The sequence below is a fragment of the Oryctolagus cuniculus genome, chromosome 3 (genome assembly GCF_964237555.1).
Source record: "Oryctolagus cuniculus chromosome 3, mOryCun1.1, whole genome shotgun sequence".
In the NCBI taxonomy this organism is placed as follows: domain Eukaryota; kingdom Metazoa; phylum Chordata; class Mammalia; order Lagomorpha; family Leporidae; genus Oryctolagus; species Oryctolagus cuniculus.
This window is the reverse complement of record NC_091434.1, coordinates 67,222,709-67,366,887: the sequence shown is the minus strand read 5'-3', so window position 1 is coordinate 67,366,887 and position 144,179 is coordinate 67,222,709. Positions and strand designations below refer to the sequence as shown.

Here is a 144,179-nt window from a genome sequence, read left to right as displayed (position 1 = left end):
TCATCAACTTTGTCAGATTCTTAAAGGGGCCAGGCGGCCAGGAATGAATGATGGCAACTCTGGGGTGAGCCCTTGATGTTCCAGACCAAAAGACTCCGGCCCACAAAGGGTAGCTGGTGTACCCAAGAAACACAGCCAGCTGCTAAGAGAGCCAGAGTTCTGCCCCAATTCTCCTGACTTCTCACAGCCACTTTTTCTCCAGCACTTGTGCCACCCCCTTCCTCCTTTTGGGTTAGATTTTCTTGGTGACACTATTTGCTCTAACGGGATCTGACCCGTGCTGCTGTGGGTGCTTTGCTCTGTTACATCTGAAGCATCTTCTATTTGCCTGCCTCCCTTCACCCTAATGACGCCCACAGAGATGTCATTTTCTCACTTCTCTCTTTCTATTATCACCTCACCTGGCCTTTGCCCATTCTCTTTTCTGCTACACATGACATGTCTCTGGCTGCCCTTTTGTCCTCCCATCTTGATGTTATGAGAAGTATTTATTTCCATGTTTTCTGTATTTGCCTGGATATATTCTCACCGAGCTGATGGTAAAACTCTTCTGTCTCAGCAGGAAGCGGCTGCTCTCAGCAATTACACCTGCTGTCTTCCTTTTCATTTCCCTCAGCCCCTGATGAAATTGTGGTGCCAGAAACCCTATGAATTCGTTCTCGGAGTCTTACATAACTCAGTGTATTCAGCCATTTCTTTTTCATCCGCATTTTTTTTTTTGTTTGGTTGGGCGTTTGACTCATTTTCTCTCCAAATTATTTGGTGGCTCTTCTATCTGCAGCTTCTCACACTTGTAGATGATCTCCTGCATCCCAATGGGTGGCTCAAGATCCCTTTAGACGGGCTTGGTACTTGTAGCATTGGTGCAGAATAAGTCTGTGAACCTGCCAGTTACATTGTATACCGTTTTACTGATTTTTTTTTTGTTTGGGGAGATGTTTTGTTTTTCATTTTTGGGAAGCAGGAGGTAAAGGAATCCATTATCTGTTACTCTAATAAAATATCTGAGGCTGAGTACTTTATGAAGGAAAGTAGTTTAGCTCACAGTGCTAGCAATTCTAGAAGAACTCACTCAGGGCCCTCAAGAACTGCCTTGATCCCTTCTGAGGGCAGCACCCTTGGTGACTTCACCCCTGCAGAGCCCCACCACCTCTCAGCATCCCACCCAAAGGAGTAGGCTCTCAACTCATGGGCCTTTGGGGAACACACACAACCCAGATCCAAACCACAGCAGAAGGGATGTTAACGGGGCGTCCCAGCTTAGAGCTAAAGTCTGGGATGTGCCCTTTTGCTCTAGGTTATATCCTTTCTACCTTTAAAGCATTTGTCCCTTAGGCAAAACTCGTGTGTGCGTGTGTGTGTGTGTGTGTGTGTGTGTATTCTGGGACTGATTCTAGCACATATGTCATTAGGGCCGAAACACAAGTTTCAACATCTTCTCTACTAATAAATCAACATAAGCATGAATTCTAAATTCTACTCCCTCCATTCCACCCAACCCCTGTCCTACCCTTGCAGTTAGGATTCCAGTCCCAGTGAGGAGCACTAGCAAAATCAACCAGCCCCTTATCTCCCACACTAGCATTCGGGGGAGGCCGACAGAGTCATGGAAAAGTGTTGGAGCTTCGAGAGCCCAGGCTGTGGACTCTGGGTCCCGTCCAGATGTGAGATGTTGGGTCTATTTCTCTTTTTGTCTTAGCTGCCTCACCTGTAATGGGTTCTAGTTCATAGAATTGCTGTGAGATACTTGCCGCTAACCCTTGCAGAGACTCAGAGAGATGTTCAGGTTGAGTCCATGCACTCATCTCCTAGAACATACCCAGGAGGACAGGAGTGTGAGAGGAGACAGTAATGGACAAGATAAGCCATCAAGTTCAGGGAGCTGGTAAGTGGGTGGAGAAATGGTGAGTGACTCCACAGAGCCTATTCAGAGGCTAAGACTTAGGGGCTGAGGAACGACAGCCCAAGAAGGTATGGGTGGGGAAGGTATGGGGAGTCGGGAAGTACAAGAGGAGACAGCAGATCAGGTGCCTGGTCCTTTCTCTGGGCCATGGGACTGCCTGACAGTGGATGTGCCTTTAAAATAAAAAAGGAAGACAAGTAGTCGTACTTGAGCCGCTGGATCTTGGAATGGGGAAGGAGAAATTCCCCCTAAGCCTCACTGGGTAGGTAAGGGAGTGGGGAGGGATAACTTAACCTGAGCATCTGCTCGGATTCTGGCTGGCTCAGGAGCAAGGGCAGACACATTCCACAAGCAGCTCCAGGTGACCCCCCTCAGAGGGAATCAATGAGGCAGGGCCTGACATCCACAGCACTGTCGCCATGGCAACCACTTGCATCACCCTCCTTCTCTGCATGCCTTGGTACCCTGGTGAACCTTGAACCCTGCTGGGGGTGCCATCAAAGTTGATCAATCCGTAAACTCTATTTTTTGCTGTCATTGAGAACACACACTGGCAACATTTGCCAGGTGAAATATTGCGCTGAATGGGTCACAGTGTGCAGCCTGAGACCTGGTGCAAATTCCTGCCAGCAGAAGGAAGCAGCCAGAGTGCAATGTCAAGGTGTCCTGGAAGACACAGTCCTCATTCCATGCGACACACTGGACCTTTGCCCTTACGCACACATGAGACAGCTCTATGCAAACTTACGTGAAAATGATTGTCCAAGCACTTTTTCAATTGTCTTTTCTTTTTTCCCCTTAAAAAGGCGTTTTGCCTTCAAGTGTGCTGCCGAAAAGTTCAAATATTCCAAAGAATTTTTTTTAGAGGCAGAAATTGTGCTCTTTCCTCACCCACCATAAGGCTGACACTTCTTTGACAAAAGAGAGGTTAAAAGAGACAAGCTTAACAAGTTTATTTAATCACGGTTTTCCGTGACACAGGAGCCTTCAGAAATGAAGACCCAAAGACCCCGTCTATGTCAATGCTCAGGTTGAATGACCAATGGACAGCCATGGAGTCACGTGACTGGGCCAAGGGGGGCAGGAGGAAACCCAGCCAGTCTTGTCCTGTAACCACAACAAATGCACCCTCCCTTCCGGCTTTCCCTGTTTTACCTAACAAAAGCTCCCAGTCTTGTGGCTTACCTGTTTGCCTAAGAATTTCAGGAACCCCAGTACTCCCCTTTCTCCTTTAGAAGTCTCCTGCTGGCTTGCAAATGGAGGGGAGCTTGTTTGGGACCAGAGGGTCCGCCTTCCTCCTAGTGGCCACTCTCATGAATCAGCTTTCATCTCCGTGTGTTGACTGGCCAGCACCAAGCAGTCCGGGCCTGATTTTGTTCCAGTAACACCTCCAGATCCTTCTTGGTCTCTCTCTGTAGCTTTCGGCCCTCCCAGGATGAGCCAGGTCCTTCTGTAAGGAGGATCCTCAAGGGAGAAGGGACAGAGTGGTCTTCCTAGGTTCTCTGCTTACTTTGTGGGAGAGGGGTTCTGATTTCTATGACCCACTGTGAGGAAGAGGAATTCCGGTCAGGAGAAGAGGAGGGAGGCAGACAGGAGAGCAGGAGGAGTGACCTTGCTTCTGAGGCGCTCTGATCTTCTGTTCAAAGCACTCAGCGCACACTTCAAAGGACCCCGGGCGCCTTGCTTTGGGGTATCATGTTCTGAGTCCCAACACTGAATCCAGAAAGAATCTGTGGGACAGATGATGCAATTTTAGAGAGCTAGAACTTTAAAAATTAAGCTAATATATATGTGTTCTCTTCGCCCTGGGAGGAATATCAGCCATCCTTGTAGAACTCTGCGAGGTGGTGCAATGAACCAAACACCAGCTTCAGAACTTGAAGGCTCTGCCCCACATCCCCCCTTTGGCTGACGTACGTGTGTCCGTGGGTAAGTCACTGAGCCGCTACCTGTCAGCTGCCTCTTTCGCATAAACGAAAAGTTAAACCTGACCAGTCAGAGCCACGGTTCTCAGTAAGGACCAATGCAGGAAAAATACGCTTGTCAGTAGGCCAGATGTGTTCCTTCGTTCGCTCAAAACCCAGATTGTGGTATTGATCCCCATGGCAGGGAGTAAAATTTCTTGGAGCAGTTACCATGTTATTTTTTAGTGAATTTACTGTAACAAATATGAACAGAAGAATATGAATGATAATGTAAGATGGCTTTTTCTAAAATGGTGCCATCTGGAAGCAATAAACACACAATATCATAATCTGTTGATCCCTGGCCTGTTCAGATTGCATACAAGCATCACAAAATGCAGTCACCATTCTTACTTAATTTGAAGAATCATTATCACCCCTATTTTACACAGGAAAAACCAAGGCTGTGAGGAACTTTCTAAGGACAAGGAATTGGGAGCAGAGTGGAAGCTAGAAGTAGATCTTCATGGACAAAGCACAGTGCATGATTTTTATGATATTGTATAACAAAATGTGTCAACATTTGAATGACATAGCTCAGTGAACCAGTATTTTCCATATGATCAATGAATGGCAGAATCATCCATGGGTGAGATGCATTCAAAGCACACAATAGATCAGTGAGTTTCAGATGAAAAGTTGATAACATGATTTCAGATTTCCTCCCATAAATGAGGCTTTAAGAAACTGCCCCCAAGGGCTGGCACTGTGGCATACTGGGTAAAGCCACCACCTGCAGTGCCAGCATTCCATACAGGTGCCAGTTTGAGTCCTGGCTGCTCCACCTCCTATCCAGCTCTCTGCTATGGCCTGGGAAAGCAGAAGAAGATGGCCCAAGTCCTTGGGCCCCTGCGCCCATGTGGGAGACCTGGAAGAAGCTCCTGGCTCCTGGCTTCAGATCAGCCAGCTCAGCTCTGGCCATTTCGGCCAAATGGGGAATGAACCAGTAAATGGAAGACCTCTCTCTCGTGCTCTCTCTCTCTCTCTCTCTGCCTCTCTTTCTCTCTGTGTGTAACTCTGACTTTCAAATAAATAAATAAATAAATCTTTTTAAAAGAGAGAGAGAGAGAGAGAGAGAAACTACCCCTTGCCAACTGTTGGTGTAGCATCAAAGATCAATACCCATGATGAGGGGCCAGTGCTGTCGTAAGTGGGTAAAGCTGCCACCTGCAGTGCCAGGATCCCATATGGGCACCAGTTTGAGTCTTGGCTGCTCACTTTTCCAATCCAGCTCTCTGCTATGGCCTGGGAAAGCAGTAGAAGATGGCCCAAGTCCTTGGGCCTTGCACCAGCATGGAAGAAGCTCCTGGCTCCTGGCTTGGATCAGCTCAGCCATTGGGCCATTTGGGGAATGAACCAGCATATGGAAAATACCTGTCTCTCTCTGTCTCTGTCTCTGTCTCTGTCTCTCTCTCTGCCTCTGCCTCTCTATAACTCACCCTTTCAAATAAATAAGTAAATCTTAAAAAAAAAAAACTATGATGATATAAAAAGCCTATTGCACGCCCTTCAAGCTAAGGATCTATGGAAAGCTGGATTATTTCATAAACTTCACCCAAAACATTTCCCAACAGATTAGATGCAGAAACAGATATGAGAAAGCAGTTATCATCCAATAAATCAAACATTAAACAGAAATTTAAAACAATACCACCCTTCTCACCAATTCTTTCATTTCAGAAAATGAAATGTTTAAGTTAATAGGTAATAGGTTTATTACTTTTTTTTTAATGAATAAGTATTTTAATCTTTTCTCACTTTTAATTTCTAACATGGTACATGTGAATGTATTCAAGGGTACTTCTAAAAGTTAGTGGAAAATGGAATAAATTTACTTCGTGCAAAAACATTTTGAAATCCATGTATAGTTTTTTCATGATACACATTTTTTATGAACTTTGTGAAGACTCCTCATATGTAACCCATATAAACAAAGTTTCTTTGGAGTTTTCAATAATTGTTAAAAGTATAAAGGGATTCAAGACCAGAAAGTATCAGAACTAAACAAACAGCTGGCTTTTATTATTGTTGACAAAATACTTTAAGATGAAAATCACCATGAGGTCTAGAGAAGTCCACTAAATCATGATAAATGATTCACTTGACCAGAAAAGTAAGACAATTCTAAGACTGCATGCACTTAAAAATGGCCTCAAAATATATCATGCAAAAAAAAAAATAAAGCACAGAAATTAGCAAATCCACCAACACAATAGTGGAAAACTGCATTTGTCTCTCTTTTTTTTTTTTTTTTTTTTTTTTGACAGGCAGAGTTAGACAGTGAGAGAGAGAGAGAGACAGAGAGAAAGGTCTTCCTTCCATTGGTTCACCCCCCAAATGGCCGCTACAGCTGGCGTGCTGCGCTGATCCGAAGCCAGGAGCCAGGTGCTTCCTCCTGGTCTCCCATGGGGTGCAGGGCCCAAGTACTTGGGCCATCCTCCACTGCACTCCCAGGCCATAGCAGAGAGCTGGACTAGAAGAAGAGAAACCAGGACAGAACCGGCGCCCCAACCGGGACTAGAACCCGGGGTGCCAGCGCCGCAGGCAGAGGATTAGCCTAGTGAGCCTTGGCGCCGGCCATTCATCTGTCTTTATTATTGTTAGATCAAGTAGGCAACAATGAGTCAGAGAGTCTATGAGTCAGATTCTAGCAGGAAAGAGATGCTGCACTCAGATGAGTGCATGGAGAGAATTTAGTGGAGAAACATGCACAGGAACAGGTGAGGTTCAGGAGGTATGGAGAAGCTCCTCCAGGGCCAGCAACAGGGCAATTACCTCCCTAGGCCTCCAGGGCCCAGGCAAGGGTGTGGCCACCAACACCAGCCAGCGATATAGCTGAAGGGGGATGCAAAGGACTTTGGTGACCTTGGACACAGGATTATAGTATTTGCCAAAATAGCACATCAGGACGAAACCAGATGAATTCCCACTCTGACCTTTCTCTCTACTGCTTTCCAACCTCCTACCTGTATCTCCCACTGACTGAGCCAATGGAAGCCAGGGGCTTCCTTGATACAGTTCATATGGGTCAGCTTCTCCAGGCACAAAGCTTGGTGAAAAAACCTGGAGTGTAGTTCCAGCAGGCAAACAGAGAAGATCTAGCACTGATATTGATGGCTTGGACAACACAATCGATGGGGTTAACTTACTGGACAAGAATGGAACCCTGGATCTGACCACGTCTTCCCAAGCACACATGGAACATTCATGGACTCTGTCCACAATTCAAGGCCAATGAGCAATTCTTAGTACATTTTTCAAGGTCCCTTTCAAGGGTGGGCATTTAGCCTAGTGGTTCAGACACTGCTTGGAAAATCCACATTGCATATCAGAGTTCCTGGGCTCAAGTCTCAGCTCTGCTCCTGATTCCAGTTTCCTGCTAATGCACACCCTGGGAGGTAGCAGGTGATGGCCCAAGTACTTGGGTCCCCATCAACCATGTGGAAGATTTGGATTGAATTCCCAGCTCCCAGCATTAGCCTGGCCCAGCACAGATCCTTACAGGCACTTAGGAAGTGAACCAGTGGATAGGAACCCCACCTCTTTCAATCTCCCTCTCAAAAATTAATGAATTGATTAAAAACTTTAAATAAATCAATAAAATTAAAAATTCATATCAAGCAGAACCTGTTCTCTGATCACAAAATAAATTCCATGGTGTGGGGCTAGATACCAATAATGAAAAGAAGAGGGGGGTAGCGCCGTGGTTCACTTGGTTAATCCTCGGCCTTCGGTGCCAGCATCCCATATGGGCGCCAGGTTCTAGTCCCGGCTACTCCTCTTCCAGTCCAGCTCTCTGCTGTGGCCCGGGCAGGCAGTGGAGGATGGCCCAAGTGCTTGGGCCCCTGCACCCGCATGGGAGACCAAGAGGAAGCACCTGGCTCCTGGCTTCGGATCGGCGCAGCGCCGGCCATGACAGCCATCTGTGGGGTGAACCAACAGAAGGAAGACCTTTCTTTCTGTTTCTCACTGTCTAACTTTATCTGTCAAGTAAATAAAAAAAAAAAAAAAAGAAAGAAAAGAAAAGATGGGGATGAGGAGAACCCCACATATTTGGAAATCTTAAGAATAAAATTAATTTAATAAACAATTCATTTCTTAGTTGCTTAAAGAAAAAATATGCAAATCTCATAGAAATTAACTAGACTACTACACATCAAGCTTTGTGTTTGTAGCATAAATAGTACCTACAGGGAAATGTCTATCAACTATCTATATTAGAAAATCATAAAACTAAGGTTAATGAGCTACACATCCAATTTAGGATATGGGGCGGGGGGGACAAAGAAAATGAGAAAATATCAAGACAGAAATGAGGGGCCAGCGCTGTGGTGCAGCGGGTTAAAGCCCTGGCCTGAAGCACCAGCATCCCATATGGGCACCGGTTCTAGTCCCAGCTGCTCCTCTTCTGATCCAGCTCTCTGCTATGACCTGGGAAAGCAGAAGAAGATGGCCCAAGTCCTTGGGCCCCTGCACCCACTTGGGAGACCCAGAAGAAGCTGCTGGCTCCTGGCTCCTGGCTTTGGATCGGCGCAGCTCCTGCCATTGTGGCCATCTGGGGAGTGAACCAGCGGATGGAAGACCTCTCTCTGTCTCTTACCTCTCTCTGTAACTCTGACTTTCAAGTACATAAAATAAATCTTTTAAAAAAGACAGAAATTAATGAAATAGAAAACAATGGTAAGACAGACAATCAACAAAGCCCAATGTTTTTTCCATAATCAGACTAAAATAAACTCTCTGTGAGATGGACTTGGGAAAAGGGGGAGAAGGTAATAACATACACACATTAAAAAGTTTCAACCTGACTTCCTTTTTCCTAGCCTCAGCCCCCACATTTCCAACCCACAGCCACCCTTTCTTTGGCTCTGTGTGAGCTGAAAGGGCGAGTTTGAAATGACAGCCTAGATGAGTGAAGGACACACCTCCCCAGGTGACCTCGAGGGGTCTGCTGAAATGCTACACATTCTATAGCAGCTCCTGACTGGCAGGAACCCCCGAGGCCCTGGGCGCCAGCCAGGTGAGGGTCCAGGCATTGCCATTTAAGCAAGGAGGAGAGCCGAGGGGATGCAGAGCATTGGAGGTGGAAGAGGAGCGAAAGCTGAGCTCCCAAGAAAAGCCACTGTCAACTCGGGAAGTCAAACAAGCGAAAGACAAATGGAAGACCTGCACCACCATTTTATTTCCAGCCAGCTCTGCACCTGCTATTCATGAGGTGTGTGAACACCAGCATTCAGGTGGGATTGGGGTACTGAAGGGCTCTCCACAGCTACAGAAAATCTTTTTGTTGTGCTGTTTGGGGAATTCTCTTTTGGTTTTTGTGTTTTTTCATTTTTCTTCTGCTGCTTTACAATGCCTTTTCTACAGGGACCACAAATCCGTTCACGGTGCTCAGTCATCTTTGTGAAAGGAAGGCTATCTCAAGATGTGTGGACCAGGAAGGAAACGCTCACCCAGATCATCCAAACCCCAGGGTGTTATTATATTCAGGGAAGACTGGGAAAGGTAAAAGGAACTGCATTTCCAGCTTCGTGGTTACTGAGGAGAACTGCGTTTCAAAGCCATGGCTGTGGAAATGAAGTTGCCATAGGACAGACATGCTGTAACGCAGGCTAAATACTCGCCAACCACGCCATCCACTGTAAATTAACACTATCCGCACCCCAACTCTGGAACCTATCGGTTGCATCTCAAGCCATTGCTGGACACAAATATTTGAAAGAGAATATAGCATTCGGTTTTCTCCTATCCAGAGCTGGTTGAAGTCCTTTTGGCTCCTGAAATGACCAATCATTAATCTGCTAAAATGTTCCATGTGGTTGGAGAGAAATCCTTGCATTCCGATTTATTGGAAACTTAATTCAGAATTCAATTGAAAACATCAATATTCTTCATTCAGAGAAGCATCTCCCAAATAACTCTGTCATTTCCAATTTTTAATTAAAAGAACAGTGTGAGAATTGCATGTTCTGTTGCTTTACACATTTATTAAAAACCAGAAACAGACAAAAATTGATTGATATTATCCTTGCAGCAATGACTTTAAAATTCTCAGCCTGAACCATTTTTACAATCTCTATAAATAAGTGAAATAAGCACCTCTACTTATTTAACTAATGATAGGGTCCTCATTGTTCCCCAATCAACATACTAAAACTCTAACTTGAAAAAGGATTTTCTTCTCTTCTAACATCTGAGTATGACAATATCTCTGTGGACCACTATTAGTTTTTTTATGTGTTATCTTAAATTTGGATTCTTCTTTTTATTTATTTATTTATTTTTTTGACAGGCAGAGTAGATAGAGAGAGAGACAGAGAGAAAGGTCTTCCTTTTGCCGTTGGTTCACCCTCCAATGGCCGCCACGGCCGATGCACTGCAGCCGGCGCACCACGCTGATCCGATGGCAGGAGCCAGGTGCTTCTCCTGGTCTCCCATGGGGTGCAGGGCCCAAGAACTTGGGCCATCCTCCACTGCCTTCCGGGGCCACAGCAGAGAGCTGTCCTGGAAGAGGGGCAACCGGGACAGAATCCGGCGCCCCAACAGGGACTAGAACCCAGTGTGCTGGCGCCGCTAGGTGGAGGATTAGCCTATTGAGCCGCAGTGCCAGCCTGGATTCTTCTTATAGATAGATAAAGTCACATTTCTACACTTTTTAATTCTATGACATAGAAATCAGAGAGAATATTGGTAGATATCTCTGATTGCCCAATACACGCAGGCCCAATGAGTTGACCGACTGCTCCAAGTTGGTTTCCTGTTGACATCTGTATTCCTACAATCTATCAGACCTAAGACAGATGAGATAATAAACCTCAAGTCTAAAAGTCATTACACAAGATTAATGCTTTTCGAATTATGGAATGAGCAAAATACAAATTGTTTTTATATTTCAACCTATTTTTCCTCCTTTGAAATCTGAACATTATTTTCATTAAAAATTGTAATTCCATGATAAGACATACTGCCCATAGTTTAGAAACACATGTGCTGGTCCCCTCCGTCCCCACCTTGCAGGCTACAAGGGGCTCGTTTTATTTAAATAAAAGCATAGCTCCTATGGAAGAGCAATACTGAATTTTCACCCAAAATTGCATGAGTCTAGCATGTAAATGATGTGCAAATGAAGTGCTCCCTGAGCAAGCATTAAATAGGCATTACGAGGGAAGACTGGGACAGTCCATCATTTCAATGGTCCCAGCCCAAAAGCGCTTGAGTCACTTTGACACAACAGAGTGTGACAGCTTCATAGATGTTGTTTCAGGCTGCTGGGCACAAGCCCAGTGGAAAAGAGCAAATGAAAATAGGCCTACAAGGCGCTGATGGCCATAGCCCAGGCTCTTTGCCCTGGTTGGCACAATAGATCCCTCCATATTGGGCTCACCAACTTGACCCACAGGAGGGAAAATTTTATGTGGTGTTGCTTTAAGTAAATGATGAGCAGCTGATGTGGAAATAAGCTAATCCTGTTAACTGTGCATTTGAATCCAAACCCTGCTTAGGAAGTGCTCTCCAAATGAGAAGGAGCTGTCCCTGGATCTGCACGGTGGGAAAAGGCCCTTGGGAGTTGTCATTCCAAGTTTTTGCCTTACACACTGAAGGGACGTAGTACCAATAATTCATGTTTCCCTATGGGGATGGGAATAAAAGCATTCTACGTTTTACCAGCCCAAAACTAATAAATGTATATATATGTATACCTTTCCCCCCAAAAGCAGCCCCTTTATACTAGATCAGTTTCAGTAATAATTTGTCCATTCATGGAGAAAAGTAGTTCCAATGCTGTTATGTCAGGGATGGGATTATCACACATCCAGAATGTAGTACCCAAACCTTGAACTTGGTGAGTATCAGAGTTACATTTCCAAATGCCCACAATAGCTAGAGCCTGGCCAGGCCAAAGCCAGGAGCCTCAAACTCCATCCAGGTCCCCGACATGAGTGGCAGGGCCCCAAATATTTGAGCCATTATCCGCTGCCCCCCAGAGTGCCCATCAGCAAGAAACCGGAATTGGGAGCGGAACTGGGACTTAAACCCAGTCGCTGTGATCTGGCACGTGGCCATCCTAAGGGCACCAAGCAGCAGCTTAACTGCTGCTCTGGATGCTTGCTCTTACTGAGTACATTGGAAACCTTATCCTGAAAACGGGCCTATGCGCCTCTCCACACTGCCAGAGGGTCCCACTGCCAAAAACAGGCGAGGAACTCCCGCAGTGGAGCTGAGTGGATGATTCAAGAGCTCTGTACAAGGTCAGTGGGGCGAGACCTGGAGACGGATGGGTGTGCCCAGATGCAGGGGGCGGGAGGGGGCTGGCAGGCTTCTAGGAGCCAGGCTTGTACAAGTGGGTGGGCCACAGTGCCTTTCCTCCAGAGAGAGAACACAGGAGACCACAGCACGTCGATGGCTGAAGGTCAACGGCTTTAGTTGGTGTGGCTGGTGACATCTACTTGGGTCACTTTTTTTTTTCCTAACTTTCTCATTCTCAGTCAAGCTGCAGATAATTGAGAAATATTGATAAGCTGGTTGTCACCAGGAATAGACACACACACATATATAAATAGAAATCATTATCAAGAAAATTACAGGTTTCTATTCACAACAGGATATCCAGTTACAACGTGTTTGTAATATTTACAAATGAAATGATCCCCTAAAAACTGCTGCCATTCCCTCCCTATCATAAGATTGCTTTCCACGGGACTGAATCTCTTTCCCTGGAGGACTCCAGGTTTCAGTTAAGCAATGGAAGTTATCACCCCAAGTCTTCCTTCCCTGAGTCCCAATTTCCATTGTCTTTATTTAAGACCAAAATATTCTACAGCAGCTCCTTCAAAAAGTCAGAAACAGCATCAGCCCAGATATCCTCGTTGTTCCTGTTTCTACACGAGAGCAGCGTACCGGCTTTGCCAAGACAATTAAACCTAAATCGGGGGTCACTCACCAGCCAGTTCACCTTCATGACTTCATCCTGACCTCTTCCAGATGTCCCATCATGCATCTGTTGAGCACAGCAGAAGGTGGAGTTTCAATTCAGTGGTAGGTCTCCTTCTGTCTGTCTTCAAATTTGCCTACACCTTCTTTCTAATCCTGACTGTGTTCACAGTAAAGTTCTGACTGTCAGAGTACAAGGAACAAACCACTGGCTTGCTCTGTGCTCTGTAATAGAGAAGTTTCTGTTTTCTGCTGTCTTCCTTTGGCCTCTGAAAAGAACACTTCAGACAGGAAGAAACCCAAAGGCTACGGGACAGAACTGGAGAAAAGTGGCTTCCCTTGCCCCATCGGTCTCAGGCGTGCATGCACATTGTGCTAGCATTACAACCCTTATGATGAATTTTTTCCCCTCATCATTTTTTTTTCAGTCCCTCACAAAACCATAACTCCCTCCTGCAGGGAAAAAAAAAAAAAAAAAAAAAAGCCATAGAGATTCCACTTTCAAAACTTCTCCCTGGTCAGGAAGTCTGATTTCCATTAGGCTGAGTGAAACCCTTTCAGTGGCCCTGCTTCAGATTTCCAGCATTTCATACACAATGTAAGCATTTTATTTGATTAATGTAGCTATTCAGTGTTCTACTGTCACTTTGGTCATGTGCTCAAGACAAAAAAGTTTTTTTCACAGGAACTACTGGTACAAATAGGCTGCTTCTCCGAAGAGCCAGTTCTACTCTGTACTGCACAGCATTTCTACAAGCACTTTTTTTTTTTTTAATATTTTTGACAGGCAGAGTGGACAGTGAGAGAGAGAGACAGAGGACAGAGAGAAAGGTCTTCCTTTTGCTGTTGGTTCACCCTCCAATGGCCGCCGCAGCTGGTGCATCGCTTCTCCTGGTTTCCCATGCGGGTGCAGGGCCCAGGACTTGGGTCATCCTCCTCTGCACTCCCGGGCCACAGCAGAGAGCTGGCCTGGAAGAGGGGCAACCGGGGCAGAATCCGGCGCCCCAACCGGGACTAGAACCCAGTGTGCCGGCGCCACAGGTGGAGGATTAGCCTAGTGAGCCACGGCGCCGGCCATTTCTACAAGCACTTTTGTATCAAATGGGATGGTTTTTAAAGAGATTTTCCAGATGAAAACCTGCCTGGAAGGTGGGACTGGCCGGCAGTTGGATGAGGTTAGCCAGGGTGCTGGACACATTTCTAGTTCATAAGTAATAGAGGAGACATGTTGAAGCAGGAGAAAAATTAGGAAATAATAAAACATGCTTACCAATGTTTTCCCCACACAGACAATGTGATCTACACCACAGAATACAGACGACATAGGCAGGAACTTGGAAAGGTTCCTGAAAAAATAAAATGAAAAGGTGAGTGTCTTTCAGGGTGAAGCATTTGAAATCGATGCATCGTTTTTCACCACACGCATGTCCATGAACTTTCTGAAGACCTCTCAAACTGGATCTTCAGCCGTACCACCCTGAGCACACCCCATCACCTTGGTGCTCAGAAGCCTAGCAAGGCCAGGCCCGGTACTTCTCACCTTAGAGGGGTTCCATCCTGAGAAACCTATCATATGTTGAAAATTTCGTATGTTGAAAATGTATCTATACTGCCCTAACCTCCCCACCATTGTCACTTAGCAACACAGCGCACTGGTGAGCATGGGCTGCCTCCCTTCCAGGTCACAGGATGACCAAGAGCCACTGCCACCTTGCACTGCAAGACAAGGTCCAACCATGTGTTGCTAGCCCAGGAAAGGGTCCACATTCAAAACCCCAGGTATGGTTTCTACTAAACACACATCACTTGCACCCCATCAGAAAGTCGAAAAACTGTTAAGTCAACCCAACATGGACTGTCTCCACTTGGATGGGAGAAGGCATGTGTGCTTAACTCGTGCAGCTAACCGAAGTAAGAGAAGATCTGCATGGGGTAGAACTTCCTCAATAGGTAGGTGCAGAACTTCAGAACCTAAGCCAGCGTGGAAGAAAACAATGTATCGTTGGTTAAAACCAGACTACAGGAAGAGAGGAGCCTGGTGAAGGCCTGGAAGAGCTGGAAGAGGCCCCCAGCACTGTCCGAGCTCTGTTGCCTTCTTGTCCCAGCTTCTCTGCCCCGCTGGGCTTCATTGCACAGTCCTCTCACCGTCCACAGCTACAGCAAGAGCCACTTCCTGCTCATGCACAAGTATTAGCATCTTCTCAGAACCAAATCAAGAAAGCAAAGAAGCTCCTCGTCCTCCTACCAGTTTCAGTTTGTGAAAAAATGCCACGGGAAGATTTTGCTTGTCTCATAGAGGACACATGGCCATTCCCAGACCAGCCGTCTGCCAGGGAGCGTGGGCCTATGACTGGGCCAGCTCACGCCAACTTCCCATCTGGTGATAAGCACCTTGCCAGGGAGTGCAGGCCAAATTTTAAAAGGGCAACTCCCTTTTTCATCATACATTAGACCAGCAGGTTCTAAAACCACAGTCTCAGAAGGAAGACGGCTTAGCAAACAAAGTAATAAACGCTCACCCCATTGATGTGACAATCATGAGTACGATGCTTACAAGCTAGGATTGTGCTTTGGTTGGAACATAAAATGCCAAAGAACAACTTAAATTACTTTTTAAAAGATATTTATTTATTCATTCATTTATCTATTTAATTATTTGAAAGGGAGAGAGAGAGAGAGAGAGAGAGAGAGAGAGAGAGAGAGGGAGATCTTCCATCTATTGGTTTACTCCCAAAATGGTTGCAACAGCCAGGTCTGAGCCAGGTCAAAACTAAGATCCAGAAACTCCATCTGGCTCCCCACATGGGCAGCTGGGGCCCAAGCACTTGGGCCACCTTCTGCTGCCTTCCCAGGTGCATTAGCAGGGAGCTGGATCTGAAGCAGAGCAGCCAGGACTCAAACAGCATTCTAATATGGGATGCCAGCATTGCAAGCCGCTGCTTAATCCACTGTGCCACAGTGCTGGCCCCACAACTTAAATGACTTTATATCAAAAGCCTTAGTTCCCCAAAATGAAATTCCAATTGTATGAGTCATTAACAGGGACTGGACATGAAAAGGATAATTGTATAGTGATATTAGGTGAACATTCATCTTACCATTTCTAGCATTCAAGTAGGCCTTTCTGGGAGTGAAACAAAGCATTGAGGTTATTTCCCCCTCATCACTGGTAATGGGCCACACTAATCATTTTAGATTCAGCGTCTTCCCACCACAAAACAAATGTTCTGGAATTGCTGTGCTTCGGTAGTAGGAGCAGTGCCCAGGAAGCTGTGTTGAAGAACAGGCGTGTTCTTAGTGGACACAGCCAGCTCCTTCTCCACACACATAACGGCAGCTCTGGGAGCCAGTAGAAGCGGTTGTCACTGTTCCACGTGGGAGCCACAGGACACTGCGGGGCTGGGAGCCAGCTCAGGGCCAACCCCAACAGTACCACTCCCTAAGACAGGTGACTTCACCATGCTGGGCCTTCATTCCCTTGCCCAAAAAAATGCCAGGAATGGAGCAGATGAACTTCAAGGTTTAGAAATCTGGGAAGTTACGACAGAAAATGAGAGCCTGACCGGGGCATAAAAGAGCCATTGTTTTATTACTTAAAGGCGGTTGTCTCTCATGTGTTAAACATTTGCACGGCCTCTGACCGCCTTCAGGATTACAGGGGGAGTATGCTGCAGCTTTGTCTTCAAGAAGCGCACAGACTCCAGGTGCAGAGGCGAGACAAGCACGTCACCAGAGCTTTACAAAGCAACACTGGGGCGGGCATCTGGCCTAGTGGTTGAGATATTGGCAGAGATGCTGGTGCCGCACATCGGATGCCACTGCAGGCTCTGAGTCCTAACTCCAGCTTCCTGCTAATGCACACCCAGGGAGGCAGCAGGTGATGGCTCAAGTACTAGTGTCCCTGCCACCTACGTGGGAGACCCAGAGAGAGGTCCTTGCTCCTGACTTGGGCTCTGCCCAGACTGGTCATTGTAGGTGTCTGAGGAGTGAATGAGTAGATGGGAGCTCTCTCGATGTGTGTGCATGTGTGTGTGTGTGTCAGATAAAATACATAAGTAAACAAATTAATTAAGTGTGATGCAATGCTGAACAGTTCTCAGGGAGTACCAAACAGGCAGCCCAGGACGGGAGGTGACCAAGTCTCCCTGGGGGATGACCTACCAGGGGAAGCGCTGCTCTAGACAAGCGTGGAAGAGTGAGCCCAGCAGGTCGTCGTGCAAGTGGCCAAGTGCAAGGCAAGCACACCTGGACTGGGGGGGGGGGGGGGCACGTGCCAAAGGAACCCAGAATGTTCTGAGGAGGGGCGTCTGGGAGAGTGGGGCAGGTTTGGGCGGCCCGGAGACACAGGGCTAGAGGAGTTTGTCCTGGTGCTGGGGGCAGCGCTGCGGGAGGGCTGCCCACAGAGGCCAGGCACACTCAGACCCGTGGAGGGGGGCAGTGAGGGAAGGCTGCCTGAGGGCGGGGGCTCTGCGCCACTGGAAGCAGAGGCGGGTTTTTAGGGCCCTGAACTGAATTGCACTCAACATGCTGGAGAGGAAAGCCTTTTCCTCTCTACCTTTGTGCTAAGTGCCTGGGGGCCTGCGCATTAAACGGACAAAAGAGGAATAGGAGAAAAGGCACACAATCTTGGCTAACCTTTATGTGCATGGGAATTCACAGAAAAGAAGTGAAACTCAGGGGTGATAGTATCGCCTGTGAACACAGGAAAGGGGACTGGGGCCTCAAGGACAATAAATCACAAGGAAGCGGATAGGAAATATATAGGGGAGCAAAGGTTGTTTTAATAAGATCTGTCTGGGGCCGGCGCTGTGGCGCAGTGGGTTAACACCCTGGCCTGAAGCCCCGGCATCCCATATGGGCACTGGTTTGAGACCCAGCTGCTCTTCTTCTGATCCAGCTCTCTGCTGTGGCCTGGGAAAGTAGTAGAAGATGGACAAAATCCTTGGGCCCCTGCACCCGCGTGGGAGACCTGGAAGAAGCTCCTGGCTCCTGGCTTCGATTGGCACAGCTCCAGCCATTGCAGCCTACTGGAGAGTGAACCAGTGGATGGAAGACCTCTCTCTCTCTCTCTCTCTCTCTCTCTCTCTGCCTCTCTTCTCTCTGTAACTCTGACTTTCAAATAAACAAATAAATCTTAAAAAATAAATAAGATCTGTCTAAGCAAAGTTATCCCAGGGTGGGCTCCCCATCCCCGGTGATATCTTCCCGCCCCAGTAAAGGCAGGCGGGGGCACGATGCAGCATTCACACAAGATTTCTGACCTGCTTCTAGGAATGTAAGAGGCGATCAGAGGGGCCGGCGTTGTGATGCAGCGGGTAAAGCCTCCACCTGCTGTGCCGGCATCCTGCATGGGTGCCCGTTCCTGTTGTGGCTGCTCCACTTCTGATCCAGCTCCCCGTTAATGCGCCAGAAGACGGCAGAAGCAGCAGAAGACGGCCCAAGTGCTTGGGTCCCTGATACCCATGTGGGAGACCTAGAAAAAGCTCCTGGTTCCTGGCTCCAGCCTGGCCCAGACTTGGCTGTTGTGGCCATCTGGTAAGTTTGAACCAGTAGATAGAAGATCTTTCTCTGTGTGCAACTCTTTCAAATCAATCAATCAAAAAAAAGAAAAAGAAAAAAAAAAAAGAGAGAGGAGAGCAGAGAACTCGAATCTGTTGATTCTCAATGACCTTCAGTTCAAAATAACCCATACGCCCAAGCGGCATGTTTGGGGCTGGTAGATTCTGATCGTCTTCAGTTTCACCTCCTCAAGCTTTACTTTCCTCACCACTAAAATGAGAAAAAGCTTCGCAGCTTTGCAGTGAAAGTGAAACACAACAATCCGCTTAACGCACGTAAAACGGCAGTGAGTGCTGGACAAGCGCAGAGCAGCATCCTCCTTGCCAGCACGTCCCACTGTCTCACTGTCCCTGAGGCCAGGGGGCACGCGGAGCTGACCACCCATCCCACACTGGCACAGGGTCCTGTGGGCAGGGGCTCAGGGGCTGAGGGCGCTCGGAGAGACCAGCAGAAGAAAGAGCCCCCAAACAAGAGACTCATTGTCCTCCGTGTGCCCGTGCTCAAAGCTAGAAAAGCCAAACTCTGACTGATGGGGCAGGGACCGGCACAGAAACAGGAGACAGAGCGGGAAGATCACAGGCACTGAGTAGGAGGCCGAGAGCAAGTCTTGAGAGAGGACAGAAGTGCAGACCAAGTGCGGCTGTGGACAAGGCTGAGGAACCCAGCATCTAAGCAGACATCGTTGACCACCACCCACCCATCAGTGACCTTGGGGACACCTCCCCACAAGACTGAAGAACCAGGCTGGTGCTGTGGCGCAGCAGGTTAAGCCACCGCCTGCAGTGCCAGCATCCTATATGGGTGCCGGGAAAGAGTGGAAGTGAGGTAAGTTAGGAGGAGGAGGGGGAAGCTGGTTTCTATGGAAGAGTTGGAAATACAGAGATTATAGGGAAGTGGAGGGACCAGTGCCCTGAGAGGCTCAGAGAAGGTTGGGGTTAGCTCCTGCCCTGAATTAAGATTAGGCCTTCCCAGACAGGTGCTGTTTATAAAGCAAGGAGCCCCCAGCGCCTTTAACCAGCCCCTGCCCCAGGTGATCCAGGGATCCGGTACAATATTCCTGGGTCCGCATTCTACCGCTTGCTTGTGGCGAAGGCATGCTCTAGAATGTTGCTATTTATCATGAAGCCCCAATTCAGCAGCAGCAGCAGCAGAAGGCAGAATCCTAACCCCACTCAGGTTTACTACAATCTGAATAGGGAAACGTATTCAGGCCTGGGTCAACAGCTCCAGCCATGTATAGACCAAATGCCGGAGCAAAGACAGAATGGGTCCTTCCCTTAATGTTCTCTGCAGGGACAGGAAGCCAAACTGAGAGTGTAGCCGTGTGCACGAGAATGTTTCTCTCTGACCTTCCTGTGGTCTTGGGGTGGCGTCACCCAGTCTTCACTGAGCACCTACTATGTGCCAGGTGGTCTTCTAGCTGCTGGAGACACCACAACAAACAAAACGGGCAAAACCCCTGCCTCCACGCAGCTTGTGTTCTAATGGAGAAAGACAATAAATAAACACACGCACTGTGCTAGAGGGGCAACAAGTGGGGAGGAACAGACAGTCCCTTCGTGTCAGGCGGACTTCACACATTCACGTGGTGGAGCCTAGGTATGCCTCCCCAAGAGGGTAATGTTAAGTCAAGCCCTAGAGGAAGTGGAGGAGCAAGCCGGGGCAAGAGTCAACGGCCAGTGCAAGGGTCCTGGGGCAGAGGATGCTCTGCCTGCCTGAGGAAGAGAGAGCCCTGATGGCTGGAGAGGAGCCCTGACAGCAGGTGCAAGGCCAGAGCCTGTTGGACCTCATGGACCATCCTAAGAACTTTTGCTTTGACCGTGGGTGAGACGGTGAACACCCAGGAGTGACACAGTCTGACTTTGGTTGGGATAGGCTCGCTCTGACTGCAATGTCAGGGCCAGGCAGAGCAGCAAGAGCAGTTAGGGTACTCTGGAAAGTGTCCAGCCAAGAGATAGATGGTGCAGGGTCTTGGAGCTGGGGTAAGGACGGCTGCGTTCTGCATAGTGCATAGGGAGAGCCAGGAGGATTTCCTGGCCCGTTGTGAATGAGATGGCCCCAGCGTCGTTAACCTGCATATCTGGAAGGCTGGAGCTGCTGTCGTGTGGCACAGGGAAGACCAAGGCCAAGTGGCCTAACAGCCTCCATCTGCAAAGCCCCCAGGGACAAGACGTGTTGGGATTTGTTTTACACGTTCTGGGAGCGAGTGGCTTTCTCATTTTGGTTAGGTGTTCCTTCCCCTACTTAAAAGGTTAAACTCAACTATCGGATGTCCAAGTGCATGCCAAGTGCAACAGTGAGCTGGCATCAAGTCCGCCTGAGCCAGTACATGGCCCCACGACGCAGACAAACAGCTGAGAACCCACTGAATGCCATGGGGACTGAGGGCGGGGTCTCACCATGCAGTTGGCTTAGCAGCCCCCAGTTTCTGCACTGTCTCTTTTCCAGTCACTTTCCATTAAGAGCCAGAAGTGGAAATCTGAACTTCCCTCCCAAGGCTGCTTCTATTCCATATCGTTGGCTTGCCTGCTGTTGTCGGGGTTCTTGCTCCATCCATCTAAGCCTGCCCCCACCCCTGGTGTTTTTTGAGGTTACTCCTTGGCGCCGGCATTGTGGCATAGTGTGTTAAGCCACCACATGTGTCACTAGCATCCCAAATGGGTGCTGGTTCATGTCCCAGCTGCTCTACTTCTGAATCAGCTCCCTGCTAATACACCTGGGAAAGCAGTTAAAGATAGTCCAAGTGCTTTGGACCCTGTACCCATGTGAGAACCTGGAAGAAGCTTCTGGCTCCTGGCTTTAGCCTGGCCCAGCCCTGGCCACTGCAGCCATCTGGGGAGTGAACCAGCAGATGGAAGACCTCTCTCTCTTGCTCACTCGCTCGATCTCTGACTTGAATAAATAAATAAATCTTTTTATTTATTTATTTATTTTGACAGGCAGAGGGGACAGTGAGAGAGAGAGACAGAGAGAAAGGTCTTCCTTTTTTTTTTTTTTTTGACAGGCAGAGTGGACAGTGAGAGAGAGAGACAGAGAGAGAAAGGTCTTCCTTTGCCATTGGTTCACCCTCCAATGGCCGCCGCTGCAGCCGGCGCACCGCGCTGATCCGATGGCAGGAGCCAGGATCCAGGTGCTTTTCCTGGTCTCCCATGGGGTGCAGGGCCCAAGCACCTGGGCCATCCTCCACTGCACTCCCTGGCCATAGCAGAGAGCTGGCCTGGAAGAGGGGCAACCGGGACAGAATCCGGCGCCCCGACCGGGACTAGAACTCGGTGTGCCGGCACCGCAAGGTGGAGGATTAGCCTATTGAGCCACGGCGCCGGCCTGAAAGGTCTTCCTTTTGCCGTTGGTTCACCCTCCAATGGCCGCCACAGCCGGCACGCTGCAGCCAGCGCACCACGCTGATCCAAAAGCGGGAGCCAGGTGCTTCTCCTGGTCTCCCATGGGGTACAGGGCCCAAGCACTTGGGCCATCCTCCACTGCACTCCCTGGCCACAGCAGAGAGCTGTCCTGGAAGAGGGGCAACCGGGACAGAATCCAGCGCCCCGACCAGGACTAGAACCCGGTGTGCCGGCGCCGCAGGGGGAGGATTAGCCTACTGAGCCGTGGCGCCGGCCAATAAATAAGTCTTAAAGTGAGAGATATTCTCCTTGTAAAAGGCCAGGGCTGGGGAATTTGGGTGGGGACAGAGGGAGATATTCGTCTTCTTTTCAGTTAAAAGCAGCTGATAATGACACGTCAGTCGTGGAAAATGATAGGAGCCGAACCATCTCTGGCTTCTGCTGGTGATTTCCTCCATTGTCTGCCATGGGGCAGAGCAGCAGCAGCATTAATCACATCTCCTTTGCCTTTCCTAGAAAGCACACAGCATCTAAGACATCTGCAAGATTCCACCAGAATGGGGCTGGCACTGTGGCGTAGGGAGGTAAAGCTGCTGCCTGCAGTGCCGGCATCCCATATGGGAGCTGGTTCCAGTCCTGGCTGTGCCACTTCCAATCCAGCTCCCTGCTAATGTGCCTGGGAAAGCAGTGGAGAATGGCCCAAGTGCTTGGGCCCCTACACCCATGTTGGGAGACCCAGAGGAAGCTCCTGGCTCCTGGCTTCAAATCAGCCTAGCTCCAGCCATTGCAGCTATTTGTGGAGTGAACCAGGGGGTGGAAGATCTCTCTGTAACCCTGCCTTTCAAATAAATAACTAAATAAATCTTTAAAAGAGGAAAAAAGATTCCATCAGAACAGTTCCTTTGCCATTCATTCTTACCAAATGATCGTGTAGATCCAGAAAGAAACCTCACTGACTGTCTTCCTACCAGCAGGGTAGTCAAGGTCTAGGCGGGTCAAGGGCGGCGCCCAAGATGGCCCTCCCTACCGAGATCTCTCTAGTCCCACCGGCCAAGGGCGGAGCCTGTCTGTTGGATCTGTGCTTCTCATATCCAAAACTTCCTTCCAGTGAAGGAGCGCTGCCTCGTCTGTTCAATTCCTCAAATCCTCGGAAATGAGGGGACTCAGACATGCAGTTAAATATTCACGGTAACCATTGGGCTCATTCTTCCATGCAATCCGGATGCAACCACTTTCTGTTCTCTCTCTCTCTCTCTCTCTCTCATTACCAAGCGCCCAAGGAATGACTTGCTTGGCCCGATGAGAGTCAAGTGCTTTCTCCTACTCCTGATATCCAGGGCCTCTCAGAAGACGGAAGTCACAGAGGGCCTCACAATCACCTTGGGTCACGTTTGCCACCACCTGGGGCCCTAGGCGAGTGCCTTAACTTCTCTGAGCCTCGTTTTCTTCACTGTAAAAGGAAGAAGTGAGTGGGAGGAGTAAAAATCTCTCCCTCTCTGAGTGCTGTTGATCATGTTACAGAGCTAACGCATGTCAAAGGCTGCTGCAATGTCTGGTAAAGATGAAGCCCCCATAAATGTTCATTTTTCTTCCAAGGTGAGTCTTAAAGTCACAGAAGAAGTCAGCCCGTTCAAATGGAGTGGGAAATGACTTGAAGCCCAGGGACCCGAGTGGGCAATGCTAGACAATTCCAAGTAAGAGGCACTACAGGAGTTGTTAAAGGGAGAGTAATTGTGTCCTAAGTCACCACCCCGCCCCCCGCCCCGGTAAATCACCCGCAGGATCTGTGTGTCAGAAACAGAGGGGGTCAGCATTCGCTTTGGGAACCTGCAATGTCAGGGAGACCAATGAATCCGGGGCTTGCGAGACGTTCCTCACTAGCGAGGGGAAGATCATTTCAGTCGCGTAACCTTTTAGGGCCAGCATAAAAAGAGTTGTAAAAGACTTGGATTTTGATGAACTCGGAGGAACAAAAGCTGCATTTGCTCCTATTCCCTTTACCATTTCTTGGCACCAGGCCAAGGAAGATACCCAGCTGCACAGTCAAATAACTTGAATTTACTACGAGTTCTACAAAAATATTCCCTATGTTGTCTTCCCTCATATATCTCATCCTTAAATTTTATAAGCAGAAAAATAGACTTTATAATAGACATTTCTGAGGTAAGATCACTATGCCAATGAACCCCTAAAATCAATAGATGGTAAAGTTTCCAGTTTTCCCCAATCTTTAAGGGTTTACTGGATCTCAGAGTTGGTGTTTTTGCATTTGATCAATGTGGCTCATACCAACATCTGTTCTTGATAACAACATATGAGGGGCTGGCGCTGTGGCTTAATGGGTAAAGCCACTGCCTGAGGTGCTGGCATTCCATATGGGTGCTGGTTCATGTCCCAGCTGCTCCACTTCCAATCCAGCTCTCTGCTATGGCCTGGGAAAGCAGTGGAAGATGGCCCAAGTCCTTGGGCCCCTGCACCCTGAAGCTCCTGGCTCCTGGCTCCTAATTAGTGCAGCTCCAGCCATTGTAGTCAATTGGGGAGTGAACTAGAGGACGGAAGACCTCCCTCTCTCTCTCTCTCTCTCTCTCTCTCTCCCCCCCCTCCCTCCCTCTCTCTCTCTGCCTTTCATTCTCTTTCTGTGTAACTCTTTCAAGTAAAAATAAATAAATCTTTAAAAAAAATCATACGAGCTGTAATACATCAGTGGTGTTCAGACTCAAACCCTACCCTGTCTTCTTGTCCCTCAGCCCTTTCTTTGGTCTCTAAATGGCTGTGATGTCTAATAACTCACTAGAATTCATCTGTCCCAGGTTTCCATTTCCCAGGGACCATTCACGGCAGTGGCTCCTCTGCCTCCCCTGCGCTGAGGGGACTTTTACAGAGCTGAACTCACCATTCATCAGGCTCATTCCACCTCCCAGAGTTTTGACTCCCAGACACCGGCTCCAAGACCCATCACCTCCATGAAGGCTTCTCTTACTATTCCAGCACACACTCGCATTCTCCTCTCACCCCTCTTAAGACACCAGCACTCTGCTGTTCAGCGAAGGCTGCCCATTATTGCCATTGAATTATCCCCTGCTGGGGGCTGGCATTGTAGCACAACAGGTTAAGCCACTGCTGGCAATGCTGGCTCCCATGCGAGCACCAATTTGAATACTGGCTGCTCCATTTCTGATCCAACTCCCTACTAATGCACCTGGGAAAGCAACAGAAAGTAGCCCAAGTGCTTGGGTTCCTGCCACCCGTGTGGAAGATGTGGATGGAGTTCCAGGTTCCTGGCTTCAGTCTGGTCCAGCCCCAGCCATTGTAGTCATTTGGGGAGCGAACCAGCAGATGGCAGGTCTCTCTCTCTAGTTCTGTCCCCCTCTCTCTGTAATCTGCCGTTAAATAAATAAATAAGTAAATCAGGGAGGATCCAAGATAGCTGAACAGAGAAAAGACTTGCTGATTCTGACCACAGGAAGGTAACAGAAGCAAAGGGGAGGAACTGCATTCCCAGGGGCCACTTGGGAAGAAGTTTGCAATGGAAAATCTACAAAAGAAGAGAGATGCTATGGAGCAGTGGGGACATTACAACCACACAGCACTGAGCAGGAAACCACTGGTGACTCCCACAGCCAGTGGCTGGAAGGGACCTCACCATCTTGGAGCAAGGCACCCGGCAACCAGCAGGGAGGACACATCATCCCAATAAGGCCAGTAGAGGCTACTGCGACCCACGTGTAACTGCAGGATTTTATCCAAGAGATAAACCTGCACCCCACTGACTTTCAGTCTGACCTGGAGGGTTGGGGGTAGGGGGCAGGGCACCCACTTAGTCCTGTCAAGTCTCCCTCCCTTCACTCTATCATGGAACCTGGACTTGATTTGCCAAAGTGTAGCACCCATCAACCCCTATCGGTTAGGCAGCTGACTCTGGGAACACTATGGCTCTTTCGATGGATGGGGGAGGTTTGTGGGGCTGAGAGTAGGTCCCCTGCTCCCTGTGACTGTGGGAGACCTGAGTCCTGTGATGGTGGGAATTCTGTGACTGTGCAATAGAATTGAGTGATTGGATGTGGCTGGGTCACTGGGCAGTCATTGTGCCTGGCTTCAGAGGTTCAGTGTTCTGCGCTCACACCAAGGAGCGCATGGATCCTTGGTATGGTTCAGGTGCCAGCATGGGTAAGGTGCCGAGGCACTGTGGGCTCCCCCTGGGTGGTTAGTTCACCTTGGCAGAGATGGGCTGATACTGTGATCATGCAGATAACATGATCATACCGTCCCCTCTGCTGACAATAGAGGAGATGTACCATGCCCAACCCGGATGCCACCCTGGACTCTTGATCCCTTTCGAGCACTGGTGGGAGCTCCCTGGCTCCTGGCTTCGGATAGGCCCAGCTCTGGCCATTGTGGCCATCTGGGGAGTGAACCAGTAGATGGAAGACCTCTCTCTCTGCTTCTGCCTCTCTGAAACTCTGATTTTCAAATAAACAAATAAATCTTAAAAAAAAATAGAATAAAATTAGAAAAGAAATAAATAATTCCAATCATTCTCTATTTTTTCTAAATATTTATTTATTTATTTGAAAGTCAGAGTTACACAGAGAGAGAAGAGGCAGAGAGAGAGGTCTTTCATCCGCTGGTTCACTCCCCAATTGGCCACAATGGCTGGAGCTGCGCCAATCCAAATCCAGGAGCCAGGAGCTTCCTCCAGGTCTCCCATACGGGGGCAGGGGCCCAAGGACTTAGGCTATCTTCTTCTGCTTTTCCAGGCCATAGCAGAGAGCTGGATAGGAGGTGGAGCAGCAGGACTCAAACCGGCACCCATATGGGATGTCAGCACTGCAGATGGCGACTACCCAGTACACCACAGTGCTGGCCCCTGGGGCAGTTTCTTAAAGTAGAGCAGCCAGGTCTCAAACTGTTGCCTTATGGGATGCCGGCACTTCAGGCCAGGGTGTTAACCCACTGCACCTTAGTGCCGGCCCCAGGGCGTGTTTCTCTTTCGCTGACCACCCAGCACCAGTGTCCTGTAACTAGCTGAGAGAGGGTGGGCACAGTTTTGGACATACATAACAGCTGTGCAAGCTTGTATCCTTGTACCCAGCAACTAGCTGAGTCTGACTGGGAGAACTGACAGAGAGCTGGGTGCTCATGACTGTGGGAGCCTGTGTGCTGGGACTGCGAAAACACTGTGGCTGTGTGGGAGGACGCAGGGTGTGGCTGGATCTTTGGCAGTCACTGTGGGCAGCTCCACATGTTCGGGGCTCCCTGATAAGGGGCATTGCCATGGGATCCGCGCTCACACCAAGGACTGCACAGGTCCTTTGTGTCTTTCTTGTGGCAGCACAAATGAATATTGTACCCACTGGAGCTAGCACCCAGGCACTGGTCTCCTTGAAGGACAGGAGGTGAGCGTGAGACTATGCCAACAGAGCTGAACAAACCTTCCCTCTGATTAACAAAGAAAAAGAGGAAATTTACTATGCCCTACTTAGGTATCATCTTGGACATTCCCCTCACCTTGGAGCACTGAACAGAGCTCCTTGGTCACACTGAGCACATGCCTCTTGGTATTCACTGAAAGAGCAGACACTCCACTAATCCACAGAGGAACAGCCCAAAGACAAAAGCCATCACAAGGAAAAAATAAAAAACCAACAAGTATCTTCACAAGTGCCTAATAAGAAATGCAGCAATTCAAGAAACAAAAATAAGAAAGACAACAAGATGCCCCCAAAAGAACATCACAAAACTTCAATACTAGAATGTGAAGATGAAGAGATTGAAGAAATGTCAGAAACAGTATTCAAAAAATTGATCATATGATTACTTAGAAGTAATCAGAAGCAAATCCATGAACTAAAGAAATCCGTATATGACATGAATGAAAATTTTTCCCTTGAAATTGAAATTTTAAAGAGATATAAAAATGAAATATTGGGAATGAATAGTTCAATAGAACAAATAAAAAATGCAGTGGAAAGCATTAACAACAGACTCAGGCAGAAGAAAGAATATCTGAGTTAGAAGATAAATCTCGTTGGCGCCTCGGCTCACTAGGCTAATCCTCCACCTTGCGGCGCCAGCACACCGGGTTCTAGTCCCGGTCGGGGTGCCGGATTCTTTCCCGGTTGCCCCTCTTCCAGGCCAGCTCTCTGCTGTGGCCCAGGAGTGCAGTGGAGAATGGCCCAAGTGCTTGGGCCCTGCACCCAGTGGGAGACCAGGAGAAGCACCTGGCTCCTGCCATTGGATCAGCGCGGTGCGCCGGCCACAGCGCGCTGGCCATGGTGGCCATTGGAGGGTGAACCAACGGCAAAGGAAGACCTTTCTCTCTGTCTCTCTCTCTCTCACTGTCCACTCTACCTGTAAAAAAAAAAAAAAAAAAAACAAAAAAAAACAAAAAAAAAAAACAAAACACAATGAGGTTTCACCTTGCCCCATTGGAATGGTTTTCATACAGAAATTAACAAACAACAAATGCTGGCAAGGATGTGGGGAAAGAGGTACTCTAATCCACTGTTGGTGGGAATGTAAACTGGTACAGCCACTGTGGAAGACAGTATGGAGATACCTGAGAAATCTGAATGTAGACCCAGCATCCCACTCCTGGGAATTTAAGAGTTATCTGTACCCCATGCTTATTGCAGCTCAATTCACAATAGCTAAGATACGGAATCAACCTAAATATCCATCAACTGAAGACTGGATAAAGAAATTATGAGATATGTACACCATGGAATACTACACAGCAGTAAAAAAATAAAATCCTGTCATTTGCAACAAAATGGATGAAACTAGAAAACATCATACTTAGTGAAATAAGCTAATCCCAAAAGAACAAATACCATATGTTCTTCCTGATCTGTGATAACAAATAGAGCACCTCAAAGGTAATCTATAAAGTGAAATTCACACTTTGAGATGCAATCACGTTGAATAGCCCTTGTCTCCATTGTTGAGGAACAGTTTTTTCCATACTATTTGTTGAACACTTTACTTACTACAGAGTTAACCTTATGTGTATAAAGTTAATTGAAAATAGATCTTAGTAAAAGATAAGAATGGGAATAGGAGAAGGAGGAAGAAGAGGGATGGGATTGTGGGGGTACTGTGGTTATGGTGGGAAGAATCGTATGTTCTTAAAGTTGTACTTATGAAATGCATGAAGTTTGTATTCCTTAAATAAAAGGTTTCTTGGGGGAAAAAAAAGAAATAGAAGCAGACACCAAAAAAATGGAAGAATCTTCCATGTTCAAGGATTGGAAGAGTTAATATCATCAAAACATCCATACTACCCAAAGCAATTTACAGATTCAGTGCCATCCTAATCAAAATACCAAGGACATGGTTAGCATCGTAGTATAGTAGCTTAAATCACTGCCTACGATGTCGGCATCCCATAAGGGTGCAAATCTGAGTCCCAGCTGCTCCACTTCCAATCCAGCTCCCTGCTAATGCGCCTGGAAAAGCAGTGGAAGATGGCCCAAGGGCTTGGGCCCTTTCACCCATGTGGGAGACCCAGATGAAGCTCCTGGCTCCTGGTTTCCACCTGGCCCAGTCCTTGCCATTGTGGCCATTGGGAAGTGAACCAGTAGATGGAAGATCTCTCTCTCTCTCTCTCTCTCTCTCTCTCTCTCTCTGCCTGTCTCTCCTCTCCCCTCCCTCCCTCCTGCCTGCCCTCCCTCTCGGTTAACTCTGCCTTTGAGATAAATAAAACAAATCTTAAAGAAAAATACCAAGGACACTCTTCTCAGATCTAGAAAAAATGATGCTAAAACTCATTTGGAAACTCAAGAGACCCCGAATGGCTAAAATAATCCCAAACAACAAAAACAAAGCCAGAGGCATCACAATACCAGATTTCACAACAGGGAGGTTGTAATCAAAAGAGCTTGACACTGGCACAAATGTAGACATGTAGTCCAATGGAACAGAACAGAAAATTAATTAATGAATAGAAATTAATCCATGGAGTCTCCACGTGGAGACTAACTTCCACATGGCCGTCATGGCCTTGCCTCCTTCTTGGTCCCGATGAGGTACAGATGCATCATGGGATAGTGGGTATAGTGGATTGACAGGTAAGGGGTTGAAGTTACAGGGCAGGGCTGGCAGAAATTGTGATTCCGGCTTGCCATTTCCTACCTAATCTTCCTGCCTAGTTCCCCAACATCACTTTTCGTTTTTAGCCACATTTAAGCAACAGAGACCATCACCTACTAGGAGATTCAGTACTAACATCCGGGACTGAATTTGGGACAAAAAGAGGAAGAAAGTCTCGTGATACAAGAAACACTTTCAGCCTCCTACTACAAATGGATTTACTTCAGCCCTTTTTGTTGTTGTTTTATAGCAAATGTCCTGGGGCGGGGTGGGGAGGAGGTGGGGAAATGTTGCTCCAAGGCAGGGGTTCTCCAAGTGAAGTCCCTGGAGCCAGAGCATCCACGTCACCTGGGAACTTAGCATGCAAATCCTCAGGCCCCCCCTCACACCCCCTGATCAGACACTCTGGGGCGGGGCCCGGCAGAAGCACCTGCAGATGGTTCTCACGCACATTAGAGTTCGATCGACAGTGAACAAACTTTCCTTCTGACAACTAACACTCGTCAATCCACAGAGCACCCACTCCAAACAAACCAGCAAGAATCTCTCTGACCTGCGGTGCCTCCCAGAGTGCGAGGCCACTGTGGCAGAAGCACCCAGACTCGGCTGCACGTTAAGAGTGGCTGGAGGGTGTGCTGCAGCTCCCAGAGCCCAGGTTGTGCCCTGTATGGGTCAGGTCAGAACCTCTGAGGGTGAGCGCCCAGCATCAGGGCTGTTAAACGCACTCAGGTGCAGACGTGTTTGGAGACCACGGTCACAGCACCTGCCACAGTCCCTGAGCTCAGACCTTCAGCAGAGGCCACAGTGACGAAGTCAAACAAGTCAAGGGCTAGGCGAGCACGGAGAAGTTCCAGGAGGAAGCTTGCTTTATTTATCTGGGAGTCTCCCCTTCCTGGGATAAAAAGATTAGACATGTTTCCCAGAAGTCACTCGAGAACTTGTAACACGCCCTTCTCCTCTTGACTACTCCCCAAGATTCAGGAAGTGGATAGGGGCAGCACTTGGCACAAGCATTAAGATGCCCGCTTCCCACATCAGCACTCCTGGGTCCATGTCCTGGCTGTACTCCTGACTCTAGCTCCTGCTAGTGCACCCTGGGAAGTAGAAGGCTCGAGTGTTCAAGAGGTTGGGTCCCTGCCACCCAAATGGGAGACCTGGATTGGGTCGCTAGTTCCTAGCTTCCATTTCTGCCCGTTATTGAGGGCATTGAGGAATGAACCAATGGAAGCAAGATTTCCCTCTCTCTCTCTCTCTCTCTCTCTCTCATCTCCTAGATAGATAGAGAGACAGTAATAGTTGATAAATAGATGGATAGTAATAGATGATATATGGAGAGACTGAGAGAGAGAGAGTGAGTTTGAAATTTTTTAAGTGGATAGGTTCAGGGCAGAAAGGACAAAAGTTGTGTCCTGCTTCTCTTGACCCTTTCTGGACACACTGGGCACCACGCGTTCTGTAGTTAACATCTGCCACCCTACCAGGGCTCGGGGAGCCGTGACTGCGCACAGGACCAGGTTCCTAGGCACAGAATGATGGTGAAGGGGCATCAGGGAACAGAAGGAAGAGGACGAGGAGCACTAACTTTCAGGAGAGGCTTCCATTTGCCAACCTCAGGGCCTCAGTCATTGTCTTGTCTTTTTTCTTTTCACTTTATTTGAAAGAGAAAGAGAGAATGAGAGAGAGAAAGAGATCTCCCATCTGCTTGTTCATTCCCAAATGCCCACAACAATCAGGGCTGAGCCAGAAACAAACCAAAGCCAGGAGCCCAGAACTCCATCCAGGCCTCTCGCAGATAGCAGAGACTCAAGTACTTGGGCCATCATCTGCTGCCTCCCAGGGTGCATATTAGCAGGAAGCTGGATTGGAAGTGGAGTGGGGACTCCAGCCCAGGTGCTCCAATATGGAATGCAGGCATCCCGGGTGGCAACTTAACCGCTGTGCCAAATGCCTGCCCCCTAGTCATTTTCTTATTTAACCTCATTTTGCAGTGGGTGGTCTGAGGCCAGGGAAGGTTTACAATGTGCCCCAGGTCACTCCTGTGAGTGGCAGGAGCACTCATCAGATAAGATGTGAAGGCTCCCGAGGGGTCAAGGGCACGGGAGCCAAGAAGGAGACGCTAAGAGGGAGGCTGGAAGATGCATGAGGCTGGCTGGACCTCACCATCTCCCTTAGTCCAGTGCTATGTTCTGAATGGTGAGGAAGGAATGGAGGGGTTCCTGTGGAGTCCAGAGCAGCTGGGGTGACAGAGAGTGTGTGGGGAAGGGCTTGCGGTCAGTGGCCATGAACTAATGAGCACAATGGATCTCCACATTCAGACCACCAGGGCAGCTGCATCAGATGTACCCACAAAAAGTGAGCCCTGGCTTAACCCCAAATACACACAATAGCCAGGGCTGGAGCAGGCTGAAGCCAGGAGTCAGGAACTCCATCTGGATCCTCCAGATGGGCAGCAGGGGACCAAGCACTCAAAACACCATCCACCACCTCCCAGGATGCATTAGCAGGAAGCTGGATCGGATGCAGAACAGCCAGGACTCGATCCCAGGCACTCTAACATGAGACACAGGCATCTCAAGAGGCAGCTCTGCTGAGCCATAATGCCCACCTCTTAAAACTGCTCATTAATCTCATCATTGCCACAGGAAAAATTTTTTAGACAATCCCTTAATAGCTGTGTATTTATTTATTCATTTATAAACTAAATAATTTCTTCTATTTTTTTTTAATTTGAGACATAGAAACAAAGAGAGTGCTCCCATTGCTGGCTCACCCTACAAATGCCCACATCAGTTGGGTCTAGGTGAGGTCAAAGCTGGGAGCCATGGAATTCAATCTAGGTCTCCCCCATGGGTAGCAGGAACACAACAACTTGAGCCATTGCCACTGCCTCCCAGGGCCTACATCAGCAGGAAGCTGGGACCAGGAACCAGACCCAGCAACAAAACCCAGGCACTCTGATGTGGGATTCAAGCATCTTAACTGGTGTCGTAACTGCTAGGTGAAATGCCCACCCCCTATTGCCTGATTTCTCAAAGCATAAAATATACAGAGGCCAAGGTTCACTGTTAATGAACAAACATATAAATTCTTAATCCAAAGGGTCATCAAATAATTTCAAAATTATTTTCTCTTCTTGCCTCAAACCCCACTGGATGTTCCCATCATTATATTTCCTTTTAATGGGGCTGACAAAGAGCTCATCTGAGTAGTGGGAGAAATACTAGCCTTGTCATTTTCTTACTTGCTTGAAGATAATACTAAGATGACAAATAGAACCAGCAGTTTTCTTGGCAGGAATATTTTTTAGCCTTATCCTTCCTTGCTATGGTTTGATCATGATCCTGAACTCATGCAGACATCAAAACACCAAAGTCCTGATTGATTGGTACCACAAGGTGGAAGCTTAATCCAATTAATTTCTTTTTTAAAAAGATTTACTTATTTATTTGAAAGGCAAAGTTACAGAGAGATAGAGGCAGAGAGAGAGAGGTCTTCCATCCACTGGTTAACTCCCCAGTTGGCCGCAATGGCCGGAGCTGAGCCGATCCGAAGCCAGGAGCCAGGAGCTTCTTCCAGGTCTCCCACATGGGTTCAGGGGCCCAAGGACTTGGGACGTCTTCTACTGCTTTCCCAGGCCATACCAGAGAGCTGGGTTGGAATTGGAGCAGCCGGAACAGGAACAGGTGCCCATATGAGATGCCAGCACTGCAGGCAGCAGCTTTACCTGCTATGCCACAGTGCCAGCCCCCAACTAATTTCTTTAGGAAGTGGGCCTCCTTAAGTCATGGGGGGACCTGCCCCTGGAAGGTCATTCTCATGACAGTGTTGGTTATAGCTAAGTTGGGCTTAGCCACATTCTCTCTGCCTCCTGGCTCGCCACACAATCCTTGCTCCACCCATGTTCCCTCTTGTCATGTGACCCTCTGTGCCACTTGAGGGAGGACTCTGCCAGCAAAAACACCACCACTGGATACTGAACCAATGGGGCAGCCTCATCCTTGAACCTCCAAAACCATGAGCGAAAAGAAACCTCTTTGCTTCTGAAGTAACTTGCTTCAGGTACTTCATTATAGCAATGAAAACTGACTACATTGTTTTTGTGACAGCATACCTAAATTTTGGGGAACATAAATCAGAAACCCACATAACCAGACACACATGCACTGCACGACGCCTTTGCCTGCTGAAAGCAACCACACCAGCCTAGGGGCTCCACCTGCCTCTCTGCTGTATGGAACAGCTGTGCCACATTCCTCAGCACACTGTGGCTTCTGTCAGTGTCGTGGCCAGCAGACCACAGCATGGTGACAAGTCACTTGTTAAATGTGATTAAGTCTTAATGCCTCTCATTTTAGGAGGAAAAATGGCTCTAACTAAACATAACATGGGGCCGGCTTGGTGGCTTAGTGGGTAAAGCCACCACCTGCAGGTCCAGCCTTCCATATGGGTGCCAGTTCGAGCCCTGGCTGCTCCACTTCGATCCAGCTCTCTGCTATGGCCTGAGAAAGCAGTAGAAGATGGCCCAGGTCCTTAGGCCCCTGCACCCGTGTGGGAGACCCAGAGGAAGTTCCTGGCTCCTAGCTTTGATCGGCGCAGCTCCAGCAGTTGCAGCCCTCTGGGGAATGAACCAGTGGATAGAAGACCTCTCTCTCTCTTTCTCTCTCTCTCTCTCTGCCTCTCCTCTCTCTGTGTAACATCGACTTTCAAGTAAATAAATAATAAAATAAATATAACAACATTCTAATAATAAGCATATATTTTCCTTCCAAACTAAAATGACTTCACGTGTGCACACGACTTTGGAACTGACCTATTTCTGGCCATTTTTACCTCTTCCTGGTCCCGATCCATGTGTTTTCCTTGTCCTCACTCGTTACTTTTGTTTATGTGAACCATTATTTTTTTTCCTGAATTCTCACGGAATCAGCCATGCAATGAGAGTGTGTATTCCTACATGCTGTGAACAGAATGGATACAAGAAACCGAGCATGACCTTCTTCCCTCAATGTCCATCTTGTTATTTTAGCTAATCATATATTTGGGAACCTGTTAAGTTTCAGATCTTTTTCAGGCACCTATGTCTCCAAACATTTCAAGGTCATGTTCAAAGACATAAACGTGAGCTAGCACTGGTTCTCAACTGAAACTGAAATATTTAGCCTTTAATAAGATGTTAAACATCTACCAAATTATTAGATGAGGATTGGGGACAGAAATTAGGATTAGATTTAGGTGACAGAACCCATCAGAAAACGACATTAAAACACTAGGCTTTATTCTTCCATGTAAAAATAAACTTAGGGGTGGGTATTTAGCCTAGAGGTTAAAATTCCAAAGAAGGGTACCTGGGTTTGGTTCTGGGCTCCAGTTCCTGCTCTTGCAGACCCTGGGAGGCAGCAGTGATGGCTCAAGTAATTGAGTTCCTGCCACCCATGTGAGAGGCATTTGAGAACTGAATCCGTGGATCTTTCTCTCTCTCTCTCTCTCAAATAAATAAAAATAAGCCTAGAGGAACTTTCCCCAAGGTTAACTTGAAAGCTCCAAGAAATTTTCTGGGACCCAGGCCCCTTCCAGTCCCTCCTAGGCTGTGACCTTCAGCCTTGAGATCTAAGAGAGCTGGAGCTCAGCCACCATGTGCCTTTGCCAGGATGACAGCAAGAGGAGGCGCTAGGGCTCGCACGCTGTCTGTCCCCACTGAAGTCTGTATGTTAGCTTGGTCCCCAGGAAGGTGGTGTTGGGAGACGGTGATGGACCTTTAAGAGGTGGGGCCTGGGAGGAGGCCCTCAGGTCAGTTGAGGGTACTGCCTCCAAAGGGATTAAGGTATTTCTCAGGGGGCCCTGGTTAGTTCTCACAGGAGCATGACCATAAGAGCCAGGGCCCAGCCCCACCCAGCCACCCTCTGCCTCCTGTTGCGTGATTCGCTCACTCCCTCCCACACCCACTCCCTCCATTGTGATCTGCCCTGATGTGATGCAGCTAAGACGACTCCCTCACCAGTGCGGAGCCGGAGCCAACACCAGGCCCTTGGACCTCCAAAACCGTGAGCTAAATCCTTCTTTTTCTTCCTAAGCAGCCTGCCTAAGGCATTTCATTATAGCAAGAAAAAGCTGACTGCTACAGGGAGGAAGGCAAGGACCAGTGCCCCTGCAAGACACGATGCAGAACTGTCCCACCCCTCTCCCGGCCAGAATTGGGAAAGGCAGGCACTGAAAATCAGGGGAAAGAGTGACAGGGAGAACTCCAAGCAGTTGCTGCTACATCTGCTTTAAAACTTGAGGTTTTTTGCTAGCAAAGCCCAGGATGCAATATTACAATCGTGTTCAGATTTGGATTCCAGACCACCAAGTTACAACTGATTCCAATTTTTTTGTTGTTGTCCATTCCAGACCCATTATGTGTTACCACTCAGTGTATTTAAAATCAGAATGATCTCAGGAATACCCTATACATTACAGATGCCAAAAATATAAAAAAAAAGTCTCTGTGAATGCGCAGCTAATATTAGACATGTGTGCGGGCATACTGAAAGAACTGTTTCTGTCTAATGGAAACCTGCATGTGCCTTACACGATAAGTATGCTCGTCAATAAGTCCCTTAGGTTTGGCAAACCTGATCCTCCTTCAAATGCATGAGGGAAGTCAGCTATTTAATGAGACCCGCAGTGAATCTGGAGGGAGGCTTCCGTCTCATGTTGTGGATAATCACACTGGCACATCCGCATCAGAATTTGAAGCACTCCCTGATCAGAGTTCCCCACCCCCCGACCAGTGCGATGTCACCAGCCATTTCAGCAGACTGCAGGAGAGCTTCTAAAACAAAGCCCCAAAGGCGACCCTCCTGAAGGGTCATCATTTCCCCGATGCCATCTCCTCTCAGCCAGGGCTGGCTGCTCGCTCCCCAGCAGCGATCCCACCGGGAGGGGTGGTCTGCGGGGGTTTGCGACTTTCCAGATGGAACTAACTGGACAGCGGGAGGCGTGGGCAGATGCTGAGGGAGGACCTTCCTTCCGCTGCTGAACATGAGTCAGGGAGGAATTCGCTGTGCAGACACGCACTTGTCACCTTGCGGATGCCAAAGGTTCAAGGTTTAACGATACCACAACGGGCGGCGCAGAAGGAGATAGAGCCTCGATGCAATCTGGAGCTCACACCGCCTCAACGACTTCCTGCCACGCCTCTCAAGAGCGCCCGCCCGGGGAAGGCAGAAACAGGCAGGTCCTCCTTCCCAAACCTGCGACGCTTGTCACTCGGGCTTCCCGGAAAAGGGCAGGATGCCAGAGAGTTCCATGGAGCTGGGGAGGAAAAGGTGCGGAACAGAGGTGAAGTTATCTGTGTACCTTATGAGTAACAGCACTGCCATGACCAAGGGCGTGGCTTCCAGAAAGCTGCCACCTTTGTCACACTCTCACCATTACCTGCAACCCAGAAGAGGGGACCTCTTCCTCAGTCTGCTACTTTTTCCTCCTGCCCTGAATTTTAAGGGAAAGAGGAAAAGTACAAATTCAGGAGGCTGCACATCCCTTGAGACAGTTAAGCCGGACCAAGCACTACCCATGTATCACAGGCAACAATTTCACCCTGGCAGGGAAATGGACTAAGTGACTTAATGGATATTTTCCATCTCTAATTTCCATGATTAAAAGAAAGAGGTTGAGAGGGGTACATGTGGAGCCTATTGTGAGTTTGCCAATGAATCCTAATTTAGATCAAAGAGAGTGTATGTGACACTGAACCATAAACACCCTAGTGTGCGTTACTTCAAGGAAGTTGTTAGTGTGTCCCCGATGGCTATTATGTGATATGGTTGCGCTCTATAGCCTGCACCCTTTAATTACTAATATAGAAGAAAATCCCATATAAGAGGGAGGAATGTAAATGAGACCTCTGCTCTTTTGAACCTTTTATGCATTTGCCAAATTAAAATTTGCTGTGGACTTTGGTTTTCCCTGATCGCTGTTGGTAGTGATCATTTGGCTCATGGGATTAAATCCGACTTTGCAAAAACTGTTTCTGATCGGTGCGTGGATCTCAGATCCTGATGTTCTCTGTGCACCGAGACATGGATCATCAGAACCAGATTGGGTACAACTTCTTTGAAGTTTTCAAAGGTATGGAAGAAATCCTCTTTCGTTCTCATCTTTCCTTCTGCCAATCACTGTTGGGGGGGCTACAACTGAGGGAGAGGTCCGTGAGGCCAGAGGCACAAGATGACACGGCACTCATGCCCTACCTGCAATGCGCGCTTGGCAGCTCTGTGCAGTCAGGAGCGTGTGTTAGGTGCTCGGGCCGGGAGAGGAAGCAGGACCGCACTCGCTGAAGCGGGGATTGCACAGGAGGGTTTGAAAGCAGAATTTCAAGGTGAGGACAACCGCAAAGGCCCACTTGAACAGCACGATTTGAAGGACGCTTACTTCCTCCTCGGATTCTTTTGCCCTCCGCCAACAGGCGGCTGGCGGGGAGGGCCTGGGGGGCAGGAATTGACAACAGCTTTGCACTTAAGAGCTGAGGGTAGGACCAGGCCCCGTACCCAACAGAAATGGATGGAAGGCAGAATGACTACTAAGGACATAACTATTCAGGGAGATTTGCCACACCCAGGACTGCATCTTTTCCAACAAAGCAAACTCCTTCTCTGCCATCTGTCTCCTGCTACAAAGAAATAATAATAATAAAACCATTGCTTAATGAGTAAACTAAGCAGAGGATAATTCCTTGGGAGATCATGTTGGTGCTGTTCTCCAAAGGATGCCATCCTCCCACTGAGGCACAGAATATAGGGGATACTGCGTGACCGTGCACCAACGGGGCTGCCATATGTCAGTATTTAAAGCCCCATCAAAGAAACGTCCAGCTTTTCAGCTGTAACCCAAATATAAATTTTCCTTACCCTGTCAATTAGCAGATTACAAAACTTCTCTAGCAGGAAGCCCATCCTGCCAGCAAAGCCATAGTGTTTGGAAAGGGTCCAGGTGAGACAGATGGTGTGGAAAAGGGGTGCAACGAGACGTTCCCTATCGGCAAAGTCGACTGTTCTTCCATGCAGGGGCCAAGTCACAAGGTGAAGTGCATCTCCCACACAGCTGGAGAAACATACAGATGTCCAGACAGCACCAAGGGCAGCATGACAAGCACAACAACGGGCTGGCTTAATGGAAGCAGTCAGAGGAGGAAAACGGGCAAACCATGAAATAGCTGGAAACCTTGCTCTTTGGCACCTAAAAAGGGCCCCCACCCTAAGCCCATGAGCATAAGAAGCAGAATCGTGTCCCCTCCAAGTATGACATCACTGTTTAAATTGGGACGATAGAGCATCCCTGCTCTCTTTGGAATGCTGACTGTATCACACACAGGCAGATGACGTAAGCGTGCGGGCAGACAAGGGCCATTTCCTGGGTGATTATTGAGCTTCACCTGTACTTACCCTGGTCCATCTGTTAAACACATTTGCTTACCAACCACTACCTGGCCGCACAGAAAAGCTGGATTCAGGAGTTGATGGTGGTTATTGTAAAAATAATAGCCTAGTGAATTTTGAAAATAGGTTTTCAAATGGATACATTAACTGATGGCCTCAAATTTTCTTACAATTGAAATTCTCTATCCTTACAGTCAAAAAAGCCAAACTCACTTCATGAACTTAAACATTTTAGGTCAACAGAAATGTCTTTCTATCTCTTGGAATTATTAATGACCTGCCACTTGTAAGCACCAACAATGCACCAGGCATTTTGCATATTGTAACTCATTCAATCCTTTAAGCAACCCCATGAGATGGAATTAATTACCTCACTTTAAAGGTGACAAATTAAAGACTTAAGACAGAGACATGGCTATACTCTGTCAGTACCTCACGGCACTGCTATTCCAATCCCAGGGGCCTGGCTTAAAAGCCTGTTTTCTCTCCAGGCCATCACAATGTCTCCAAGGAACAAGGAAGCTACTTGTTGCAAGTTCTTGCTTAAACTTTGTCTGCAAACAGGAAAGTGCCCCCCTAGTGATGTGCAGGTCTGTTAGCCTAATGCAAGAGAAAGGATTGTTTTTATGTCATAATTTTAAGTGCCAGGTGTTGGCTTAGTGAAACATGATTTTGCACCATGAAGAATTTGTGCTCAAGTATGAGTTGGAATCTGGATGAGTAATTCTTCCTGAAGATGTTCCTGCAAGACCAGGAACCTGGTTCCACCAGGACATGTCTCCTGCCCAGTGGGAAATGCAAACCCAAAAGGCATTCATGGCACTGTTGATTCTCATGAGGTCCTTCCCTATCAAATCCTGATTCTCTCCCTCTGCTTTGTCCTGATTACTCACAGGGGTTTGGGGAGTAGTGAGTGGGGTGGGTGGGGGTCTCTATTGGAATAGCACAGAGGAGACGCTGAAGCCATTTATCCTGACAACACTGGGTTAAATTTTTTTTCTGTTGCTTTAGCAAAAGTAGACTCTGCCTTCATACAGAGGCTGTTTTCGTCAACATGCTCTTGATCGAACAAAACAGGAGAAAACTCCATGTCACGCTCTGCCTACAATAACCTCTGATTACAAAGAATACAGACCTGGCCTTGCGTTTGCTGCGTGGAGACTTCAGAACCAAGGCAAGCTTGGCTGCCGAGCCTGCAGTGGACTTTGTAACCAGCACCAGTCTTTTCACTTGAGAACAACCTACAAGAAAGATGACCCAGTGGTTAAAACAACAATGCACTAGGTCATCAGTTTAAACTTTTCAACTTGGGCCTCTGCCCTATATCCACACCCTATGATGAGGGAGGAAAAAAAAAAAAGCATAAAAGCCTCATAGAAGTAACAATTGCCAATTTTAATGTTGGCAACTTAAAACTGACAATTATGCTGTTAATTGATAGTTATTTCAATGAGTTGTCATCCATGTAGATTGTTCAGATTAGCAATGTTGTTTTGCCTTGTGATTAAACCACTGGGTAGCTGCATAAAAACTGTTGTATTCTATTATAGATCCATGCTAACATCGCAGAAGAGAAAGAGCCCAGCCCCTTTAAAGATACAGATGAATTTTTTTAAGCCGGGAGTTACACACTCTTGTTAGAATACAATTTTTTAGCAGAATGCTTTATTAATGGATTTCAATGTTTAATTAAAGACATCAATTAGAGGAGAGGTAAAGTCTTAATTAGACAGAAGGCAGGCGCTCAAGGAGGGAGTTCCAGTCGGTGGCCAGGTCAGCAAGCACACCAAGGGAAACATCACTTCAGTCCCAAAGGAGGCTAACAGAGAGCCTGGGTTTACCCTTGGGACTCTTGGATGCCTCAACCACTCAGCTGGGTCCTTGTGGCACTGGCAACCACAGCACGTCAGACCCTGAAAGGAGTTTGGACCAAATGAATTCACAGCCCAAGACATAATCCAAAGCTTCTGCGACTTTGAAATATTACAAAAACAGATTGAATCTCCAAGTTTTTCTACTGGATAAAGGCTTTAAGCTACCGTCATCAGTAATGGAGAAAGGTGACCTTGGACATTTGCTGACATCAACTCAGGAAGGTCCAACTGGCCTCATCCCATGGGACAGCCCTGGCCACCAGGTGGCAGTTGCCCAATCCTTGGGCACAGTGACCTGCTTGAGCTACACAGAGTCAAGAGGGCATGTCATTGAGTTTCAGCATGAAGCATTGACGTTACCAAACATCTTTTTATTTCCTCTTAAATTAGGTTAAATGACAAGTCTGACAATAATTCTCATCAAATTGGAGCACTGTCCCTTTTCATATCAACTGTACCTAAATTTTTTAATTCACTTTTTTGGTAGCTGCATTTATGCAGTACAAGGGTGCTTCAAACATTGATGGAAAAAGTGAATTTAAAGATGAGTTTATTTTGTTACAAAGCTACTAGAAATCTATGCAGTTTTTCAATCATATTTTTCCATGAACTTTTTGAAAACACCCTTGTACCCTCACTTCTCCTCTCCTGCCTCTGACACCCCATAATATTGCTACATCTCAATCAGCAAGGCCACACCACTGTTCCATTCAATGGTGCAGGGGACATCTGTGGTTTTTTTTTTAAAGATTTAAAATTTTTAAAATTTAATATTTGAAAGGCAGAGTTACAGAGAGATAGGAGAGAGATCTTCTCTCCACGATTCACTCCCCAAATGGGCGCAATGGCCAGAGCTGAGCCAGACCAAAGCCAAGAGCCAGAAGCTTCTTCCAGGTCTCCCACTGAATGCAGGGGCCCAAGTACTTGAGCCATCCTCTGCTGCTTTCCCAGATGCATTAGTAAGGAGCTGGGTTGGAAGTAGAGCAGCCAGGATTCGAACTGTTATCCATATGGGATGCTGGTGTGGCAGACAGCGGCTTTACCAGCTCCTCCACAGCTGTTTCACCTGCACAGAATTGTTCACTTTTCAGCTGACAGGGCTCTAATTTTGCAACAGTCCCCAACTTGCAGGCTCAGGGGTGGGCATGTGTCTTGGGCCCAACCACTGATTAGTCCACGCCCCCAGCCACAGTCAATGCATGAGAGACGAGCACAGAGCCATGTCAGTCCAAGAGCCCACTTTAGGACTTCATCTGGGACTCATGGGAAATAGAAATCAAACTCTCTTCCTTCCAGGGTTTTAGATGGGCAGAATATAAGCTGGGAGGCGCCAGGTGCTCTGGCCTCTGTGGTTAATTCAGGAGTGAACCAGCGGATGGAAGAGCCCCCTCACCCCCCGCCTCTTCTCTGTCTGTGTAACTCTGACTCAAATAAATAAATAAATCTTTTTTAAAAAATAAAAACATCTACAGAGATTGAAAGGAGAAACGCTGTTAAGTATCGATGTGTGTGCACGCGTGGGGTAGTAGGCATGGCTGCTGAGAATCAATGGGTGCCGAGAAGGCTGGGCTGCGATGACATCCAGCTGCAAGAAGCACGTGCCCAATTTGGGGTTCTAAATGCCATTCTCCAATTGAAAAAAAAAAGGGGGGCTCCTCGGAGAAGGGAATGACTCCTGAGCCAGGGTGTTATCTCCCGGTGCCAGGAAGGATGGAAGGGCTGCCAGGGCTGGAGACGAATCTGTACATGAAGGGAACCCCCATAGCCGAAACTGAAACCACTTGGGCAACAAAATATGGGGTTATAATCCATAGAATACAATCAATGATGATATCAGTAACTTGTATTTATGTAATAGGTCATTGAATAGATAAATCGATGGAAAAATGGATAGCTCTTGTTACAGAAAACTTTAAACTAAAAAGCTATAGCTGAAACAAGAAAATATAAAATTATTATTAGAGCAGCAGGTTAAAGCCTGGGCCTGCAGCACCAGCATTCCATATGGGTGCTGAGTCCATATGGGTTCAAATACCGGAAGCTCCACTTCCAATCCAGCTCCCTGCTAATGCGCCTGGGAAAGCAGTGGAGGACAGCACAAGTCCTTGGGCCCCTGCATCTAAGTGGGAGGCCTGAAAGAAGCTCCTGGCTCCTGGCTTCAGATTGGCTCAGCCATGGCCGTTGTGGCCTTTTGGGGAGTGAACCACAGGATGGAAGATTTCTCTCCCACTCTCTACTCTCTCTGTAACTCTTTCAAATAAGTAAAATAAATCTTTTTTAAAAATCACACAGTAATGATTCTTGCCAGTAACAGCCACTTGTAAAACCAGTGGGCAAGCCGGCACCGCAGCTCACTAGGCTAATCTTCCGCCTTGCGGCGCTGGCACACTGGGTTCTAGTCCCGGTCGGGGCACCGGATTCTGTCCCAGTTGCCCCTCTTCCAGGCCAGCTCTCTGCTGTGGCCCGGGAGTGCAGTGGAGGATGGCCCAAGTCCTTGGGCCCTGCACCCCATGGGAGACCAGGAAAAGCACCTGGCTCCTGCCATCGGATCAGCGCGGTGCGCCGCCCACAGCGCGCCGGCCACGGCGGCCATTGGAGGGTGAACCAATGGCAACGTAAGACCTTTCTCTCTGTCTCTCTCTCTCACTGTCCACTCTGCCTGTCAAACAAAAACAAAAACAAAAACAAAAAACAAACAAACAAAAAAAAAACAGTGGGCAAAGTTTGAGGATAAATTAAGATATTTGCATGATCTCAAAGTATTTCCCCCAAGACAGCTACCAATTACAAAGGGGATCATTTCTGCCCCCTGGAGAAATCCTGCAGCTAGCACTCACGATTGCTGTGAGCAGCAGCGTGATCCACTGGCACTGTGCATCCCTGACTTGCTAGGGAAGAACATATAATTATGCAAACGCGTACCTCACTCTAACCTTGAGCAAACACTAGACAAGCTCAGATGGATGGATATTCTACAAAATAACTGTCCAGCTCTCTCTCAAAGTGTCAAAGGCATGAACTACAAAGATGGAGGCAATGTCACAGAATGGAGGAGACAGAGGAGACCCTCGGCGGACACTGGAACAGACTGTGCTGGGAAAACTGGTAGGGAAATTCACATCAAGTCATTGGCTTTGTCGCATCGTACCAGTCTTCATTCCTTACCTTTGGCCTCTGTGTGACTGGCATGCAAGATGCTAATATTAAGGAAAGCTGGGTAAAGGGTACACAGGAATTTTCTGAAATGTTTTCTAACTTCTCTATTAGTTTAAAATTACTTCAAAATGCTTTGCTTTTTTAATGTAGAATGTGAGAGTGCGTGGGTCACAGAAGACGACGGGGCAGTGGAAGAGCAGGAAAAGGAGACTAAGGCCTGATGACATCATATGATCTCCCGGAACAAGGTGATGATGGAAGCTAATTTACTCCAGGCATTTTTGTTTTTTTCCTGTACAAGTAAATTTACATACCTGACAATGTGCTAAATTTATTTTTGTAAAGATTTATTTATTTAATTATTTGAAAGGCAGAGTTACAGGGAGAGAGGGAGAGGGAGAAAGAGAGTGAGAGGGACAGAGAGACTGAAAGAGAGATCTTCTATCCACTGGTTCAGGCTCCAAATGCCTGCAACAGCTGGGGATGAGCCAGGCCAAAGCCAGGAGCCAGGAACTCCACCCAGGCCCCCTATGTGGCTGACAGCGGCCCAGGTACTTGGATCATCTGTTGCCTCCTCGGCATATTAGCAGGGAGCTGGGTCAGAAGCAAAGGTGGGACATGATCCTAGGCACTCTGATACAGGATGTGGGTGTCCCAAGCATCAGCTTAATTCAATGGGCCGTGACACCCACCCAATGTACTAAATTTAAATAAGTACAGTAATTCACAGGCCATTGCAAGGAAAGCATAGTTAAGGGTCAAATTCTTCAAAATGTTAGAATACTGTCAGTCTGTATTTAAAACAAAAAAAAACCCTTAAGATATTTGCAAATATGCCTCTCCAACTTGTCTAATATTTTTGAATGCCACTTTGCTTATCTACTGAATTTACCTTTTCCTTAAGGAGATTACCTACCTAAACAGTGTGCCTGAAAAGTACAAGAAAACTGAGCCCTAAAATATCTTTCCACTGGCCATGCCATTCAACATGAAATTTTGAGTCCATATTTTGAGTTCAGGCCTTGAAAGTGTCTATTAAAATGGAAATGCTGAGGTCAGCGCTGTGGCGCAGTAGGTTAATCCTCCGCCTGCGGCACCATCTCTTATAGGCACCAGTTCTAGTCCCAGCTGCTCCTCTTCTGATCCAGCTCTCTGCTATGGCCTGGGAAAGCAGCAGAAGATGGCCCAAATGCTTGGGCCCTGCACCTGCATGGGAGACCTGGAAGAAGCTCTTGGCTCCTGGCTTCAGATCGGCCCAGCTCCAGCCGTTGTAGCCAATTGGGTAGTGAACAAACAGATGGAAGACATTCTTCTCTGTCTCTCCCTCTCACTGTCTGTAACTCTACCTATCAAATAAATAAATAAAATCTTTTAAAATTAAAAAAATAAATAAAATAAAATGTAAATGCTATGGCCCAATTTGTAAATATTCATTCAGAGTCTATTGATATATTACCAATAATTATCAACTTAGCATCAATTTATTAACCAGATGAATTTCTGCCTTGTGGTAGGGTCGTGGAGGAATAGGACCTAGGATAAGACATGTTTAATGAAGGATTAGGAGCAAGGAAGGGTTTGAAGTCTAAGAGGAGAGACTGGACAGTGTGCTGATTTGGGGTGGGGGGGGTGTCTCATTCCAAAGTACCAGGCAGAGAGACAAGTGAAGCAGAGAGAACAGGAGTGGGGAAAGAAGAATGGCCCAGCGCCCAGGGCAGACCTGCCAAAGATTCCTGTGCACAGCTGCCATTTCCAGTGACAATTCAGCCTTGTTGAAGAAGCACATCAGACCTGGGCCACCAGGTAGTTATGCAGGTTTGCTGATGGACTCGGGTGCAGGAAGACCCTAGAGTCCAGCCCAAGCTCCCTTTGCCAAACCCCGAGTCCTGAACAGGGTCGCACTGGCCCAGGCAATGCCCTTCTCTAACAGATGCAAGAGCTCTGCAGGGGCAGCCCCACGCCTAAACAACTTTGAAGCCTTTTTCACCTATGGAGGCACAAGGTGTGCTGACACTTTTTGCTTGCACAACCCTCTTCCACTTGGAAGGAACGTGACCGGCACCTCATTGCTTTCCACCTCAAGTGCGTTCCGTCACCCTCCTGACACTGTGGTGTGCTTTGGAGGTGGCAGCAGGCAGAGGATGGGAGGCTGGAGCTCGGGAGCGAGCTTCATGGTGGTCATCGCATTCTCTCCACTGGCAGAGCTGCTGGAGCAAACAACGCTGCTGAAAACCAGGAGCGAGCCGATTGGAGGGAAGAACAATGGAGGAGAGAATCCTATTAGAAGCCCACTCCATGAAAAATCAAAACCAAAACATCCTTGTTCTCTCCCTTTTCTGCTAAGTTATTTACTGCAAAAACAAAGAGAGGGAGAAGGAGAGAGACTAGAGTCAGAGTTAGGAAAACCATCTGCAAGATGTCCTTACTGCTTTCAGGACAGCATTCATTTGAAAATTTCTAACATATTTTGAGCAAGACAAGGTAGTAAGTTAGTACATTTTTTTTTCTCTTCCGGCAGTGCAGACATATTAGTTCCTACCTACTATTTCACTAAAACAGATCCTCAGAGAAAATCCCATCACACCCAGGAGAAAATTAACCTCGAAGATAATGAGCAAATGCTCATTTTGGTTTCGCCCAAAGTCTCTTCTGCAGCTTCTTCTCTGGCTAGCAGCTAAAGCGGAGGCTCATTCTGGGCCAGGGGTCACCTGGTATCTCCCAGGATTGTCACCACCTCCACGGAACACCACACACCCCTAGTATTCCCAGATAAGGGGTCAAAGTCCACATACCAAGTAAGCTCTGGCAATGCATGCACCTCCTCTGCATATCTCCAACCAGCGACAGAATGCAGGTGCTAAACACACAGAAGTCAGACATTTAGGGGGCTTTTAAGTGAGGTACCACCTGCCCCTCAACTCTTTCTCCTAACATCTGCCGTTGCCCAGACCCGTTGCCCCGAGTTAAAGTGCCCTGTCTGCATGGCCCACTGATAGCACGTTACTTTGGGAGGACCGCGCGTTAGCACCCCTTTCCCCAGTCATGCCCTGGACAGGCACCGCCACCCAGACGGGCCCTCTGCCAGGCCCTGAGGAAGCAGGGCTGCACAAAACAGACACGAGGCATTTCCTGGCTAATTTGGCATTCTTCTCTGTGCAGCTCTTCTTCATCTCCATCTTCTGTCACTCCTCCAGGAAGCCGGCCACTGGCCCCAACTCTGGTTTAAAAGACCCCCTTTCAGTTCCCCTGTGGCATTCTGCACACACCCCTGACACCAAGCTCTAAAAGGGAACTGCTTGTTCCCAGGCTTCCGGAGAGGTGAAGTTCAGCTTACACATCCCCACACTTCCTATCGTTTTTGTTTCGGCTGTAAAGGACTACATAAAACAACTCTGCAAACATCATCGTTAAGCACTACTCAACGCAGGGGAGAATTGACATGCATTGCACCAAATCTGGAAAGAACTCGGCTATCTCACTGCTAATGGTAAATGCGGCTGTGGCTCCTGAATCTGGTCTGAATCCCTAAAATCCATAGAAACCGTTAGAACTTGCTCATGAAACACCGCCTACAAGCCTTTGCGTAAGGAGCTTCAGAAGGTTATGAAACAGCAGATAATGGAGAACGCTGATTAACTCTGGCAAGGCCTGGATGGGCCCTGCTCTTATTATCTCAATTAGGTGTATCCCGGTCACGCCCCTGTCAACTGTCCACCCTGCAGAGCAAGGACTTAGCGCTCTTCCTCTCATCAACCCACACGGCCCAGATTTGATCTTCAAGCCTCACAGTGTAGCTTTCCCACGTCATCCTGCGTGTGCCTGGGCCACTAGAGTGATTTCAGTCATCAGAGCCTATCAGTGAGAACTAAAGCTGTTAAAGGCCCAAGCTGCATGATCAAAATTTGAAATTGAAACCAGACCTAGAAATCACAGAGAAAGATATAAAACCAACGTGAAACGAGAGGAGAAAAATTATCAACAGGCTAAGAAAACCCTTTCAAGTCTAGTTTCTCTCATAAAATTTGGAATCTTGGGGAAAATGCCAGTATCTTAAATTCAGAAGCCCTTTTTTACTTTCTAGTCCTTGCTTTCTTTAAAAAAAAAAAAAAAAAAGACTCAGCCTGTGTTTTCAGGTTTCCCAGAAAAAGACCAGCAGCCATTCTGTGTTATCATGGTGTTTATGATTACCTGGAGCTTTGGACAAAAGTAGAGAGGCAGGGAGGGCATTTGGTGCAGCAGTTGGAATGCTGCTTGGGACACCTGCATCTCGTTTCAGAGCAACTGAGTTGCAGTCCCAGTTCCATTCCAATTCCAGTTTCCTGCTATTGCACACCCCAGGAGGCAGCAGGTGATGGCTGAAGTACATGGGTCCCTGCCACTCACATGAGAGATTGGGTTCCAGGCTCCTGTCTTTGGCCTGGCCCATCCCTGGTGGTTACAGGCAACTGGGGGAGTAAACCAGTGGATAGGAGATATATATAAAAAATTACATATATTTGAGAGATATATATTTGAGATTATATATATATCAAATAAAATGACAGTAAATAATGTTTTAAAAATACAGAAGCCATTTCCCAATATGCTGAAATATTTGCTAAGTAATGACAAATACCACATGCATGTCTCCAAGTGGAGCTAATTTTGACAAGATAAAATAAGATTACTGAGTATCTACGCTACATAATGACCCATCTAATTTCACACGATAATTCCAAGGAAGCGAGGGAAATCCACTCATCACTAACTTTCAGAAACATACTAAGAGGCATCGTGACGAGTACAAAGTTGGTAGGTTAAACTACTGTAACTGCCTTCTTTGGATTTTCCTTCCTAATCTTCTATTCACTATTTACTCTGTTGATGGTACCATTTAATGCCTAAGAACTGCTTTAATAATCTTGAAACAGGAAAAATAATTGGCATATATCTGCAACAAAAGGGGTATAGACATTGATGCTATAATTTCATATTCTAATAAAGAATATAATTCAATGTCCTAAAAGACAGCTTGCTTAAAAACATGTATAAGATGATTTCAGGACGTCTTCATGGACACAGCAATTTGGTAGTTGGAAAATAATTTAGGCAGCAAGCAATGTGGTCTGCTTCCCCAAACCACAGAGAAAACGTAATTAAAAGGGGCAATGGAAAATATTGTGGGTTTCACTGAAAAAAAAAATTGGGTAGGGACTTTTCCTGACTATAATCTTCTCTTGTTACAAATGTCAGCATCAAAAAGCATTGATGCAAAGAACCTGAAATGATGGCTGCACTGCTCAGACCATTCCTTTTAACCACCTGGTGTGCACATAAATAGTGCGAAGACAGAGACAAATCTCTAGATTTACAAGGCTGGTAAATTTAGATACTGGGTCTCCTTGGACGAAACCCTGTGCTAATCTCCTTTTAAGTCTTTTAGCTGAATTAACATGCAAGAAACAGAAGGAAAATGAAGACACTTGGGGTTAACATAAAGAGAGAAGGAACAGTATTTAAACAAAATACACTCCTCGCCTTTCTTTCCTGCTACCATTGGGTTGCTGTAAACACACCAGGAGAGAGAAAAGAAACAGTTCTGAGGGTATCACCATGCCCTCCATAACCATTTATTCTATGTGGGAGTTCTCCCTTCAAAAAGTTCAAATTGTACTTGAGACTGGCCAGTTAACACAAGAATATAATCCCAAGGTCTTGAGGTCAGCATAACTTGGGTATACTTAATTATGTGACCACCAGGGAGAGACTCCACACTAAAGATACCAGCTAGTTTCCTTTTCTTTTTTTCAGATCAGGCTCCACTAGGGGAGGTAGCTGAGGTGAAGAGGAAGCATACGTGGCCCGAGAGATCCTGCTTGCCCACACACTCGCCAGGAGCGGGAGTCGAGGGTGGGGAGGAGGGAGGGTTCCTGCAGCCTCCTACCTCACCTGAGACCTGGCCGGTGAGCTCATGCCACAGGTGTGCACAGCAGTGCTTTGCTTTGAGCACAGGTGGACTTTTGCCATCAACTCCTGTTTCTCCCTGGGATGGGAATTGAGAATAGACGCACTCTCCATCCTGTCAGTGGGCACCCTGCTCCACAAGGCCAGCAGCTTTTCCCAGTGGACATTTCACTGGCTGGGCTGCCTGCCTCCTGGCACAGCCAAGGGGCAATAGAAGCAGTACAGGCTTCCAGAAGGACCAGACTGCAGGGCCCACTTCACCACCAGCCCAGCAGAAGTAGCACCTAGGTTCACAGCATATCAGGGGCCTGGGAAATTAGTTGAATTTCCTTTAAAATCAGGAGGAAAATGAGTTCGGCAATTACACTCCTAGCTATGGACCCAAAGGAATTGGAAACAGGCATTCAAACAAATCCTCACACACACATGTTCACAGTAGCACTATGCACAAAAGCAAAAAGGCATAAACTCAACATGTCATCATCTTATGCACAAAATGTAGCATACCCATTGCTCAGCCATAAAAATGGAGATGGATTCTATCTACACACAGTATCATGGATCAATCTCCAAAACTTTATATTAACAAAAGCCAAGGGGAGGGTTGCGGGTGGGAGGGACGTTATGGGGGGGGGGGGAAGCCATTGTAATCTATAAGCTGTACTTTGGAAATTTATATTCATTAAATAAAAGTTAAAAAAAGGGAAAAAAATAAAAACATGAAAAAAAAAAAGCCAGACAAGGGCCCACGGTGCAGGTATCCAATATGACCGCTGGTTCAAGTCCTGGCTGCTCCTCTTGTGATCCAGTTCTCTGCTATGGCCTGGGAAAGCAGAAGATGGCCCAAGTGTTTGGGCTCCTGCACCTACATGGGAAACCCATAAGAAGCTCATGGCTCCTTGGCTTCAGATTGGCCCAGCTCTGGCCACTGAGGCCCATTTTGGGAGTGAACCAGTGGATGGAAGACCTCTCTCTGTCTTTCTCTCTCTCCATCTGTAACTCTGCTTTTCAAATAAACAAAGCTCTTAAAAAATTGTTTACTGATTTATTTGAAAAGAAGAGTGACAGAGAAACTTTCCATCTGCTGATTCACTCCCCAGAAGGCTACAACAGCCAGAGCTGAGCCAGGCTCAAGCCAGGAACCAGGAACTCTATCCAGGTCTCCCACGTGGGTGGCAGGGGCCCAAGCACTTGGGCCATCCTCTGCTGCTTTCCCAGGCACATTAGCAGGGAGCTGGATTGGAAGCAGAGCAACTGGGACACCAACCAGTATGGGATGCTGACAGTGCAAGCAGAGGCTTAGCCTGATGTGCCACAACACCAACTCCTAGATTTTCAAAGACAAAAAGAGAGGTGAATTTTCTACGAACCTTTTGAAGGTTCTCATATTACATGATTCTATCTACATGCAACGTATATAATAGGTGAATGTGGAGGACAGCAGATGAGTGTTCTCAGGGGCTGGGAGTGCCTGCTTAATGGGCATAGGGTTTTCCTTGGGGGTAATGCTTTGGAACAAGGTTCCAAACAAGGTTGTGGTCGTACAACCCTAGGAATTTGTTAACCGCCACTGGAGTGTTGTACCACTGACTGCTTTGAAACAGTCAAGGGTACAACATGGTAACTACAGTTAATAACAACGTATTCACACTTGAAAACTGCTGAGAAAATAATTTTAAATGTTCTCATCACAAAAAAATATGTAAGGAAATTCATGGTAACTGCCTTGATTTAGACATTCCACAAGACATATATATTTCTCAACGACATGTTGTACTTCATAAATGTATGCAATTCTTGTCAAAAATGTAACTTAATTTTTTATGTTGAGGGAACTTTATCTAAATTTTTAAAAATGAATCCAACCTAGATTATGATAGCACTTTCAAAGTTCATGGAAATTGCACATGATCTTTTTTTAATTTTTTAATTTTTTTATTTTTTGACAGGCAGAGTGGACAGTGAGAGAGAGAGACAGAGAGAAAGGTCTTCCTTTGCCATTGGTTCACTCTCCAATGGCCGCCGCGGCCGGCGCGCTGCGGCCGGCGCACCGCGCTGATCCGATGGCAGGAGCCAGGAGCCAGGTGCTTTTCCTGGTCTCCCATGGGGTGCAGGGCCCAAGCACCTGGGCCATCCTCCACTGCACTCCCGGGCCACAGCAGAGAGCTGGCCTGGAAGAGGGGCAACCGGGACAGAATCCGGCGCCCCGACCGGGACTAGAACCCCGTGTGCCGGCGCCGCTAGGCGGAGGATTAGCCTAGTGAGCCGCGGCGTCGGCCGCACATGATCTTTTAATTCTACTTTCTGTGAACTTTTTGTGAGAAGATACAATTTATGAAAGGATCCTTACAGCTAAGAGTGCCCAGAGCCCACCAGTCACAATGCAGCCCTGCTCAGTTGCACGGAGCACGGAGGGGAGCCATGGGGAAGAAGCTCCTAGGAGTACGGTGAAGTCAGGCCATGGCAAAAACCTGGGATGCTGTGTGAAGTGTGAGTTCTACGCAGACTGTTGATTTAAAAAAAAATTTTTTTTTAACTTCTTTTTATTTGTTTGAAAAGCAGAGACAAGGAAAGGGATCCATTCGCCAGTTTACTCCCCAAATGCCCACAACAGCTGGGGCTGGGCCAGGTCGAAGACAGAAGCCCAAAAATCAATGTAGGTCTCAGTGCCGACACTATGGCATAGCAGGTAAAGCAGCCACCTGCAGTCCATATGGGCACCGGTTAAGGTCCTGGCTGCTCCACTTCCGACCCAGCTCTATGCTATGATCTGGGATAGCAGTAGAGGATGGCCCAACTCCTTGGGCCCCTGCACCCTCGTGGGAAGACCCAGAGGAAGCTCCTGGCTTCTCGCTTTGGATCGGCACAGCTCTGGCCATTGCGGCCAACTGGGGGAGTGAACCAGCGGAAGGAAGACCTCTCTCTCTCTCTCTCTGCCTCTCCTATCTATGTAACTGTCTTTCAAATAAATAAACTAAATCTTTAAAAAACAATGTAGGTCTCCCATGTGGGTGACAAGGACCCAAATACACTGAGGTCTAATGACAAGCAGGGAGCTAGTCACCTTTTCAAGAGCATTTGCAGTGGAACCACGGGGCAAAAGCCAGACGGGCAAAAATCGACAGCAGTTGGAGAAGCGGAAGTGGAGTATGTGTGGGCACCTCCTTCAAGCAGCGGACCATGAAGGCAAGCAGTAGGTGACAGTGAAAAGCCAAACTCATGCTTCACTCACCCCAGTTGCCTGTCCATGGGGGCCACGGGGAAACTATGGCAGGAGAAACTTGGCCAAAAACAAAGAATTGGTGTTGCCAATTCTTAGAGATCAAGGAGATCGAGTCTGCAGCTTGCTCGCCCTCAGCTCTCAGTGTGGAACAAAGGAGTGATCGCCCTGGGTCGGAATCCAAAAGGCCAGCTTCCCACAATGCTGTCTACCCCAGCACCAAGAAAGAACCGCCTGTGAACCCGATTGTTACAGGGGCACACAGAGCACCAGCCGTACTGGCTAAGCCCCACGCCCAGTGCCACTCCAGCATATAACTACCGTGCCATCCTCCAAACCCCTGCTCCCTATGACACATCAGCTTAAATTCTGGGATGTGACAATTATCTCAACAACTGGCCGTTTATTCTTTGCCAGTTGAGAAGGGAAGTGGCCCAGCCAAGCCCAGGTAACACAGGGCCCTTAGGTTGGAGTGGTCTTTACCTCCACTGTTCCTTTGGCTGTTCATCAGCAGTCAAATGGCTTCCAGGCCAGAACACCATTTTTTTCCCCTCTTCAAGCATGGTTAGGAAGCAGGTTTTGTGCATATGTTGCTGTAGTTTCTAATTTCCATTGTAGGGTTGACTCACTGTCTCCAATACCGGAGAAGAACTGAGGAGTCTTTGGCCAAAAAGCCCAACCCCATAAACAACTTTCCTTCTTTGGTTTCCTCCTGCCCTGAACTTGGCCTGTCAAGTAAGCCTTATGCTTAACACTGGAGCCTGAGCAAGGAAGGCCCGATGTTCTTTCTTTGACTGTCATAAAAGGTTTATTAGGTGGTCCTCATGAACACAACCGCACCAAGCAGCCAGAGGGCCTGCACTCGGGCTCTCACGTGCTGGAGGGTGCAATGTTCCAGATGTCACATCTGTGGACATTTAGTGGGGTTATTCTGTAGCTCTTAGAGGATCATGTTTAAGGAGGAAAAAAGTTAGTCCTTCCCTAAGTTTCAAACAAAGGGAGGATGCTATTATAACACAAAAAGGGTAGGAAACTAGAGAAACCAGGTAGAATTTTCTCAAGTTTAGAAAGGTAATTGTCACAATGTCACCAGCCAAATCAGACCACAATAATCAAGCCAGAAATTATGACAACCGTTTCATCCCAACTTTCCACACACAGCACACCCCCCCAAAGTCTGTCAAACGAATATATGTCATCAATGTTAAGAATTCTGGGAAGCTAGCTGTGGCACCTGTGATAACCATACGGGATCTGCAGTCAGCAGCATTGGAGATACCACCCAGTTTACTGACTAAGCATCTTGCAGTGCCTCTTCACCTAAGCTGGAGCTGCGACCGGAGATCATGCCTGCTCCACTCACCTCATAACGGTTTAAAGATCAAATAAGGTTACACGTAGGGGAGAAAAATAAACAGCAGGACAGAGACCATACCACTTCTATTTAACATTAAGCTGCTGATCCAAAAATATCTTAAAAATAGAGGTAGAGGAGAAATGAGGAGACAAAACTTCTTACTCGAAGACACATATGACTGTCTCCATAAAAATCTTACAGAATCTACAGGTGAACTACTAGAACTTACAAATTAACTATGTAAGGTTGTTAGACAAAATCAATTTACAGGGGTTGGAGTTGTGGCATAGTGAGTAAAGCTGCCGCCTGCAACACCAGCATCCCATATGGGTGCCAGTTGGTGCCCCAGCAGCTCCACTTCCAATCTGGCTCCCTGCTAATGGCCTGGGAAAGGCAGTGAAGGTTGACCCAAGTGCTTGGGCCCTTGCCACCCACGTGGGAGACCCTGATGAAGGTGCTCCTGGCTGCAGTCTGGCTCTGCCCTGGCCATTGTGGCCACTTGGGGAGTAGACCAGCAGATGGAAGAACTCTCTACTGTAACTCTTCCTTTCAAATAAACAAATTTTTTAAAATTTTCAAAATAAGTTTATAAAAATCGGCAGCATTTATTTATACCATGATGAAATGAACAACATTTAACTTTAAAAAGCTTATTCTCTGTAACAATAACAAAAAAGTTAGTTACATTAAAGACCTGAATAAACAGAGAGGTACAGAATGTCCATAGTAGGAAAATGTTGTTCTTCCTCAAATTGATGTTTAAGTTCAATGTGATCCCAATAAAAATCTTAACATGATATGGTACTTGGTAATTTAATCCTAAATCACAGAAAGAGGCAGGGTCCAAATCCATTCTGAAGGGCAGGAAGGGGTGGGCAGATCCAGACTTTAAATCCATGCAGTGAGGGCATGGTCTCAGCACAGGGATAGACGGGGAGTCACAGAACAGATCCACACACAAATGGAAACTTGGAAATGACAGAGGGAACATCACAGTCAGGGAGGAAAGGATGGGCCATCCACCAAACGATGCTTGGACGACTCATTACCCATGTGGAAAACATTAGACTTCAATGCCATAAACAAAATTTTCAAAGTAGATTAAGAGGCTAAATTGAAAGGCAAAACCATAAAATTTTTTGAGGAAAATATTTTTATGACATCAGGTAGAGAATTTCTTCAGAAAGACCAGAAAACCACAACTCATAGACAATAAAACTGCAAAACAAGACACACAAAATAAGACCCCATAAACAAAGTTAAAAGGTAAGGCTCAGACTGGGAAAAGACTATTAGCTAACACATCTCTAAAACGTATATGCAGACTCTATAAAGAGTATTTAAAAAGCAGGGCAAAAATGCAAATCCCAAAAAGTCAAATGGGCAAGGGATATAAATAGCTAATTCGCTCAAAAGAAACATAGGGTCCAAATTTATGAAACTATGCTCAACTTCACCAAAATAGAGAAATCAGAATGAAAACCATGAGCTCTCACTTCATATCCACCAATCCATCATGTGCAAGAGCCTATAGTCCTCCACCCTAGGAAGCAATGAACAGCATGGGAAACAGCTTGCTGGGCTTAAGCCTTCTTTACAATATTCAACCCTGCTGTGTGAGGAGACCCCTACGGGGAGACACTCTGTAAGCGACATACCTGATCAGGGGTTGAGTGAGAATTAAAAGGTATAGAACCACTGAGAACAGTTTCTGCAGTTCGGGAATGTTTAGTTATGCCTACTAGCATCAATGTTTTTATACATACATTGAAATTTTTTATTCTTTTTTCTCAATTACACTTGTTTTTCCAGGATCATTTTGCCAAGTTTAAAAACAGAACTATTTTCATCAGAAAAAAAAAGGACTGGGGAGGATACAGGGAAACATGAACTCTTATGACCCGCTGGCAGGAGTGTAACTGGATATGTGCTCTCTGGAGATCAATTTGGCAGTATCTCACAAAACTGAAGGTAAGGATACCCCACTGGTCAGTGTCCAAGTCCTAGACACAAACCTCCACAAGGCACGAGGGAACATGTCAAGCATTTCACTACAGCACTGCTGATGACAGTCAAAATTTAAAGTGAAAATATCCATCGACAAGACAACGGGTAAACTGTGATATGTTCATTCAATGGATTACAGCTCTTAAAATGAACAGGGAAACATGTGGTTGTGTGGCTACATTTTAAAACCATGAGTGACAAAACAAGTCCCAGAAGGTCATGGACAGGATGACACCATTTATATAAAGCTTCAAAAACATCTACTGAAGCAAACAGAACCACTCATTGTAGCACGGCGACCAACATCCAGCTGAAAGCAACAGGTACCTCTAACAGGTACCAGGAGAGACAGGGAATGAGACAGGGTGACATGGGAGACCAACTGTACTTGTTTCTTTTCAAAAGATACAAGCAAATTTCAGTAAAACCAGTTAATAGTGTTATGGCTGGATGATGGTCACACTGCTTTCTATGTTTTTGTTAGAAATATTCTATAACGGGGCCAGCGCCGTGGCTCACTTGGCTAATCCTCTGCCTGTGGCACTGGCATCCCATATGGGCACCAGGTTCTAGTCCTGGTTGCTCCTCTTCTAGTCCAGCTCTCTGCTGTGGCCCAGGAAGGCAGTGGAGGATGGCCTAAGTGTTTGGGCCCTGCACCCGCGTGGGAGACCAGGAGGAAGCACCTGGCTCCTGGCTTTGGATTGGTGCAGCTCTGGCCATAGCGGCCATTTGGGGAGGTGAACCAACGGTAGGAAGACCTTTCTCTCTGCCTCTCTCTTATCTGTCAAATAAAATTTTATATATATATATATATATATATATATATATATTCCATAACAAGGAAAAAGGCACAATACAAACACCACCAGTTTTCCTAAACTCTCTGCTGCCAGACACTGGGTGGATCACAGCGAATGAACTCACTGACACCCAATGAGGACAACTACTTCCTCGTGTGGGAAGAATATTGATTTCTACAAGGCTTATATTTGCTAATACTTAGTATGTGCCAGGCACAGTAGGAAATGATTTACATGCATTTAATCTGCATAATCATCCCCATAAAGATAATGCTATGATCATTCCTGCTTTTATAGAGAACTGTAAGAACGTATAGTTTTACTGAGAACTTACAGAGGCTCAAAGTAGAAAGGCAAAGAGCCCAAGGCCACTTAGCCGGTAAGCAGCCAGGGCACCAGCCCAAGCGTGTTTAAGTCCAAAACCTATGCATTTAAACACTGTTACACTTGGAAGTTTCACCTTTACTAAATGAGTCACAGTGAAAATGTCACCGTATCAAGTTAAAATGGGAAAGATGCAATTAACTCTAAGTGTTTAAAACATCAGGCTGTGAGAAAGAGTAAGTAACTGGGTATACATAAAGCTATTCTGTAGTCAACACAGGCACAGTCCTCTGGTAGGAGGGTGTCCTGACAAAGGACTTCCAAGCCTTTGGCCTGAGGACTCTTAACAGTCCTTCTAGGCTCACGCTTTCTGATTCATCAAAGCTCCACAGGAACTGCACCCTCATAAATCTGACTCATCTGTCAAGCCTGAATGTTCACATTTTCTACAGGACAAGTCACTGTTCTAAACCATTGTGTCTGAGACAATGTCAGGTGTTTCTGTTGGTATTTAGTAGTAACAGCCTCCTGAAGTTAAAAAATGAAGTGCGGGAGCATCTAAGGTTTTAAGGATAGCTTATGGAAACCCCAGGAGCTAGAAATGCAGACAGGCATGAAACACTGGAACGAAAACCATAAAGTTCTCAGAAATCAAGGTAGCCAATTTTTTTCCCCTTCTGGGGTTGAATGGCTTCTTTGCTTCTCTGTCTCACATGCATGTTCCAAATGTGACATCTCAAGGTATTAGTTTTTCAAGTTCTCAGAAAAATATGACTCAACTTTGAGCAAATATCCACTCCTTTTCCAACAATCCAAACAGCCTCTCCCCAAAGGTGGCAGGAAACACTACTCAGAAAGCAACATAAATCATGCAGATATCCTGAAAAGTATCTACTCCAATCCTCCCTGTATTCTTCCTGTTGTCTAGATACTGAAGCCTTAGACATTAGTTTGAAGAAAAAAGCTGCATTTCTCTAACGGCCTTTTACACCCTTAAAATCACTAAAAGCTTAGTTTTATCTTTCAATCAAAATGAATCTAAAGGTTCTTCAGCTGGTTCTTAAGCAGTATTAAAGTAGAACTCTACAGGGTAATTTTTAAAAATTTATATGTAAGTCAGAATTAGAACGAGACACAGAGAGTATCTCCCATCTGCTGGCTAACTCCCCAAATAGCCCCAACCACTGGGGCTGTGCCAGGCCAAAGCCAGGAGCCAGAAGCTTCTTCCAGGTCTTCCACGTGAGTGCAGGGGTCCAAGCACTTGGGTCATCCTCTGCTGCTTTCCCAAGCACATTAGCAGGGAGCTGGATCAGAGTGGAGCAGCTGGACTCAAACCAGCACCCATGTGGGACGGCACAAGCTACTGTGCCACAGAGCCAGCCCCTTACAGCATAACTTGTTCAAGATGTATCTACATCTTTCATTCTTTTCTATCCATTCTGGTAAGGCAGTACCAGAACCACTAACAATTTAGACTCTAACATGTTCTTTTCACATTTTTGAATTAAAACCAAGATTTATTCTCATTTTCAAGAAAGAAAATCAATGTATGAATCACACACAACAAAAACTCCAAAACACTCATCCCTACACAACAGAAACATGAAATTCTGGAGTTAAGAAACACGGGGTAGGTTGTTTGGCCAACTGGTTAATACACCAACTAGGACACCCACCTCTATCAGACTGCCTAGGTACAAGTCCCAGCTCTACTCCTGATTCCAGCTTCCTGGTAATATACACTCTTGAGAAAAACAGCAGGTGATGGCTCAAGTACTTGGGTCCCTGCCACCCCCATGGAACCTGGATTGAGTTCTAGCTCCTGGCTTTCACCTGGCCCAGCTGGAGTTGCAGGCATTTGGAAAGTGAACTGCAAAATGAGAGTGCTCTCTCTGCCTCTCAAGTTTAAAAAACAAACAAACCAGAAACTAACAAGATAAGAAGGACGGAAGACAGTACTGAGACCTTGATACAAGCCAGGCACTATGCTAAATGCTTACATTTAATCCTCACAACAATTTTATGAGGAGAATCATTATTAGTTATTTTTTAATAGATGAAGAAAATTAGGTTTCAATACAATAAAATATTACCAACACATCTAGTAAAGCTTATTAGCAGGATTTAGGTACAAGGGAGAAAAGCTCGAGACAGGTCTCCTTTTTAGCACATTTCTAACACCAAAAAACTGTATTTTAAGGACATACAATTTAAAAAAGTAATAAATATGAGCTACCATGCACCTTTTAAAAAAACTGCTCTAAGAAATATATATTCCAATCATGAGGAAAATCTTTTAACATCAAATGAAAATGACATGAACTGATTCTCCATTGTTACACATTTTAAAAGTAAATAATTGGCCGGCGCCGCGGCTCACTAGGCTAATCCTCCGCCTAGCGGCGCCGGCACACCAGGTTCTAGTCCCGGTCGGGGTGCCGGATTCTGTCCCGGTTGCCCCTCTTCCAGGCCAGCTCTCTGCTGTGGCCCGGGAGTGCAGTGGAGGATGGCCCAAGTGCTTGGGCCCTGCACCCCATGGGAGACCAGGAAAAGCACCTGGCTCCTGGCTCCTGCCATCAGATCAGCGTGGTGTGCCAGCCGCAGCGTGCCGGCCGCGGCGGCCATTGGAGGGTGAACCAACGGCAAAGGAAGACCTTTCTCTCTGTCTCTCTCTCTCACTGTCCACTCTGCCTGTCAAAAAAAAAAAAAAAAAAAAAAAAAAAAAAAAAAAAAAAGTAAATAATTTAAATGGATTAAATTGCTTAAATGCAATTTTATACTATTACTTTGCTCACCATCAATGTCACCTACAAACAGAAATCTTTTCCCCAACCCTAACTCAGCCGCCCATATGCCCATCTTTCTCTTCACCAACATAACACCGTTCTAACCCTGCTGTCTCCATAGCTTTTCCCCATGCCCTCAATTAACCAGTCTTATCCACTCTTCAACTACTTACAAAGATCAGTAAGCAACTCATTGACAAAACCAAAAGCTTTTCCTCTCATTCGTTAATCCACTGCATTTGAACTTCAGCATCTTGACAGTTTCTACTGTTTCATGACAACCTCCTTGACTGCTCCTGCTCCTCCACCAGTTTCTTAACACTGTGGCTATTTCCCAAAGCTCAGTACTTGGGTCACATTTTCATAGCACCTGAAAATCCTGGACTTGAGTAAAGGTTAGGAATCACAGAATTTCAACCTCCTCATAAAACGTTTCTACTTCATCCCTCACAAATTCCCCTAATGTCACAGCATCATTGCTAATGCTGTTTCCTGTTCCCCAGACTCTCCCATCCAGAATTCTAGGTCTCCACTGCGCTTTGCATCTGCCACTATTATGTATTTATCACAGCATATTCTATTATATGTAAATCTATCTGAAGAAGGCAAGTTGCAAATCAAGGTATCATTGTGTCTCCAACACTAAATAAAAATTTCATTGAAATATCAAATTCTGTTCCCAAGATATAAGCTAATTAGTTTTGTGTGTCAGGTAAGACTTACTACTCATTCAATAGCAATACTATTGAAACAATTCTTTTACTTTAAAAACAATTTTTACTAACATCATATAATAAAACTACAAGTCATGTTGTCTACTAATGGGTAGATATGACTACCATCTCAACTTACATATGCTAAAATCAAACCTTCTTCCAGTACCCCAGATTACAAACATATTTAATAGGAGTTTTTAATTTACAAGTTTGAGAATCTAAGCAAGCAGTATTAGGATTTAAACTACAGTGAAGATCCTAAAAGGATGCTAACATAAAAGTGATGATCAGAGCCACCCAAGGAGATGTTTCAAGCAAGACCCAAGTTCAGTCTACTCCAGTAAGTTGATTTAGTAGGTCAAGCAGGCCGCCAGACATGTTTGCTATTAAACATGATCCCCAGCACTCTGACAAATATTGGTTAAGGGCCAGTGCTCTGGTGCAGCAGCTTAAAGCCCTGGCCTGAAGCACCAGCATCCCATATGGGCACCGGTTCTAGTCCCGGCTGCTCCTCTTCCCATCTAGCTCTCTGCTATGGCCTGGGATAGCAGTAGAAGATGGCCCCAGTCCTTGGGTCCCTGCACCCACATGGGAGACCCGGAAGAAGCACCTGGCTCCTGGCTTCAGGTCAGCGCAGCTCCGGCCATTGCAGCCATCTGGGGAGTGAACCAGCGGATGGAAGACCTCTCTCTCTGTCTCTACCTCTCTCTGTAATTCCTTCAAATAAAATAAAATAGGTCTTAAAAAATATATATTGGTTAAAAGCTATTTCCCACGAAACATTTGACATGCCTCTTGTGCATGTGTACACATGTTTTTAATCATGCTAAGCATTTTCACTGTATTGAAAGACCCAAGTTATTTACAGGGCACCTGACTCTTTCAGAGAGGTATAGCTTTGTTAAGAGTTTAAGTTTTTTGGTTGAGTCACTTTTCAAAGGCACTGAGTGTCAATCTAGAGAAAATGTGAGGTTCCTGAGTGGTATTTCCTTTACTTTGAGGTACAAAGAGTACAGACAACTGGTTCACTAGATGAACACTACAATAGGAATTATTTGCATGTAAACAGTGCATGATGCACTAACTCTAGACTTCTGAAAAAGAAATCAACTAACCAAAAAACCTAATAAGGAGTATACTTACACTGAGAAATATTACACTCACATATACTTCTAATATATTTTATAATCAGAAAAAAATTTACTTAAGTCTTCAAATATTTTTTCCAGAGTATATTCAACATTTTAAAATATAAAATTATTTACAACTTGCCTATATGAGGTTGAATACTTTGATTTTGTTGGTAAGAGATCTAAAGTTCACTAAAATATTCCTAGTGGGTACTCAAGAAATCTAAAATCTTATTTATTTAAGTAATTTTCAAGACTACTTAACTTCTTCATTGCATTCATTCTCTAAGAACTGATAAAATACGCTTTGAAACTCACAGATCAAGAGTGCTCGATAAACCTACTATAAAATCTCAACAATCACTCTAAAAAGGTTTATCTCCTGACTTAATGGGCAGTTTGCTCAAGTGAGCAACCTCGTCAGCTTAATCCTCTTCACACAATCTTAAGTAACACTAAAAATTATCTAAAGGAGTTTAAAGATTGAAACTCTAATCCTTGTAGCTTCAAAATAATTATGTGTTCCACTGATTCATTTCTCTAATTCCAAGCAATACTTCCAAGCTTAACGTCTCACATTCAGAAAAACTTGTCCATATTTACACAAAGATTCTTCAAAAAAGTGTAAAATGGAATTATAAGTTTATTTTGGTACAAAAAATTTTGAAAGCCATGCATACTTTTCTTCATATGTATTTTCAATGAACTCTAAAGCCCCCTCACATGTGTGTCTGGAGTCATCCTATGCATTCAAAGACATCACTGACAGTGTCAGGTTGGGCCTAGAGAACAGATGATGGAAATCTTTATCTCTACTGCACATATATGCAAAAAAAATCCGATTTTACTTTAAGTTACCTAAAATACAGTCATATTAATATTTTGCTATATTTTCCTTTCCCCCTCTCCCACCTGTATCATGATTAAACACATACAAATTCAAAACAAACTTCCCAAGTAATCCTGCCATTATGTTACTTTCAGAAGTCTTTATGTCAGTTCAGATTGCTGAAAAATCAAAATACTCTGAACACTGCTATAAAAGGGGAAACAAAAAACAGGTTACAAAATGGCAGGGATAAAATTGACACAAATCAATGCAGGTTAGGGGCTAACAGATTTTTTCAAAAGTTCTATTTACTAAGCTAATTCTTACATAAAAATTTAGTGAAACTGCCAGTGCCTCTCAATCTTTTTAAATAAATATTCTTGTTTGTAATCTCAGTACCTGAAACCAAGAACCTGAAAAAAAAAAAAAAAAAAAACTAAGAAAAATAAATCACACAAATCTTCTTACCCAATATCACTAAATATTTTAAATGCACAGGAATACAACAAATTCAAAAGAAAAAAAATAGTGTTTTATTAACTACCACACTGTTATAATACACTTTAAACGTACAATAAGGTAGCCTTTAAATTTGAGGTGGTCTTAAGAATAACAAATGAACAGAATTCCAAATTGTTGAAATAGGTGAACTGCTGCAGTTATAGGTATACATTTAAGAAAATCGTATAGCTCTTACAAGACCAGCAATGTAACTTTATTTTGTACATTTTTAATTGAAAATATAAACAATAATTAAAAAATAAAAAGAAAATACAGCATAATAAAAAACATACGTTTCTCAATTAAATGTACTGGATACATATAAATTTTAAGGGAAGAAGCAAAAAAGGAAAATGGTTGATATTTAAGTGCAGACTGACTACCTAGACAAAAAAAAAAAGACTTAAAAAAATATCATAAAACCTCTAGTTCTCTATGACTAATATCCATATGGTTGGAGTATTGTCACTATGAAAGTGATTTTGTTATGTTTGCATATGTTATACTTTACTGGTAATTTACATGATGGCTTTTAAGGCCCTGGCAGACATATGGTTTTTGGAAACAAGATTGGATAAAAATCACTGCTAAGACGCAATACACCTTATTATTTTTTTTTTTGGTCCTCCAATATTCAGAAAAAGGATAATTCACTATAACATTGTCTTACCACCCAAATGCCTCAACCTATACATTTTAAACTTTTTAAACATTGGTTATATTGCCCAACTTCGTTATTGAAAGAATATTATTAACAAGACATTATTTTGGCAAATTAAATCTTAAACATGGCTTTTCAACAGGATTTAAAAGGTGACTATCCCTAGAGTTCCATGTTAAAATGTAGTTTTCAAAACCTTACAAGAGTAATGCTTAAAATATTGTACATAGTTAACCTAATTAAAATAATTAGCTTCAAAATGACAAATTGATAAGCTAAGTAAAGCCTACACTATGTAACATTTGCTTGGAAACTTGATTTGTCAGTTATGCATAATAAAAATTCCAGTCATCAAGAAAATTACAAAAATTTTTTATCATAACATGATTTCTTTCACCCACCAACTTTTTTTTTATCTTACAATAGATAAATACCAACATGTTCTCATTTTTACACTAAACCACACAGGATTGATGCATTTGGTTAGACTACCATTCGCATTGTTAAATTCAATTTTCTCTTTATATAACTTGGTAAAATTTCATTTCTTCTAGATTCCAAAAGTACCTACAAAACCCATGCAATTTTACCATTTTTAATATACTATGGAATATCATACAAAGTAAGGCATTTCAGTGTCATGTATAACCAAGTTACTGTCAATCCAAAAATTTTTGCACATCAATAAAAAGATATCTAAGAACTTAGGAACAATATTCTTCTCACTACTGTATAAAAATAACCACAATGAATAAGTATTTGTGTAATATTTACTCCATTGTCTCATTTCCAGAAACTGTGACAAGCTGCAAAGGTATTTCAGTGTTGGTAAGGATATCTTGATTGCTGGTGGCGGAAGTATTAACAGTTCCTATCCCTGAAACAGAACCTTGTTGAATATTTGCAAGGATAAGTGTTGTTCCTCCTGCAGTAATCAAAGTATCATCTCTCGCAGCTTCCACAGATGCCAGCACTGTACTGCTAGAGTGAATAACCTTTTTATTTTGATGTGTTTTAATATGTTTGGCAAGGTGGTCACTTCTCATGAAGCGTTTTGAACATTCTGGACAAACAAATTTCTTCTCACCTGTTAAAAAAAATTAAATTACTTAAGTTTTTAAAATTCAACTTTAGCAGATTGATCATCACTCCTGAAATAGACAGTATATCAAGAAGGACAGTGGTGGCAAGCAGCAGGAGTCAATTAAAGTTTATTAGTTTCATGAGCTGCCCCCCTGCAAGATTTCTTATAGTTCTCCTCAAAATAAACATGCCATCTTTGCTTTCTGATGAAAAGCAAAGCACAAATGTATCAGACTGACAATTAACTAAGCTTTTAAGACTTCAACTACATTAGGAGTTTGCTTTGAAATACTGAAGTTTAAAAGATACCAGTTGAGGTGGGCACTGTGGCATCGTGAGGTAAATCAGGCACTTGAAATACTGGTATCCCACATGGGCGCAGGTTCATATCCTGGCTGCTCCGCTTCCGATCTAGCTCCCTGCTAAGGTGCCTGGGAAAGCAGCATAAGATGGCCAAGTGCTTGGGCCCCTGCTACTCTTGTGGGAGACCTGGAAAAGGTTCCTGGCTTCAGCATGGTCTAGCTCTGGCCGTTGGGACCATTTGGGAAGTTAACCAGCAGATGGAAGATCTCTGTCTGTCTCTCTCTGTAACTCTTTCAAATAAATAAATCTTTAAAAAAGCTAGTAAGTGGTCATTTGTAACATGCTTTTTTATTAAAGCGTAAATAAAAGTACAATTTTAAGCTATAGTTAAATATTAATTAACATGTCCATACAACTAAATCTACAACTTTTTTATGAGTTCAGGCAACAGAATACTTCCAGATAAAAGCAAAGACACGCCACAGCCAGCACTGTGGCGTAGCAGGTAAAGCCGCCACCCGCAGTGCCGGCATCCCATATGGGTGCAAGTTCTAGTTCCGGCTGCTCCTCTTCTGATCCAGCTCTCTACTATGGCCTGGGAAAGCAGTCGAAGATGGCCCAAGTCCTTGGGCCCCTGCACCCACGTGGGAGACCCAGAGGAAGCTCCTGGCTTCGGATCGGCGCAGCTCCGGCTGTTGTGGCCAACTGGGGAGTTAGCCAGCAGATGGAAGACCTCTCTCTCTGTAACTCTTTCAAATAAATAAATAAATCTTTAAAAAAAAAAAAGGGCAAAGACACAAGCTGGAGGTTCACTCTGATAGAATGATCCCAAGAATAATGGTGATAGGTAGCTGATGTAATATCAGCTGCACAATTCAAAAGCAAATCTAACGTATTAAGATGTTAAAGCTGTTCAGACCCTGATGGGGGTGGGGGTGTAGTGTGCCCACCAGAGCTGTGGCTTAGTGGGTAAAGCCACTGCCTGCAGTGCAGGCATCCCATATGGGTACTGGTTCCAGTACAGGCTGCTCTTCTTCTGATCCAGCTCTCTGCTATGGCCTGGGAAAGCAGTAGAAAATGGCCCAAGTACTCCGGCCCCTGCATCCAAGTGGGAGACCTAGAGGAAGCTCTTCGCTCCTGGCTCAGCGCCGCTGCAGCCAACTGGGGAGTGAACCTTTGGATGGAAGACCTCTCTATCTCTTCTCTGTTTAACTCTTTCAAATAGATAAATAAAAAAAAAAAGATCCTAAATTTGTTCCCCAGCAAATAAAATGTTTTAATACAAAAGATGGACTGAATTTCCATTATACTGAAGACCTCTTACGAAACAGGATTATTGGAAGATATGGCAAAAGGGCAATCTAAAAGGAATTCAGTTAGAAATCAAAGAATAAATATGGTAAATATTTTTCTTAATTTTTTTTTTTTCAAAATTGTCTTACTTATCTCCTTGGTCCCACACTTCTACTCTAAAAAGATCCTTCCTAGATCTCAGGCCTGAACTATACTGTAGTGACATCTCTGTCTTACTCTCTATTCCAACAAGTTACTCAGAAACATCACCCTTAAATCCAAATTTTATTACAAAGCTAAACTACATGCTATGGGAATGCAAAAGTAACCTTGCAGAGAACTGAACAGTTTAGATGCTTTACTGCCAAAGAGTCTACAAGGCACTCTATGATGAGTCTCAATCCTACTTAACAGAAATGGATGATGTAAAATCTCATCTTGGCCGGCGCCGCAGCTCAATAGGCTAATCCTCCGCCTGCAGCGCCGGCACACCGGGTTCTAGTCCTGGTCAGGGCGCCGGATTCTGTCCCAGTTGCCCCTCTTCCAGTCCAGCTCTCTGCTGTGGCCAGGGAGTGCAGTGGAGGATGGCCCAAGTGCTTGGGCCCTCAGCCCCATGGGAGACCAGAAGCATCTGGCTCCTGCCTTCGGATCAGTGAGGTGCGTCGGCCGCTGAGCGCTGGCCGCGGTGGCCATTGGAGGGTGAACCAACAGCAAAGGAAGACCTTTCTCTCTGTCTCTCTCTCTCACTGTCCACTCTGCCTGTCAAAAAAATTAAAAAAAAAAAAAATCTCATCTTCACTATTATAACTACCAACACAAAATGATCCTTTGGTTTTCGAGGCAAGTATTTCTCAAAGTTTCTCTTGGACACTGTTCCCAAGAGATGCTGCATAGCAAACGGCACAATGGTCAAACAAGATTGTGAAATGCTACTCACAGGGGCTGGAGCTGTGATGCAGCGGGTTAAAGCCCTGGCCTGAAGCACCGGCATCCCATATGGGCACCAGTTTGAGTCCCAGATGCTCCACTTCTGATCCAGCTCTCTATATGGCCTGGGAAAGCAGTGGAAGATGGCTCAAGTCCTTGGGCCCCGCACCCCTGTGGGAGACCCGAAGAAGCTCCTGGCTCCTGGCTTTGGATCAGCGCAGCTCCAACTGCTGCGGCCAGTTTGGGGAGTGAACCAATGGATGGAAGACCTCTCTTTCTGTCTCTACCTCTCTCTGTAACTCTGTCTTTCAAATAAATAAATCTTTAAAAAAATGCTACACACATTAATTTTTCCCCAGTTAGAGATCATGAGGTTCATTAAGCCCTCAGTTTAAAGGTCCTAAGAGGTGCTGCCTTGTAGTTACCTGAACCCTCCCTCACTCAATGTTTCCCATACTTATCTTTTTGCCCCTTTTTACAATGTACTGATTAAATTCCACTGAGAAAAATTCTGTTATAGGTCCATCCTAATGTCTACGATCCCCACTCACCACTCAACGATGCCTTACTACTCCAAGAAATTAATCTCTCTGCTTATGAGCATTTTTAACAGCACAGAGTCTAACACAAACTTTTTATTTTATTATCTATTTTTCTTATACGGTTAGTTTCTTTTTTAAAAAAAAAAATAAGATTTATTTTATTTGAAAGACAGAGTTACAGAGAGAGGTAGAGCCAGAGAGATAGAGAGATAGAGAGAGGTCTTCCATCTGCCTGTTCACTCCCCAGATGGCCACAATGGCCAGAACTGCACCAATCCGAAGCCAGGAGCCAGGAGCTTCTTCTGGGTCTCCCACATGGGTTCAGGGGCCCAAGGACTTGGGCCATCTTCTACTGCTTTCCCAGGCCATAGCAGAGAGCTGGATCAAAAGAGGAGCAGCTGGGTCTCAAACCGGCGCCCATATGGGATGCCGGTGCTCAGGCCAGGGCATTAACCTGCTGCACCAGCCCCATGGTTAGTTTCTTACAGGTTCATCTCATCTGTTTAACTACCCAATGAAAGAGACAGGACTAAAAACAAGTAGACCATCTAATTTCTGTATAGTTCTGTAATTTCTACATACTTCACAGGTTATTTTATATATTTATAAAGACAAAGGAGGAAGTGTGAAGTAGCTTCAGAGACAGCTTATTTAATAGAGCACTGGAATAGAATCCAGATACAGCAGACTTTAAAATGTACTTTGTTCCTCATTTCATCATATATCTTTCTTCTATGCTCTCTGGGGATTGTAAATATATTTTTTCTTAATTTTCCACTGCTGAGAACAGACTGATGCATACTTTTGGCCATTTAATTCTATGTGGCAGCAAGAGAAAGCTGTCTCTTTGTTATATTAAGTTGGTTTCAGTCACTTCTAGGTCCATGTCATTCTATAACAACCACACAACACACTATGTAAAAACAACTCACACACACAAAAAAGTTTTGTTATCAACAATGCCTTAGTTATTCCTCAGTGAAAAGCCTTTCCCTTACCTGACAGACACTCTAACAACAGAAAAGGCATTAATGCCTAAATTTATCTTAAGGAATTACTTTTTGTTACGGTGTTAGGGAAGAAAAACCAAGGTGGATCAAGAGCAGAAACAGGAACCTAATTTAAAATCTTAATAGAATAAACAGCATAAATGCAGTTATACCTAACCAAAGTGCATAACATAAAACTGTAAGATAATCTACACTGGCTTGTTGTTTAGAAGTAGCATTTTTAAACATGTTACTAAAGGCAAAAATCCAACGTAGTTACATTTTAAAGATTCAGTTCAACAGCTATGCTAAAAAATTGTCAAGGTGGTTATGTAGACTTAATCACTTTTATCTGTTAAAAGTAAACATTAGGAACCTGTATGTGTTCTTCTGTGCCTCTGTAATTCATCACTCCGAGTAAATCTTTTACCACAGAACATCCAGTTACACACAAAAGGGCGCTCTCCAGAATGCCAACGCAGGTGAGCTCTCAGGTGTGAGGTCTTCCCATAGACTTTACCACATCCTGGTATGTGACAAATGTGCTGCTTCTTTTTCCCAAGATTGGTACCTCTAAAAAACACACACAGAATAATATATGCTTACATGAAAATATGCAAATGGTAGCACCACTTATATCCCATGTCCCCATGATGATTTTCAACTAAACAACATTATCACCATGAAGTCTGCCCAGAAACCAAGACCATTTTAAATAAATTTAAGGGAAAATTCGTATTTTAAATATGTTCTACATACTAGTTTTTCTCCAAAATTAATGTGATTGTTGTCCAAATATAAATATGCTCAAGAATTATGTAATTAAAAGGACATTTCATAAATAATGAAAACTATTATTCTATCAGAACCATTCATGAATTCTATGTATAGGCCCAATCCAATTAAGTTAATTGTATGGGAAATTAAATGGTCTTTATTCAGAATGTCAGATAGTTTTAAAAATATATGAGGGCACTTCAAAAAGTTCATGGAAAAAGAGAATTAAAAGATAGCAAGCAGGGGCTATTGTTGTGGCATAGCGGATAAAGCCACAATCTGCAACGCTGGCATCCCATATGGAAACAGGTTCATGTGTCCGCTGCTCCACTTCTGAGGTGGCTCCCTGCTAACAGCTTGGGAAAAGGAGAGAAAATGACTTGAGTACATGGGCCCTGGCCACCCACATGGGAGACCAAGAAGAAGCTCCTAGCTCCTGGCTCCTGGCTTTGGCCTCGTCAGCTTCAGCTGTTGCAGTAATCTGGGGAGTGAACTAGTGGATGGAAGATAACTAACTCTTTCAAATCAATCAATCTTTGGGAAAAAGAAAAAGAAGAAAAAAAAAAAAAAAAAAAAACAGGCGTTTTCCATGAACTTTTGGGATATCTCTCATATAACCCAAAGAATGAAAGTATAGCTGATCACAGGTACAATTAAAAGGAAGTCAGGCAGTTTAAGCAAAGCTTAACATGACTGAAGCATATTTTATTTATGTATTTTTATGGCCACAACCTAATGTGTGCTTCTTCTTTAATCGAACTAAAGCTATGTGTCTTAATTCCCTTAGTATTAGATGAAATGAACGCAAATCAAAAGTATCTTTATAATTAAGACTGCCTTCATATAAACCATGCAAAATACTCAATTATCCACAAGAAATATAATAGTTTTATCCACATCACAAAATTTGACATTTACTATGTTTCAGTATTTGATACCAAGAACAGGGATTAGGAGACAGGTAAACAAAGGCATTCTTAACCTAAGTAAGTAGAAAACATTTTGATTCCAGAACTGATATTTGAATAGTATTAGAAACTATAGTAAATAGTATTTATCAAGCTCTTAAAAACAAAACAAAACAAAAAAAACAGGCTAGTTACTGAATAAAAATAAATGACTTTTTTATAAAAACATGACATTCTAGACACAACAATTATCAAAATTGTATTGTATAAACTTTGCAATGTTTGAGAATTTTTTTTTTAAAAAAGCACATTTAAAACCTCCCCCACATCCCCTCCTCCCCCAATCTCACAGTCTAGGTGTAGCACGTAAATCTTCCATAGCCTGTAAATCCTACTGCATAAAATATACCTATCGTTTTTCAAATTTTACTGGAAAAATGCATATTTCCCCACATTTATATTTTAATGTACTCACACTCAGTAGCATGTGAAATTGCCATAGGACAAACAGTGCTAAACGGTGCAGTGCTGGCTGTTAGATGCCATAGGTGTTCTGAACAGGGAGACATCAATGGGCTCCAGTGGTTAGAGGAGGCTTCGTGGAGGAGGTGGGTAGGATTTAGATAGAAAGGAGGGAAGGCATTCCAGGCAGAGGAATAGCATAAGTAAAGACAAGGAGGAGTCATGCTGTTGTCTCAAGGGCAAGGATGTCATAATCTAACACAATTCCAATTTCTGCTCCAATCCACCCCCAATTTCTACAACTCTCTTCAAAGAGCTGAGCCAAATAGATTTTTCTGGCTCACTTGCAATGCCAAAGTTTTATTTACCAAAGCCAATATTGCTTCCATTTAATTTAGCTTTTTAAATTTGTTTTATTCTTAAATAGCCCTAAGAAACAGAGAATGTCTGTGGCTATTGGTGTACAAACCAATGATACATATGTTCACCATAGCAATTTCACAGAGAACCCAATTCACTTCATTTGTATAGTCATCACTTCTTGACCCTCCTCAGGTGAATCAATGTGCTTTTTATAAACTCAAAAGTGCTATTTCACAAACTTAGCAAAATTTATCCTGGGAGCACTAACAAAGCACAAACTAACAGCAACAATCTGGATTCTCAAAGAACCAGAAAGTGAGCGAGAGATATTTTGATTGAATTACAAGGAAACAAGAAACTGTCTGAAAATGGGATAGGCATCTAACAAAGAAAAAAAGGTGGGGGAGGGGCCAGAGTTGCACACAAATAATATATAATCAACAGGAAATGTTCTACACTGAAGTGGAAGTTTCTATTTAAAAAGGAAATTTAGCTCAAGGTAAGATCTAGAGATGCTGGACATGGATTATAGCCATGCCCTATAAAGGAAGGGACTCAAGTTAATGTAAGAAAAAGAGTATCAAAAGTTTTCTTCTGTGATTAACATAATCACATTACTAATACCTATTAAATAACCAGGAAAAATCAACACTTTTAATTTTCTATTCTTGAATATGTAAATTTGTTTCCAATAATTTAATACCACCAATATATAGTGACAGAGGATAAGCTAAATCCTGAGTAGAGGTTTTTAAAACTTAAGTAAATCCAGTCTCCTTTATTTGGGGTGGGAGAAACAGGATATAAACTGAAATGCTGACCAAACAGATTTTGCAAAAACATAAATAAAAATTAATTACGGATTGATGCTTAGTCCATACAAAATCCATATAACATGACTTTCAAACTTATTTTAGCTGATTATACTTATTTGTCTCTTCCATAAAGAGTCTCTGAAGGTTGGTTGTGGTCAATAAATATCAGCTAAATAAACATAATTTTCAGATATTATATTTTATACCTTGCTCGAAAGGTACATGAATAAAATTTAGTTCTCTAAAATTACCATTTGCCCGTACTTTTTAAGAAAATGGTTGAGAAAAAAAAGCCAGTATTCTTAAAAAAAAAAAAAAAAAAAAAAAAAAAAACCTACACTTGATCTTAGCCAAAAGGCCACCAAGAGGCAATAAAATCTTAAATGTCACCAATCTCTTCTTTGTAAACCACTGTAGAGTATTTTGGATTTAGTATATATGTTATGCTTTTACTAATTAGATGCACTGTCATTTATACACATGAGCTTCTCATGTATATAGTAGCTGAATTTTGTTCAAACAAGCACTAAGAAACAATATAATTTTTCCTTAAGAATCTCAAATTTAATTGCTTAGAAGTAAGCTATTTTTAAAAACAAAGTCACTAAAGTTTTAGGGAAAAAAATTCAAGTATTTCTATAATCCTCAGGATAGGGAAAATTTTTAATAGTATGATAAACAAGGAATCTAATAAAGGGAAAACTGAACAACTTAGTATTTCTATGCAACAAGACAGCTTGTAAAACTAAGTGATGGCTCCTTTTATAACACTGCATTTTGCAAATCACTCACACAAAGGTACAGGCAATGTAAAACTGGGAAAACACATTTGCACATGACAGTTAACAAGGAAAAAACAGATTCACAAAAGACATGAAGAAGCAATTCACAGAAGAAAATTTAAAATATAACAAAAATGTTCAACCTTAACAAGTAATTAAAAAATACACTAAGTAATTAACAGTGAAATATTTTCAACCTTTCAAAATTTTGAAGGTTAAAAAAACTTTTGTAAAAACCACTGCCGGCAAAGGTGGTGGACTTTGTACAAGCTGATACAGCCTTGCCTACAGCAGACAATTCCCTTTGACCCAGCAATTACACTTTGCCAACTTATACTAATTAAATAATCAGACAAATTTGTAAAGACATTTGTGAGGATTATGACAATAAACTCCCAACAAAAGATGCTGAATTATACATCCATATAATAAAAGACATTAAAAAAAGATGCAGACTATACAGACTTAGACAAACTATCAGAAAAACTTTCAACACAAGAAAAGACACACAAAACAGTAAGAGTAAGATGATTTTACTCTAAAATATATGTTATGTCTGAATGGATTTATGCAAAATTACCACAGTGGTTATCTTCAAATGGGATAAGATTTGGTAGCATGTATGTAAGTATTTGTAAGATTTTTTTAGTTATTTACTTGAAAGAGTTAGAGAGAGAGAGGGAGAGACAAAGTGATCTTCCATCCACTGGTTCATGCCCCAAATGGCCACAATGGCCACGGCTGGGCCAGGGTAAAGCCAGGAGCCAGTAGCTTTACCCAGGTTTCCCATGTGGGTGCAAGGGTCCAAGCACTTAGGTCATCTGCTGCTGCTTTTCCAAGTGCATTAGCAGGGAGCTGGATCAGAAGTTGAGCAGCCAGGACATGAACCAACACCCATAAGGGATGCCAGCATCGCAGGTGGTAGCTCAACCTGCTCTGCTACAATGTTGACCTCCCAAGGATTTTGTATTTTTTTTTTAATTCTATATTTCTGAGTTTTTATAAGTGCCTGTTAGCATAATAAACATAAATTAAAATTTTTCTCATTTTAAAATAAGGAATAGGTGAAATATGGGTCAGGCCTTCATCTGATTAGATTTAAATTTTTTGTTTTTATTTATTTATTTATTTTGACAGGCAGAGTGGACAGTGAGAGAGAGAGACAGAGAAAGGTCTTCCTTTTGTCGTTGGTTCACCCTCCAAAGGCCGCCACGGCCAGCGCACCGCGCTGATCCGAAGGCAGGAGCCAGGTGCTTCTCCTGGTCTCCCATGGGATGCAGGGCCCAAGCACCTGGGCCATCCTCCACTGCACTCCCGGGCCACAGCAGAGAGCTGGCCTGGAAGAGGGGCAACCGGGACAGAATCCGGCGCCCTGACCGGAACTAGAACCTGGTGTGCCGGCGCCGCAAGGCGGAGGATTAGCCTATTGAGCAGCGGCGCCAGCCAGATTTAACTTTCATAAATGATTGATCTTGAAAGTGCCACTTAAAGGAAAGTCACCTTTAGAAGTTATTGCCTAGCAAAACTCTATACTTATTTTAACTGACCAAAACAATTAAAAGAACAGGGAAAATTTTTAACAGTTAATAGTACATACAAACACCTACAAATCAGTTGCCAAAGATCTACTTGGGAGGCAGTGCAGTGTAATGGTTAAGGTTTTGGAATATGAAACTGGGTCCAAATCCTAGTTATGTATGCTCTATATCTCACTTATAATGTGGGAGACCCAGATGGAGTTCCAGGCTTTTGCCTTCAGCCTAGCCTGGTAATGAACCAGCAGACAGAAGACCTTTCTCTCCATCACCCCCTTTCAAATAAATAAATCTTTAAAGAAAAAAAAAAGGAACACAGTAAGTTCTCAGTGTTAGCTATTATTATCCATGATTCTTTCTTTCAAGAGGTCTAGCCAATGTCCTCAAACACAGGCAGAAAGGTTTTCTTACTATCAAGCTCATATTGCAATGTATATTATCTACTTTAAACAGATTTCTTCTAAGAGAGGTATTGTAATAAGGCCTTTCACCATGACAAGGACTGGGTTAGTAAAGCCTGCAATAAGGTATCATAATTATAAACCTTTGATGGAAATCTTCTATTAACTTTCTATTATTAAAGTAATCACTAACTGTCCATTTGATGCACTTTACTCCTATCTTGCCCAATATTAAAATTGCTACCCAAGTTTTCCTTTTTGTTAACACTTGAATAATAAATTTTCCATTCCAGTGCCAATTATTTGTGATGTCCGTGATAATCAACATCAGACTGATTTTTATTGTTTTTCAAAATATGATGTGAGTCTCAATCTCTTAATTATTAAGCATAATTCATCCACATTTAACATAATTACTGATCATTTTGAGTTTATTCCTGTCACGTTATTCTATCCTAATGTTTATTTTTAAAAACACTGAAATACTAGAATGCCAGTTTCTTAAAAATCCCATCATTAAGGCTTATTTTTCATTTCTGTTGAAAATGTAAATGCGTATGCTTATCAACTATTTCAGAGCTGCTTCTTAACTTATTTTTACATAACTGCTATTCTCAAGCTAAGAATCAAGTTTTTATCTGTATTTAGGCAAATCTCATAGCTGGTTTGCAAATAGGCTAATTTCTGTTGTGGGGCTTGTAAAATGGCATCTGTTACAGTGCTTTTTTAAAATGCAAACTAAATTTTAGTTTAAAAAGCATTTAAAGTTCTATTTCATATATATTTTGTCCTTTGAGTTCAGCCATACTCAAACAGACACACACCTAAAATCATGTAATGAATAACTTCCCATAATTAAGCCATAATTAAGGGATACATACAGCATGCAGTATTTCAAGAATTAGATGATGTTATTAACACTCTTAAAATTAAAAACAACAACAACAACAAAAAAACTATGGTTCATATGTGCATACCTCCCACCACCTTCTTTACAGTTGGGACAGGTGCAAGCTACCCTCCGAAGTCTTTTTCCTTCTTGATGTTGTTGGTCCCCTTCTTCATCTACCACCTGTACTCTTAAGTGTGTTAGATCATTGGTATTCAATGTAGAATCACCACTGAGCTGCCACTCTTCAGGATCAGGTTCTTCTTCCTTGATCCTAATATCTAAAGAAAAAAACAAATACAGATGAGAAGCAGCCCACTGGCCCAAAATGACAGCATGAGATCTGAATCTCTCTTAAGGAAAAGTAAGTATGATGTGAAAGTCAAAAAAAAATCATCTGTGCGTGGAGCATAATCATTGCTCTTCCTCATTATGGCTTATTTCTTTCAAAACAATCTATTTTTTAAGCCAAAAAGAGAATAAAGCCAGTGTGAGAACTTACTTTTTAAAGATTCAATAAGAAAGGAAAACATCAAATATAGTTGCTCAACTAATCAATAAATCCAATGATCAACTCAGACTGGCACAAATTCTAATGTCTAACTTCTCTTTCATAACTTGCATCCATTATCCCTACCTGCAGATAGTACATGAATGTAAAAGTCACTTGTTTACTATGTTATTCACAAGTGTAAGATTTAAAGTTAATCATTACCAAAATATTTACAGCAGCCACATTGCAGTAGAAGGATATAACAGAAGTATGAGACAGTTTCTATTTTTAAGTTTTATTATATATGACTGGAAAATAAAATGAGCATGCAATGATGAAAAAAGTTGGTATGGCAGGAAGTTGTATCATTTTCTCAGCAGAGCCAACCACCTATATATACTGAAAAAAAAAAAAGACATCATCTTCCTAGTGAAACTAAGAGAACAGATCAATTAAATTTTTTTATTTTGAAAGTGGATTTTTAGAAAAGAAATAATAAATGATTTAGAACAAATACTGAATCTGTCTTTGGTAAAACAAACTCCTAGAAATTTTTATTTGATATACGTAAACTCAAAATCTTACTTCAGTTCTATTTAGTCATTAATACTTGGGACAATACTCAAGTAGCTTTAAACTCCTTGAGTTCACATAACAATCACACCAAGAATCAAGGGAAAAAAATGGGAGAGGGTATTCTGGTCTGGGCAACAGCACAGATGATAGTACCATGCCCTGAAAACTGGAGAAGATCCAGGTACAGGAGAAAGACCGAGTTCAAGGTTGTGGGCTGACATTGTGGCATAACAGATCAAACCACCACTTGCAGCACCAGCGTCCCATGTGGGTGCCATTTCAAGTCCCAGCTACTCCACTTCTGATCCAGCTCCCTGCTGGTGGCCTGGGAAAGCAATGGAAAATGGCTCAAGTCCTTGGGCCCCTGTACCCACGTGGGAGACCTAGAAGAAGCTCCTGGCTCTGGTCTGACCTAGCCCCAGTCATTGCAGCCACTTGATGAGTGATCCAGTGGATGCAGGACCTCTCTCTTTCTCTGTAACTCTGCCTTTCAAATCAAAGAAATAAATCTTAAAAAAAAAAGAGAAAGAGAGAGAGTTCAAGGTTGAAGGGCATTAGATTCAACTGTTCCTGAGACGTATGAGAAGGCTTCTTCAAAAGGTTCATGGAAAAAATTGAATTAAAAGATAATGTGCATTTTCTATGAACATTTATGCCTGCAATAGCCAAGGCAGGGTCAAACAGAAGCCAGGTGCCCAGAACTTCATGTAAGTCTCCCACATGAGTGGCAGAGGCCAACACTTGAGCCATCACCTGGTGCCTCACAGGTGCATATTACAGAAAGCTGGAACTGAAACACAGCCAGGACTTGAACACAGGCACTCTGCTATGAGATGCAGGAGTTCCCAACAACAGCCCAACGGCTGCACCACATCTGCTCCTACGTGAACTTTCTGAAGCCTCCTCATGTAAGTAAAGAAACCAGACTACAGGTCTGGCACTTAGAAAAACAGGTGTGTGCTAGAGATACAGAGATGGGAGCTTCATCAGTATTTACACAGTAAAGAAATAGGTTAGATCACTCAGGGATTATGAGTAGAATGAGAAGGTGGCCCATGAGGAACACAAATATTTAAGAACTACCTTAAAAATGTGTTCCTATAAAAGAAAAGATTTCATTTCAGGAAAGTCAGGAAGTAGACATCAAACACTGCAAATATGAAACTGAGTGAAAGAGTTATCAAGAGGTGAAAAAGTATTAATAAGTATTTTCAACTTTTTCAAGATACCTGGTTCAAAGAGATGAGAGAGATAAACAAGGCAGGATAAGCTAAAGAAGGTACAAAAGGGCAGATGAGAAGGTGTTCCGGTTTGACAGACAGGGAAGATAAACATGTTTTAAATGGTTATGAGAAAGATCCAGTTTGAAAACATAGGAGTGAAGTTCCTAAAAATTAGGCACTGATAATCCAGAGCAGTTACAGCTTTAGCTAATGGAGCACAGTCACCTTTTCCTGTTACATGAGGGAAGAAAAGGGCACATTCATTCATTCAATAATATAACTGTCTACCACGTGCCCAGATAAAGAGTGAATCTGATTTGGTGGCTGGAAATTAAGGGGGAACTGGAAGAAAATCTAATCTGTTTTTCTATTTTGTCAGTTAAGAGATGAAGAATCAGATATGAATTTAATTCTTTCAGATACCCAATATAATGAATCTTCACTTCCGTCTATCTATAATCAGATGTTCACCTAGATCATTATGCCAAGACACTGCACAATATTGTAAGTACGAGCTCTTTACAAGTTGAATAAAACAGCAAATATCACATATAGAGAGTTGAATACTAAGTCCATATAATGAATTTTATCTGATGTTTTAAAAGCTATTCACTGTAGAGTTCAATCTTTTATGAGTGTTTATTCAACATTATCTGTGAGAAGGAGTAGGAAAAGGGGGAGAAAAAATACTAACATCAAGAATGGATGGAGTCTACAGCCAGGATATATAAGACTTAAAGGGGATGGCGCTGTGGTATGGTGGGTAAAGCCATTGCCTGCAGTGCCAGCATCCCATATGGGTGCTGGTTCGAGTCCTGGATGCTCCACTTCTGATCCAGCTCTCTGCTATGGCCTGGGAAAGCAGTAGAAGATGGTCCAAGTCCTTGGGCCCCTGCACCCACATGATAGATCAGGAGGAAGCTCCTGGCTCCTGGCTTGGGATCAGAGTAGCTTGGCTCTTGTAGCCATGTGGGGAGTGAACCAGCAGATGGAAGACCTCTCTCTCTCTGCCTCTCCTTCTCTCTGTGTAACTCGGACTTTCAAATAAATAAATAAATAAATCTTTTTTTTTTTTTTTAAAAAAGACAACAGAACAAAAAAGTTATTAATGAGAGAGGAACTGACTGAGGGGATAAAGATACTATAAGATTCTCTTACTCTTCTCCTACTGCTAGTTTTCTTACGGGAACCTACAAAAACATGTTTAAAAGAATGTGTCCTGACATGGCCACTCTCAACCCAGCTTTCTTTACTACACACAGAGAACTCCAAACAGGTCCAAACTGAACATATCTTGTCCCATTAAACCTCCTTGCATCCCCTTAGTTACCATCAACCTAACTGTTCAAGCTACCAATTTCAAGTTAGTTCATTAGTTCATCTCTAGGCTCCGATATTTCTCTTCAGTCCATCTTCTATGGAGCCTCTCAAAGTTTCTTGCTAAATAAAAATCTAATTATATCACTTTCCTGTTTCAACACTTGTACTACACTTCTCTATTTGTACAGGATAAAGCTCCAACTCATTAACTTGGTATTTAATCCGACACCACTGTACTCTTCCAATTTCAGTATTAAAACACTGAAATTCTCATAATCTTCAAAACATATGTGCTTTCCCAACGTCACACCCTTGCATGCACTACTCTTCTTCCTAAGCCGTTCTCCTGCTTTGTTCTTTATCTAACTAATGTCTACCTATCCTTCAAAACTAGTTTGAAAGTCACCTCCTTTGGCCGGCACCACAGCTCACTTGGCTAATCCTCCGCCTGCGGCGCCGGCACCCCAGGTTTTAGTCCTGGTTGGGGCGCCGGATTCTGTCCCAGTTGCTCCTCTTCCTGTCCAGCTCTCTGCTGTGGCCGGGAGTGCAGTGGAGGATGGCCCAGGTCCTTAGGCCCTGCACTCGCAGGGGAGACCAGGAGAAGCTCCTGGCTTCGGATCAGCGCAGCGCGCCAGCTGTAAAACCATTTGGGGAGTGAACCAACGGAAGGAAGACCTTTCTTTCTGTCTCTCTCTCTCTCACTGTCTAACTTTGCCTGTCAAAAAAAAAAAAAAAAAAAAAAGTCACTTCCTTTACACTTAGGGCAGGATGATTTTAATTAGAAAATATCATCTGACTAAATTAACCAACCTTCCTTAAGAAGGAACTTCCAAAAAAGGTAACAATTTACCTGGAAACACCTTGTCTCTGCTTTTCTATGTTCCGTTTATGTACAACTAAGATGAAAAAGAAGATTTTTCTAAGATAGAAAGTTCATATGAACAAAACCACAAAGTGCTTGCTGAAGACAATGAATTAACTGTCCAACAATTGTTAGACCCAATTTTTATCACTGCATTTACTCAAACACATGGAATCATAATCATGAAATTAATTAAACCAGTAAGTTCCCCTCTTTCAAATGCAAATGGGCTAAACATCTTTAATCTGAAATGCTCCGAAATTCATAACTTGTGAGTATCATGCACCTTCCATTTTTTACTTAGGGGTGCTAACCAACAGTCTATGCAAATATCCTAAAATCAAAAGACTGAAATCTACAATACTTCTATTACAGAGCATTTCAGAAGAGGAAGACATAACTCATACCTTAAAAATGTCTTCAGTACCAGGCAGTCAAGTTTACATTTTCTTTATTAATATCTTAGTGTAGATGACAGAAAAACATTTTTTAAAACTGTGCTCTGTCAATGTCCTATATGGTTCTGGGTTATTCTTAGAAATCTATGCTTTACAAGATTCAGGAGAAAAGTAAATAATAAACTATCAAAACGGCTCATAAAAGTATGAAAAGATACTCAACATTATTAGGTTTCAGGTAAATAAAGTTTTAATTCACAATATCATTAAACACTAATGGAATTACTAAAAATTTAATTTATTTTTAGAAGATTTATTGAAAAGCAAAGTGACAGAGAAAAGGGGATAGATCAATATTCCATCCACTGGTTCACTCCCAGATATCAGTAACGGGTTGGGGCCAGGCTCAAATCAGGAGCCTGGAACTCCATCTGGATCTTTCATATGGGTGACCCAAATTATTTGCGCTATCATCCTCTGCCTTTCTAGGTACATTAGCAGGAAGCTGGATTGGAAATGGAGCAGCCAGCACGCAAACTGGCACTCCATGAGATGTGGATGTTTCAAGAAGTGGTTTAACCCACATCGTCTACCCTATGACTAAAAAGTTTTACAAAGACTATGCCAATTGTTGGCAAAGAAGTGGAGCAACTGAAACTTCCACACTGCTTGTTGGTGTGTAAGTCAGTGTCACCATTCTGGAAAATCTTTCATTCTTATCTTCTAAAGCTAAACTTACCTATATATGCCCTGTGGCCCAAATAATTTCACCACCAGGTATATTCCCAACCGAAATGCATTATACAAGACAATAAAAACCACCTTCAAAATTCACAGTAACATTATTTTTAATCACCCTAAACTAGAAACAATCCATATATCCACTCATAATAGAATGGAAAAATCAGGGGCCAGCATTGTGGTACAGTGGGTAAAGCTGCTACCTGCAGCAACAGCATACCATGTGAGAGCCAGTTCAAGTTCCAGCTGCTCCACTTTTGTTCCATCTCCCTGCTAATGCTCCTGGGAAAACAGCAGAGGATAGTCCAAGTGCTTGGGCCCCTGCACCCATGTGGGAAACCTGGATGAAGCTCCCAGCTCCCAGCTCTCAGCCTGGCCCAGCTCTGGCCATTGCAACCATTTGGGGAGTGAACCAGAGGATGGAAGATCTCTTTCTCTCTCTTTAATTCTGCCTTTCAAGTAAATAAATAAGTCTAAAAAAACAGAATGGAAAAATATTCATTCATTCAATGGAACATGTTAAAATAATGAAAATTAACAAGTTCAATACAATGACAGGAATTAATCTCAGAAACAGTCTTAAACAAAAGCAGCCAGGCAGCCAGCCCCCCACCCACACTATTTTCCTCTTACACATAAATTTTAACATCAATTTATATATAAAATTCAAAGCAGGCAATGATTTCAGCTATATGGTATTACAGAAAATACAATGCTAAAAAGACAGTTAAAAGGTCTGGAGGGGAGGGAAGAGGGGGATGAACAGGCAGAACACAGAGGAATTTAAGATCATAAAAATGCTCTGTATGATATATAATGGTGGATGCATTTCATACATTTCAAGTTTCAAATACACAAGTATACCAAGAAGAAACCAACCCTAATAAAGAATATGGATTTTGGATGGTTATGTGTCAGTGTAAGTTCATCAGCTGTAAAAACATACCACTCTGGTGGAGGACGTCAACGCAAATCCGTATTTCAGAGTAGGGAGTATGTTGAGATATCTCTATACCTTCTTTTCATTTCTATGGAAAACCTAAAAAATTAAGTCTTTAAAAAGGAAAGGGGACAAGTCTATGGTGATAGAAGAGTGGTGATTGTTACTTGTGAGGGGGATAATGACTGGATACAGGGAGATTTTCATGGTAATATCCCATTTCTTGGTCTAGGTAATCTGAACAGGTTTTTTTTGAGGATGTAGGAGCAGACTTTTATATTTAATTAAAGCTGTGTTTCTAATAATTTAAACTACATTGTTAAAAGTTGAGGGTACTAATTGATGTCCTAGATCACCAAGAATATACACAGAAATACACAGAAATACACAGAAAGGGAAATCCAAAAGGATCCAAACATTACACCAGGAAAGAAAATAAATACAAAGGAAGGCAGTAATAAAGAAAACATGACAAGTATAGAACACATACAGAAAAATGGCAGATCTTACCAGTATTTACTTTACATGCAAATGTGTAATTTTCATTGAAAGCCAGAGACTAAGAATGGCTGTTGGGGGTAAAAAAAAGAAATCGAACAGTATGCTATCCACCAGAAACTCACTTTATACCCAAAGACACAAACAAGCTGAAAAGAATGGAAACATATTCTATGCAATTAGCAACTTAAATAAAGCAGAAGTGAGTGTATTAATATAAAAATAAAATTTTTATTTAAAATGGCTCTAAGGGGTCCAGCGCAGTGGCACACTAGGTTAATCCTCTGCCTGCGGCGCGGGCATCCCATATGGGCGCCAGGTTCTAGTCCCAGCTGCTCCACTTCCAGTCCAGCTCCCTGTTGTGGCCCAGGAAGGCAGAGGATGACCCAAGTGCTTGGGCCCCTGCAACCCACACGGGAAACCAGGAAGAAGCACCTGGCTCCTGGCTTCAGATCGGCATAGCTCCAGCCATTGCAGCTATTTGGGGAGTGAACCAACGGAAGGAAGACCTTTCTCTCTCTCTCTCTCTCTCATTGTCTGTAATTCTACCTGTCAAATAAATAAATAAATAAATATCTTAAAAGAAAAAATGGCTATAAGATATTAAAAAAGAAAAAAGAAATTTCTTTGTGTATCAGCATTGCTACAAATGTAATTTTGTGAAACTATGTTTTATACCTCTGTCAAACCAATGGTTAAAAATGTTATACTTAGGCCGGCGCCGCGGCTCAATAGGCTAATCCTCCACCTTGTGGCGCCAGCACACCGGGTTCTAGTCCCGGTTGGGGCGCCGGATTCTGTCCTGGTTGCCCCTCTTCCAGGGCAGCCCTCTGCTATGGCCCGGGAGTGCAGTGGAGGATGGCCCAAGTCATCCCGCATGGGAGACCAGGAGAAGCTCCTGGCTTCGGATCAGCGCGATGCGCCGGCCGCAGCAGCCATTGGTGGGTGAACCAACGGTAAAAGGAAGACCTTTCTCTCTGTCTCTCTCTCTCACTGTCCACTCTGCCTGTCCAAAAAAAAAAAAAAAAAAAAAGTTATACTTACTATAGTTTTAATTATCTTGAACAGTAGTTCTCTTGTATGCTTACTTTGTAAACTTCCATCAAGTTATACATAGGACTTGCGCCTTTTCTGAATGTTATACTTCAATATAAACATTACTCTTAATTTTTTAAAAGTAACCTATGGGTTACTTGGGAATTGCTAAAGATGAGCAATTCATTTATCCTGTTTGTGGCTTTATCTCTACTTCCCATACAGCTAACTAGGTCTTGCCCAGTTTTTACACAAATAGGAAAGGTGTGGGTATGTATACTTCAAAATTAAGTCCATAATTTGAAATTTAGAATATGATTTTATTCACTCAACAAGTATCTAAGTGGCTACAATTTGCAAGTCACTGTTCTAGAGTCTAAGGAGAAATCAGTTAACAGCAGTTTATGCCTTTACCAAGACACTGAGCAAATAAATACACAGTATTTTAAGCAGTTCAGTGTTGTAAGGAAAAAGTAGAGGAAGGAGGAATAATACAGAGTAGAAGCAGGAGAACAGTCACTATTTTAAATAAAATGGCCAGAGAAAACGTCAAGACAAAGGGGGGGTGGGCAATACCACACAGGATAAAAAGTAGGATGCATGCTTGGTGTATTCAGGGAAAAGCAAGGAGGCTTATATGACTAGAGTAGAATAAATGTGAAGAAAGAGAAGCAAGTAATAAGACCAGAGATTTTAAAAATGGGCAGGGGAGCGAGAGACTCATATAAATTACACGCTATTTATAAGAACTTCAACTTCTTATTTTATTCCGAGGAGTGACATTGGGAGGTTACTGTAATGATTAAAGGAAAAGATGGCGTCCTAATTCTATGGTGTTGATAGACAAGCGGTAGAAATGGTCAGTCGGGAATATTTTGGAAGTAGAGCCAAAGTTAACTGCTAACAGATTTGATAGCTGGTTATTACATAAGGTAGAACAAAAAAGGAAGTTTTTGTCCTAAGCAACTAGAAAAATGGAGTTGGTAAACTAGAGATAGTAAAGGGGGGGGGGGGGCCCTTGCCAATCATAGGCCTAAGTCTGGATATAAAAGCTTTGAGAAGTCTATTAAATATCCAAATAAAGATGGGGATCAGGCAGTTGATGGGTCTGGAGTTCAGGTAGCAGTCTGGCCTGCCAATACAGATTTGGTCATCTCTGGTACTGGGTCACCTGGAATGAGAAAATCCTGGGCACTACAGATCAACAAGAGACTGAAAAGACTGTGCAAAGGAGACTCAGAGTTGCCAATGAGATAGGAGGAATTTGGTATCCAGAAGCCAAAGGAAGAAATCATTCCAAGAACATAAAACCACCATGTCAAATGCTTGGCAAGTACAATGAGGGCTAAGAAATGACCTCTGGAGTAACGATATGATAATCACTAATGATCTTGATAAACACTACTGTAGTGAAGTGAGGAAAAATCCTCCCTAGAGTAGACACCAAGGAATGAAAAAAGATTAACTAAAGCCACATACAGGCAACTGTTTCTAAGAGCTTTGCTTTGAGAGCAAGCATTAGAAAACTGAAGTTCCCAGGCTAGTCCACAAACGTAGATTTAACATATAGGAAGGAGTACCTGAAATACTCTCAGCTTTTATATCCAGTAGAAATACCTATATAATATATACTGGCATTTCTAAAAATGAATATGCTTATTTACATTTGACTTGGATCTGAGGAAAAACATGAAAGATTTAAATGACAGCAATGGAAATTAAAGGATATCAGCATAAAACATTATCACATTTAAGAACTTTATAAATAGCAGTACTCGTTCTTTATGTCTATGCTCCATGTAAAAACATTTAACTTCCTTTTTTACCAGACCTGATACTGCGCTGACACAATACATTTGTCCCATGATCACTGCTGTTTTCAAAGTCTACCAATAAAACAACTTTATATATTAGAAAAAAATTTTACAGACTTGAACAAGAGCTGAAGGGGAAAACAAGAAATTTAAATGATAAAATATATACACATACACACACACATATAGAGGCACATATGATACGATTAGAGATAAGATTAATTTTCAGTCTTAATTAAGTACTAACAACTCAGGGCAAGCCTAACCTCTATTTAACCTATTATCACAAAAAATTCTAAATTTTTTCCCTAAAACTAATTGCTAATTATTTATCAAGAGTTAATAAATATTTAAGATATATTGGCTTATCAAGTCTGGAACATGCACATTTAATTTAAATACCTAATACTAGATAAATGAATTATAGTATTGTTGGTAAAAATGAGACATTCTTGGCCGGCGCCATGGCTCAAAAGGCTAATCCTCCGCCTGTGGCGCCAGCACCCCAAGTTCTAATCCCAGTCAGAGCGCTGGATTCTGTCCCGGTTGCACCTCTTCCAGTCCAGCTCTCTGCTATGGCCTGGGAGTACAGTGGAAGATGGCCCAAGTGCTTGGGCCCTGCACCCTCAGGGGAGACCAGGGGAAGCACCTGGCTCCTGGCTTCGGATCAGCGCAGCACGCCAGCCACAGCGGCCATTGGGTGGTCAACCAACGGAAAAAGGAAGACCTTTCTCTCTGTTTTCTCTCTCACTGTCCACTCTGCCTGTCAAAAATAAATAAATAAAATGAGACATTCTCCTTTATCAACAGTGAATCATTAGGACTTTGTTATTCTTATCAAACTCATTCTCTGCCTTCAATTTTTTTAAGCACTGATGAATTCATTTCATTCTTAGTTTATTTAATTTCCCCTCTTTATTTCATTTACATTTTACCTTTAATCAGTTTTTCCTGCCATAAAAACTATGTAAACAGAATTACAGGATAATCTTCCAAGATTTCACATACTGGTTTGTTTTTCAAAGATTTTTTTTATTTGAGAGAGGGGAGGGGGGAGAGAGGGAGGGGAAGGGAGAGGGAGAGAGAGACAGACAGACAGACAGACATTCCATCTATTGGTTCACTCCCCAGATGGCCCCAAAGGTTGGAGCTGGACCAGGTCAAAGCCAGGAGCTTCAGCTGGGTCACCCACGTGGATGGCAAAGGCTCAAGCACTTGAGCCATCTTCCCCTGCTTTTACCCAGACCATCAGAAGGAACTGGAACGGAAGTAAAGCAGCCTGGAAATGAACTGGCACTCATAAGGGATGCCAGCATTGCAGGCAGCAGCTTTACCCAGTACATCACAATACCAGTTCCTTACATTACTGTTTTAATTAGACTTTTTTTAGCCATCCAGATTCCTGTGGACAATGTAAAGCTACCGAACGTATTTTTACTAATTTTTCTTTTAAGGGAAATAGTTCTAAATTATAGACACTGGTTCCTGAAACATAACTAGTCAAGTCTAATAAAAAATAAGCTAACACTTTAGGGGCAGGATTTAAAACTAAACTTTATTCATTTGCCAAATATAATCAAAATGTAAATATACACTGTATCATATCTGCTTTACATTAACAATCTCTTCCTCTAAACTCCATCTCTCTAGATTTGGATCAGCATTCCTCCATGACCACTCCCTTTCCCCCATTTAAAATTAATTTTCAGAGGCCAGCATTGTGGTGCACAAGACTAAGCCACTACCTACTTTTTGTTTTTCTTAAAAGATTTATTTATTTATTTGAAAGGCAGAGTTACAGAGAAAGAGAAGAGACACAGAGAGAGAAACAGAGATCTTCTATCCACTGGTTCACTCCAGAAATGACAGCAATGGCCAGAGCTATGCCAGTCTAAAACCAGGAGCTTCTTCTGGGTCTCCCACATGGGGGCAGGGACCAAAACACTTGGGTCATTCTCTGCTGTTTTCCCAGGCGCATTAGCAGGGAGCTCAATCAGAAGCAGATCAGTACATATGGGATGCCAAGGGCACAGGCCACAGCTTTCCCTGCTATGCCGCAGCACAGCACCAGCCCCACAGGCATCCAATGTAAGCACTGATTCAAGTACCAGTGGCTCCACTTTCAATCAAGCTCCCTGGGAAAGCTGCAGAAGACACCCCAAGTGTTTGGGCCCCTGTCACTCACAGGGCTCCTGGTTTCAGTCTGGCCCAGCCCAGCCCAGCCCAGCCCAGCCCAGGCACTGTGATCATTTGGGTAGTAAAGCAGCAGATGGAAGATATCTCTCTCTCCTTCTTTCTTTAACTTTGCATTTCAACTAAATGAATTTTTAAAAAATTTTTAATCTTCCATTTATTACAGAAATTTTCTAAATTATGAAAGCTTTTCTATTTATTTGAAGATTATACATTAACAGGATTATTCTTCCTATTACATCTAGACAGTCTCTTGCTGCGTCCTACTTCTATGGAAAGCTTACTTTAGGAACTTCAGATAAACTCTCCAATGTGACAGGTAAGAAGTTCAAAATAACTATGAAGGATATACATCAATATAGTAAATTATTATTGCAGATAGCACTCTTTCCCAAGGCTCCTCTCTTCCACCTCTTTCCTTCAGATTAAAAGAAAAAGACTGCTTTTAAGGCAAGCATCTGGCACAGTGGTTCTGCTGCCTGCATCCCATAATCAGAGTGGCCTGGGTTGGAATTCCAGCTCTGCTTCTCCGGCTTCCTGCTCATGAGCACTCTGGGAGGCCACAGTTGATGTGATGGCTCAAGTATTGGGTTCCTGACACCCACAGGGGAGACCCAGACTGAGTTCTTGACTCTCTGGGCTCCTGCCTTGTTGCAGGCATTTGGGGAGTGAATCAACAGATGAAAAGCCTGTCTCTGTTTTGCAAAAAGAAAAAATTTGAAAGACTACTAGTTTTAAAAAGCTGCCCCCCAGGTTAATACAAAAATGACAGGTCCCAATAATTCCTGCTATCCAATAAACAGCAATAGTGATTTGCTATACGAGAAACGGATGTGCTACAAGCAGCTATCACAACTTACAACTCACCATTTAAATCCTAACAGTACCAAACACTCACCAGTTAAGCACTCAACTGGAAGATACAATATTACTGCTGATTCAAAACAAATTATAGGACCGGCACCATGGCTCACTTGGTTAATCCTTTGCCTGTGGCGCCGGCATCCCATATTGCCACCGGGTTCTAGTCCCGGTAGCTCCTCTTCCAGTCCAGCTCTCTGCTGTGGCCCAGGAAGGCAGTGGAGGATGGCCCAAGTGCTTGGGTGCCTGCACCTGAATGGGAGACCAGGAGAAAGCACCTGCCTTCTGGCTTCAGATCAGCATAGCTCCAGCCGTAGCAGCCATTTGGGGGAGTGAACCAATGGAAGGAAGACCTTTCTCTCTGTCCCTCTCTCTCACTGTCTAACTCTGCCTGTCAAATAAAAAAAAAAAAAAATTATAGCTATCATAGAAACTGGATCCTAATTTAATTTACTCCCCTTCCCACCTCCAAATCACCTAATCTTTGAAACATTGTATCACTAGAGAGGGCAAAATATACTCCTGTTCTTTTCAAGTCTCTTTTAGTAAAATCAACTGGGGGAAATATATATCTATATATATATATATATAGATATATATAGATATAAAAATAGCAGTGAGCTATGTACGATTTTTTAAAATTCTTATTCATTTTAGTTTATTTGAGAGGCAGAGAAAGACAGTAAGCTCCCATCTGCTGGTTCACTCCCTAAATGCCTGAAACAGCCAGAGCTGGGCCTAGCAGAACCCTGGAGCCAGGTCTCCCACCTGGCAGTGACCCAACTAGCTGACCCATCATCTGCTGCTTTCCAGAGTGTACATCAGCAGAAAGCCCAGACTCCAACCCAGGAACTCTGGTATGCAATGCAGGTGTCCCATCTGGTGTCTCAACCACAAGGCTAAATAAACATGATTTTAAAACCTCGCCTCTCATAATCCTGTTCTCAATTTTCATAGAGTCTACCCAATTGATATTTTCCTCCAGGTTCATTTTACCAAGAAGCAAAAACAGACACCACATTAATTCCATTACCAGCTCTTCTAATTGCATATTGCAAGACAAGTCTCTTTCAAATATTTAAAACAGACATTTCAGAACAGATTTCAGTTATGCTTTTTAGATTCTATACTTTATTTATTTATTTATTTATTTATTTATTTATTTTGACAGGCAGAGTGAACAGTGAGAGAGAGAGACAGAGAGAAAGGTCTTCCTTTGCCGTTGGTTCACCCTCCAATGGCTGCCGCGGCCGGCATGCTGCGGCTGGCACACCATGCTGATCCGATGGCAGGAGCCAGGAGCCAGGTGCTTCTCCTGGTCTCCCATGGGGTGCAGGGCTCAAGTACTTGGGCCATCCTCCACTGCACTCCCTGGCCACAGCAGAGAGCTGGCCTGGAAGAGGGGCAACCGGGACGGAATCCAGCGCCCCAACCAGGACTAGCGCCGCAATGCGGAGGATTAGCCTAGTGAGCCGCGGAGCCGGCTATACATTATTCTTATAATTTGTTGAAGCACAATGGTAATGGCACATATGATAATACACACTTACTTTTTAAAATTTTGAACAATTCTTTGCTATAAGCTTTAAATATAAAACATCTTAACTAAATTTTGAGAAAGTATTATTTACTACTTACTTCTGTTTTACTATCTGTATACTTTAAAAGTATCAAAAATAAAAATACATCAAAAACTTCTAAAATTCAAAATCTTCACAGCTTGAATTATTGAGGGTAATTACCAGATAACAACAGGTTACCACAATTTGAAGAGAAATCTCTCCAGAATGAATTATACATTTGTCTACTTTCCTTGGCAGGGAACTCAGAATTATTTCTTTGTTTAATGACTCCAGTTTATTATTAAAAATAATTTGATGGTTTAGACAAGAACTCTACACGAAAAACTTCCAGAATGTTGACTTCTTTTACCTACTTGTTTTTCTACGTTCTTCCCAATTCTGATGATGTGAACTCTTTTTCCCTCGTCTCCCAGGACACCATTTACATCATTCTTTCTAATATACATTCTTCAACACAATTTTAAACTTGGAAATCAGCCAGGATCGTTAATACTGTATATAAGCATTAGAAAAAGCAAGTCTAAAAAAAAGGATCTGAGGTACTCCTAAGAAACTCAACCCCACCAAAATGAAGATGGCCATAGTGGCTATACCTGCTTCACAGCAATTTCAAAACCAGTTCCTTGAATGATTACTGTAAAATGTCAGCAGAGAAGATAAATATGAGGGGTCTTTCATGGAAAATGCATACTCTGAAGAACTCTATGTGCATTTCAAAAATTTTTTGCACTGCAGTAAACATCTTTTAGTCACATTTTTCCCCAAGAACTTTCTAACATGCCTTCATATCTGGGATCCCAGGTCCTCATATAAATCAGAGCTGTCAATTAAGATCAGTTTTGTACACTGGCATTCCACCTAAGGCTTCATCTGAGGAAACAGTTCCACTCTAGCACTGAATTAAAACTCATGTAGCTGCCACTACTCCTGTGGACTAGGGGGAAAAAAAAGCATAGTTTACGGTCCCCTCTTCACCCCCATCATTAAAAAACAAAATCCTGCCTTTAAACAAAACAAAAAAATAAAGTTCTCTTTCTTCAATCATGTGTCAGAAGGTCTGTTTTTCCTAAGGATTACAGTAGATAGTAAACAATGATAATATGGGGTGATATCATCAGAAACAGAAAACAGTGCTTTATAAGACTCAGTAAATCACAAGTAGGTTGCTTTAAACAGTTAACTTCTAGTTAGAATACTACAAGCGTCAACTGAAAGTTTTCCTTCCTATGTCTTCTACCTAAGTAAACTGTCATATTATCTACTTAAGAGGGTAGTTAGTCAAGGTGTGGACTATTACAATAACTATAAGGCAAAAAGCTAATCTTAGCAATTTTAGAATCTGTATACTTTTTTTTTGCTCTCAAATTTCAATGTATTCAATCCAAAGAGTTATTGAGCAAGCAAAAAAGTTTTCTGAAGATTTTATTTATTTGAAAGGCAGAGTCACAGAGAGGCAGAGGCAGAGGTGGTGGTGGGGAGATGGGGGGGAGGGGGAGAGAGGAGGAGAGGGGGAGAGGGAGAGAGGAGAGGGGGAGAGGGGGAGGTCTTCCTTCTGCTAGTTCACTCCCCAAATGGCCACCACGGCTGGAGCTGTGCTGACCTGAAGCCAAGAGCTTCCTCCAAGTGTACCACGCAGGTGCAGGGGCCCAAGGACTTGGGCCATCTTCTACTGCTTTTCCAGGCCATAGCAGAGAGCTGGATCAGAAGAGGAGCAGCAGGGACGCAAGCCAGCCCCAAGCAAGCAAAATTATAACAATACATCTATCAGGACTAGTGAGGTTGTGCTAACAAACAATCCCAAAACCTAACTAGTTTCATACAACAGAAGTTTACTTCTCACTAACTTTACATGTCCAATTCAGATTGGCAGGAAAAGATCTGCTCTACCAGCCCCTTGACAATGAGCTCGACTTGACACCTTCTTCCCTGACTAGCTTTCCAGGAAGGTAAAGGGACATAGCAAGTCACACGCTCTTCAACTTCCAACTCACATCTTACTGGTCACAAAAAGGCACACAGCCATGCCTGACTTCAAGATTTACTGGAAATGAAAATGCTGTTTAATGCTTGGAAGAGAAGCAGACTATGAAGAATCATGACTCCTAAATCCCCATTGATCAAGTAATTTATTTTTCTTCCTACCTGCAAAATACATCTGTCCCCTCTCTCCAGAAGGGAACTCACATATCTAGTCACAGCACTAAGCTCAAAGGCCAGAATATATGGGTGATAATGGAAATAACTTCAAGATCAGGTCCAAACGCGATCCCTCTTCAAAGAGATCTACTGATATTTACAAAAACAACCAGGATATCTACCTCTCTTCAAACACACAGTAAACAATGACAGAACAAGGTTAATTATAACCACCACCACCACCACCACCGCTGCTGCTACCAATAAAAGGGAGGACACAACAATCACCCCACTGAGCGGCTGGCTACTACAAGGGCTCTCCTCTGCCTTGGAGGGTAAGGAAGGCTCTGATTCTTGGGAGGGGCGTCTCCATGTCTATGCTCCTAGGCTCTGCCCTCTTAGGGGGTTTGCTGTTTGTTATTCTCTTCCACCAAGAGTGAACCTAAGAGTGTCTTCAGCCCAGAAGAATTCTCAGCACAAAACTAGGTTAGGGAGGGATGGGATAGACAGCAAGATCATTAAATCTCGAAATTACACTTTGTTCAAATTTCTGTCCATGCATGTGGCTTCTCTGGCTACACAACTCTGAAAAACTCAGAAAAGCTTCTTACTTATTTGACTCTAGTTGGTTCCAAGCACAAATGCCTATAACCACAATTTTTCTAAGAAATGCCTCTAAATGTCTCTTAGATCTACAGTGTGTGTGTGTGTGTGTGTATATGTGTGTGTGTGTGTGTGTATATATATATATATATATATATATATATATATATGTCTTGCCACATGAAGACCATTTCTCTCTATCTGGGGGTAGCTTGAGCTTCCATGGCTTTACGAAGGAATCCACATTTTTAGACTCTTTCCATTAACCCAACAGAAAAAAACTATCCCTTTAGTAGACCTTAATTCTGAGTCACTTTAATCTATTCAGAAGTTTTAATAATGGTAGTGACAGTTATAAACTTAACTAGATACCTGACAAAAGACTGAGTTGTACTGATTTGCTCAAAAGTCTCTCAGCTTCATCTTTCATTGATTGGTAGCAGTTGGTTTTTCTAATCCTACAAATCCCCAAATTTCTGAATTAGCATCGTGCTCATGCCTACTTGTAAATCAATAATTTTCTAACTCATTTCTACTCGTATCTCTTGTCAAATTATGCCAAAAGCAGTTAACATACCATTTGCTTTGCAACCTTATCCCCTAAAGCTGCAAATCCATCAGTTATATTACTTGTCTCCCAAGTTACTGTAGCCACATTTTATCAAATATTCCTCTGCTGCATTGCCATCTTCCCTGCTTCTAGTATCAGTTTCACTGCTGCCTAATCCTTAAGCCAATACCACAACTGAGGTTTCTGTTAGCGCATACTCTTCTTTATATCAATTTTTACTTTAGTCAGGACAAGCTGTATTAAGTATTGTTCAACAGAAATACAAATGCAAGTCACTGCATGATTTCAAACTTTCTAGGAGTCATAGGAAAACAGGTAAAAACAGTGAAATTAACTGTAATACTATTTCCTTTAATCCATTATTCCAATAATTTCAACTTGCAATCAATATAAAAATTTTTGCAAGGTTTCACACTCTATTTTTATACCAAATCTTCAAATCTCACTTTGTATTTTATACTTACAGTCAATCTTAAGTCTAGCCACTTTTCAAAAGCCAAATGCCATCTCAGAACCAGTGGCTATCATATAAGACAGTGCAAGGCAAATCTAAAGTGGCTACAACTCTTGGAAATCTCAGTGACTTAAAACAAGTTTATTTGGGGCAACACTGTGGCATAGCAGGTAAAGCCGCTGCGTGGCAGGTGGAGCAGCCGCCTGCAGTGACAGCATCCCATGTGGGTACCGATTCCAGTCCCAGCTGCTTCACTTCCCATCCAGCTCTCTGCTATGGCCTAGGAAAGCAGTAGAAGATGGATCAAGGGGCCACTGCTGTGGCATAGCAGGTAAAGCCACCATCTGAAGTGCCAGCATCCAATATGGCTGCCAGTTCGAGTCCCAGCTGCTCCACTTCCAATCCAGCTCTCTGTTATGGCCTGGAAAAGCAGTAGCCCTTCCAATCCAGCTCTCTGTTATGGACTGGAAAAGCAGTAGAAGATGGCCCAAGTGTGGCGAATTGGGGAATGAACCAGCGGATGGACGACATCTCTCTCTCTGCCTGTCCTTCTCTCTGTGTGACTCTTTCAAATAAATAAATAAATCTAAAAAAAAAAAAAAAAAAAAAAAATGACTCAAGTCCTTGGGCCCCTGCACCCAACTGGGAGACCCAGAGGAAGCTCCTGACTCCTGGCTTTGGAACGGTGCAGTTCTGGTCATTGTGGCCATCGGGAGTGAACCATCAGATAGAAGACCTCTCTCTCTCTCTCTCTGCCTCTCTGTAACTCTGCCTTTCAAATAAATAAATAAATCTTTAAAAAAATTGTTATTTATATCCATCACAGGTCAGCTGAGAGTATAGTGCATGATTCACATACTAATCAATGGTAATACAAGAGTCTCTATGGGCCAGCACCGCAGCTCAATAGGCTAATCCTCCGCCTGCGGCGCCAGTACCCCAAGTTCTAGTCCCGGTCGGGGCGCCGGATTCTGTCCCAGTTGCCCCTCTTCCAGTCCAGCTCTCTGCTGTGGCCCTGCAAGGCAGTGGAGGATGGCCCAAGTCCTTGGGCCCTGCACCTGCATGGGAGACCAGGAGGAAGCACCTGGCTCCTGGCTTTGGATCAGCGCTGTGCGCCAGCCGCAGCGGCCATTGGGGGGGTGAACCAACGGAAAAAAGGAAGACCTCTCTCTATCTCTCACTGTCCACTCTGCCTGTCAAAGAAAAAAAGAAAAAAAAAAGTCACTATGGCCTATTTCACTGACAAAGCAAGCTAGTTAGTTACACCCAACTTGAGTGTATCAGGAAGAGAAGTATTAGGTAGACAGACAGTACTGATGACTTACTATACTCATAGTTTAAAACTTTCAAGCTATATTTTTAAAGAATGTGTTTTAATTTCCATTTTTTCCCCTCGATATAAACCTGTTTCAAAAAGCAAATAAAATGATAAAGTAGTTGAGTTCGGGCCGGCGCTGTGGCGGAGTGGGTTAAAGCCCTGGCCTGAAGCGCCGGTGCCCATAGGGCACTGGTTCTAGTCCCAACTGCTCCTCTTCCGATCCAGCTCTCTGCTATGGCCTGGGAAAACAGTGGAGGATGGTCCAAGTCCTTGGGTCCCTGCACCCATGTGGGAGACCTGGAAGAAGCTCCTGGCTTTGGATTGGCACAGCTCAGGCCGTTGGGCCATCTAGGGAGTGAACCAGTGGATGGAAGACCTCTCTAACTCTCTCTGTAACTCTTTCAAATAAATAAATCTTTTTTTTTTTTTTTTTTTTTTTTGGACAGGCAGAGTTAGACAGTGAGAGACAGACAGAAAGGTCTTCATTCCATTGGTTCACCCCCCAAATGGCCGCTACGGCTGGCGCACTGCGCCAATCTGAAACCAGGAGCCAAGTGCTTCCTCCTGGTCTCCCATGCAGGTGCAGGGCCCAAGGACTTGGGCCATCCTCCACTGCCTTGCAGGGCCACAGCAGAGAGCTGGACTGGAAGAGAGTCAACCAGTACAGAATCCGGCGCCCCGACTGGGACTAGAACTTGGGGTACTGGCGTCGCAGGCGGAGGATTAGCCTATTGAGCCGCGGTGCTGGCCCATAGTGACTCTTGTATTACCATTGATTAGTATGTGAATCATGCACTATACTCTCAGCTGACCTGTGATAGATATAAATAACAATTTTTTAAAGATTTATTTATTTATTTGAAAGGCAGAGTTACAGCCGATAAAATAAATCTTTAAAAAAAAAAAAGAAAAAAGTAGCATAGTTAGCTACTTGAGTAAACTGCTTCTACTACTACCCAGATAAAATAGTGACTCTAGGTCAAATTAAGTTCTTTACTATGAAACCTAATTTCCTTTCAACAATTTTTTAGGTGAAAGCAATGGAAAAAAGATGTAAATAAACTCAAATACTATTGCTTTTATTTCATTTGAGCAAACAAGTACTTCAAATCCTCTTTAATGCTTCTCTTACCAAGCCTTCCTGAGGGATTGTTATTAAACCAGGTGCAGACTGAAGACAAATTAAATGGGAGAAAAAAAGTCACAATACACCTTAAAACAGAAAAGAGAAGCAAATAAGGGAAATGTTAATCAAAACTAAAGTTATTTACAAACGTTCAAATGATTTCCATATAGCCTTTACAAGTTAATATTCCTGCCATTTAACAATGTAACATAAAAATCAACTGTGCACTATTTATTCAAAATTTCAAAGTTTAACACTTTGCTTTCATAGTTCTAAGCTAAAACCTTTTTCTCCTAAAAATAAATGCCTACATTCTATTTCATCTTCACTTCTACATTCAAGATAGAACTTTGGCATATTGGAGGACCCATGGTAAAGGTTGAATTATAGGCAAGAACTGGGAATTAAGTGCTATCAGTGGTAGGTAATGAATGAGCATTACAAGGAAAGGCTTATGTAAATATAACAGCAAACTTTGTTTAGGAAATAAATGTATTAGTACAAATGTACAATTAATGTATTAGTACAAATAAATGTATAAGTGTCAATTAGTACAATTAGTACAAATGGACTGGTTTCATACAGCAGTTAAGATCAAGGTTTAAAGTTGTTTTAAAGTTATTAATGATCAGACTAGAATAAAACAAGTTCTGTCAAAGCAGCAGAGATAGTTGCTTAGAACTATTTATAGACAACTCATGTAGAGCCTCTTCTGAGGGAAAATAAGACAAAAACAAAATCCAACCAACAAAACAACCAAAACCAAAACTATCCACTAAGTATAAACTAAACCTTCCAATAGTCAAGGGAAAGAGAAGTACTATTTTCCTCTTACCCACAAAAATATGTTACCCACTAAAGTACTATTATCCTAAAATAATATCTTAGGGGGGGAAACTGAGGGGAAAAAAAAGAATTCAGTCAAAAAAGTAGAACTGGGGTAGGGTGGATCTTAGAAATGACAGAAAATGCACACATTTCGCTGCCTTGTTTTTTTCTCATGCTAATACACTAGTAGTTACTTAGATAGTCCCCACTCCACACCCAAAGTCCCCCAACACATCTTTCTTTTTGTAACTCCTTCACCTCAGTTTAGCTATGTTCATCACTTCAACTGTGTCATCACCTCTCTACCCTAGAGAATTCCACTTTTGTCCTTAGCTCTGTCCTCTCTCTACTACCAAAAACTCCAGATCAATTTCCCCTCACAACTCTGCCAATGACTTTTCTTTAAACAATGGATTCATGACTTTCGTTCCCAATAGCTGATCACAAATCCTATATACTCATGATTTGAAATGTCTACAATTCTTCCTTTCATTATTTTATTCCTATATAATTAAAGCTGCCTCCTATCTTCTTTAATTCTAGTTTTTTCTCATTCTAGCCTATTCCTGAAATGAGTACATCTTCCAATTCTTGATAAATTCATGTTATTCCTCTGTTTAAAACCTCAACAGCCCCTTAAGTCAAGTTAAAAATGGTAAAATCCTTACCATTGGTATTCAATGCTCTATACTCTCAGCATATTTTCTCAAATACATGTGCCCTACCAGCCACAAGACACCAAACGGCCCAGCCTTCTATGCATGCTACCACAGCATTTCTCCTAGTAGCTCCTCATAATTAACCCAAGTAAATACTAATCTGAACAAAAGTACAATCAAGAAAAGGAAAAAGATGTTGCTTTACTTGCTTGAGTAGTCAAGCTTATTTTCCACAGATTTCTCAGAAACTTTAACTTGCTAATAAGCAATTTAATAAAGTACTTAATACCTAACACCTTGCAAACCATTTTTGAGGTAATGCTCAGCCATGCAACTGTCTCCTGGATAAACTGCTCCTATTCCCACTTACACAGATTTACACTGCTAGTTGATATGGGTTTATATTGTTGATTACTGCTGTATGTATCTCCCTCAACAAATCAGTAAGTTTGAGAGTATGAACACGTACACACTTCTCATACATTTAATATACAAAAAGTACTACTTACTTGACCAGATAAAGGGTTACTCTAAGAAACGTGTTCATCTCCTCTCAAGTTCTTGAGCTTGTACTATCCCTTTGGCCAAGTAAGGCTAACAAAATCTAAGTACCAATAGTATTTATAAAAATGTATGTGAGGGTCTGCTCTGTGGCATAGGGGGTGAAGCCACCACCCACAGTGCAGGCATCCCATATGGGCACCGGTTCAAGTCCCAGCTGCTCCACTTCAATCCAACTCTGCTATGGCCTGGGAAAGCAGTAAAAGATGGCCCAAGTGCCTGGGCCCCTGCACCCATGTGGGAGAACCGAAAGAAACTCCTGGCTTTGGATCAGCACAGCTCCAGCTGCTGTGGCCATCTGAGGAGTGAACCAGCAGAGAGGAGACTCGACTCTCTCTCTCTATCTGCAACTCTTTCAAATAAATAAATAGATCTTTGGACAACGAAAAATGTATGTGGCTTTCCCCTTCATATTCAAGAAATTCAAGAAAAAAACAAGTCCGTTTCATTGTAGTTCAGTCCCCACGAGTTTATCAAATATCTTCTTCATAATACAAGAGATAAAGCAGGAACATCTTCTATAGTCTGAACAGTCAAAAATCCATCTTCAAGACCATCACAAAAGCAAAAATCCTCTTCCCACATATGAATCAAGTATTCACACCCTGCCCAAGCTGTTACTATGAACAAGGGTCACTAACTCAAACACTGCAGGCATTTGGGCACAAAATCTAAAGTTTATCTTACTTGTATGTTAAATTTATTTTTAAAAATGTCTAATAGGGGTCACTGCTATGGCAAAGTGGGTGAAGCCGCCTTCAGTGCCAGCATCCCACATGGGCACGGGTTCCAGTCCTGGCTGCTGAACTTCCAATCCAGCTTCTCTGCTATGCCCTGGGACAGCAGCAGAAGATGGCCCAAATCCTTGGGCCCCTGTACCCACACAGGCAGATCCAGAGGCGGCACCTGACTCCTGGCTGCAGATTAGCCCAGCTCCAGCTGTTGTGGCCATTTGGGCAGTGAACCAGCGGAAGAAAGACCTCTCTCTCTCTCTCTCTCTCTCTGTACCTCTACCTCTACCTCTCTGTAACTCTGCTTTTCAAATAAATAAATAAATAAATCTTTAAAGTCCAATAATCCAAAACTTTCAATCATCAAAAACATGAACAGCTAAAACATTTTCAAAAGTGTTTTATTACAGAAAATCTTAAATAACAAGCAAAAGTACAATAGGGAATATCACAATGGACCCATCACCCGTAGCTTCAATAAACTCTGTGACAATTCTGTTCCTCTATAACCCAAAATTCTTCCATATTATTTTCCAACAAATCTCAGACACAGTATCTCATCCACAAATATTTTGGTATGTATTACTTAGAAAGAACTTAGACGTTTTAATTTCTCATCATGCTAAGTATAAATACATGAAGTCTGTTGTGTTAAAAACAACTCTGAGACAAAGTTCTCTATGAACACTCTTCTATGAAATTCCCTCAGAAGCAGGTTGGACAATCTAAAATTCCTTCTGCTTCTCTTAGGTTTCCTTCCCCCCTATTACAGCTTGGTTTCTAAAACAGAATTCTAAAGTCAAGGATCTTCTAAAAACTACAAATTTAACACAATTACACAAGTGGTAATGGTATGAAATAAATACCATACATCTCACATGTTTGAACAAAGCAAACAGTAAAATTTACAGTATACATTACCATCAAATTCTGTTTTTTTCTGTATCTATTACTGACAGCTCTTCATTTATCCGTTCTCAAAAAAAAAAAAAAAAAAAAAAAGAGTAAGAAATGACTGCTGAATTCCAGAGATTAAACACTGCTGACTACATATATTACAAAACAAAGGAAACAAGCACTACTAAACAGTAATTTAAAGAAGGCAGGAAAGGCTACAAGATGAGGTCACATGTGAGCTGAACTTTAGAAGATGTCAACCTGAAAGTTACTCCTCTACTCTATGCACTGTACTTCATTATTAATACATCATCTAAGCCAGGGGCTATTAAGAGGTGGAGGGAGGATTTTGTCCGCCAGGGGACATGTGGCAGTGTCTGAAGCCAGCTTTTACTGTGACAGCTAGGGAGTGGGGCTGTTCAACATCTGAAGGCAAAGGTGAGGAGTGCTGCTAAGAATCCTAAGCCAAGGACAAACTCCAGCACAGAGAAACACTAACCCCAAAGTAGCAACAGTACAGAGGTGGAGAAATCCACTGAGCTGTTTGTTAGGTTATCAGGCAACCTCAAAGCAAGCATTATCACAGTCATCTTTGTTCTCTCCAGTTATTTAGCACACAAGAAAATCTCTGTGTTTATTTGCAGACACTGATGTAAAGGCAATGACAGTCAGTGAAGTTGTTTCTTTCTAGGATTTTGTTTGGTTTTTATTTATTTATTTGGGATAATTTTTATTTATCTGACAGGTAGAGACATATAGAGAGAGCTCCAATCCTTTGCCTCATTCCCCAAATGCCCACAATGGCCACGACTGAGCTGGGCCAAAGCTGGGAGCTTAGAACTCAATCTAGGTCTCTCATATGGGTGGCAAGAACTCTACCACAAGGGCCGGCACCTCGGCTCACTTGGCTAATCCTCCACCTGCAGTGCCGACACCCCGGGTTCTAGTCCCGGTTGGGCACCGGATTCTGTCCCGGTTGTTCCTCTTCCAGTCCAGCTCTCTGCTGTGGCCTGGGAGTACAGTGAAGGATGGCCCAAGTGCTTGGGCCCTGCACCCGCATGGGAGACCAAGAGGAAGCACCTGGCTCCTGGCTTCAGATCAGCGCGGTGCACCAGCTGCAGTGGGCCAACTGCAGTGTGCCAACCGTAGCGGCCACTTGTGGGGGGATGAACCAATAGAAAAAAGGAAGACCTTTCTCTCTGTCTCTCTCTCTAACTCTGCCTGTCAAAAAAAAAAAAAAGAACTCTACCACTTGAGTTAGCATCACTGCCTCTGAGGGTCTACACCAGGGATCAGGATTCAGTAGCAGAAGCAGTCAGGCATAGATCCCAGGCACTCCAATATTGGAAACAGGCCCTCACCAAACACTGGCACCCAATGAAGATTTTACAGAAAACAGCAACATGTTCTGTGCTTAGGGAGAGTGAGTGATATAAAGGAGATACTGTAACAGTTCTTAATATTTTCCAAAATTAAAATGCCTATGTCCTTTTTTTTTTTTTTTTTTTTTTTTTTTTTTTTTTACAGGCAGAGTAGACAGTGAGAGAGACAGCGAGAAAGGTCTTCCTTTGCCATTGGTTCACCCTCTAATGGCCGCTGCGGCCGGCGCACCGTGCTAAACCGAAGGCAGGAGCCAGGTACTTCTCCTGGTCTCCCATGGGGTGCAGGGCCCAAGTACTTGGGCCATCCTCCACTGCACTCCCTGGCCACAGCAGAGAGCTGAACTGGAAGAGGGGCAACCGGGACAGAATCCGGTGCCCTTACCGAGACCAGAACCCGGTGTGCCGGCGCCACAGGTGGCGGATTAGCCTAGTGAGCCACAGCGCTGGCCATGCCTCTGTCCTTAAACCTAGGAACTAGAACTGATGTATTAAAATAAAAACATAAAAAATGTGTGTCAGATACATACTGTTCCAAGTAAAATAATAATACATTTGTATAAGTTTATTAAATACAGGTCAGTTGGGGCCAGCATTGTGGCACAGCAAGTTAAGTTGTCATGTGCAATACCAGCTTCCCCATATGGGTGCTGGTTCAAGTCCCAGCTGTTCCACTTCTGATTCAGCTCCTTGCTAATGCATCTGAGAAGGCAGCAGAATATGGCCACGTGCTTGGGACCCTGCACTCACAAGAGAAACCCAAATGAGTTCCAAGCACCTGGCTTCAGCCTGGCCCAGCTCTGGCCACTGTAACAACCATTTGGGGAGTGAACCAGAAGATCAAGATAGATCAATTGATCCCTTACTCTCAGCTCTGCCTTTCAAATAAATCAATCTTCTTAAAAATATATACATCAGTAAGGACCTTACTAAACAAATTACAAGACATCTCTTCAATACTGTCACTGTCACTGATAAGAACAAGATTGCTGAGGCTGGCATTGTGACACAGCAGGTTAAGCTGCCACCTGCAATGCCAGCATCCCATATGAGTCCTGGTTGCTCTATTTCTGATCCAGCTGCCTGCTAATGCCCTTGAGAAAGCAGAAAAAGACAGCGCCAAGTACCTGGTCCTCTGTCACTCATGGAGTTCCAGGCTCCTGGCTTCAGCTTGGCCCAGCCCCAGCCATTGCAGTTATTGGGGGAATGAATCTAGCAGATGAAAGATCTCATCTATCTCTCCCTCTTTCTCTTACTTTGCCTTTCAAATAAATAAATTTTTTTAAAAATTCCTGATTATGAGGGAAAAAAAAGTTTGTTGTATATTTGTAAGCAACAAATCCAACTTAAAACTTATCAAATTCAGAAAAACAAGTCTAGAATGGTACAATTTCAGGGAATGGCAGAGAATATACAGGCTTAGCAATGTTTGTAATTGTATCCTTACACCAGAGATATTTTACACATTAGGAAAAAAGACAATAGTTAACTCTAGGGAGAAGAACTAAGGGATCAAGATAAGGAGGGAAAGAGGCTAACTTTTTATAACTGAATTTGTGTCTTGTACAGATATTCACCTATTCAAGAAGTAAATATTAAAAAAAAAAATTTTAATGGGCTGGAAAGAGGAAAGATCAGAGATATGGAAAACAGATCAGATGTTTTTACAATGGCCTAGGAAACCAGTCAGAGCCAGACTTAGAAAATGAGAATGCCTTTCAAATAAAAAAAAGGGGGGGGGGGGATGAGGGATGAAAGAAATATCACTGTATTCTCAGAACTATATCTATGAACTACATTGAATCTGTTAAAAACTAATTTTTAAGGAGGGGATGAGAATGGAGAAGAGATCACAAAAACATGGCAGAGGAAATAAAAAACAGGATTTTCCAAGGGAGCAAACAATTAACCCTGCGCATGCACCCCAACAGCTAAAGGTAACTGGAGGGGCCCACGCTGTGGTGTAGTAGGGCAAAGCCTATGTCTCTGGCGCCGGTATCACATATAGGTGCCTGTTCAAGGCCTGGCTGCTCCACTTTCTATCACACTCTCTGCTAATGGCCTGAGAAAGCAACAGAAGATGGCCAAGTGCTTGGGCCCCTACACCCGCGTGGGAGACCTAGAAGCTCCCGGTCTTGGTTCAGATGGGCCCAACTCCAGCCATTGCAGCTATTTGGGGAGTGAACCAGCGGATTAAAGACCTTTCTCTCTGTAACTCTACCTCCCAAATAACTAAATAAAAAAAAAAAAAAATACTGACTCCTGGGTTCCACCCAAGAGATTCTGATCAAGGTAACGAGTAAAAACAACTGTGCTGATCATTTAAGTGGGTGCCCAGTAATGCTGCAATTCTACATTTCACTTTCCGATTCTCAGATGCTAATTTCATATACCACCTTCCTTCTCAAAAATACTTGCCCCGATTCAAGCTTCATATCACAAAAGGAAATGAGAAACTCTATGCCAAGAACTCTCTCTCCATCAACTTATATGCATCTGTAAAGCTCTATCTATCCTGTGTCCTCCCTGTTGTAACATGATTATCTCCACTCTTGTGCCTAATCTATATACTTATGTCCTGTATTTCATCTTGCCTTCCTAAAAACAACTTTATTATACCACCTGCCCTGCATCATTGGCTTCCTATTTTTTGAGAAACTCCCAGAAAAACTCTCCCTCAACCAAGGTACCTCCAGCTACCAGCTCCTATTCCAATATTCTTCCTAAAGTGGGGCGGAAGGGACTTAAAATATTTCTAACTGCTGTCACTCCTACTAGAAGCTAAAACAGGAATAATTTCATATGGTCACATCTATATACATTAATCTCTACCCCAACCTGACCATCAGCTTTTGATATTCAACTTTTTACTTGAACTATCCAGTTAGGCATCTAATAGGCAACTCGAATTTTAACAAAACCAAAACAGAATTCTTAATCCCCTCTTAGCCCATCCCTCCCCCAGATTTTCCTTATTACTAGATTAGCCAAATTCATTATCCTTTCTTGCCAATATTACTGTCAGCCCTGTGCTTAAAGTCTGCCTCAGGGAACTGCCAGAACGAACCTTTTTTTTTTTTTTTTAAGATTTTATGTATTTATTTGACAGGTAGAGTTAGAGAGAGAAAGAAAGAGAGAGAGAGAAAGTTCTTCCTTCTATTGGTTCACTCCCCAAATGGCCGCGACGACCAGAGCTGCGCCAATCCGAAGCCAGGAGCCAGGGGCTTCTTCCCAGTCTCCCATGCGGGTGCAGGGGCCCAAGCACCTGGGCCATCCTCCACTGCCTTCCGGGCCACAGCAGAGAGCTGGACTGGAAGAGGAGCAAGCAGGACTAGAACCGGCACCCATATGGGATGCCGGCTCCACAGGCAGAAGATTAACCTACTGCACCACTGCGCCGGCCCCCAGAACGATCTCTTTAACACATAAACACACTATTCCATTCCCATACTCAAAACCCTCCAATGTTTTCCTATTAAAAATTAAATAAAATCCAAATCCCCGTGGCTTATATTATCTGGTCCCTGATTGTTCCAATCTCATTTTCTAAGATCCCACATTCACTAAGCTCTGGACACCTGGCCACAGCAGAGAGCTGGACTGGCAGAGAAGCAACTGGGACAGAACCAGCACCCCAACCAGGACTAGAACCCAGGGTGCCGGCGCCGCAGGCGGAGGATTAGCCAAGTGAACCGCGGTGCCTGGCCTACAGGCTCCTTTTTCAACATTCAGTTCAACTGCATTTCATTATGAGGAAGTATTTCTTAACCACTATATCTAAAATAACCACCGTCCATCATCCTCCACGGTTCTTTCATATTTCCTAATATTCCATAAACCTGTTTTATTTTCTTCATAACACCAGCTACTTAAAATGATCATTTATGCTTATCTGTCTTTATCCACTAGAACACAAGATTCAAGCGAGTACAGACTTAGTCTTCTTCTCTATTGCAAACAACCACTATATTCTCAAACATCCGTTGAGTGGATGAATGATGATGGACTAATTTAGTTTGTGGGAGGATGATGGTACTCATCAGAGAATTATTTTTAAAAAAGTGTCACATGTTAAGTACCCTCATAAAGTAAACTGGATAAAAAAATCAAGAATACTAAAATGATCACATAATTTAAAAAACAAGCTATAATCAAGTTCTCTTAGTTTAAAATATGGCAATATAGAACAATGCATCAAAGAAAGCATTCTAACAAAACCACAAGTGAGGGGTGGGTGTTGCGGTACAACAAGTTAATTTGGCACTTAGGATGCCCACATACTGTTATCGGAGAACACAGTTCGAGTCCACCTGGGAAGCGGACATCCTTTACCACAGCCTAGCTCAAGACCTCACTCCATATCAGAGAGCCTGTTTCAAGACCTGGCTTCTCCACTTCTGACTGCTTCTTGCTAATGCACCTGGGAAGAAGCGCCATCCACACAGGAGACCTGGAGGGAGTTCTTGACTCCTGGCTTTGGCCTAGCCCAACCCCAGCTGTTACAGGCATTTGGAGAGTGAACCAGCAGATGGAAAATCTCTGTCTCTCCTACTTTCAAATCAATAAGTAAATATTTAAGAAAAAGGAAAGACAAAATCACCTGTGAGGTGATGTACATCAATCCAGAATTCTAATTTATATATATGAAATGCATGAAATTTGTTCATCTTAAAAAAAGAAATTTTTTTTTAAAGCTTCAGGGGCTGGCACTGTGGTATAGAGGGTAAAGCCACTGCCTGCAGTGCTGGCATCCAATATAGGCCCTAGTTCAAGTCCCAGTTGCTCCACTTCTGATCCAGCTCTCTGCTATGGCCTGGGAAGGAAGTGGAGGATGTTCCAAGTTCTTGGGCCCCTGCACCCACATGGGAGATCCAGAAGAAGCTCCTGGCTCCTTATCAGCGCAGCTCCAGCCGTTGTGGCCAATTGGGGAATGAACCAGTGGACAGAGGACCACTCGCTCTGTCTCTCCTTCTCTCTGTGTGTAACTCTGACTTGCAAAAAAATAAATAAATCTTAAAAAAAAAAAAAAGGCCTTCAAAAAATAATATACACAAAAACACCTAGGCCGGCGCCGCGGCTCACTAGGCTAATCCTCCGCCTGCGGCACCAGCACCCCGGGTTCTAGTCCCAGTTGCTCCTCTTCCAGTCCAGCTCTCTGCTGTGGCCCAGGAAGGCAGTGGAGGATGGCTCAAGTGCTTGGGCCCTGCACCCGCATGGGAGACCAGGAGGAAGCACCTGGCTTCTGGCTTCGGATCGGTGCTGCGTGCTGGCCGTGGCGGCCATTTGGGGGGTGAACCAACGGCAAAAGGAAGACCTTTCTCTCTCTCTCTCTCTCTCACTATCCACTCTGCCTGTAAAAAAAAAAAAAAAAAAAAAAAAAAAAAAAAAAAACACACACAACACCACCACCTAAACAGTGACACAGTAGGTGCATATAAGGTGCACTAAGTTTTTGTACTGCTTCTTTCTCTAATTACAGAAAAAAAGTACAGATACCAATTAGTCTGCCACTAGCCAGTTTTCCATGGATAATGGGGAATTCTAAACATTAAGTTGCTTTCTCTTAAAGATTCATTTTATTTATTTGAAAATAGAGGTAGAGAGAGGTAGAGAAAGAGAGGTCCTCCATCCGCTGGTTGTTACCAAATGGCAGCAACAACTGGGGCTGGGCCAGGCTGAAACCAGGAGCCAGAAACTTCCTCTAGGTCTCCCATGTGGACGCAGGGGCCCTAAGACTTGGGCCATCCTCTGCTGCCTTCCCAGGTGCATCAGCAGGGAGCTGGATCAAAGTGGAGCAGCTAGAACTTGACCCAGCACCCATATGAGATGTCCACGATGCAGGACAGGGTTTTAACACACTGTACCACAGACCTGGCCCCTAAGTTGTTTGCTTTAGAGAAGAAATGCCTTCTATAACCTGACTGCGTTTTAAATATACCCAGTCTTGAAGGGTAAAACTATTTAGAGAAAACAAAATCTGGTAGCACACCAAAATTTGAGGGACTAAGTCTTTGAAATTTTGGATAATTTCTTATCTACAAAAGATAATAGGAAGATACATAAATTCATACTTTGCCTCCTCCCAGTTTCAAATACACAGCAATGATGAATACGACTACAAAGACAATCTCAAAAGCAGCATGCATTTCCCAGTGGGCCAGAAATGGAAAGAAATTTCACGAGTGAGAGGGACTGCAGGTTGCGGATAGTTGGGCTTTATGTCCCAAGGAAGATGAAGATTGGCTCCTAAGAGTAAAAGTACCCCACACAAGGGAAAGGGTCAAGTCACATTTACTGCTTAAAAGGGCTGGAATAGAAGTCATCTCGGTTGAAGGGGAACTTAAAAAAAAAAAAAAAAAAGAGAAATGAGGAGGAAGAGGATTAGATGACTGATTGAATTATTTAAATGAAAGAGTAAATTTGAAACAGAGAGCTTCCATCACTGGTTCACTCCCCAAATGACCGCCAACAGTGTGGCCAAGCCAAGGCAGGAGTGTACCACTCTCCGACGCCCTCCAGGTCTCCCATTAGGGTGGCAGGGGCCCAAGCACTTGGACCAACTTCTACTGCTTTCCAAGGTACATCAGAAGAAAGGTGAACCCGAAGCGGAGCAGCAGAACTTGACCCTGTACTCCAACATGAGGCTGGCATGCTAATACGGGATGCCAGTGTATCAAACAGCAGCCACCTCACCCACCCATAAGAGAACTTTAAAAACAAGTGCAGCTCAATTTACAATAGCTAAGATACAGAATCAATCCAAATGTCCGTCAACTGGAAACTGGATAAAGAAATTATGAGATATATACACCATGGAATACTACACAGCAGTTAAAAAAAAAAAGAAATTCTGTCATTTGCAACAACAAAATGGACCCAACAGAAAACATTATACTTAGTGAAATAAGCCAGTCCCAAAAGGACAAATACCCTATATTCTCCCTGATCTGTGGTAACTAACAGAGCACATATATGGTAATCTACAGAAGTGAAATTGATAATTTTGAGAGTCTTTGGACTGTTGAGGAACATTTTTTTTCATAATATTTGTTGAACTCTTTATTTAGTACAGAGTTAATCATGTGTACAAAGTTAACTGAAAACAGATCTTAACGGAGCTAGCGCTGCGGCATAGCAGCTAAAGCCACTGCCTGCAGTGCTGGCATCCCATATGGGCAACGGTTTGAGTCCCAGCTACTCTACTTCCGATCCTGCTCTCTGCTATGGCCTGGGAAAGCACAAGATGGCACAAGTGCTTGGGGCCCAGCCACCCATATGCAAGACTCAAGACAGAGTTCCTGACTCCTGGCTTTGTCGACCTAGGCCTGACCCAATAGCCACAGTCATTTGGGAAGTGAATCAGTGGATGAAAGATCTTTGTCTCCCACTCTCCATCACCTCTGCCTTTGAAATATATAAATCTTTTTTAAAAGATCTTTCTTGCCAGTTAAAAAGACCGAGAGAAAGTTTTCCTAATAACCCCCAAAATGGGAACTTCTTAGTTTTTCTTACTAAATATACTGTGTATTAACTTACTTTCTCAAATTCTTTCTTTATTCCTTTAAAACTGGAGTAAAATTCAAATTTAATGACCTTTCTGGAGGACTTCTTTACATTACCCTTTCTGGTCACTATTTCAAATAAACTAAATTACCACTTAAAAATTCCATTTTGTATTTAATTCTTAATTTTAACGGCTTTGAAAATAAATTACTGAAGCACTCAGTACTTAACACCAACCTAATTACATGACCAAATGCACAAAAACCATGTATAGAACTCTATAATGTGAACTTCACACAGACTTAAAATTGATTCAAAAAACAGTTCTCATAGCTGGCACTATGGCACAGCAGGTCCTGTGGCACCTGCATCCCATATGGGCTATAGCTGATGTTTCGCTTGCTCCACTTCCAATCCAACTCCCAGCTAATGCACCTGGGAAAACAGTGGAAAATGACCCAAGTGCTTGGGCCTCTGCACACACATGAAAGACCTGAAAGAAGCTCCTGGCTGCGAGTCTGCTCAGCTCCAGCAGTTGCAAGCATTTGCGGAATGAACTAGTAGATGGAAGATTTCTCTCCCCTCCCTAACCCCACCTTTTTTTTTTTTTTTTTTTTTTTGACAGGCAGAGTGGATAGTGAGAGAGAGAGATAGAGAGAAAGGTCTTCCTTTGCCGTTGGTTCACCCTCCAATGGCCGCCGTGGCCGGTGTGCTGCGGCCGGCGCACCACGCTGATCCGATGGCAGGAGCCAGGTGCTTCTCCTGGTCTCCCATGGGGTGCAGGGCTCAAGTACTTGGGCCATCCTCCACTGCACTCCTGGGCCACAGCAGAGAGCTGGCCTGGAAGAGGGGCAACCGGGACAGAATCCGGCGCTCCGACCAGGACTAGAACCCGGTGTGCCGGTGCCGCAAGGCGGAGGATTAGTCTAGTGAGCCGCGGTGCCGGCTCCAACCCCACCTTGTAACTCTGCCTTTCAGATAAATAAGTAAATAAAAACTATTCTCAAACTTTTTGGTCTCAGGGCTCCTTTTAAGCTTTTAAATATTACTGAAGCCCCCAAAACTTTTGTACATAAAGCATATATATGTATATATGTATATATCATACTATGATTATTTACACTAGAAATTAAGTATTTAAAAGGTTAGAAATTACAGAAATCTGTTTTTAAGCTCATTTAAAAATAAATCTTACAGATAACATAAACATTTTATAAAAAGCTGTTTTCCAAAAATAAAGGTTAGAGAAATCAGTATTTCACATTTTTACAAATCTCTTTAATACCAAGATTAAAAGAAGGCATCTATAGTCTCAGATGTGCTTTTACATTCAACCTCTTATAATATGTGACTTGGGCTGAATCATATGAAGAGTATCTAGTCTCACATAAGCTGCAAAAGAGAGGAATAACTTGACATTTCAGCCTATTATGGATGTTTTATTTATTTATTTATTTATTTATTTATTTATTTATTTCTGACAGGCAGAGTTAGAGAGAGAGAGAGAGAGAGAGAGAGAGAGAAAGGTCTTCCTTTTCCATTGGTTCACCCTCAAAGTGGCTGCTACAGCTGGTGTGTTGCAGCCAGCGTGCTGTGCCAATCCGAAGCCAGGAGCCAGGTGCTTCCTCCTGGTCTCCCATGTGGGTGCAGGGCGCAAGCACTTGGGCCATCCTCCACGGCCTTCCTGGGCCACAGCAGAGAGCTGGACTGGAAGAGGAACAACCGGGACAGAATCCGGCGCCCTAACCGGGACTAGAACCCGGGGTGCCGGCTCCGCAAGCAGAGGATTAGCCTAGTGAGTTGCGGTGCCAACCCTGTTATGGATGTTTTATAATAGTACACCAAGTTTGACAACTGGCAGGTTTTTGGTGTGTTTTTTTTTTAAGGTTGATTTACTCAATTTATTTGAAAGACAGTTACACAAGAGAAGGAAAGAGAGAGACAGAGAGAGAGAAAATCTTTCATCCGCTGGTTCACTGCTCAACCAGCGTCAACAGGCAGGTCAAAGCCATAAGCTCCATCCGGGTCTCCCACATGGGTGCAGGGACCCAAGCACTTGGGCCATCTCCTGCTGCTTTCCCAGGAACATTAGCAGGGAGCTGGATCAGAAGTGGAGCAGCCAGAACTCAAACCAGTGCCCATATAGGATACCATCACTGCAGAAGCAGTTCAGCCCTTTGCACCACAACACCAACTTCTAGTGGCATTTTCTTAAAGGTCAGTTAGAATGTGGAATCTGAACCATATCAGTTTGGTTTTGGAACATAATGAGCTGGTCATCTGAAAAACACTGGTTCACTGAGCTTTCATACACATCTTGGAAGTACTGGCACATCTCATTGTAACACAACATCAAGAAAATCCTACTTAGTAATATCACCAACCCATCTTATCAGGAAAAAATTAGTAAGATGCCATCAAGCTCATGGTATAGTTTCCCAAAATTCTAATTTCAGGGGCTGGCATCATGGCACAGGATTAAGTTGCCACTTAAGACACCAGCACCCCACACTAGAACAACAGTATGAATCTGGACTGTTCCACTAATGTGCTAATGTGCCTTGGAAGGCAGTGTAAGATGACCCAAGTGTATGGGACCCTGCCACCCACGTGGAGACCAGGATGCAATTCCCAGCTCCTGGCTTCCACCTGACCTAGACCTGGATGTTGCTGCCATTTGAGAAGAGAAACAACAGATGGAAGATTTCTTCCCCTCTGTTGCTTGGCCTTTCAGATGAATAAATACTTTTTTTTTTTTTTTTTTTTGGACAGGCAGTTAGACAGTGAGAGAGAGTAAACAGTGAAAGAGAGAGACAGAGAGAAAGGTCTTCGTTAGTTCACTCCCCTAATGGCCGCCAGGGCCGGCGCTGCGCCAATCCAAAGCCAGGAGCCAAGTGCTTCCTCCCGGTCTCCTATGCGGGTGCAAGGCCCAAGCATTTGGGCCATCCTTCACTGTACTCCCAGGCCACAGCAGAGAGCTGGACTGGAAGAGGAACAACCGGGACAGAATCCGGCGTCCCAACCGGGACTAGAACCCGGGGTGCCAGAGCCGCAGGCAGAGGACTAGCCAAGTGAGCCACGGCGCTGGCCGAATAAATACTTTTCTAAAAACTCCATTTTTTATTGGAATGCCAAAATTTTATCACTGACTGCAAATACCATGACTTCCTGCAACAGGCTCACTTCATTTGCTTGAGAAAATAGCTACAGTTTGTCATTCTTTCAAGTAAAAACTTTCATGAAAATACCACCTAGTTTTGCTTACAACTCACAAACTACACAAAAAGGGATAGAAGTACTTTTTTTCAAACACACCTATCCTAATTTAGTAGGCAACGGAAATGTTTTATTGAAGCATACTTCCCATTTCATCACAAAGAAAACGATAAAGACATGCAGCAGGAACTGCAAATCAAAGCCATGATGAGACACCATTTCACACCCATAGAATGGTTGTAATAAAAAAGATGATCAATAATAAGCATTAGTGGGGAGACAAGACAAACTGGAACCCTCATACATTGCTGCTGAGATCACAAAACAGTGCATTCTCTGGAAACAGTTTGGCAATTAACTCGAGAAGTTATACACAATTAACATACAACCCAGCAATCCATTCCTAGATTATATACTCCGAAAGAAAATGTGTTGCACAAAAACTATACACACGTTCATATCAGCATTATTCATAATTGCCAAAAAATATAAACAACCCAAATGTCCGTCACAGGTAAATAAGTGGGGTATATCCATACAACAGAATGTTATTCAGCAATAAAAAGAAATAAACTCCTGATACATGCTACTACACACACAAACCTTGAGAACATTTTACTAAATCAAAGGCAGCAGGCCCTAAAGGCCATGTTTTGTACACTATGCTCACAGGAAATAACAGGCAAATGCAGATAAAGCAAATCTAAAGAAGCAGAAAGTAGATTATAGTTGCCAGGCTGAGCAGGGGGGAGGACTGAGGAGTCACTGCTAGCAAATATGGGGTTCTTTCTGGGGTGATGAAAATTTGATAGTATTAAGGGTTAAATAAGTCTATGACTACATTAAAAACCACTGAATTGTATACTTTAAAGGATGAATTTTATGGCATGTGAATTATACACTATAAAGCTATTATTTTAAAGACACACAGTACTCAAGGTGAAAATTTAGTAAAAATATTTTTACCAGTTCATCAATGTCATTTTTCAGTGAAACTGAAATTCTTCAACTGTTAAGCGCATGGTCAAGAATACAGCAACCACCAGTACAGGACTAAGCTTGATCCACCACCATCAGTGAAAATGTCAACACAGTGAAAAAGGCCAATGACTTCTTAGTCTATCATGAAAAGTAATTTGACAGGAGAACTCTGAGGCCCTATCAGGGGTCCACTGATCACACTGAGAACTGTTCCTCTAAACTACACCTACAGAAGGCACAACTGCAAAATTAGGGGATTTCCAGATACAGACCTGAGGCTCTGCACAATTTCAATCTTCTAAGCATTACACCACAAATTTCTCAAAAGAATAAAAGTAATCTCTAAATGCTGACTGGAGTTATTTCGATCAGTTCAAGTCAAATGACCCAATTAAGAGTTTGGAATCAATGACCCAGTGAAAGGCTGTAACAGAACATCTCCACAGAAACTCAAATCAAATTAGAAAAGCTAAAGTAATAAAGTTCAGGATTTAGTGCATAACAAAACATTCAATAAAATGCTAAATTAGACAAATAACAATAGAGCAACAATAGTTCTTTTCAAACTTTATAATTTGAATGTTGCACATCTTGAGACTACACTTCTAAAATCATTCCCCATACTATTAATAGTTATTTCTAGCACAGCTAAGTTTTAACACTCAATATCAAAGAACCAACTAATTTTAGGTCTACAACAGGGGTGGGGAACAACCTGCCCAAGGGCTGTATAAGGCCCAGAAAATTATTTTGGTCTGTCCCTGCCAAAGCAAATGCAGGCAGCACTCAAAACTCAGTATACCAGGCTAATTTTTAAGTCAATAATTTTGTATGGTCCACGAATGATGTTATAAATATCCAAATGGCCCTTGGCAGAAAAAAGGTTCCCCACTCCCAGTCTAAATAAAAAGTACCATATATTATCTAGGCCAACACTTCCATTTACACAATGAGGAAAGCAAGTTTGCAAGAGAAAAGTTGGCCAAAAATCACACAGATAGCTAGAGGCTGAGTCCTCTTTACTCCGAGTATCATGTTTTCACTGTGCCAACCTAATTCCCCAAGCAAATATGCAATGCACTAATCACTTAACCCACATCACACCAAGGCCAACCAAGACATCCTACCTGCAAACCAAACATTTTATAATGCTTGACAATACCAAGGAAAAGTCAAAACAAATATAATGTTGTAAGGAAAAACCACAAATGTTATTGGTACAACAGTAAAATGGATTCTGAACTTCAAATGCTACAAACTTTCAAAGATGAACAATTCTGAAGATAACTTGATGTCTACTTTTACATAAACATTGAAAAACATATCATGAGCTATAACAAGGGCCAGATGCTGATAAACACCTAAAATACAAAGTTTCCCTACATATTATCTGGACATATTTATGGCATGATATAACTGAAGACTCACCTGCAGGACTGTCAGCATTCTCTCCTGAATGTAGCTGAATACCAGTAGAATCTATAGAGTTTACTGTAACTGTCTGCAGATTTGGCAACTGACCAGTGCTTAGACTAACTGGAGTTGAAGTCAAGGCTCCACCTGCTGCAACTTGACCAAGCGTGAGTGTCTGAACAGGCGTCAAAGTTATTTGTTGGGCAGCAGTATTCTGTATTTGCAGATTCTGCAAGTTCTGGACTCCTTGTACTTGAAACGTTTGCCAAGTTATCTGTCCAGAAGGGGTCACTGTCTGTGCCTGAATTAAAAAGGTTCCAGGATTCAGCTGCAACTGAAGATTTTGCAAAGCTTGTTGTGATATATTCTGACCACTGGCTTGCACACCATGGATTGTCTGTGGTGTAATACCTTGCACAATTTGGGCTTGACTGGTTGGCTGCTGAGACTCTTGAAGTTGTAGATGCTGTACAACAGGCTGTGCTGTAGAAACCTGAATATTCTGAGCCTGTGTCTCTTCAGAAACAGGCGACTGGATATAATTTCCCTGAAGATCTGAAGAATGAACTTGCCCACTAGAAGTGGTCAAGCTATTTGTGTTTTGTTGTAATATACCTGTACTATCTATCGTAACAGGCAACTGTGATGAAGAGGACGTTGGCACAAATAAATCTGTATCAGTATTCGTTTCATTAATATCAGGAGAAACCCGCTCACCAGTCCTTTCTGAATTGTCTGAACTATCCATAGCTTGTCCTGTGTTTATCAAATGTCCATCGGCATTAATGCCTGCAGTCATTGTCTGAGAACTGCCCGAGAGTCCCAAAGAATCTAGATCGACACTATTGATTGGTACAAAGGTAATATTTCCTGGCAGACCAAGAGGCACATTAGCAACTACTTGGGTTTGGCCAGGAAAAGATGAACCACCAATTGCAACTCCCTGAACCTGGACTTGACCAGTCTGTGGTATGAGATTCTGAATATTAGCAGGAGGTGTTCCAGAGGCAAGCAAAGTTTGATTAGAGCCAGGAATGATCTGAATTTGACTGCTTTCTTGATTTATACCCCCATTATCTGAAGAGCCTGTGAAACCAATCTGAACCTGCTGACCATCCGTTGACTGAATCTGTGGTATTACTTGATATTGAACATTGGACACTGTACCATTTGACGAATCTGATCCTGGTGCAACTGAAAATATTTGTTGATTCTGCAGATTCTGAAGGGGAAGGACATACTGCCCACTCGAAGTAGCAGCACTTGGAATCTGTACTAGATTACCAGCTTCATCTTTTATAGTTGTAGGCGTGGCTGACAAAACCTCCCATCGATTTGGTGGTCCTCCTAACTGTGCAGAAGCCAAATCACCTGTCTGGATTAAAAAAAAAAAAAAAGTTATGATATATTTGTGGTATATTTTAACAAATCCTCAATACTCTATAAACTGATATAAATCCTACTACCTGAAAACAAAGTTATCTTAATAACACAGAGTTCAATTTACAGTAATTATCACTTCAGGTTTTGTTAGTTATTGCAAACACAGCCCATCCATTTGAACAGGGTAAAAAAAAGTTTCAGAATTCTTTTTTCTTACAACTATAAATTGATCTTCTGATCTCTCACCTATAATCTCGAATGCTATAGGTTATCTCACACACACACACACACACACACACACACACACAGTGGAGGTGGCTAAAAAAAGTTATGAATAGTTTAAGCCAAACACACCAACTACTAGAGTTTTAAAAAGTATATAGTCCACTACAAATACATGATCAAATTAGGCACATTACAACTGTATACAAAACAGGGAACATTAGTACAATATTATCAAGTAGTCATCCAAGTTAAAAAGATTTGTATATTATTGCTTAAAACTTTTTATCAAATAATTAAGGCTACTCCTTTATGGCATGAATTAACGTATTCTACTGCAAACTCATGGCTAGAGTTATTCCATGAGCAAGTCAACAAACTCCTTACTTTTTGCATAAACTACTAGAAAAATATGAGAACTTAAAAAAACTTAATGAGAAAAGGTTACTGCCCAGTAACGACATGACGAAGTAGCCCCATCTGAAACATTTTGCTAGACACTAAAAACTGGAGGATATAAGGGCTGGCACTGTGGTGCAGGTTAATCCTCCACCTGTGGCGCTGGTTCATGTCCCGGCTGCTGCTCCTCAGATCCAGCTCTCTGCTACAGCCTGGGAAAGCAGAAAATGGCCCAAGTTCTTGGGCCCCCGTCCCTGCACCTGTGTGAGAGCCCAGAAGAAGCTCCTGGCTTCAGATCAGCCCAGCTCCAGCTACTGTGGCCATTGGGGAGTAAACCAGCAGATGGAAACCCTTTCTCTCTGTCTCTTCCTCACTGTCTGTAACTCTACTTCTCAAATAAATAAATGAATAAAATCTTAAAAAAAAAAAAAAAAAAAAAAAAAACTGGAGGCTACAGCCTGGCTTTACCTACTGTTCTACTTAACTTTGCAGTAGAATGCCAGGCACACACATTTTGCATTCTGTGATCTGCTGCACTCTCATATATCCCCATGGTTTATGGATTAGACACGATTGGGAAAAATACCAATGTAGAAAGCAAAAAGCAGTAAAACCCTACTTGTCAATATCAAGAATAGTTTTTTTTTTTTTTAGGGAATAATAACAATAGGGTCTAACATTTGATTTTTTTCTTTTATGTGCCACATTCTATAAGAAGGGTTCATAAGATTATGCCACTTACTCCTTAAAGCAATTCTGTGAGGTCAAGCATTAACTAGTATTCCTATTTCACAGATACAAAAAGTATGGGATAAAAATCACATATCTATCAAATGGCCAAGACAGGATTTAAAACTAGGCTAAGCCTAACTCTAGAACACAGGGCCTGTCCCCCACAAACACTAGGGGTAAACACAAGGAGACTAGACCTTATGGAATTTAACATCAAAATAAAACCAGTGCTGGGGCCAGTGCTGTGGCAAACCGGGTAAAGCTGCTACCTGCAGTGCCAGCATCCCATATGGGCACCGGTTCGAGACCCAGCTGCTCCACTTTTGATCCAGCTCTCTGCTATAGCCTGGGAAAATAGTAGAAGATGGTCCAAGTCCTTCGGCCCCTGCACCTACATGGGAAGACCTGGAGAAGCTCCTGGCTCCTGGCTTCGGGTAGGTGCAGCTCCGGTCATTTTGACCAATTGGGGAGTGAACCAGTGGATGGAAGACCTCTCTCTGCCTCTCCTTCCCTCTCTGTAACTCTTCCAAATAAATAAATAAATCTTTAAAAAAAAATAAAAATGAAACCAGTGCTACAGTCTAAATGCAACTTCACTTCAAAGAACTCATGTAGGAGTTCAAAGCCTCACATCCATGTTATTAAGAGGGTAGACACTTAATCCAACTAGTGTTTACAAGAGGGGTCTTTGGAAAGTTTGATTAGATTAGGTCATTAGGATGGAGGCCCCATGACTGAATCCTGATGACTCTGTGAGGAGGCGGCAGAGACAGACACAGATACACAGGCTCCCTGTCTCTTGCCATGCAGTATTCTGTGCTACTTCAGGTCTCTGTCAGCCAGAAGGCCATCATCTGGTGAGGTGCCTCCATCTTGCACCTCCCAAACCATAACCTAAAATAAACCTCTTCTCTTTATAAAGTGGTCTGCCTCAGGTATTTTGTTATAGTAATGAAAAGCTAATACATTAGCCTATCTCACTTACTTCTCGATCTAACCATAATTTTCTATAACCTCCCAAGTATCACCAGACATTGAGAACATAAGCATATCTAGCCTAGTATTGTCAATCTAGGACCCATGGTTGGGCTTTAAGGGATCAAACAGCAGACATACTGTAAGGTTTCATCATATTCTCAAAGGGAATCTGACATTAAAAAAAAAAAAAAGCTAAGACAAATGTTCTCCTAACATAGACTATCCCATAAATTTTAATGCAAATATTACAGGACCAAAAGATCTTAAATTTCTTAAAAAAATTAATTGCCTAATTTTCATATACAGTTGAAAAATATGTTTTCCACTGGAAGAACCCTAGTTTAATTACTCAAACATTAAAACATATCTGCCAACAGGAAATAAGCATGTATACATAAACTCGTAAGATACACAATCCCTATCTTCAAATGGCTTACAATCTATCCGAGCAGACTTACACATGCATGCTAACATACCATAAAAAGTGGCCCAGACTAGTCATATGATTACAAAAGTAGGAATGTGAAGAGAAGGCTGAGTTAATATGAGAATAAAATGCAAGATTTCACCAAGGTTCATTAGGATATAGAAGCATTAGTAAAGGGACAGTAACACAAAAACCACAGACAAAACCCCTAAATAATAATACACCACATGGAGCCCAAGAGGTCCAGAAAAAATTCATATTCATAAAGAAAAGCAGTAAGGAACAGATGAGACATTTTTATCAAGGCCTGGAAATGGCTGCACTGATCCTACTGGATGGATTGTTTGGACTTTATCCTACAGACAGTAAATGAAAGCTATAAAAGGTTTATAAGCAAGTGAGCGGTGCAATCGCATCTGTGTTTTATAAAGATAAACTAAGGCCCAGTGAAAGAGACCAAAAGAAAGGCAGAAGAGACTAAAAGCTGAGAAACTGTGAACCCCATACAAATCTCTGGGATGGAACTAAAACAGTAATGTGTCTTTCAAACACTTAAAATCATTCAACCTAAATTTTAAAATCAAGCACTAAACATTAAAGTCAAATTCTTCAACTTCAGTCTTGTCGAGAAATTGTAAGCACTTATTTTTTTACTTAACAGTAACAAATGCATATATTCAATCTTGAGTGAACAACTTTTTAGTCAAGAAACTCCTTGAAAATAAATATTACTTAAAAGCCAACTCTGAGTAAATACTGCCCATCTCAAGAAACTAAATAATAAACTGTAGTATCATTCTTCCCAGTGGTATAGGCCATTAATCCAAAGACTATATCTAAACAAAATTATATATTCTCAACTTTTCTGAATAAATCTAAGGTGAAAAAGCACATATGAAAAGTATCAAGCACATGGATGAAGTAAAAACACAGCCACAAATAATTTCAGCAAAAAAGGCCAGGGGTTAGCTTTGTGGCGTATGCAGTAAAGCTATCACCTGAGATGACTGCATCTCATGTGGGCACACCACTTAGTGTCCAGGCCACTCCACTTCTGATCCAGCTCTCTGCTATGGCCTGGGAAAGCAGCGGAGGATGGTCCAAGTGCTTGGGCCCCTTTATCTACATGAGAGACCCAGATGAAGCCTTGGGCTTCAGTCTGGCCAAACCTTCAGAATTGCAGCCATCTGAGGAACGAACCAATGGATGGAAGATCTCTCTGTGTCTAACTCCACCTTTGTAATAAATAAATCTTTAGAAAAAAAAAAAAGTCCAGAAAGGAATTATTCTTACATAATAATCTGCAGCTTTAAAAATTGTGCTAGGGGCCCGCACTGTGGTGTAGTAGGTTAAGCATCCACCTGAGGGACCAGCTTCCCATATGGGTGCCAGTTCAAGTCCCGGCTGCTCCATTTCCAATCCAGTAGAAGATGGCCCCAAGTCCTTGGGCCCCTGCACCCACGCGGGAGACCAAGAAGAAGCTCCTGGTTCCTGGCTTCCGATAGGCACAGCTCTGGCCATTGTGGCCATCTGGGGAGTGAACCAGCATATGGAAGACCTTTCTCTCTTTCTCTGCCTCTCTGTAACTGCCTTTCAAATAAATCTTAAAAAAAAAAAAAAAAAAAGAAAGAAAGAAAAAGAAAACTACTAGACTTTAATTATTTAAAACAAAACCATGCTAGGGGAGGGGAGTGTATTACACTAGAAAGAAAAAACTCAGAACTGAATTTTTGTCCCAGCTACAAATGTGGAACTGAAATTGTGTGTGATTTCAAGGAAGATCGTAATTTCCTTAGCTTAACAAGGGCTACTACCTTACAGGGTCACCAAAAAAAGAAATAAATAAATAAATAAATAAACCTTTAAGCTTTATAAAGGTCTGTGTACTCCCAAGAAATATGATTATGATTATTAAAGATTATGGTAACAGATCTGAAAAACATCCATTTGACACCAGAACAATTCCTGGTACAAAGTAAGACTAGTATGTGGAAAAAAGATATTCTGCTTTAAAGTCATGACAAAGAAAATGAAAAGAAATGGACAGAATGATGGACACATGGAAACAGATCAATAAAACTAACTTTCAGATATTAAGAGCCTTCCAGTGAAAAACTCTAAGCTAATTTTAAACCTATTTATTTCTATAATTCCACCATGAATAAACCCCAAATATTTCATTTTATCAGCAACATGTCACTGAAAGAAATCAAGTACTCTAAACACCAAATGAGAAAGGGATAAATTAGAAAGTCATCTGAAACCAAAAAAGTTATAAAAATGTTTGATGTCAAGCTACTGGAAACATTACAGAAACAAAGCAATAGAGACATAAAAACACACAACTCAGGCAAGAATTTCTATGTGGTTCAGTTGCAAGATAACACTCTCCATTAAGCTCACAAACCAGTAACTAGTATCCTTACTGGACAATTAGCAAACTACAGAACGTGGAAGTCGGCAGTACTGTAAAAAGCTGTAACTGAAGGGTACTCTTCAGTTTCCCTCTACACATAAACACAGAACCACTCAGTGATAAAGGACCCAATCTAAGGTGGGGGGAGGGGGAGCGGCTTCAGAAAGGTGGTACCTGCAGTGCTGGTCCTATAGCAAAATTCATTCCAAGGGCATTCTCCAGTGCAATTGGGCATAAAAATGGGGAGGTGGCATTTGAGAAGGATGGGGGAAAAGGGCATAGTTTTTTAGATAATACCTGCAGAAAGGGAAAATGAAAAAATCCACACTGCTTGTTGCATACTATTTGGAAGGGATTAACTTCTCAGTTCCCACAAATGGCTTTATAAAATCCAGAAATAGGCAAGGAAGATGTATAACTGGAAATAAGAATAAGTGTGAAGCTAAGGTAACAAACTGAGAACCATTCTTAGGCAAGTATTTGAGTTTCTTAAAATCTTCAAAGAACACCAACAGAATTAAAAGATCTTAACAAATTCATTAAAATGATAGTGTAGGTCTTATTTCAAGTACTGGCAAAAATGATCTTTTCTTCAAATAAGCTATTACCAATTTTTTTTTAAAAGCTACCAACATTTTTGTTTTAAACTAATCAATACTGAGGTTGTAGCATAAGCCAATCAGGAAATGATATTTACTTGTTCAGTTTATTTCACTAAAGTAAAAAAAAAAAAAAAAAAGAAAAAAAAAGAATCCACAATTTCACACATGCAAATTGGACTAGTTCATACTTGTTTAAAGGTCTTTTTTTTTCTATTCTCTGCTTTATTAATAAATTAACTACTCAACTTCACAGACTGTTTTGTGATTGGACCCCTTCAGCACTGTACTAAAGGTAAATACCCTAGACTGGGATCCTCTTTTATAACAAATTCTAAATTTGAGATGATATTTAAAGCAAGCCTTCACAGCAACTGATTGGCTTTTCAAGGCCCTTTTAATCTTAAAATAACAAACTAAACTGGCATAAAGTTGAACTGTATGTGGGTATTTCCACTTGATTTTTAAACACAATACCATATGCAATTTGGTATCCTGGATTGGATCCCAGAGCAGAAATTGGTATTAATGGAAAAACTGGTGAAATCCTAATGAAGTCCACAGTTAGCTTAGTAGTATCATAACACCAATTCCTTAGTTTTGACAAATGTACCGTAGTTATGTTAATATCAGGGGAAGCTGGGTGAAGGGTGTAGGGCAACTTTCAGGTCTGTTACTTCCAACTTTTCTCTAAATCTAAAATTACTACAAAATACAAAATTTTCAAGACACAGCTACAAAAAAAAGTTGCCTGCAGACTTCTCATGATTCCCACTAATCTGAGTAAGATTATTTTCTAGGCACATTTTTAAACAGGAAAACAAAAGCCCATGATATCACTTAAATTAGTTTCTTCCTACTTTCTGAATGTACTAGAAAAAAAAAGTCTCAATTCCACTTTTAAAATGGAAAAATAAGTTTTCTATTTGCTAAAGCACACAGATAACAAGCCAGTCTTAATCATTTTACTCAAAGTGAAAAATGTTAAGCACAGGTACCAAACACAAACAAAAGGGTTTTTTTGGAGATTTTTCTGGTAACATCATTATTTTCATCTTTAATATGATTGACAAATTATGAGGTATCTGACTGCTAAATCTCAGACTTCTGGCAGGAAATGTATTGTTAGTAGTAGTGATTTGTTAATTCAGAAAAGGGACTGAAGAGGCATGGAAACTTCGGTACAAGTACATGGCCATGGCCGGCTAAGGATGCAGACAGTGTGCTAATTCCACACCTGAGACTAACGCAGATGTATATATACATACTTTGACCTATAACTTCCTTCTTCACTCCTCCAGTCCCAGAGGTAAACTGATACCTAAACTTGGCAAATCACATTTACAAGAAAAGTTCTGCTGTAATCAGAATATTAAGAAAAGATAAACAGAAGCAACCTGCCTTTCAATTTGACTTGATGCAGTGGCTTATTAAAATAAAAAGCCAATTTGTTTTGGTTGTTTGGGAATGGAGGTATATAGTTCATTACACATGCTCACCAACCAGTCAAGTAAGTTTGTTTAATAACAGTGCTTCTCACAAATGTATGCTTTTACATTTTAATCTGTTTACCAAAGCAGGATTAAGAAGTTAAAGCTACTCAGGTCCCCTAGAGTATAATCTGAAGCACTAAAATGACATTTACCAATAATGTAGCTTAACAGTAGCTTAACATTAGGTCAACTTTTAACGACCAGACATTAAGTATTTAATGCAGACTATAGCAAATATCAAACTTAGAATTCCGTCTACAGTTACCAATTGAAAACATCACCAAATCAATTCCTATTATCCATGTCAAAAAAGGGCTCCAATTATTTTAGTAAGTGAACACACGAACATGTTAAACTAAAGCAACAGTAAAGTTCACAACTTAACTGTCTAAAATCTGTTAACAGATAACTGTGAATTAAGCCCTAATATAACACTGCCAGCTCCTCCCCCCAGCCCAGACACTGTAAAAACACTACAAAAAGAATACCACCACATCCTACAGCAACCACAATAAAATGAAAATAACCGTTTTGCCAAGCAAATCCAACTGTAAGTAGCACGCATGTAAATACAATTCCTGACTTTTGTTTCTGAAGCTGACACTCATTCAATTTCAAAAGCTAAAGAACCACCTAAGTAAGTTGTCTAATTTCAGCGGTCGCTAAGTGTTCCACACAACACCACCTAGGAAAGATGACCGGAAATTTAAGTAGCAGCCTGCAAAAACTCAAATCCAACAATTTTGAGCGGTCACTAAAAAAGCACTCAAGGAGTGCTCATTCCTGCATACAAAAGGCTACCTCGGGGGAACGAACTTCACTTTTTCTTTCTTACGATTTCAGTCAGTCAGACCTAGCAACCTCCAGCAGAAAAAGCTCCAGGTTCCAGAATTCCAAGAACCAGAGGCACTGCCGCCGTGGCCGATACTATCTATGGCCGATAGGCTGTGCTTGAAAATGCACTACCGCTCGGCGAAGGAGTTTGCAGCGCTGATATGAATTGCTCAAACATCCATTTTGGAGTCCTCCACCCCCGCCCTCGCAGACTTCATTTTGTGGCGAATTCTGAGCGAGGTGCCGCAGTGACAATGTGCAGAGAGCCAGGGCCGGCTTCGGGGCCAGACCGGGATGCGGAGGGCAGGACGGGGCGCGGGGCCGCGCGGGCGCGGGGCAGGCCTCGGGGCGGGCGCCCGCAGGCCGGGGATGGCGGGCGCCGGGGCCTCGGCGGGGGCGGGCCGCGCGCGCGGGACTTACCGCTCCGGCGGCGGCGGCGGCGGCGGCGGCGGCGGGGGCCCCGGCAGCGGCGGCCGCCTCGTCCTCGTCGTCGCCCGGCGATGGCGGCCCTATCTTGCTGCAGGTAGCGGCCAGCAGAGCGAGCGGTGACGGCTGAGTGTCCTACCCCCGATGGGCGGGTTCAGAGAGGGAGACAGGGGAGGGGGGTGGCGGTTAGGGCCGGGCCGCCGCTCGCACAGGAAGTGCGGCTCGGTCCTCCGGGCCGGCCCGGCCAGCGCCAGCCCGCGCTCGCCGCCGCCGCCGCCACCACCACCACCGCCGCCGCTGCCGCCGCCGCCGCCGCCTCCTCCCGCCGCTCGCCCCGGGCTGGCCGCCCCGTCGCACGCTCGCGGGCCCCGTCGGCGGGCGGGCTGCGCGCCGGGCCTCCACCTGGCGCCCGGAACCCACCCCGGGAGGGCGCGCACCCTCGCACACTCACACACGCACAAAAAGGCGGCGGGCGGGCGGGCTGGCGGCGGGCGGGGGAGCGCGGGCGGGGTCGGAGCGTTGGCGCCTCGGGCGGGCAGCTCCCGGGGCGGGGGGAGGGGAGGGGAGAGGCGCGGAGGGAGGGGAGAGGCGAGGGGAGGAGAAAGCGGCGCGAGGGGGGAGCCGGGCCGGGCTCAGCCGCTCCTCACCTGGGCCGCCGCCGCCGCCGCCGCCACCGCGCTGTTTCCGTGCTGCTGCTGCTGCTGCTGCTGCTGCTGCTGCTGCTGCTGCAGATACTCGCCGTGGCCGCCGCCGCTGCCGCCGCCGCCGCTGTCCACGTCCAAGGCAGCCATTTCCTCTTGTTTCACGGGCTTTTCGGGAGCTGCAGGCACAGCGCGGGGGGGGGGGGAGGTGGGGGTGGGGAGGAAGGCGGGTGGAGGAGAGGGAGGGGGCCCGCGGGCCGCGGCGAAATTACTCCGAGAGCCCCGACCGAGGCCCCTTCCCCTCCCCCACCCGCCCCCCGGCGGCGGCGCGGCGGCGGCTCCCTCCTCCCCTCCTGCTGCTGCCCCCGCCCGCCGCTGCCAGTAACCCTCCTCCTCCTCCTCTTTCCCTCCTCCTCCTCCTCCCCGCGCTGCCCCTGCCCCCTCTCCTCTCCTCTCCTCCCCTTTCCCTTCGCGCCGCTCGCTCTCACTCGCGCTCGCTCCTCTCGCACCGTCAGTCACTCACACACGCCCGCCCGCCGCCCGCGCCCGCACACAGGGGGATGCGCTCCCGGCGGCCCGGGCCGCCCGCCCCGGGGCCCGGCGGGGAGACGGCGCTGCTGGGGGGCTTGAGGGCTGGACGGTGGCTGGCGGGGAGGGCAGGCAGGCGGAGGGGAGTGCGGCTTTCTGCCTCTCACAGACACTCGGCGGCACACCACGGGGCCGGGAGCCGGCGGCGGCCCCCGGGCTGGCTGCGGTCAGCGGCGGCGGCGGCGGCGGCAGCAGCAGGGGTTGCTCTCTCTCGGCTTTACGTACCGGTCATAGTGTGTTTAGGGCACCTCAGGCGGGGCTCCCCGCCGCCTTACACATGGTGAGGAGCGAAGGCGGCGGCGGCGGGAGAGGATGCGGGAAGCGGCGGCGGACACGGCCGGAGCGGTCCGGGGATTTTTTTTTCCTATTTTGATTGACTGTGCGGGAAACACAAAAGGTGGAGCCTCCAGCCCAAAAGGGGGGAAGAGGGTGACAGCCCGCCCGGAAGTCCCGCCCCTCTTCTCCGCGTTCATTCGCCACCACGCTCCCCGTCGGCCGTCCTCATTGGTCCGGACGCCCGTCCGTCGCTCGGCCAGGCGGCGCGCTTCCTGTTTGCCCCCCGGGTGGAAGAGGAGAGACAATGAGCGGCTGTGGCGGCGTAGCTTCCCGAGAGCGGCTACGGCTCGCCAGTTACCCCGCTGTGCCCGCCTCGCTCGCCGGTTGCCGCTGCCAGGCCCGAGACGCAGGCCTCTTCCGCCTCGCAGGCTCTCCGAGTAGGCCCGACCGAGCTGTAGGGCAGCCAGGCTGGGGAGGAAATCCGTCCCCGGTGGCTCCGGCTCCACTCGATGTTTTCTCCATCCCGGCGGCAGCCTCGGCTCGATCTCCCCAGGGCCTCGCGCTCCCGGAGCCGCCGCTTCCCTGCGCTGCCAGGAGGCCGCTGCCGCTGAGCCTCGGGGCTGCTGCTGCGGCCGCTGCTGCTACTGAGCAAACCAGACCCGCCCCACGAGCCCGGGGGGAGGGAGCTGGTATTGGGGGAGACACCCCCTCCGAAGCCGGAGGAGGATTTTCTCTCTCACACACTTTGAGCTGTCGTATTCACAGCCAGAGCCATCTCGTTCCCATCCCTCTCAGCCCCCCAGGTCTCCAACCGTCTCCCTTTTTCCCTTGCCCTGGAGGCAGCCGTTTAGAGCGAGAGAAAAATCAAGTGGAGAGCTTTCATGCTGGCCAGTGGCACCAGAAAAGGAACTTAGATGTGGCGTGTGTATGTGTTCAATGAGGCAAGAATCCTTGTTTAAAAAGAAAAAAAAAATTAGCCACTCATTGCACTACACATACATATATCATTCCCTGCTTTTTAATCCTCTCGGTACCAAGTCTGAAAGGTCCTGCCGGCCGTTGCCAACATTTTTTAAATAGTGAATCTCAGTGAAGTTTCTTGGTTTTTTTTTTTTTTTTCTTGGAACATTTCATGCTTTAGTTTTTAAAATCTTGTTTCACTTACTGGATTAGGCTAACATTCCTTCCATCTTTGGCATCGTTGATATCTTGCTGTCATCCTGGGCGAAAATGCTCAGGTTTTATGTGTGTGTTTTGCCAACTAAGAGACATCTCTGCCTATTACCTTTAGGTATAGTTGCCAAGAAAAAGGTTAAAGGCAGGGAGACTGTCCATAATACTTTTATTGTAACTCTGACTCCAAAATCAGTGTTCCAGTTAACGGTGATGATTGTATTTCATGTGATAAATGAAACTGCTGGAGGAGGAAGTTGAGAAGCCCAAACACTTTAAAGTTTGTGGGCAGTAACTAAATTCGTAGCCCATTTGTGATTGACTAACTTTGCATCTCAGTTAAAAAGCACTTATGCTTGCCACCTATGCACATAACATTGGAAACACTGCATGGTTACTTAGCTCCTAATTGTGTAAAAGATCAAATTTCCAGGGAATTGACAAAAAAAAAAAACACACACACACACACACACAAACATGCGAATTCTGAGTCCAACTATAGGGTTGATCTAATAGTAAGTCCTTTCATTCTCATTTAACTAGAAGAATCACTTAGGAAGTTAGTGTGCTAGTTTACACTTAACATTTGGTTCAAGGAAAATAAAATAAGCTGTTGAGGTGGGAAGGACAAAAAGAGGGACAGCTGGCTTGAAGAGCAGGACAGGGAAGACAGTGGAGGGGAAGAGGGGAAAGTAACTGTTCCTTCGTTCTTACCTGGCCCTGTTGGGTACAGGCTAGCTGGCTCTCTCAAAGCGGGACTTGAAGTGAATGGCTGGGAGCGGGCTATGTTACATGGTCCCAGTACACCGCCTCCCTGCGCCTTTTGCAAAGGGTTAGTCTAAGCCACCATAGAAAGCAAAGTACTTGGCCACAAGAATTAAATTCATTTCTTCACCAGCACCCATTGACAAGTGACAAAAACTTGTTTACAGTGGGAGTGGGGAGGAAGACTATAACACATAGAAACACTGCTAATCTTTCTGAAAAACAAAATCACGCACCTGCACTGGTCTGCTCCTGATGCAATGCTTTTGAGAAATACAGGCACCAAAAGCATCCCTGGCTACTACAGTCTGATTCAGAGCACTCAGACCACGTTTGAAAGTGATTGTGACATGGAGACTTCAGATGCCAGCAGTGAAGACAGTCACTTAACTGAATGCCTACACCTTGCTGTTTCAATACTGCACACAAATCTTGAAATGCAGTTCAATTGAAAGATTTATTTTTAGTAGAAGGGTACTTCCCATTGGCATCTCCAACTCTGTTTATGTAGGAACCCAAAATTGCAGGGTTCCTATGTCCACATAGGAACACATCACCTAATCCCAACAGGGAGACCAGTGTTGGATATTATACTTTCTCCTTTCCACAGTGATTAAGGAAACTGCTGGCCTTTTTCCATCACGTTAGGAGATCTGGGTGTCTCTTCCCACCCACCCTTATCCTCAGTTTCCTTCTTTGTATCATATGTGTTTTTCTAAGTTTTCTTAAATCCTTTGGAAGCGTGGTGAACCTGGAAAGGCAACTGTTTCTTACTGGCGTGGACTCATGCACCACTTCCACTGCTTGCTCTGCACCTGGCCACTCTGTATTAGAGACGGCTGTCCTGGACCACACCTGGAAGACCGTGCCTGTAGCTTCACAGTCTCCACTTCTACACCCCTGCCCCCAAACATCTATTCAGTGGATCATGTACAACTGCCAACATTCAGTTGCTCTTTATCTTAAAAGTGGCAGTTTTGTATATGTCAGTCTAAATCAGTACTCAGGAACATAGGCTTTGTTGCTGTGACGTGGACCCTACTTTTACCTGTCGTACATCTCTGATCTGTTCAGGTAGGTTTCAAGAATCTTAATTTGCCCTATATACATAAGCACTATCACATTTCAGAAACATTCAACTTTCCATTAACGAAGTATATCTACCCCTACTTAATGTTTCCCTGTTTTCTTAAAAATATACCTTAAAAGCTTTTTCTCTTGTTTCTAAATCTACCAAAAGGTAGAGGTAACATTTTAAGCATTTACTATGTCCCAAGCCCTCACATCTCCAACTTTAATCCTCACAGACTCCATGTGATCAATATTATAGAACTGCCATTTGACAGATGAGGAAATGGACATTCAGCAATCCTGTGGAACTTAGTGTCCCTTTCAAATAAGTGACAGGATACAAACCCACATCCGTCAGCTCTGCTTACCAACAGAGCAGCTCTTAAATGATCAGTTTAAGATTCATCTACCCATAAAAACCAAAAATATAAATACTAAAGGGGATATAATTAGTATATATTTTTATGGAAGATCATTATCTTTTTTTAAAAATGATTTTATTTATTTGAGAGGTAGAATTACAGAGAGATAAGGAAATCAGTTAACTTTAATTTTTTAATCCAGCGTTCATTTTTCCACAAGATAATTGTCTGGGCCATCTTCGTAATATTAAATGTCTACAACATGTCATGTATTGGTTAGAGCATTCAACATACATGACCCCTAACAAAAAACTCACATTCTAAGGAACACTTGCTTTGAAAATGATCTTTCGTAGATGGCCCAAGTGCTTGGGCCCCTGCACCTGCATGCGAGACCCGGAAGAAACTCCTGGCTCCTGGCTTCAGAACAGCGCAGCTCCAGCCATTGTAGCCATTTGGGGAGTGAACCAGCAAATGGAAGACCTCTCTCTCTCTGCCTCTCTGTAACTCTGCCTTCCAAATAAATAAATAAATCTTTATTTTAAAAGAAAAAGATGTTCCTTCTCTTGATGAGTTTCTCATTTTCATTCAAGGTTCACAAAAGTACTGATGTCCTAATAATCAAAATTCCCATCCTCACTATCTGTTGACATTCCTTGGGGTTCTAAAATGGCTAGTTACCCACAACATTCCCAAGTCATTGTCATGTAAGCCCAGGAGGCTTTGTCCACGAACATTCGATTTCTGAGTCTTGGCAATTTTCCTAGAAAAGATGAAACGTATAATGTATTTCTGCTTTCTCAGTAACTTGTCCTAGAAGAATACAGGATGCTAGGAATTCTCTTGGCTGTACATAAGAAGTGGCATTACTTAGCAAAGAAGAATATGTAATCTGGCACCATTAGAAAGTCTGTTGTCCTTCAGTGGTGAACAACGACCTTCAGCACCGAGTGCGCTCATACTTCAGGTCACAACTCCCTCTCTGTCCTTTAGTTGCAGAAACAGATACATAACTAATCCCAAAAGATCCACCACACCCAAGGACTAACTAGAAAAGACAAGTGGATGGGGGTGGGGGCTGAAGGATGAGGTGCCAGGGAGATGATTGGATAGAACTATAGTGGTGGAAATGCTGCACCACATACCATCACTCCCTTTCAACCTAAGAGCCAGGGTAAAAACTAAATGCAATTATATACACACATGCATATATACTCAATGGTACTTCAAAGAGCTCATTGTAAGTGGTTGAAAGACATTTATTTTGGTGCAAAAAAATTTGAAATCCAAGGACAGTTTTTCATTTAACATACATTCTATGAACTTGTTGAAGGCACCTCATTGTATAATATATACATACATATATACACACACACATACATACTTAGGTATGTATATAAACATTACAGTTATTCACTACATAATGACACTTTGGTCAATAAAGAATCACATTTAGAATGGCTGACCCACAGATTTCTTCAAGCAGTGACTAGTGATGTCGTAAGCATCTTTGTGTAAGTACACCCTATGATATTCACACAACAGAACTGCCTAACAACATTCTCAGAATGTATCCTTGTCATTAAGTGACACATAACTGTACTATATAATCCACAGTAGATTTATAAATTGTGGTATATTCATTAAATGAAATTTAAAAGAAAGATGCATATCATCATGGATAAAGCTCAAAATCAACATTGAATTTAAAAAGCTCGTTACCAAAAGATGAATTTAGGAGTGGGTGTTTGGCACAACAGCTTAGGTTGCAGTTGGGGATACCCGCATTCCAAAACAGAGTGCCTGGTTCAAGTCTTAGCTACTCTACTTCTGATCCAGTTTCCTGTTAACATGTATCCTGGTAGGCAGTGGATATGGCCCAAGTGCTTGGGACCCTGCCATCCACACGGGAGATCACTATGGAGTTCCAGGATCCTGGCTTTGGTCTGGCCCAGCCCTGGGTATTGTGGGAATTTGAGGAACAAATCAGTGGATGAAAGATCATTCTCTGCTTGTCTCTGTCTTTGAAATAAAAATGAAACAAAGAAATTCTAAAAAAGAAAAAAAAAAGATAAACTATAATACCACTTAAAGTTTTAGAACATACCAAATACACTCTGTACTACATGTGTTTACGTACATTTATGTAGTACAACATGTACAAATAAATGATATTTTAAAAATTTTTTATAAATATTTATTTGAAAGCAGAGTTGCAGAGAGAGAAAGACATTTTTCATCTGCTGGTTCACTCTCCAGATGGCTACAATGGCCAGGACTGAGCCATGTCAGTACTCACCTGGTGCTCTTATGGGATGCTAGTGGCACAGGGGACAGCTTAACCCAAAATGCTAATTTCCAACTGGTGATTACCTTTTGTATGGAGAGGAGAGTGGGATTGGGATTGGTTTCCCCAGGATTTTTGAATTTGTATTTGCAAATTTTACTTAATATGAGCTGAATCCATTATATTTTCTTTATTGCTGTTTGCCTGAAATAATGTATAATCTTTATTTTAAACTAAAAAAAAAAAAAAAGGGCAAGCATTGTGGTACACGATTTGAGACACTACATCCCATTGTAGAGTGCCTGGTTTGAGTCTCCACTGCTCCTCCGCATATCTAGCTTCCTGCTAAAGCATCCCAGGAGGCAGCAGACGATGGCTCAAGTGCTTCGGCCCATGCCACCCATGTGGGAGACCCGGATGTAGTTCCAGGCTCCAGGCTTTGGCCTAGCCCGGCCCTGGCTTTTGTAGGCATTTGAGGAGTGATTCAGCATGTGGAAAGGCGCTCTGTGGCTCTCTGTGTCTGTAGCTCTGCCTTATAAATAAATAAAAACCTTTTTAAAGACATTTTTTAAAAGAATTACCAAATAAGTACATGATAGAAGGAGTAAAATAAGCATGCCCAGACAACTAATGGGGGTGGGGAAGAGGATGATTCACACATGACTGCTCCAGCTTTAGGAACAGAAACCGGGACTATGAAGTGGGAGTGGGTACGTCTGTAGATATAGGAGGAAAAACCACTGCCAACTCAGTGTTTCCTACTACGTGCTCACAGCACGCCTGCCTTCTGCCACCACACCTGGGGGCTCCCTCCCCACACACCAACCTGAGACACCACCCTGTTCACCTGACATGCCAGTCGCAAGCCGCAAGCTGTTTTACCTGTGCTTCTGATCACCTGACTAGAAATACCAGTTCCCACTACCCGCTCCCGCTCAGGGTCATGAATTTACTGGAGGGACACACAGCACTCAGGGACCTGCTTACGCTTAGTGGTTTTCATACAGGATACAAAGAGGTGCATGGGGCGAGTATAGAGAAGGGAGCCAGCGTCCATGCCCTCCCCAGGCATGGGGGCCCTCCAGGAGCCCCTGTGTGTTCAGGTACCCAGAAGCTCTCTAAAGCCTGTCCTTTCGGGCTTTTGTTTTCACGGAGGCTTCACCACCAGGGCATGACTGGTGAGACTGTGTGTAGGTGGTGGGGGGCGGGGTCTCCCAGCACAGCCGGCGCGCGAATTCTTCAGCAGTCTTCCCTGACTGAATCCCTGACCTGCGAGGTGGTCAGAGAAAGAGCGGGAAGATCAGAGAGAATTTCTCTGACCTCCCCAGGGAAGAGAGAGTCCAGCATCTATGGGTTGTCTTGGGGAAGGAATTATGAGCCAGGAACCATGGATGAAACCAAAATATTTATATCTCCCATAATATCACAGTATGGAGTGGACGATCTTGAGTGTGATTTCATGTGTTGGAGCTGCTAGCAGGACATCCAGGAGAGAGAGCCTACAGACTTTTCTTTTCTTTTCTTTTCTTTTCTTTTAAATTTATTTGAAAGGTAGGGTTACAGAGAGGGAGAGGTCTTCCACCCACTGGTTCAGTCCCCAAATGGCCCCAACAACCAGGGCTGGGCCAGACCAAAACCAGAAGCCAGGAGCTTCATCCAAGTCTCACTCATGGATGCAGGGGCCCAAGCACTTGGGCCATTTTCTACTGCTTTCCCAGGTGCATTAGCAGGGAGCAGCCAATATGGGATACCAGCATCACAGACAAAGACTTAACCTGCTACCCCACATCGCAGGCTCTGCCTACAAACTCTTCTAAGATCGTCTCTACAGCTAAAAAGAGAAGCAAGGGAAGGGTGTGACCTGGGAGCCCTTACCCTCCTCATGGGCCTCTGTCCCTTTGTCCTCAAACGTGAGCAGGGCTCCCCATCTTTAAGACTCCTCCATGTGTTGTACAGTCTCCTCTGGAAGTTGTCTCCTTTGCTCCCTTCCTTTCCTTGCCCAAGGTCTCAGCCACGTGCTCTCCTGCCTTCCTAATTCCACCCCAAATTTCAGCATCTAGCAATGTAAACATGTCTTCCTGAAAATTCTCCTCCCTGGAAATGGGATCTGCTTTCTGGTTTTCTCTCCAATGACTATTTCTCTGTATCTTTATAATGCTGTCCCACAAATAACCATCGGTGATGATGGAAATGTTCTGTTTGCCCTATCCTTACGGTAGCTGCTAACCACATGTGCCCACTAGACCCTTGAAACTTGGCTCATGTGAACTGAAATGTTTTATTTTCATTAATTAAAATTTAAGCTCATTAATGAATTTAACAAACTGAGATGTTTTTGTTTTCTTTTCTTTTCCTTTCTTTTTTTTTTTTTTTTTTTTTTTTTTTGACAGGCAGAGTGGACAGTGAGAGAGAGACAGAGAGAAAGGGCATCCTTTTCTGCCGTTGGTTCACCCTCCAATGGCCGCCGCGGCCGGTGCGCTGCAACCTGCGCACCGCGCTGATCCGATGGCAGGAGCCAGGTACTTATCCTGGTCTCCCATGGGGTGCAGGGCCCAAGCACTTGGGCCATCCTCCACTGCACTCCCTGGCCACAGCAGAGAGCTGGCCTGGAAGAGGGGCAACCGGGACAGAATCCGGTGCCCCAACAGGGACTAGAACCCGGTGTGCCAGCACCGCAAGGCGGAGGATTAGCCTAGTGAGCCACAGCGCCGGCCCTGAGATGTTTTATTTTATCTAATTTTAATGAACATACATTTAAATTTAAGTGGCCGCACGTGGCCAGTGGCTATCGCATTGGACCGTGCTGCTGTAGAGTTTGTTCCTCCTTCCAGCCCCTAACAGTGAACATCACTAATCCTTGCGGCGCCGGCACACCGGGTTCTAGTCCTGGTCGGGGCGCCGGATTCTGTCCCGGTTGCTCCTCTTCCAGGCCAGCTCTCTGCTGTGGCCAGGGAGTGCAGTGGAGGATGGCCCAAGTGCTTGGGCTGGTTCACATCCTGGCTGTTCCACTTCCAATCCAGCTCTCTGCTATGGCCTGGGAAAGCAGTATAGAAGATGGTCCAAGTCCTTGGGCCCCTGCACTGGCTTGGAAGACCCGGAAGAAGCTCCTGGCTCCTGGCTTCAGATTGGCACTTCTCCTGCCGTTGTGGCCATCTGGGGAGTGAACCAGCAGATGGAAGACCTCTCTCTCTGCCTCTCCTTCTCTCTGTGTGTAACTCCAACTTTCAAATAAATAAATAAATAAAAATAAATAAACTCAGTGTGCAATCTTGAGTTGTATACCATCTCCCGAGCCCTGTAACCTGGTCTCAATGTCTCACTCGGAATGCTCAAAACTAACTTTCTCTACAGAGCCAGCCCCCTGTACCTTCGGACATTTATCTCCAACAATGACATTGTCATTCTCTCAGAAACCTATGCATGAAGTTACCTTTTTAAATTTTTAAAAATTATTTTGCATTTATTCAAGAAAGAAAGAGAGAAAATGAGAGAGACAGGCAGAAAAAGTGCCCATCCACTGGCTCATTCCCCAGATGTCTGCAACAGCAGGGCTGAGCCAGGGTCAAAGTCGGGAACCAGGAACTCCATCCAGGACCCCCAGGTGGGTGGCAGGATCCCAACTACCTCAGCCATCACCACCACCTTCTAGGGTCTGCACTGACAGGAAGCTGGAATAGGGAGCAGGAACCAGAAGCAAACACAGGCACGTGGTGACATGGGTGGCTTAACTGCCAGGCTAAATGCCCATCCCATGAGGTGACCTTCGGCACATCTCTCCCACACACAGCGAGTTTCCAAGAACCAACCAACTGTCCTGCAGAATCTCTGTCAGTTTCCTGTCCATTACAGCTAGAGCTTTACTGAATTCCCACTCTGCAAGATACTGCATGGGCTCTACCCTCAACAAGCAAATAGTCCACTTAAGAAACAACATAGGGGCCGGCTCTGTGGCATAGTGGATAAAACCACTGCCTACAGTGCCGGCATCCCACATGGGCTCCAGTCCGAGTTCCAGCTGCTCCACTTCTGATCCAGCTCTCTGCTATGTCCTGGGATAACAGCAGAGGATGGCCCAAGTCCTTGGACCCTTGCACCCGCATGGGAGACCTGGAACAAGCTCCAGGTTCCTGGCTCCTGGCTCCTGGCTCCTGGCTTCAGATCGGCGCAGCTCCAGCCTTTGCGGTCAACTGGGGAGTGAACCTGTGGATGGAAAACCTCTCTCTCTCTCTCTACCTCTCCTTCTCTCTCTGTGTAACTCTGACTTTCAAATAAATAAATAAATATTAAAAAAAAAAGAAGAAGAAGAAAGAACATAGAGAGCTGGTGTGTGGCATAGTGGGTGAAGCTGCTGCCTGCAAAGCCAGCATCCGATAGGGGCGCCAGTTCATATTCTGATTTCTCCACTTCCCATCCAGTTCCCTGTTAATGGCGTGGGAAAAGCAGTGAAAGATGGCCTGAGTATCTGGGTCCCTGCCATCCATGTGGGAGACCCTGAAGAAGTTCCTGTCTCCTAGCTACAGCCCAGCCCAGCCCTGGCTATTGTGGCCATATGGGGAGTGAACCAGCAGATGGAAGATCTCTCTGTCTGTCTTTCCCTCTTTCTCTCTGTAACTTTGACTTTAAAATAAATAAATAAATATTTAAATATATATATATGTGTGTGTGTGTATACAAATTCAAATAATAGAAAACATAAATAGAAGTCTAAAATATACCAGATGCATTGTCAAAGAGCTGCCTTCTAAATCCAGGAATCCCTGGGGGTCCTTCAGCTCCCTGTGGACTCAGTGGGACTGTTCGGTGCCTTTCTGTTCCACGTTGCCCCTGGATTAACCCTCCTGTACCCGACTCAATAAATCCTGGTGACTCCCACACAAGGGCATCTCTCCAAAATCCTTACTGTCCCACGGCTCATCAGTCTTACCCTCAAGGATTTATTCACTCCCTGGTCCCAGGATTCTCCTCCTCTCTCCACTGTGGTCCTATAATTCCATTAACACTTTAACCTTCAGTCCTACACTCCCAGTCTTTTTTCTTTCTTCTTCTTCTTCTCCTCCTTCTCCTTCTCCTTCTCCTTCTTCTTTGAAAGGCAGAGTCACAGAGAGAGAGAGGTCTTTCATTCACTGGTGGTACACATCCCAAATGGCTGCAATAGCTTGGAGTGGGCCAGGCCCAAACCAGGAACCCGAAGCTCTATCCCAGTCTCCCCCATGGGAGACTTGGGCCATCTTCCACTGTTTTCCCAGGTGCATTAGCAAGGAGCTGGATTGGAAGCAGAGCAGCTGAGACTCAAACTGGTGCTACAATATGGGATGCTGGTGGCACCAGTAGCGCCTTAACCCACTGTGCCACAATGCTGCCTCCTCCTTTGTAATCTTCCATTGCACTTACAGTGCCCTCCTTAATACTGCCCTTACTTCACAAGTTGGCATTGTCAACTACAATTTGAATCATTAGCCCTTTGTCCACAAACATAATATCTTGCCCTTCTTCTATGGTGGGTTTTTTTTTATTATTATTTATTTATTTGAGAGGCAGAGTTACAGAGAGAGAGACTAGGAGAGACAAAGAGGTCTTCCATTTGGTGCTTCACTCCCCAAACAGCCGCAATGACCAGAGCTGGACTAATCCAAAGCCAGGAGCCTGGAATTTCTTCCAGGTTTCCCACATAGGCGCAGGGCCCAAGTACTTGGGCCATCTCCCACTGCTTTCCCAGGCCGTAGCCAGCCCCTCTTCTAGGTTTTTAAGCAGTGGTTTTCAAGGAAAGAGGTACAACTTGAAAACAAAGCAGCTCTTTGTCCTATGGGAACTTTTTTTTAAAAGCTTTGACATTTAACTTACTGAATTTCAAACATTAAAGGAAAATGAGATTTTTACATTTTATCAAAGGAAACATGTTTAACGAGAGGTCAAGAAATAGTTCCTATGGTGTTAAGTGAATAGAAGATAACAAATATCTATTGAACAATTCATTGATTTCAAAAAGCCATGGATTTGGATTCTTTTGGGATTAAAGCTTTAGGCATCTTGCTATCATGCAGAAACTGTTAGTCATAGGATCTGTTGACTGTAAAGAAGCCATCAAGTTAGTATTTATTCACTAGCTGAACACAGCATCAAAATCTCAGCACCTAATTCAACAGATTTCTGATATTAAGTGCTCCTCCATCACTGACAGCAAGTGTCCTTATTTTTGCTCTAAAGGCATATGTTTTAGTGAGTTCTTTTCTTTACTATATGAAAAAGTATGGAGGCCGGTGCTGTGGCGTAGTTGGTAAAGCCCCCACCAGGCATGCCCGCATCCCATATGGAATAAATAAATAAATCTTCTTAAAAAATGGTAGAGGCTGGTGCTGTGGCGTAGTGGATAAAACCATCACCTGCAGTGCTGGCATCCCATATGGACACCTGTTTGAGACCCAGCTGCTCCACTTCCGATCCAGCTCTCTGCCATGGCCTGGGAAAGCAGTGGAAGATGGCACAAGTCCTTGGGCCCCTGTACCCACTTGGGAGACCCAGAAGAAGCTCCTGGCTCCTGGCTTCGGATCGGCACAGCTCCGGCTGTTGCGGTCAATTGGGAAGTGAACCAGCTGATGGAGGACCTCTCTCTTTCTCTCTGCTTCTCCTTCTCTCTGTGTGTAACTCTGACTTTCAAACGAATAAATAAATCTTCTTTTAAAAAATGATATAGTGTTTCTTTAAATTCTATAATCCATAGTCCTGCCTTGCTCATAGCACTTGAGTTATTTTACCTCCAGCAAACTTATTTACTCATGAGTTTTTAATTTTTCACCCCATTCTAAACATTCTGGTTTCACATTCCTGTGAGATAATCTTTCTACTTCATATTTCCTCCACGCTGGGTTGCATAAGCCCCTTATCTGCTTTTGTCCCCAGTCTACTCAAGTCACTTCATTCCTTCCTTGTATTGACTGGCCCTCCCTTGAGTTTTGTATAACAAGCTTACCACGTGTTCCTTCTGCCAAGTCACTGACACACAAAATGAATAAAATCGGACCTAATATTGATCTCTGGAGCTTTGTAACCCATCCATTCCAAACTATTCCACACTTTGATATCAAAATCAATGTTTAATCTACTTAAGTAGTTCATCCCTGTACCATACTTACCTAACTTCTAGATTAGTTGTTGTATAGTATTCTGTTCACGAGACTTTATCCCAACAGCCAAATAATTGGTTCATGGCTTCCCTCAGCTGACACGAGTTATTAGACTCAGAAGTTATTTCCCATCATCGAGACAGCTAAAATGTGAATCCACACTGACTCCTTTTCAATTAAATCACAACTTTCTGATAGCTCCAATTGTTGACTTCCATCAAAAAAAAAAAATTACCAATTGTGTCCTCAGCACAAATTAAATCTAGTAATTCTGAATCATATACCCAGGAGAGGAAATGGGGTATTCAGGGAATGAGCAATAATTAATGAGGATTTACCTATTATAACTGACATAGCTAAAGTATTTCAAGACTCCTTTCTCAATATTGAATTCTAAACATCTATTAACAGCCAAGAAGACAATACATGAATTACAATAGTGAAAATCTAGTAGTCAAAACTTATAGAGGGGCCAGCGCTTTGGCACAGTAAATAAAGCTGCCACTTGTGGCTTCAGAATCCCATATGGGCGCCAGTTCAAGTCCCAGCTGCTCCACTTACGATCCAGCTCTCTGCTATGGCCTGGGAAAGCAGTGGAAAATGGCCCAAGTCCTTGGATCCCTGCACCCATATAGGAGACCCAGAAGAATCTCCTGGCTCCTGACTTCAGATAGGCACAGCTCCAGCCATTGTGGTCATCTGGGGAGTAAACCAGTAGATTAAAGACACCTTTCTCTCTCTCTCTCTCTCTCTCTCTCTCTCTCTCCCTCTCTCCCTCTATTCCTCTCTGTCTTTCAAATAACTAAATAAATCTTAATAAAAGATTTACAGAAACTATCTGAAAAGGGTGAGTTTTACTATATGTAAATTATGCCTTAATATATTATTTAAAAGATTTATTTATTTATTTGAAAGACAGAGTTACAGAGAGGCAGAGAGAGAGAGAGAGAGAGAGAGAGAGAGAGAGAGAGAGAGAGAAATCTTCCATATGCCGGTTCACTCCCCAAATGGATGCAACAGCTGGAGCTGGGCTGATCCGAAGCCAGAGGCCAGGAGCTTCTTCCAGGTCTCCCACACAGGTGAAGGTGCCCAAGCACTTGGGCCATCTTCTACTGCTCTCCCAGACCATAGCAGAGAGCTGGATCAGAAGTCGAGCAGCAGGGACTTGAACTGGCACCTATATGGGATGCCAGCAGCACTGGCCCCTGGACCTGAATATTTTTAAGTGGTAGAAAAAAAGACTTCTGTTTAAAAAGCCTAGTAGAGGCACTGGCATTGTGGTGCAGCCTGCAGCACCGGCAGCCCATATCAGATTGCCAGCCAGTTCAGTTTGAGTCCCAGACTCAGAAGTTCCTGGCTCCTGGCTTCCGCCCAGCCCAACTCCAACCATGTAGCCACTGGGGAGTGAGTCAGTGGATGGATGATCTCTCTACTTCTCTGTCTCTTCCTCTCTCTCTATCACTCTGCCATTCAGATCAATAAAATGAAATCTTCAAAAAAGAAGAAGAAGAAGAAGAAGAAAGAAAGAAAGGAAGGAAGGAAGGAAGGAAGGAAGGAAGGAAGGAAGGAAGGAAGGAAGGAAGGAAGGAAGGAAGGAAGGAAGGAAGGAAGGAAGGAAGGAAACAAGTCTGGTGGAGTACGAGGGTGAGAGAGGGCAGATCACAGTAGGGGAGACAGCCTGGGGTCCTAGCCCTGGAGCGGTCTCACACAGACTCTCACTGTGGAAACTTTTTGGAGAAGAAGGGAATACGGGGAATAAAAGGCCTAGAAATGAATATTTTGCCGGCGCCGCGGCTCACTAGGCTAATCCTCCGCCTAGCGGCGCCGGCACACCGGGTTCTAGTCCCGGTCGGGGCACCGGATTCTGTCCCAGTTGCCCCTCTTCCAGGCCAGCCCTCTGCTGTGGCCAGGGAGTGCAGTGGAGGATGGCCCAGGTGCTTGGGCCCTGCACCCCATGGGAGACCAGGAAAAGCACCTGGCTCCTGGCTCCTGCCATCAGATCAGCGTGGTGCGCCGACCGCAGCCCGCTGGCCGCGGCGGCCATTGGAGGGTGAACCAACGGCAAAGGAAGACCTTTCTCTCTGTCTCTCTCTCTCTCTCACTGTCCACTCTGCCTGTCAAAAAAAAAAAAAAAAAAAAAAAAAAAAAAAAAAAATGACTATTTTGTGAGTTGGAAAAATTCATAGGTAAACATTTATTTATGTATTTGAAAGACAGTTACAGAGAAACAGGGAAAAAGAGAAAGAGAAAGAGTCTTCTGCCCATTGGTTCACTCCCCAAATTGCCGCAACAGCCAAGAGCCAGTAGCTTCATCCAGGTCTCCCACACAGGTGGCAGGGATCCAAGTACTTGGGCCATCTTCCACTGCTTCCCCAGGAGCATTAGCAAGAAAATGGATTGGAAGCAGAGCAGCCAGGACTAGAATGGATGCCCTTTGGGATGCCAGCATTGTAGACAGCAGCTTAACCTGCTGTAACACAACAGCGGCCCCCAAACTTTTAAAATCTTATTTAATATATGCTAGAAGTGAATGTATTAAAAAGTGAATGAATAAAAACTAAGAGTCCCTTACAAACACATACTTGTACCACTAAGATTGTGCCAGCAAGGTAAGGGACAGAAGAGCAGTGGGCACTTGTGGGTACCTGTTTATCCACTAGAAAGCAGGGAGCAGCAGAAAACTTTGTATGTAGTAAGACTTCCATCAGTGTATTGCATACATGAGTATTTAACTTCTTTAGCCCCCTTACTCCATCCCATTAGTCAGCTGTTACTAATGGGGTGGGGTGAGGGGTTAAACTTTTTTATTTATTTATTTTCATTGTATCTGAAAGGCAGAGAGACAGACAGAGATCTTCTATCGCCTGGTTCACTTTTCAAATGCTGACAGCCAGGGCTGGGGGAGGCCAAAGCCAGGGGCCCAGAACTTCATGCAGGTCTCTCACATGGGTGTCAAGGACCCAGCCCTCCACGGCACATTACCAGGAGCCTGGATCTAAGCAGCAATCCCACAGAGGTCGCTGACATCCCAAGCCATGTCTTAACCCCTGAGCCAAACATCCACTCCCATTTTTGAGGGAGTTTTAAAATGTATCATATTTTCTAATAGAACTTTTACTTTGGAATATTTTTACATATACAAAAATAGTTACCAGGATAATGGAGCTCCTGTATATTTCTTTTCTCTCTTTTTTTAAAGATTTATTTATTTATTTGAAAGTTACACAGAGAGAGGAGAGGCAGAGAGAGAGAGAGAGGTCTTCCATGCAATGGTTCACTCCCAAATTGGCCGCAACAGCCAGAACTGCGTCGATCCAAAGCCAGGAGCCAGGAGCTTCTTCCAGGTCCCCCATATGGGTGCAGGGGCCAAAGGACTTGGGTCATCCTCACTGCTTTCCCAGGCCATGGCAGAGAGCTGGACAGGAAGTGAAGCAGCCAGGTCTCAAACCACCGCCCATATGGGATGCTGGCACTTCGGGCCAGGGGGTTAACCTGCTGCATCACAGGCCCCGCCTGTATATTTCTAACCCATTTTTCCCCAATGTGGGTTGACCAGTTGTCCCAATTTGCCCAGCTTGTCTTAGTTCTAACACTGAGAGTCTTTATCCGAAGAAAGTTCCCTCCTGAGCAAATCAGGATGATTAGAAATCCTACAGTGTTAACATCTCACACTACATGGTACATTTGTCAAAACTGAGAAGCCAACAATAGCACATTGTTAAAAAAAAAAAAAAAAACTCCAAGCTTCATTGGGATTTCCCCAGCGTTTCAGTTACAGGCTCTAACTCAGGGCATACATTCACTATGTTAGCTGCCATGTCTTGGTGTCGACACTGGCCTGTGACAGTTTCTCTTCCTCTGCTTCTCAGGTCCTTGACTCTTGAGAGGTATTGATATTTTGTAGAATGTCCCTTAGCTTGGGTTTGTCTAATTCTGCTTTTCATGCTTTGACTGGTTTTATAGGACTAGGGGTCCTGATTTGTTTTTTGTTTTGCTTTGTTTTGTTTTTTTGTTTTTTTTTTTTTATTGTTTTGTTTTGTTTTGTTTTGTTTTGTTTTTACAGGCAGAGTGGACAGTGAGAGAGAGAGACAGAGAGAAAAGTCTTCCTTTTGCCGTTGGTTCACCCTCCAATGGCTGCTGCGGCCAGCGCGCTGCGGCTGGCGCACCGTGCCTATCCGAAGGCAGGAGCCAGGTGCTTCTCCTGGTCTCCCATGGGGTGCAGGGTCCAAGCACTTGGGCCATCCTCCACTGCACTCCCAGGCCACAGCAGAGAGCTGGCCTGGAAGAGGGGCAACTGGGACAGAATCCGGCGCCCCGACCGGGACTAGAACCTGGTGTGCCGGCGCCACAAGGTGAAGGATTAGCCTATTGAGCCGCGGCGCCGGCCCTGATTTATTTTTTTAAAACCCACAAATGTAACAGTTATATTAAGTATTGTGGACTTGAAATTCCATAGATAATTATAATTTAAAGGGATTATATCACTTGTCCAATA

The 144,179-nt window shown here is 43.9% G+C and overlaps 1 protein-coding gene and 1 long non-coding RNA gene across 7 annotated transcripts; one reads left to right on the top strand and one right to left on the bottom strand.

Annotated features, from left to right (window-relative positions):
- Positions 1 to 35,596: 35,596 nt before the first annotated feature.
- Positions 35,597 to 63,797, top strand: LOC103348777 (uncharacterized). Of its 5 annotated transcripts, none has more exons than XR_011387255.1 (4): positions 35,597 to 35,830; positions 40,756 to 44,184; positions 44,386 to 44,483; positions 50,026 to 63,797. It is a non-coding gene; the product is annotated as an uncharacterized lncRNA (long non-coding RNA). The 5 variants fall into 5 exon arrangements; XR_007920373.2 differs by having other exon boundaries at positions 35,800 to 44,184; positions 50,026 to 50,177; positions 56,568 to 63,797; XR_007920372.2 differs by having other exon boundaries at positions 35,800 to 44,184; positions 50,026 to 50,194; positions 56,568 to 63,797.
- Positions 63,798 to 63,857: 60 nt separating this feature from the next.
- On the bottom strand, positions 63,858 to 126,993 carry SP3 (Sp3 transcription factor). 2 transcript variants are annotated; one of them, XM_051848509.2, is made up of 7 exons: positions 126,855 to 126,993; positions 126,048 to 126,220; positions 125,395 to 125,535; positions 115,507 to 116,866; positions 76,667 to 76,859; positions 70,023 to 70,219; positions 63,858 to 65,596 (listed from the first exon to the last, which is right to left on the bottom strand). In XM_051848509.2, the coding sequence occupies exons 1-7, from the start codon at positions 126,859 to 126,861 to the stop codon at positions 65,280 to 65,282; spliced, it is 2,388 nt and encodes a 795-aa protein (XP_051704469.2). In that variant the 5' UTR covers positions 126,862 to 126,993; the 3' UTR covers positions 63,858 to 65,279. The 2 variants fall into 2 exon arrangements, with proteins under 2 accessions (XP_051704469.2, XP_051704470.2); XM_051848510.2 differs by lacking the exon at positions 125,395 to 125,535.
- Positions 126,994 to 144,179: the final 17,186 nt, after the last annotated feature.

What these genes read in the sequence shown, in the direction of transcription:
- SP3 (XM_051848509.2), bottom strand. An exon ending in CCGCCGCCGCCGCCGGAGCG is followed by an intron (nt 116,867 to 125,394) that starts GTAAGTCCCGCG and finishes TTTTTAATCCAG; the next exon opens with ACAGGTGATTTGGCTTCTGC. An exon ending in GAATGCTGACAGTCCTGCAG is followed by an intron (nt 76,860 to 115,506) that starts GTGAGTCTTCAG and finishes TTTTTTCTTTAG; the next exon opens with ATATTAGGATCAAGGAAGAA.